The sequence below is a fragment of the Hirundo rustica genome, chromosome 7 (genome assembly GCF_015227805.2).
Source record: "Hirundo rustica isolate bHirRus1 chromosome 7, bHirRus1.pri.v3, whole genome shotgun sequence".
Classification (NCBI taxonomy): Eukaryota; Metazoa; Chordata; class Aves; order Passeriformes; family Hirundinidae; genus Hirundo; species Hirundo rustica.
In genome coordinates, this window is record NC_053456.1 from 6,189,118 (window position 1) to 6,331,034 (window position 141,917).

Below are 141,917 nucleotides of genomic sequence, written 5' to 3' on the forward strand. Positions count from 1 at the left end.
CTATTGTGGCAATACAGCTGAATTCCCTGAAGACCTTTCAGAGACACTACCAATTTGTTTTGTATTTTTTCCCCACATGCTCTTTTTATCTCTGTACTGCTTCATGCTCTCTACCCTTTAATTTGCCAAACAAGTAGAGACTAGGTAAATATGTTCTGATTTATTCCATAGGGCAGAGGCCATTTTAATTTCTTCCCCTAAAATAATTCAAAGATGATTCTGATCTCCTTCCCGCCAACACCGTGCATATTGCAACTTTTGACTTCCTGCCCAATAGTATCCTGCAAGATTAAAGAGTATTTGAGCCACCTTTTTTTTAAGATGCTGTGTAAGGACAGGTTATGGAAAGTGCTGACTACTTTTAGCTTCTCGTGGTTTCAGTGAAAATGTTGTTTAGCATATTTAAGTAAAATCAGCTCAATATTTTGACAAATGTCAAAGGTTTGGCCAAGCTTATCTGGATGCCTGAGTTGGAAAGGCTTCAGTTTCAGCAGCCATCAGGCGTGGTTTAACATCACACCCATCTCTGTGTGCTGCTGGCTCCAGCACCCTGACACGGGCTGGGCCTGAGCTTCAGCCTGAGCAGCAGCAAATGCCTCTGGATTCCTAATGAGACAAATTTATGGCTCTGCTATGGCAACGCCCATGTAAGATTTGTGACTTGAAACACACAGAACTAAATCTTGGAATAGCTTTGGTTTAGGATATTACAGGTGCTAACACCCACGTTTCAAGGATATATTGGATATAATTATTCACAATGTCTTAAACTTTCCTCTATGAATTTCCTTCATATAATAGAGATATGTGGGATACATCTCCCAAATCACTGAGAAGTGTTTTGATAAGATCAAATTGTAACAGGAGAAAGAAGAGAAAAAAACCTCCAATTTTCTGCATTCCATTTTTCATCACAACAGTTGACAACCCCCACCCACCCTCGAAGATGGGAAAGCCAATTTTAATTTAAACTACAAACTGTTGACCAGGCCTCAGCTTGGCTTTGCAATTCACTATATGCCTGAGGGATAAATTATTTAGCATTAGCACATGGTATGTCATGTCTCGTTACTTAAGTGGAGGATGGCCTCCATCCAGCTGCACCCCAGGGGCCCCCCGATTGGCTGTGGGTGATGTCATTTCCATGCGCTAATCCTGGGCCGGCTCCCGGGGGACAGCGCTGGCCGCTCCCCCCCGGCCCCTCCGCCTCCCACCCGGGCCGGGCTCCGGCTCCGCTCGCAGTTCGGGAGCGCAGGTTCGCCGCAGGTACTGGGCCCATCGCACGGCTCTCGGTACCCGCGCCGTGGGACAGAAGAGCCGCATCGCCCGCGCGTGATGTTTTGTGCTCTTCACGGAGGATTTGTAATCAATTTAGTGAGATGGAATATAAATTTTTGCTGCAGGCCCGAGCTAAGTGGAGAATTTTGAGGGGTTTATTTAACCAGTTTCAATTTTTTGGGTTTTTTTCTGTGTTCAGTGTATTAACAGATTTTTCCTCAAAAAAACCTGTTTCCACACTGAAAGACAAAGGGACCTTGGACAAATGACCTGAGAGCATAACCTCTGCAAAATGCTTCTTCTGGAAGTTCGGCAATGGAATAATTGGCCACAGTGCCCTTTAAAAGGCCGTATTTTGTTTTCAGTTAACACCCTCATTATATTAAAAGGGCTTTTCCTTCAGAACCACCTTCGGGTTATTTGCCCCAGAGGAAATGCTCGTGCTAGTCACCACTGGAAGGCTCCCAGCACAGCAATAAGGGTTACAGGGCTGGTTTCTTTTGATTGAATTTCACAGCAAAGTCGGTGAAATGCCAAGAATTACAGAGCGCTGCGGCGTGCAGGTGGTACTGTCTCACCCTCCGTGGTGAGGGACAAGATTTGCATCTCTCTGTTAGTTCAGGTTCAGGTTGAGCCGCGGTTCTACGTGACAGGTAACAAGAGACACAACCGACAAAGAGAAACCCACGTGCTTTGTTACTGTTACATTAGCATTTAAGCACAATACACAGTACCCCACCATCAGAACTTTTCTTGTGGTGAGGAATGAAAACTGACAGTGATTTGCCTTCTCTGTCACTGAACCTTAATTCTTTTCAACAGTGCATGAGAAGAAAGGATTTTGTGAAAGCTGTGCGGTCTCATGGTGAGGTGATAATTCTCTGAGACAGAGGCTTAGAGAAGGGGAAGGGGAACTTTGCAAGGGGATTCCCACAAGAAAAGATGTCGAACCAGTGCAGTACAAAGTGCTGCAAAATAAACAACTGTGGGACAGGAAATGAAGAACCCTAATCGATACCGCAAAAGGGATTATTTAGTCAAATGTGAAAATTCAAAACTAGAATTTAAATCAGGACCGCTAACTCTTTCTTGCCCCGCACAAAATAAACAATCTATAGATTCGCCAGCTGCATCCAGCTTTGATTTCTGTCGTTTCAAAGCTGGCACCTGCAGCCAACCCTGGCTCAGAACTGTAGCATTGCTTCAAGCACCCAGCTGCAGGGAAACACCTGCGTTTGCACTATTGCTCATCCTCTCAAAACTCCCAGACCTACTTGTAGCTAACTAATAAACAGCTAATTATAAACAGTGATTGGGCAAGGGCTCAGAACTGCTACCAGGGTAAGCACCGGGAAGCCACGTTTGCTGGCCTAATAGAACATTGCGCATTTTGATTTGGCTCCACAGTCATTAGCTGGCCACCTCATAGTCCAACATGTTTATTTATATGCATATAAATATCTTCAAGGCGGGTGCAAGAGAATGGTGCCAGATTTTTTTAAGTGGTGCCCAGCAGCAGGACGAGGAGCGCTGGCCATGAACTAAAAAACAGTTTCACTTCAACACAAGGAAGAACTTCTTTAGGTTGAGAGTGGAAGACGACTGGAACAGCTGCCCAGACAGGCCGTGGAGTCTCCCTCTCTGGAGACAGCCCAAACCCGCCTGGACACGTTCCAGGTAACCCTGCATTGGCGGGGGGTTGGACTGAGTGATATTCAGAGGTCTCTTTCAACTCAAACAATTCTGTGATTCTCTGATATTACCTCTGGCCACAATGTGATGGACGGAGCGAGCGAGGAGCGAGCGAGGACCAAACCCACCCTGCCTCAGCCCTGCCCAGCCCAGCCCAGCTCCGCAGCATTCGCCTCAGCATCATCAGCTCGGGGTTGGAGGCTCCGAGACTCGCGAGGACGGCGACGGCTCCTGAGGGGAGCACGGAGCCGCCGCCACCGGCCCAGCCCCGCCCTGAGGGCACTGCGCGGGAGCGCGCGCTGCGGGCGGCGGGCGGCGCGTGCCGGGACAGCTCTCGCGATACGCTCGGCCGGCGCCGGGCGGGGCAGGGGCAGGCGCGGCGCTCTCGCGAGAGTCGGGCGCGCGGAAGCGGCGTGGCGTGCGCGGAGCTGTGGCGTGAGGGACCGTGAGGGCCGCGCCGGCCGCCGCAGGATGCCGAGCGCCGCCGGCCGCGGGCAGGGCCAGGACCGCCGCCCGGAGAACGAGGACTCGTCGGCGGCTGATGTGGGTCTCCGCAGGGAACGCGGCGGGCGCGCTGTTGAGGCTCTCCGGGGTGGGGGGGCTGGGCCCAGGCGGGGTTTGGCTGAGCCCGGGGGCACAGCTGCCCTTGGCTTTACCCTGCCTGTCCCCCCACTCCCTCTTCGCTGGGCCCAGCCTCTGATTCCCCGAGGAGCTCCGCTCCCCCCAGAAACACCTGGGCTGCTCCTCCACAGCAGGAGGTTTCTGCAGGGGCTCCTGCTGGCCTGGCAGGTGCTTCTGCCTTGCATGTGAAGATCACGGAGCAGCGCTGAAAAATTGTAGGCCGGTGTTTCTTCAAGAAGAAAAAAACACTAACAATGAGCGTCAGATCATTTTGTTATAAAGTAATTTTTGCTTGTTCTTGCATCAGCAATAAGGACTGCCAAGTTTTGGTGGCTTCCATAAAGATACAAGTATGCCACAATTCATCAAAAACAAACAAGCAAAGACCCTCCCCAAATAAAGTATTTAGTAGGAACTTTGGTTCATGTATTGAATAGAATAAAATAAATAAACCAAGGGATTTTATGTGAAAATGGGCTTAGCTGGGAAACCAGAATTGTGATCTTTTGGTGAAAATGCTGCCTTTGTCTGTGGCTTGCATGGAAGATTTTATTAACAGTCAGGTTCCTCTGGGCTGTGACAATTACATGTGATGTGATGGATTTTTCAGGGTGCCTGAATATGGGAAGGAAATATTTAATCTATCTACTTACATAGGACTCAGCTTTATGAGGAGTAGGCTCTTTGTAGAGATAATCACTCTAACTTTCTGTGTAACAAGTAATGATCCTTGTGCATCACTCTTGCTGGAATTATTTTTTTCTTCCAGGGCACAATTGTCTTCTCTCCCTTTTGTATCTCCTATGGGTCCAAAATACATTTTTTTTTAAATATTATAGCTAATTATTTTGTGTTCCTTCAGTTCACTCTGTGATGATGATGATTAGGTTTTTGTTTGTTTGTTTGTTTTTGGTTTTTTTTTTTTTTTTTTTTGTATGTGCTGCTTTGATATATGTTTCTCACCTCCATTCTAGGATTATGCTAAGGAAAGATATGGAGTGTCATCAATGATACAATCCCAAGAGAAACCAGGTCAGTTGAAAAACAAAAAAGTTTTTGCAAGAGAGGGGGTGGGAAAGGAGGAAAAAAGAAGTTACCTACCAAATATCTTCAGTACTTCCTTGAGAAATCATTTATCAAACTTTTTCATTCAAATCCCGCTGGCGTTTTCTCCTTTTATTGGGATTCATTTGGCACTTGTGAGACGTTTGCCTTTGGAGTGCCATGGCCAATTTTGGTCTCTCCAGTGCAAAGAAGGCATTAATTAACATTCTGGAGCCAGTCCAGTGAAGAGCTACCATGCTGCTCAGGGGATTGGAGCACCAAGTCTGAGGGAGCTGCGCTTGTCCAGCCTGCAGAAGAGGAAGCTTTGGGATGATCTTACAGTTTAAATCTGCTTAATGGGAGGGTGTAGGAAAGATAAGGCCAGGCTTTGAAGGTGTGTGGTAGTTGGACTGGAGGTCATGGACTTGGAACAGGAAATTGAGATTGGAGGGTAGAAGTAAAAAAAAAAAAAAAGCCATGAGTGTGGTTGAATATTGGAGCTCAAGTCTGGGTTGAGAGGAGTCTCTGTCTTTGCCCTTGCCTGGACCGTCAGTTTTGTGTCTGTCCATCACTGTGGACTTTTTATTAATTATTACATTATTGTTATTTATCATGCACTGAGTCCTGAGATATCAGGTTTTTTCTGTTTAGAGTAAGCTCTGCTGTGACTTACCACAGCAGTGCTCTCTCTCTGAGTATGATCTGTCTGCTTATGCAGCCTTCCACTTCTCCTGTATATGGGCAGCAAATCCATTAATATTGGATAATTAATATTAATGTGTTTTATCAGTCATACCACTCTGAATTCAGGAAATCCTGATGGGGAATTGGGATTCAGAAAAACTTAGCAGCTAGAGAACAATCTCCTGGGCTAATATCAAGAAATAGTAATCTTTGTATTAAATTCAGTGCATGAAACGGTAATGAGGGAAAGTAACAGACTGGCTTCTTGTAACTTCTTCACAGTAAAATGTGAAACAGCAACAATATCTGTGATTAGGAGAATTAGATGGTACTTTTTCTCATTTGAGTGATTGTTTTGGTTGATCCCCCTATAGGAAGGGAAATACAGGATGTAGGGAAGAGAAGCAGTCACAAGAGCACTCAGGTTGAAAACAACTGAAGGGGAACTTTATATCAAGAATGTAATGGGACAAGAAAATCAGCAGAGACTGCATTAGCAGTCATTATTGAATAAAATACATTCTGGCTGCCAGAGAAAGGGAACTGGAATTGAAGTCACATTGGAAGCAGCCCAGCTCTGTTTCCTTTCCTGGATTTGTATCCCAGAGCAAACAACTGTGTAGGGGACCTGAGATGGCAGATCAAGTCCTGCTTTCATGGAGAAATGCTAACTGTCTCATATGCAGAAGAAACACTCAAAAGTACTGGAGAAAAAAATATGTTGAGAAGGAAAATGGTGAAAGCTACAGGAAATTATATGAAAAAGGCTGAGTGTCATATTTTAGTTGTGTTGTCCGTTTGACCTTTCATCCTTGTTTAAAAAAAACTTCTCAGTGTATGAACAATGTTGAGTCACTTTTCCATTTGGCTTAAAATGCAATCTACATTACTCCTCTTCTGTGATTTTAGGAAGTGGTTATTCAGAACACCAAATTTGGGTAGCAATAAAGAACAAAAAGTGTATAATAATAAAGCTGAAGACCAGCCTAGTCCTTTCCTCGATACTAATGCAGTTTTATTTACAGAATCAATGGTTCCTGCCAGGGAGAGCTCTTGCCAAAGGGTTCACAGGGGGGTGAGATATTATTTGTCATGAGTAGATGCCCAGAGTGTTCTTGGGTGTCATGGAGGAGCTGCTGCTTGGGGACAGGGAGTGGTGAAGAAGCACAGATAGTTCCCAGCTATCTGAAGTGTATTAATTTTGTTTCTGAAGTCTGTGTGAAGTGTCTGAAGGCTGCCTGCCATTTGTAAATCAGAGTAGCCGCTGGTGGTGCGAGGTGTGCAGCCCACACAGCGTCTGGTGAGCAGAGCCAGCACAGCCCTGGCTGGCAGCTTGGTGGGGGCTGCAGCAGTGGTGCTGTTCTGCTTGCAGCTCTGTACTGGGGTCCCTGGCTGGACAGGGTACTCACAGCTTACAGTGACCAGAACAAGTTATTCTTCCTTTCCAAGGACTAAGCTTACTGTCCTTTTGCCATGCTGATAGATTCTTGTTCCTCTGCAGACGAATTTAAACTTTTCTCAAGTTCACAACTTTGTTTCTCCACCCTGCTCTGTTGAGCTCACACATACCTGTACCTTCTTTCTTGGCCCACTTAAATCTTTCTTCTGCTTATGTTGGCTGCCCTGGCTATCTAATGTTCTTGCCTCCTGTCATGTCAGGTCTTTAAGTCCTTCCTGCCTGCTTGAGGCTATGATTGCTAGTAAAACTCCATTTTTGGCCATTCCTTTTTTCTCCCTTCAGACCCATCATCTCAAATCCCCTCCCTGGAAGCTGCTTTCATCTAATGTTGCTTTTGATTTTCAGGTTTTTATGTCAAACTTGCCTTCTCTTTTTCATTTTTTTCCAGTACTTTGAAGATGCTGGCACTACACAGAGGCAGCAGAAATATTGATCATAGTGCTCTAAATTCTGCGATGCAGGATAAATTATCTTAGTAAACATGTTGATGTGACAGGCAGGGAATGGGGTCTGGAGGTGAAAAAGTATTGTTTTATGTATCCCGCACAGCTTTTTGGATTTTTATCCTCTCCTCCCATATTTAGAAGAGGTTGGCGTTCTGAGAGAAAAATAAGAATATTTAGTATGCTGGAAAGAAGAGATTGGGCTATGCATTAAGGGAAAAAAGAACTAGCCTCCCAGCCTCAGCCATTCTGTGATTTTGTCATCTGTTGGAAGAAAGGGCTTTATGATGTCACCTTGTGGATACTGTTTATTATCGTTTTTATGAAAGGTGAAATAATTTTTAATAATTAATACTATATAACAATTGTGTCAAATGTGTCTTGTTTAGCCTTGGTGAAACATGAATTGTTAGATATCCAAAAGACTTTAAAAAATACTTATCTAATGCAGATGGTTCCTGAAACATTAAGGATCCATGAAAGGTGTACCACCTCATTGTGTCTTTATGCTTCTTTCTAGAAAATGTTTTAACTTTGTAACAATACAGTTTCAAGTTGCTGAGGTAATTTCAACTGTCTGAATATCAAACTCTTAGAAATACTGAAGGTTGTGGACTGTGATGGTTGCATGTTTCCTACAGTACTACACAAAGTTTGAATATCAGAAATTGCTGGCCAATGATAAATAACATCTTTATTCTCATTTCCCCCTTCTCCAGCACACACACATACACGCTTTATGAATATATTTGAGTCAATTTCCTATCACATTTCTCGGTGCACTTCCATTCTGTTCTGGATTTGATATGTGTCTGTGATGACAGAATTGCATTGGCCTGACATAAGCTAATAAAACTTTTCAATCCCCTAAAATCCCCAGTGCAGAATAATAGGCTTGCAGGGCAAGCTGTGACTGGTATTCAGAGACAAGGAAGGAGTCCAGAACAGCAGATGGTAATCTGGAGCAGGCAAAAGTTTGGGTTTTTTTCCAAAACTTTAGAAGAGTTCTGTCAGGAAAAGTCTACAGTGGAAGTGTCTTAGCAAATTTAATGTTATTTTGAAACGAGGGAGAAGTTTGTGAGGAAAGAAGCATGCAAGGAATAACAGTTTGCACCCAGCGTATTGTTAGTTCATAATGGTTGCATGCAAATTTTTAAGTCCTGATTTATTTAAAAATATTTTCCTGATAACTGTTTTTTCCCTTTGCTATCCAGAATGTGCCCTTTCCTAGCCATGCGTTCCTGTTGTTACTTACCTTTGCAGCTACATTGGGTTTGAAGAATTCTTCTCATCCAGTCTTGGCTCTGACAGTGATAGTAGTGCTTGATCAGGTTGTCAAAAAGATTCTCCTTAAATGAATGTTAACCGTTTTATACAGTAATACTTTTGTTGCTCCAAAGTGCTGTTGTTTTAATCAAAATAAATATTTTTAAATATTTATAATGCACATTTATTTGTGGTTTCTTTCTGTTCTTTATTTTAAATAATAGTTATTTTACAGTTGCTTTCGTCCTGCTCACGTAAGGTAGATACAGAGAGTAGTCATGTTACCTCTGAGCCTTTGTTTTGCTGGGTTCAACACAGCAGCTTTGACCCTGCACAGTGCAGCAGGGCACACATCCCTTAGGCAGAAGAAATTCAGACTAAGAAGTGCAGGTAGTACAGTGAAGTCCTATCAAATCCAGTGTAGTCATGCTGGGTTCTGCCATCCGTGAACTACATGAGTCTTGCTGTTGGCAAAGGGCAGTTTGACGCTGCTGTGGAAGTCAAAAATAAACTTGAACAGTTTAAAGCTACTGGATCAGATACAAGTGACTAAGAAAGGAAATGGAATCTTGTGTGTTTTCAGTAAGTTGATACAAAAAATAATTTTTGGATTTATTGTCAATTTTATCAATAGCAATGACAGAAAGTGTATTTGGATTTTGAAGTGAAAAACTGTTTTAAAATGTGTGTTTTTTTCTGTAATTCAGATCGAGTTTTGGTTCGCATAAAAGACTTGACGGTGGAGAAGGCTGATGAGGAGGTTTGGGTTCGTGGCAGAATTCACACCAGCAGAGCTAAAGGTGAGAGGCCTCCAGGGTTTTTGGTTTTATTTCCTCATGTCATTAGTACAGCCTTAATGTTTATTTTGGTTTCATGACCAGTTGCTTATGTCTTGCAGTCAAGAAAACTTTGCCACCTGGTTACTCAGGGTTGCCTCAGTGTTACTTTGACTGGTTCTTTTCTCTTTTTCCACCTCTCTTTTTCCCAGGAGGGAAAAGAAGATTTTGATTTTATCTGTGTGGAAATCAGTTATTGTAGTAAAAGTGAATTTTCGTTTTACTGTATTGCTAAATAACACATGGGCAATTGTAAATAATAGTAATTTTAAAATGTCATCGGTCTCCTTAAGGTATTAATACACTTCTAAGCTACAGTAAAACATACTTGTATTTTAAAGGTATCTGTTGTCAGACAGGTCATATTTCTTGCTGCACATGTATTTTTTCACCACACCTTTTCTTTGACAGGAAACAAAGATCTGTTAAAATTTCAGAATTCTTACTTTCGATTACCGGTATCTAATTATATCAATTTGAACTTCAAATAAGAAGCATCATCTTTCTTTAGCGAGACAAAAGGGAAGCCCTTTTGTAGGGTCTCAGCAGTGTGGGCTGTCACACTTGGCTGTCTGACAGCCATATATTTCTTCCCTGCAATCAGAAGTTCCCTCTGGAGACCAGGTTGCCATATGCAAACTTCAATAGGCTTTGGCCTTTGCAGCTGACATCAGATGCTGACAACTGTTGTGCTGGTTTCAGTTATGTATGCTCTGTAGATATAAATAACTTGTCTTTCCAAGAATTGAAAAAAAAAAAAAAACCAAACATCACAAACAAAACTTTACAGTAGTCTTAAAATTGGGAATGACGCAAATTAGGGGTGAGAATCCAATACAGAATATCATCAAGGTACCAGCTTAATTTCTCTTTTTGAGAATTCATTTTCTTAAAACATGTCCCTCCTAATGAGTGTCTGTGCTGCAGTTGGTTAAAATAAGGAACTGCATTAAAATATATACATAGGATGCACGTTTTAATTTGTGTTAGAATTTTTAAACTTAAGGAGTCCTCTGTGATTTCCTCAGTAATTTTGTAATGGAAGGCTCACAGTTAATTAAAGAAATTGTCTGGTCCAAAAGCTGTGAAAGCCTTGGTCATTACGTCATGAAGTTGTTCAGACAGAAGACACTCCAGCTGATTGAAACGTTACTGTTGATACTATCAGTGTAGAAATTAGAGTATCCTTATGGCTTTGTTTGTTTTGTTTTGTTTGCAATTATAGGAAGTTCAGGCTATTAACAGAATTCAAGATATTAGAAGCAGGTATCTATGCAGACCTCGAAAGCGATGTAAACTTCTGTGGTTGTTGATTGCTCTCTGTAATACATTGATATGTGGGATCTTGTATGATATATATATTAACATCAAACACAGTAACATCTCTGTAACAAGGCAATATGAAATTAAAAGAAGCTGTTGTAATCTTTGACCTCAGGAAAGACTTTCGGTTTTGATGAAACAACAATGCTTATTTTCAAAACTCTTTAACACAACCTGAAGAATGAGTGCAAAAGGAGTTCTCATGGGCATGAATGATCTGAATTTATTGATGATGTCTCTTGTTCCCTCTTGGTCTGACAATACAGAACAATTCTGACATTCAGGGAGTGCTGCTAGGGAATGCCATACACTTGTTTACTTAAGCTTTGGGGATAGAATCTTACAAGAAAAGCAAATGTTTAAGAGTAGAAAGTAATATTAGTCTTTCCCACACACAACATGGCACTATTCCTACCACTGTGGAAAGGAAAGCCTTGCAGGAAACAGGAAAATCTTTCACAAAAACAAGCTTTAGTTTTTCTCAGAAACTTGAATTTGACTCCTGAATAACCAGCGTAGCCTTTATTAAACCCTGTCTGGTTCTGACCAATAAACAGACAAAAAAAATTAATGGGGACAACTGCAGATTCTAGCTGTCTCCTATAGCAAGTCACTCGTGGAGTCTGGTGGAAATTAACTGAAGGATGTGTAAAGAATGGGGTGTTGGGAATTTCTGTGGATGTACTAATATTAAAGTTCACAGGGCCCGGTGGTTTGTATCATAGATTGAATATATGTTATTTCTGGCCTTATTTTAAAGCCAGCCTAATCTACTGATCACTTTTATCATTGAAAAGCCCTTGGGAAATTTGTCTGGGTTTGGCCAGGCAGCTGGGGCTTGTGCAGAATGTTAGACCTGAACTAGATTTTGGGTTATGAATCCAAAGGTCTATGAAACATCTGAAAATAAATATTCCACCAAGAGGAATTTAAATATTGGGCCAAATTTTATAATAAACCGTGTAAAGTCTTCACTTTGCTGGCAAATGTACGTAACCATCATTTAATTTATACAACCAGCGTTTTCTTACTCTTTATACACATTACTTCCTTAGATCCCTTTCTCTCATAAAAAAGAAGTAAAAGGTTGTATAAATTATTTTTCATCCATTTATTTTCTTGTGTGATTTGGTTCTTTTATCCAACACAGACGGTCAATTACTGGTTGGTTTACGTGCTTAGTTTTGATGGGATTTTTGTATTTATTCAGTGCCTGAACATTCTATGCATTTTACTACATTCTACGCATTTTACTGTGTCAGCTGTTTTTAACCAAATTCCTTTTGAAATTTTTTGTCTTTTAGGCATTCTTGTGGGACGTGGTATTTTTTTTTTTTTTTTAATAGGAACTTAGAGTAGTTTACTGTTGAATGTGGTCACCTAAACACCACAGAAGTATTTTCAAACACAGAGAAGATCCCATTGTCCAATTTTTTTCTTACTCAGATGCTTCCGTTTTCACATCTCTTGTGGAAATGCTTCTAAGCATGAGCTAGATTTGATTATGGACAGTCTTTTTGATACTTTATTTTGAGTGCCTTCAGCTCTCTCAGGAGAAGTTCTCTTCTTTCTTTTAATCTTTGTGCTGGGAGATTTTGACTGGTCCTGTGGGTGAGGTCCATTTGATCACTTATCTTCTGTGTGATTAGAAGTGATTGCTTTCTGCAAAACATCCTCCTGCATCATCAGAACAGCTACTGTTACTCATGGCAAAGGCATGTGAGTCCTTTCATAATGCAGATATTCATCAGAGCTCCAGTTCTTGGGATTAAGTACAACCCCCAGACTTTTAGATGAGGAGCTGGGCAAGCTGGTCCTGGTGAAGATGTCCCTGCTTGTTGCAGGAGATTGGACTGGATGGCCTTTAAGGTCTCTTCCAGCCCAAACTATTCTGGGATAGCAGATCCTCTCATTACTTCCCTAGCTGACTTACATCGTAGCTGTCTTCAGCTGTGCATTTTTTGTTTGAACACATAGTACATCCCTGCTGAACCTTTGATCATATTTTGCTAAATTGTTTGTGACTAAAATCATGGAGACAGATAGTATCTCCTAGGAAATGCTGTATCCAGCCACACTGTAAGAAACACTGAGATGACAAAGATGTGAGATACGACTCCCTTATCTAAAGAAACTCAGCATATCATGTCCTGTGGAAAAATTGTACTTTCTTTGTTGACTTGCTGGATCTGAAACACAGCTTGTATTTTTCTAATTTAAATCTGTTATTTAATGTTTGCCTGCAAGAAATTCGTGCATCTGTGCCATATTGGATATTGCAGCCTCTGGAATACAGAAGTAGTTGTACTCTGTTTTCTGAAAAGACTTAATTAATCTTATTGCATTATTGTCATAGGACAAGATTAGTTATTTCCAATAATTATAATTAATATTTAATAATACTTTTTACTAGTTTGGTATATTTGCTTTTATTTCCACGAGATTGTGTGTCAGGGGTTCTGCGTTTATTTTCTCTTGAATTATCTGTAGCTATGTGTCAGTAATGCTAATCTGCATAATTACAAATGAAAACTGCAACTGGCTTTTTAGTGTCAGTTTTCAAGTCAGGTATGTGCGGTTTATTGGTTTAGAGTTTAAGTCAACAACAACAGGGAAGTAGCTGTCTGTAACAAAGCTTCTGGCTTCTTCCTATTCTCACCATTTCAATGGAAATGTTACGATGTTCTGCGTCAGAACTTGGGGTTAAAATCACACTGGTGCCTTTATCAGGTACTGGTACACCACTGAAGCGTTTGTTGGCAATTTCTCTGTAGGAAGAAGCATTTAAAATCACCATATTTCCTTAATACTAAGTTAAGGAATAAATGATTATTAGAGATGTGAGAAGAAGTATGAAATTATTGTAACTGTCAGCTAAACAGATTAGAATGAGCTTTGTTGACTTGGAAATACCCATTTAAAAGTCAGCAAAATGCACTATGTTCTTTGTACGTTATTATTAATTCCTATTAACTTCTTTTTCCCTAAGCTGTTCATGAATAAATTGCTCTTACAGGAATTTTTAATTGGGTCTTTTAGGTTCTTGTCATTCACTAGAATCAATACTCCTTTTGTTCCCCTTCATTCTGAGTGTGTGGTGTATTATAGAATGAACATTGTTGGTTTAGTCCTTGTGGTGCAAAATCAAGCCTAATTCTCTCAGAGCAGCTTTGTAAAGTGAACTCTACAGCTTCGACTTGAAAAGATGAGGAAAAAACTTATTTAAAAGTAGTTTAGACTTGAAGTAGTTGTGAGCAAAGAAACAAGGAAAAGTGTTGTATATTTCTCGCAGTTGAAGAAAAAGTTACTTTAAAAGTTACAATCTGTTGTTTTCCTTTTGTCTAAATACTCTTTATCTTGGAAGTTTTACTGTTATTTTTAGAAAACGTCCATTCAAATGTTTATAGATGGAAGGCACAATTATTTAATTTATCTCAATGTTTGGGTGTGTTTTTGTGTGTGTGTATGTACCGCTGAGGAGTTTGAAGCAGCCTTTTGGAGGGGCGCAGCGATGAATGAAAGAGAGAGAGAGCACATTCTTAAAAGCTCAGTTTATATTTAAGTAGTAAAGAATTTTTTCTCATTCACAAAGACCTCGAGTAACTTGTCCTTAATACACCTGTGTTGTTTCTCTTTGTATTCAGGGAAGCAGTGTTTCTTAGTCCTGCGTCAGCAGCAGTTTAATATCCAGGCTCTTGTGGCTGTGGGACAGCATGCAAGCAAGCAGATGGTAAAGTTTGCTGCCAAGTAAGTAAGCAATTATATCCTGTTGTCAGAGTAAACAATGGTGGGAACCAGGACTCCCAGGGGTTGGGACCATTTTCACACATTAACATCAATGCTTCGTTTGTTTTAAAATGTAGTTATTTAAATTGTCAGCTCTCTATTGCGTTGAATACATTATACTGACAAAAGATAAAATGGAGAACAGGCTTGAAATTCATTCTGAACTGCTGAAGCAGCATTCTCTCGCCATAGACAACCTACACTTTCTTCCAAGCTGGCTAACAAAAAGTCTGGCAAGCTGAGCTTAGTGGGGCACTTGGTTTGGTGTGTGGTGGTGCTGTGTGTCTGCACATGCTCAGCGTTTTTCTTCTACCAGACGTGCAGTGTAGTAATACATTTTACACTTGGAACTGATGTGAAGAAGTCTCATATTGCGAGTGGCTTACTGAGTTGGAGAAATTAAAAGTGGCTTCTGTGCACTGGGTTAGTCTTATCTACGCCTTATTTTTGGCACTAAAATTTTAATTTTAAAAAAGTTTGGAAGGGGTAATAGATTTGGCAATTGAAAGAGTGTTTGTTGCAGCAATTTGAATTCAGTTATTTGGTTTGTTTTGTTTCTAAAGATAAAAAATTACTTTTCCCTTTTGTTTGCATCAAGATTGTGCTTTTGGGGTTGTCCTGTAGTAAACATGATTGTGTGACAAATGTGCTTCATGGTAAAGCTTTAATCATGTCTATCTGCTTGTTCACAAATAGAAATGTGGGTCAATTCTGTTGCAGTTTATTCAGTGCAGAATATGTTAAACATGTGGCACTTGAGTTGCTTCTGTGTAGTTCTTGGCAATAGTCTCATGCCTGGGAAGGGAGCCCCCAGTAATTAGCTGCAAAAGTGCTACAGCCTTCAACCTTCAATATGTCAGGGAGGGGAAGGATTCATTATAGTAGAGACTTCCAGAAGCCAAGTTAAGAAGGTTGGGATAATGCTGCTGCTGCTGGGGTTTAAGGCAGCAGGAAAACAGACCCAGCAGTGTTTGTTGTTTGGCGGTGCTCACTGCTGGCAGTGCCAGTGTGAAACATGCTGTTCACAGGTGTTGATGAGCCAAAGTGAAGTGTTCTGTTTCTTCGTGAAATGATTTGTTCTCTCCAGCGATTGGAATCTCTGAAAAGAATTGAGTGTATAATGTACTTGTTCCCTAATTCCTCTCCCAACAGTCTGCCTGTACTCCCTCGAGAAACTTGTGCTACAGAACAGTGGAACATCTCTTAAGAGTTGTGATGCACACTCTTCTGTTCTCCAGTTCTCTTCAATATCTCTCTTTTTCAGTTTTCTTCATGGTTTGTCCCTCCACAGCTGAATTTCTTACACTTCATGATTGGTAAATCTTTGTGGTTAGGACCGCATGAGGGGGAAGCTGGTCTTTACTCTATTTTTCCATATGCTGACTGCCACTTCTAAACCTGTGATGGTTTTTTGTGATTCACTGATCTTTTTTTTTTACTCAATTATTTTTCTGCAAGATTAGTGATTAAATTAGGTCATGGAGGTCCAGATCTAGCAAGGAGTAGTAAACAGTGGAAGGGGGTATCTGGAAAGAATAGAGGGTAAAGCTCCTTTCTCTTCTGGCAGCAGTGAGATGTTAAATCAGGCAGAATCTCATCCTTAGGTTCTTCCCAACTCCCTGTCGTCTTCCCTCTTGATTAGACAGGCTTCAATTCCTCAGAGTAGCCAGACTGATGATGTTTATACTGTGTTTTGACTTTTCCTTCTGCTCCTGTTTTGGGATAGCATTTACTAGCTGAAGCCTGGTATTTCAGCCTCACTTACTTTCACTTATTCACTCACTTACTTGTTTCCCTTATTATTTATTTGTGCTTCTGAAATGATTACATGCTCATCATCACCAGTGGTGTAACTCTGTTACAGCCTTTTGGGATTCTCTTTTGGGGTTTTGCTTTTGATTTTTTTAACGTCATTAGTGCAGTCATCTCAGGATTCCTTCCCACCAACAAACCTATTTTATTAATATCCTGCCATGCTCTCACTTTTTCCAGTGTTTCATCTCCTCCAATTCTGTCTGCTGTTGCCACTGCAGCTGCCTCTCGTCCTTCAGAGGCTGCTGCTGCTCCCTGCCTGGTGAGTGCACGTGGGGTCACTGTGTCAGCAGCACCTGAAGCGGAGCCCCAGTACGTGCCTGTCCTCAGTCACTTCCCTGCTGCCTTTCACCTGCTCCAGAGTGATCCCATTATTTCTAGCAGATGAGGCTGGGCTTAGATGTCTAAAAATAACTTTCCTGTTTCCCTGCTTTTCTCAGTGTCTTTTTTTACCATCTCATTTCCGACGTGTTAAATGAGGAAATACACATTTAATTGAAGAAAACGTTTAACTCAAATATTTAAACTTCAATTAAATTTTTAAATGTTTTCACTGATAGTATATAAACCATATTTTCCATGTGCTGTTTTCTCCTATTTTCATACTGTGTGCACAACTTCATTTAAAACAGTTTGTAAAATTCTGCATCTTGAATTTTTAATTTTAGTTGACTAAATAATGAGCTTTTTTAGTACAAATTTTCATAAATTATAAACAAACCAGTTCCTCTTTTAGATATTGGCACATGGAAACCAAGAACTTTCATAATGTTCTGTGGTCAGCAACATTCATACAGTAATTAACCACCGTTGTCATTAGAATGCGAGTTTTTAGTGACAGATGCTTTATAGTGGTTCAACTCAGGTTTACAAAGAAATTTCTGTGAGTTTAACCATGGAAAGTTTCTAGTTGAACTTCCAAAACAAACATAGCACAGAGCCAGTCGAGATACAGGATTGGCAGTTGTGGAATAGTTCTTCTGTCTTTTATCAGAAAAAATCATTCAGCCCCGTCCTGCAAGGGATGCAGTGTAAGAGAGACAGTTAATTGTCTCTTTTCAATAGCAGAGGTGCCAGTTAGTAATTTATCTTAGTAATTTATCAACCTGCTTTTTTCCATCGGGCTTTGGGTGTGGCTGGTTTTGGTTTTCTTTCTCCTTTTCTAGCTCAGCAGGCTCCCTGAGCCTTTCCCGCCACCCCACTGCCAGAGCCACGTGAGCTGATAGAGCAGTTGGGAGAGGTGGTTAACAGATTCTAATTGAGCTCCTCAAAGATGCACAGGAAGTGACTTGTTGGCTCTTTGTAGTAGACTAGAAAGTAAAAATGCAGGAAAGAGATTGAAATGGAGAGGGGGAAAAAATGGTTAACTTGTATGAAAATAATTCACAATATAGAAAAATATGTGGAAGTTCTTTAGATAGATAAATTGGTAATACCAAGAAGACTGGTATTGCAGAATGATTTCTTCATCTGTTTCTGTTTAATTTTTATCAGAAGACTGGAGGAAAATGTCAAATTGCAAAGTTTGCTGGTGATGCAGAAATTGAACTGGTGAATGGAGACTCAGGAGTGTATAGTAACCATGGTTCCTTTAGAACAATCACTTCAGTGCTCTTCAGTGTGAATTTGTACCTTTGTGATTGTTTGGTCAGGTTTTGTGGGTGTTCAGGATTAATAAATAGAAAAGTGCAGACAGAAATGTGAGATTGTGATAGATAACTGACTTTACAGGAGCCCATGCAGTTCTCTGACTTTTGGAAAAGAGGAATAAAATGCCATTAATGTAATATGTGCCTGCTTTTAGGCAATTCTGGAATATATGGTCCACTTTGGTTGTCTTTGTGTCTAAATACATGTTAGGTTGGAAAAGGTTGATGGTGAAGTTGCAAGAAGAAATGATACATGGTCAGGCAAATCTGCTTTCTGTGACACTAAAGAAAACTCTGTGCTATCCTGGAGAAATTAGTTAGTAATTTAAACCCCAGTCGGGTGGTGCTATGCCAGATCTTCTGCCAGCCAGGGCTCTTTACATTGCACATACAAAGGTGTGACAGGATGCAATGAACAGAGGATGAAATTAAGGGAATTTAAAAAGGAAATAAAGTGTAGATTTTTTTACCTGAAAGTTACTAAAAATGCATTGTGGATTTTGTTAAAATCTTCAAAAGCAGATGGGCTTTTTTTTCCCCCCAGAGGATACCCAGGTTCAGCCAAGTGTTAGAATGTTGGTATAGGAAACCAATCATTACATTTTCAGAATGAATAGAATAAGAACAGGTGTTTACCTAGCTTTTTTGTATACAGTGTCAGATAATTTCCTTTCAGGGGGGCTTCATGCATACTTGCTATATTTGTGCAGGCAGGATCACAGTTGTTCTTGTTGAGTATAAAATGTTTATACTCTTAACTACTAAAAAAATGCACTCATTTTTTGAAAGTAAACCATTGCCTTCACTTTCACTGGCATTCAGATAAAGGATCATTAATTATTATGTAATAAGACAATTATTTAATATTTTGTGTTTAGTGATGTATTAATATAATTTGTGCAGTCTGCTTACAGAAAGTTGTTGAAGCAAAAACAACAAAATGCCAGGATAAGTATAGGTGGTATAGAAGAAGTAAACGTTTTCTATTTAAAGTCTATAAATAACCAAGTTTCTTGCTATTCTTCAGCCTTTTGACCAAGTTGATTGTGATTCACTTTGGGAGGCCAGCGTGGGTTCAGCTTGCAACACAAAGCTGTTGATGAAAGATGTTGTTATAAAGACTGCAAGAATGCAATCCTGTGGTTAAAAGAGAAAGTCTTGGCTAATAGGCATGCAGCTAATTAAGAGGGACATAAGGCATCTAGTGGACACTTTAGAAATTATAATCTTGATCTTTTTGAACATATATACGAAATAGTTTCCTGTTTTTTATTGTTGCACTTCATGAATCTATATACTTAAATAGTTTCTGTTTGGATTAAAAAATCTAAAGATGTAATTTGTGTTTTCTTGATGCCTTAGGGATCCTACTTTAGTTTCTAGTCTCTGGTAATAATAATTACAGGTAAAAATGTGGTTGTCCTTAATGGAAAAGGTGGTGCTTTGGCATGTTTTACTGCTACTTGTTCACTTTTTATTGGTGTTCGGGGGTTTTTTGTTACCCAGGGGATTTCTATCAAAAATCACCTAGATGACTTATTCCTGCTGCTGTGGAGAATGCTTTCCTACAGTTACTGGCATTTTATTAAAACATCTTTGTTTCTTGTTGTGACTTGAACTGAACATGCCACTTCAGTAACATCCTTGGAATTACCTTGGGATCAAAGCAGCACCTTCCAGGTTTCTGTAGTTGATGTTTGATGCAGTGTCATGGATTTCAGACACTTCAGCTCTAGGTCCAGCTGAGCACAGGTCGCACAGAGCTAAAAACACAAGCTTTTATTTCCATACTGGATTGAATGTGGAGTCTAAATGAGGAAAAGCACCTTTTTTAATTATCAAGTGAAAGTTTACAGGAGATGATGGATGTTTATTAATTCAAAGATGGTCACATGCAGTAGGACCCTTCCTAGTGCTTTTGTGTGCCTAGGCAATTAATTGAATCTTACAGGGACCTACACAGTTAGGAACACAGTTGAAATACATCTTAAAATCATGGCAAATGTAATGACTAAGGAATGCTACAGTTTTAAATGTGTTCCAGATCAAGAAACATGTTTTAATTGCTACTCCAGTGTAGAGATGGAGAGAAAGCTCGTTTTATCCTATGTGCAAAGTTTTAAAATTAGGCAAGTTTGCAAAGCAATATTGCAGTTACAGTGATGTAAAAGTCAGTTTCTTCCTCTATTTTTAACCTGATACCATAATGCATGTGTTGAATTCCTTGCATGTTCTGATCAGAGTTCTGTACAGACCTCACTAACAGTTCTCAGCCATGGGATCACCAATCTAATTAAGAATTCATCATACAACATATTTATATTTAACTATTGTTTTGTTTTTCACAGCACAGAGAACTCCCTTCAATAAGTTTAAAACATTATTTGCTGTTGTTGGGGAGAAGGCTTTTATTCATCAGGTTAGAAACTGATATTTTCAGTGAAGACACTGCTATTCATGTCATTAGTGGTGTTTTCTGGACATTTGCCAAAATGTTGACATGGAAAAGGAAGCAGGAAAAACAGAGAAGAACTGTTTAGGGGAAAAAAGTTCACATAAGAGTTTGTAAAACTTTAATTCTTTTAGACATTCACACATTTGAAAAGCAAAGGGAATTTATAGTTACACTTAATGCTGGTTTAGCATCATATGTTCTCATGGATGATCACGCTCTCTTGCACCCAAAGCGCTCTATTGGTTCCACAGTCTGTGTGCGGAGTTTCGAACAGAATCATTTGTGGCAGAAAGTACTTGGGAGCACTTGGTGCCATTTCAATTATCCTTTCTCATATTTGTTGCCTCTGCTAAACTAATGGAGACAGAGACTCACCCATAACTAAATGGATTCTTTTTGAAAGCCTACTCTCAACCTCTGCTATGTACAAATGTAATCGTGATTTGAGCAACTGTAGCTCTTCTAAAGTGTAAATGTACCAGAAGAACACGCTGTTCACAAATTTAATGCAGTACATGGAATTACCTAATGGTTAAGTAAGTCAAGCATATGAAGCACTCTTGTCTGTATTAACTTTAGAGCAGCTAATAAGTTCTATCACCTGAAAGTATTACCATAAAAAAAAAAAAAAGTGTAATCAGGTAAAATACTCAAATTTAGCTTTTTATTTTTTAGTTAATTGGAATTTACTCATAGTGCGACTGTTAAGTTTTGAGAATGTGATGCTTGAATTATCCACTGTTACATTAATATAATCAAAATTTTCAAGATTTTTATTCAAAGTAAAAAAAGTGCCAGCCTTTAAAAGTTGAGCATTGTTAATGGCTCTTTGCTTTGCTGCTTTCAGCAGTGGCCAGCTTGTCTGATGACATCTTCACTCAACTCTTATTATTTGCAATTAAATTGTGGGCCTGATACTTTCCTGCTGTCTAAGGGCTTAGGTGGTCAAGTGATGTACATAAAGTGCTTTCCTGCTTTCTCAAGGAGGATTCACAATGAGAGATTAATGCAACATTAGTTTTCCTAAAAAGGAAAGTAATATTTTTAGATATTTGGCCTCTTGTAAGCTAACAGAGAGACAGTGCAAATATATTTTCCAGTTAGGGTGAGATCATCTGTAGAAAAGTGCTGGTTTAAACTCCAGTAACTTAAATGTGTGAATAAAAACTGCTCATACAAATTCTTTTCTCATCTCTGACTCCTGAGGCTTTTGTTGCTTGCTTATAGCACACACACTTTATATCATTATATCATATCTTTGGAAGACTTTCAGAATGGTGTGTGGTGTTCTAATGTACTCTTGGTGTTAATGGAGAGCAGTTGGGATGTCTCCTGTCACAGAGAAATGACTTTGGAGCATCTTGCATCTTTCAGTAACAAGTATGTAGGTTAAACAAGCTGAACTAGTTTTGATTTTCCCCTTTAATTCTAGGACTTCCCTTCAGTTTGTTGTTCTGCTGGTGAAGACACATCTTGCAGATAATTGCATCAGCTGACACATGGAAGAGTGTCTGTGGCCTAGAAAAAGAGCTCTGCCACTTGTCAGTTCATGTATAAACACACACACACAGAGAATGGGCAAGCACTGAGCTCAGTCATAATTCTTTCCCTTTCAAGTCTTCCATCCCAGTTTGAATTCATTGTGGCTGGGGATATTTCAGCAAACTCCTTCATCAATCAGTTATTAAAGTAACTTCAGATCCTTTTCTCTGTTCTGTTGTTCAGCAGTCCATACAGTGCCTGAATGGTGCTCAGTGCTGAGGCTGCTGCAGAGTGCAGTGGAACTTGCTGAGCCTCCTGTCCTGTCTTTATTACAGCATCACCAAAGAGAGCATTGTGGACATAGAAGGCGTTGTGAGGAAAGCACATCAGAAAATTGGAGGCTGTACTCAGCAAGACGTTGAGCTTCACGTTCAAAGGGTAAATTTTTGAGCAAATGGAGCACTGGTTATTTGTTTGATAGATTATCTGTTGAGACTGTCTGTCTCTCTACGTACATAAACTTTGTCAGTAAGGAATCTCATGCCAGAGAAACAAACTGCTTTAACCTACAGATTTCAGTGGTTTATATGTAAAAATCAAACACTTCCAGTTTTAAGATACTTGGAGTTTGTATTTCCCTGGTTTTATCTGCCATTTCAATTACAGTATCAAGTAAAATAAAGTCTCTCACTAGAACAATTTGGCTAGGAAAGCTTGTAGTTCTGGTTTTTGATTGTTAACTGCAGTAGATACTGGAATAAAAAGTTTGCTTCTTTTTAAGTGCAAGTCAGGAGTTTCTTCTTTATCAGAGTTACAATCTTCCCCTCAGTACAATGGACTGGAATACATAATTCTCAAAGAAATAAGCTCTCAGTGGCTTAACTGTATGGAAACTTTTGAAATCTAAAGTTCCTGGAGCTTGTGCTGTAGGGCTGGAGGAAGTGTAACTTTATAATTTGTTTAAATAGAAAGCATATTTAAACCTTTATGTAATATCCTTTTTTTCTAAAGCTTCTTAACTAAACTGTGTGCCTACAATACAGCTGAAACCCAGTCGCCTCAGGAGTAGAGCACAATGCCTATTATAGCAGTGAGGTAAATCTTACCTAACAGCATTGGGGAAAATCTGCAGATTTTGAAGAAGCATGTTTTAATATGTGTGCAGATTATCCTATGCTTGGTTTTTCTGAAAGAACATCAAATTCACTGCTCCTCTAGGAGCAATACTAAACCATAAGGCACAGCAAGTTGGTTTTCATTCTCTGATTGTATTTTAGTTATCTCATAAATTTTTGAATCTGAAATAGCTCTTTCAGCTATATTCAGATGATAAGTAAATGATACATTAACAAAGAGAACGGGGTGATCTTGCTGGAATCAGAACCCAAAACTCATTGAAAATCTGGTATATTCAGAGCTGGCATTCATGCCAAAAGGCTTGTCCCTCAGGCTGTATGAACTTGCTCAATTTGGTGCTTCCCAGAAGAAAAAAAGATACTTAAATCTTCCAAAGGGAAAGCAAGAACTAAGCACTTCAGTATTGTCATGAGAATGCAGAGTGTATCTCAAGTACTGGAATAAAATCACAGCCTTGGAGCGAGCAGCCTGTGCAAACACTGTTTCAATTCTCTGCTAGAAATACCCTTTCGTAAATCACACCTCCTTTTGAGCAGAGCCTCATGCTATTTCTGTTCTCTCAATTTCAGATCTATGTGATCAGTTCAGCTGAACCCCGGCTACCCTTACAGCTGGATGATGCTGTTCGACCAGAAGTGGAAGGAGAGGAGGTGAAAACTTTGCATCCTCAAATGCTTTTTATTGTCTTTGTAGCTGAACAAAAGCACGAAAGCCGAGCAACTTCCTTAATGCGGTGATTCTGGGGGTTTGTTAGGTTTGCATTTACTTCCTTTGTGCTATCCAGAACTGTTCAACAGCTCTATAGCTTTGATGTCTGCTGAACTGCAGTAGAAGGTCAAAACCAGAGGGTTTCTAATTTTGTGTGTGTGTCTGCTGCATCCTCATAGCTGGGTTCTGCCTGTGACCTCTGGGAGAAGTTACACTTAAACTTTGCTCTGCTGCCAGCTTGCTGTACGTTCTTTCTAGAATGATCTAGAAGTTCTGCTGAACATAGAAATAACCCTCTGCTTTTAGCCAGAGGGTGTTTTTCTCTGTTGAGGTTAAGTTTTGGTTTTGTTTCTCTTTTGAGTATGTGTATATTCACTATGTGCTTTTGTGCAACTCTTTAGGATGGAAGAGCTACTGTAAACCAAGATACAAGACTGGACAACAGAATCATTGATCTGAGGGTAAGGAACATGCAATGCTGCAGGTTTGCCTGCAAGTGTTTATTCTTCATATTTCTGATCCACAAAGCAATAAAGGTCATGGATTTGATGGAATTATATCGTTGGCCAGAAGAAAAATAAACAATACGTTTTTGTGGTTTTGTAAAAGCACAGGATTTTTGAATCCTAAATGTTCGCCTTTACTGACAGTAATTAAAGGACATCTATTGGTAGTTCAGAGGCAAACATTGGTGATTTGACATGTGGCTGTTTACATTTGGGCTTTTCATCTGCCAAAGTCAAAGGTGACCAAATCCGGACAATTTAGAGACATTTTTTCTCAGGTGTAGTTTTTGTTAGCCAAAGCCTGTAAAGAGCTCAGTTTCGAGGTATGGGATGGAAGTTCTGAGTTTTAACAGGCAGTTGAGGTGCTGTAATGCATGCCTTGCCAGAGAAATTGTACCAGGCCACGATACCAGTCTCATTCTCTTTGTTTCTTCCACAGCATTCGTGTATTTCCCCTTTTTTTCCTGAAACACCTTTCTTTATCCAAATCATAGAGACTCAGCCTTCTGTGAATCCATAGGCCTTCCAAATATTTACCATTTCTGATCAGCAGCAAAATACTCTCTACTAAATTACTTACAGAATTTTGAGTCTTTTTTTAATGAAACAGCAGCTGACACTTAAGTGGGTAACTAACTAAGTATTACTGACTTGAGACATCCTGGTGTTTTCCTAGGCTTTTTAGCCATTTTAGGCTTTCCACAATAAAATTTTAAGCAACATTGAAGGAAGACTCTGCTTAGCTCATTTTTTTTGATACTTAGTACTGCCTTCAGAGTTCTTGATAATGGCAGTTTCTAAGTAAATCAATCTTTGCACCTGAGAAATCAAACAAAAACATAATTTATTGGAAAATTTGGAAAAGTTCTGGCACTGAGATACATACAGCTTTTCAACATCTGATCGCCTTAATTCAGCAACTAAAACTGCTTGTGTCAATTTTTTCGCTTGTACCAAAGTTAATTGCTTTTCACTTGACCCAATGTACAATACTAACTTCAGTCTGTGGTTACTTTTCAGGGTACTCAGTATCTCATCATATTGGTCACTTAATCTGTCTTAAATTAAGCCTTTAATGAAAATAATTCTATACTAATGATTGAAAGTGAAAATCGTTTGAAGGACCATCAGTTTATGGTAGTGCAGAGGCAGTGTACTGAATAGAAGGGGAGAAATCTGGGGTGCTTGAGCTGCAAGCTTTATTTGAACATCTGGTGATGAATAAAATTAACCGACAGCACTCCAGAGAAACCATTATAGAAATGGCAAGAAAATCCATTATATTGAAGAAACACCTGTATAATAAACTGAAAGGAGCCATGAGGCCCAAAGAGAACAGAGAGATTATACAAAAGGAAATAACATTTAAAAATACTGGGTGAAAATGGCTTGGAGGTATCCTTGGCTGTGATGCAGTTGAGGGCATCTGCGTAGCAAAGATTAAGAAGATGGATAGTAATGGGAAAAGAAGGAAGACTCGAGCCAGAATAAACACAAGAGATGGAATGGAAAGGGCTGGACTGAAGTTCTTCTGCCCATGTACACATCCAGTTCAGCATGACCCTCTCAGTACTTCTGAAGTATCTTTGTCAGTACAGCAGTAGGGCATTAGTTGTCAGTATTCTGCCTGGAGGGTGCAACTGCTGACCTGAGTGGATGTTGCTGTAACCTCTTCTGTGTCCCAACCGCTGTTGGGACACCCTTTCTTCACTTCAGCAATGTCTGGCGCTTTGTTTTGAGCTCTGAGCCTTAACTCTCCTGCGAAGCTGTTTTTCTCCTTAGCTCCAGCAGCTGCTGCAGTGTGGTGCTAAGCAGCTGTTCCATGCTGAACAGGAGTTCAGGTTAGCTTTTCACACAACTGGTGGAAGGATGAAATGCCAGTTCTCAGTACTGCACTGTCTATGTCTCATCCTGTGCACACACCTATTGCTGGGTGTGATCTGGCCACAGCTTGCCCATGATTAGGCTTGGGTGTCAGTCTTGCCTTTCTCCTCTGCACAAGAAAAGTTTGTCTCAAACTGTGTCACATTTCTGTGTGTCTTTTCTGTTGCACCTTTCATTAGGTGTTTCAGAACAAAAGTAGGTTCTAAATACGTGTTACTTTAATCTTTTTTTAAAGGGACTGCTGAATAAGCAGAAAAGATTTTTAATGAAGAAAGGGAAAATTTCAGTGAGACCACATGCATTTATATATATATATACATATATATATATCTACATCCTAAGCACTATATGTAGTGGAATCACAAGAGTAGGAATACAGAGAAACCCAAAAAGTAGTAATTGATTTTCAGTGATTTGGTTCCAATAGATTGGAGCTACTGGAGTCCAAATGGGGCTTCAAAGAGCCTTGAGTGTTTCCAGTGCACTGCATAAGTGGGCATATCCTAAGGAGGATTGCAAACGTGATGTGTTATCTGAAACCATTGTTCCTACAGCTGTTCCTTCTGGGAAAACCGTATCATGGGCAACAGGGAAAATGTTAACAGAATAGTTCTAATGGAGATGCTGTGATGATCTGTTCCTACAAGTGTGGGAGGAAGTCTAGCCACAGATAAATGTATCAGGCTCTGGTTTCCTCAGTGCCCCAGTTTTTTAAGGGAGGAGGCGGTCACTGAACATCAAAAATAGGGACACTGTTATTTTGAGAAAAATTTACCAGACTAAATGCACAGATCTTGGCTAGGCTCAGACTAAAAAAAGTCATTTGTATGCAGCTAAAATTATTTTTGTCCAATTAAGTGCAGTATTTAAAGTTAAGTAATTAGCTAATTTTAAAAAGTGATTAACGAAGGAGTTAACTGGATAGGGCCAAGTCATGATAAAGTGGAGCTGGGAAACTCAATTATTACATGAATGAAAAAAAATGGATTTCTGAAAATAGCATCACTCCATGCAGCTATGATGGATACCAAGGAAGGTTTGATTATGAAGCAATACAAGGAGTGTAATTAATAATAAGGAAATTACATTAGTGGAGATGAAAGATGCAAAGTATGTTACAAAGATTGCAAGACTTCCACTCTTGTGTACATGTGGAAATAGACTGAGTATTGCAGTGAATTATTAGCAATCTTGCATTTTGTTTGCTGACAGAAGTGCCTGGTAGTTTAGGTTTTTTAAGGTTGAGGGTGGGAAGTACTTAAATGCCAAGATGCCAAGCTACTGCTGTAGTCATTATTGTGAGTTATGGAAAGAAAATGGTGATTAATTAGGGCTAGGGGGTTTTGAAAATCATTTCCTAAGAGTGATTTCTGGAGAAGAATGAACCTGTTCCTGGCAGGTTAACTCATAAAATACAGATCATACCCTTGGAGTAGAAAAGTTGGGGTTTTAGTGAAAAGAAAGCTAGTAAGAAGAAAACAGTCGTTGTATAGACCAGATTTTCCTTCACATAACCACAGGTAACTGTGAGGAAACCACTGTTGACCTAAGTATCTGTTTTTCACAATGGCTCAATGAAAATCAAACCAAACCATAGAGATGGTTGATTTACCATTCACTTATTGCAACAGTTAAAAGGGGCAAAGTAGAGCACTGACTGCATTTTTAAATCTTTTCTGCTGTTCTTAAGAAAAGATACTTACTTTTGATTTTTCTAAAATGGTGGTGTGTAGACTCCCCATGTCTGTAAAAGGACCTACAGAAACTATAGTTCATGAAGTTCTGTGGTAAATGAAAAGTAATGAAGAAAAGACTAGTGAAGACTTGGGTTTTACTTCTCAGTTTGTCTTTGAAAAAGTCTGAAGAAAGAAGCAATTTCAGATTCACCCAGGTTTACAGTGGACCTGACTGATGTCCTTGCTCTGGTTCATTTTTTGTGTTCAGCAGGACTTTTATCTCAACAGTTATCTGTCCAAATGTGACTTGAATTATATGCCTTTGTCAGTCCTGTTGCTACAATTGTGTGTGCTAATGCCCAGCTCATTGAGACCAAAGCAAAGCCTTTTTAGGGTCAGTATTACCCTGTTTATGCTGCTCAGGGTAGAGCATTAACATTAAACTGCGTCTTTAGTAGTTTATGGATGTCAGACTGTGTTATGTGATGATCCAGCTGTACACTGATCTTAATGCACTGTTTTTTCCAAATACTCAATTACTTCAAGCTTGATTTCGTTGTGTTGGATGCGATTTCCATTGCAAAAGCTGTGTTCTTCCTGACTGAATCCAAGCTGTAATAAACTGCAGTTCATGGACAGTGATTTGGCAGTGTGTACATACACAGTCCCAGTTATTTAGTTATTTGCAAACTCCATGTTCATATTTTCTTGTACTATAAGTAATGCTGAAATTTGAATAAAAGTTGACTTCAGTCACCCTGGGGTTAAAAAAAAAGTTATTTAAGATAAATTCCATTTCCTAGCAAAACCTTCATTTGTCCTATATATACTGGAGGAATTGCAAATTAGTTTAAGATTTTAACGTTTTAACAAGTTTCATTATACATTTAAAATAATGAATATTACTTAAAAGAATGTATATTACATTATTTAGCCAACTGTGTGTTTAAAGGTTGTTCCTAGTGGAAGTTAGGTAGCTACGGCAGGCAAACAGAAAAGCAAAAATGAGGTGAGAGCAGACCAAATTCTGCAGCTGATGTGAGAGTAAAAACAAAGTTCACAACTTTTCGTGTGTATGCGTCAGTCTCACCTCTCTGAGGTATGACCATGTTGCTGTGAATTGCCGTCAATTCCACTGAAAAACCTTTGGCAGCACGTGTGGCTGTTGCTCTGACACTGCAGCTTGTGCCAAATGAAAGGTGATAATTGTTTTTATAATCTTACAGTGCTCAGTTTTATCATTAATATCTTCCTTCGTGGCATCTGAGTAATAAACACACAGGTGAAATTAGAGTGAGGTTATGACTGAAACTCATACTTCAGCACTGTTCCCTAAACTTTTCTTCTGCTGTCTGTAGCGAAGGTGATTATTGAAAATAAAGAGTTTTTCTGTAAAATTAACTTTGCAGACTGAGTTAAAACATAAACATTGTTAACTGCAACGGCATTTAAGTGTCATACATTTGTTTCTGTTTCTGATTAATTCTTGAAGCAATACTATCTTTGCCAGTCTCAGATAAGATAGTTTGTCTGTATGTATGTGAAAGGGTTCCTATTGGAGTAAACACTACACAAAAAGAATGCCATGGCAAAATCTTTTAAGGCAAAAGTAAAAACCAATTAATTTTGGCAGCTGTCTCAGCCTTTAGTTTGCTGTACTGTATCTAAGTGTGGGAGCTCAAATTGTGACTGTGTTACTTACCATTGTACAAACATTATTATGTATACGAGCATCTCAGTTACTGAATTACTTTCTTCAAATGAATTTATTCTCTTTGTGTTCTCAACATCACACCAGTGCAAAGAATGTTATTAAATCTGAAAAGTTTTTTCTTCATTTTAAAAATACTTGGAAGTTGTAGTGGCACGTAAAACTTCTGAGATCATTGATTTGACTCCACTGCAATTTGTCAGATGCGGTTCTTTAGGAGTTTATGACAAATGTCTTGTGGGTCTGTTTAATTCTTACAAGGAGGCTGCAGTATCACAAATTCCCAACAGTTATCCATGTTGGCAGTCTCTGAATGAATGGACACTGAAACTCAGCCACCTTTGGTGAAAGAAGAGTGGTCTTGTCAGATCTAATTTGAGGTGTGGAGAATTGCTGCTTGTTCTTGGTCTGCAGTTAAATAAAAGCTTCAGTGTGCAGCTCTGTGAATTTGGCTGCTTTCATAAATGCTGTTTCTAAGCATAAGTTATCATTGTAGATGGCTTAGGAAGACAGAATCCTTGCCCAGCATCCTCACAGAGGACAGGAGGAGTTAGTGCCTGACCAACCTTTGTTACTGGAGAGCTGTGTTAGGTATTCACTGGCTGTGACCACAGTTTTGGTCAGACCTTGTAATTGCTTTCAGACTGGGTTTAGCAACCAGTTTTCTTTTTCCTGGGGCTGTTTGACTTACTGCTGCGTTCTCACCTGCTCTGGCATGAAACTGCTGTTGGTTCACACCAAGGGAAGAGGCATTGTTTCTGTCCTGCTTTATGTTAATGTAACACATCTCTTAGCAATTTTGGATGTGTCATCAGCATTTCATCAAAAACTTTATTGGGAAACTGAAATGGGACTTAAAGTTGTCACCTCTTTCACCTTTCAAGTAGGAGATGGTTAAGAAGAAAAAATCCCTTTCAATCATCCTGCTTCTTGGATGCAACACTGTCAAATTAGGCCCATAACTCAGGCAGAATCTTACCATATGTCTGGTTCTGGGAGACCAATGTGAAAAAGGTGAAAAACTTTTAGGGTACTTCTGTAACTGTTGCTCAAAACCTCAAAATTTCTTTCATTTTGAAGGTTTGGAGCAGCGGCTGTGGTTTGTTACAGATACGTGGTTTATCAGACAGTGAGAACTGCTATTATTTACTAGTCTCAACCACTTGCTTGCCTGAAATACTTCATTGGTCAGCAAAAACACCAAATAACTCTAAACAGCTACAGATCTGCAGTACTTTCGCAGTTTTCTCTTCGGGTTTGTCAGTAAAAGGATGTCTTTATCTTGCAGAGATGATGGATGTAGCTTTATTTCAGCGTTTCTACCGTCTGTCTAAATTTGGCTGCTTATATAATTTGTTTTGGTTGGGGGTTTTTGTTTTGTGGTTTGGTAGGAGTCATGTGAGAAAGCCCACAAGGCCTTTCTTACCCTAACTGAAGAGCGGGGTGCTGTTCAGAAAGAGAAATAAACAGTGCTGTGACGCAGGTTGTCGTAAAGAACCGGTTTTTTGCTCCTTTGCAGGAACGCCTTGGTCTTTTTGTACCCTCTTTGCCTGCTCACTCTCACGTTTGAGATGCTGAAAGCACAAAATCAGATATGGCTTCAGTGCCTGACGCCTTGCAGTCTTTGCAGCTGTCACTTAAGGTGGTTTTATTCTTCATGCCAAAAGTGTTGCAGGAATGTTTAGTGTAGGTATTTGCTAACCCAGATGAGCAGCTCAAATGTGTCACGTGCATAAACAGAAAGAAAATTCTCAATTCAGTTAAATGTACTTCGGTTTTCAGCTAAATTCACTTTTAAAGTAAGGTAAAAAAAAAAAGAACGGCAGTTCATATCAACAGGTGTTATGTGGGTTGCTTAAATGTTGGAAGTGTAGACCTTGGGTTTTGCATGTATTTGTGGCAGTGTTGTACATGGGTAATGTGGCTGTGTTTTTACATGAAAAACATTGTATCTGGTAGCCTTTAACAGACAGATATTTCTACCTTATGTAAGTTATTAATGGCTTTGCTTTTATCATGCACTGTGTGTCCTGCAGCTGTTCTAGTTCAGTGTGCTGAAAGCTTTTTAATAGATTTAGTGCTTTTATTCAATTTCTTACTATAAAACCTTTATTTGCAGAAGCACATCTCATAAATCAGGTATTTTTTTCTAAACATAGAAATGACTGTAGTGCCTCGTTTATAACTGACTATGCTATAAATTGAAATTAATAATTTCTCTGGTTTCCATTCCTGTTTCCTTCTGTGTAACAGACAATTATGGATTTGCACTTTTCACTGTTTAGGCAGATACAATAATCAAGTATTCCTGAGGGAAGGAGTTCATCCTTCCAGCTGTCCAGAAGAAGTAATAGAGTCAGGAAAAACTAACATAGGATTCATTGTTTTATCTTCTTCTTGTAGACCTCCACTAGTCAGGCAATCTTCTGCCTTCAGTCTGGTATTTGTCAGCTTTTCCGAGAAACTCTTATTCGCAAGGGATTTGTGGAAATTCAGACTCCCAAAATCATTTCAGGTATTGTATATGTGATCCAGCAGCTACAGGTGTGCTTTTTTATTGTTGCTCAGTGTACCTAGCTAACAAAAATTTAGTAAGTTTTTATTTAAAAAACATACATTTTCTTTCTAGCTGAGAAATTTTGAATTTCGCTTTCTTGCAACATAGCAAACTTCTTGCAGGTGTCAGCATCGATCTTTACTTGTGTCCTGACTTAGGCTATTAAAAGAATGACAAGAAAAATTATATATATACCTGACTTATGTAGTTTGCAATGCATATGAATGTTTAATTCTGATCATATGCATTGTTCTTCAAATCAGTGTTCTCAGTGTTGAGCATTGTCATTCTCAGTATTTAAAAAAACCCAGCAGTCTAATTTAGATTAAAAGCAGATTCCATCATAAAGATCTTGCAACAAACATGGTATATGGCACAATTTGTCACTTCTTTAGCAATGAGAATGTGGTAGACCTTTTTCTTTTTGGAAACGTTGAATAACAGCTTCAGCCTTAAAGTCTGAAATGTAGATTTTGCTTCTGGTTCTTTGATTTGCTGTATTGTTTTCAGAAGTCCAATGGCTTGATTTACTGATGGAGGTTTTTCTTCCATCTTATTGGTGCTCTTTGAAGTATTGTTGATGCCACTAAGATACATAGCATGGAAAATCAGAGCAGAACATTTCTGTTACTGTGTTGTTGTGTGTATATTTATAAAGTGCAGGTCCTGCTTACAGAATTTTGTGCTTCTGTGTTTATATTTTTGGAAGAAATCTCTCGATTGAGATAAAAAGTGAGCTTTTGACAAAATGCATGTAAGCAACTGTTCTTTCAACATGAAAAGTGTCATTGAACTAGAAGATTGGAAAACTTTTTCCTGTGGGGACAGATACATAGTATGAAGTGCTAAAAGGCTCCAAGTTACTTATGTAGGACCTTTGAGGAAGTGTGCAGTGTCCCACTGAAAGCAAGCAAGCATCCCATTGTTTGGATGAGATCATATTTTGTAAAATTAACTAAGTTAAGTCAATGCAATCCTTACTAAACTTCCAATTTAAACATCATAACTGTTTTAAGATTTGGGGTTTTTAAAAGTTCTGTGTGTTAGACCACTGCACCTCTTTATGTCACATACTGGGAATTGGCAAAGTGAAGTGGTGCAGCTTTGGTAGATGCTTTGCAGTAAGGGAAAGACATGTGATCCTTGTTCCTGTAGCTGCCTCAAACTGAGAAAAAGCTTTACAGCTTTGGCTCATACCCTCTGGTAAATCTGGGGTGGGCTGTGAGAGATATTTTTGCCTTCAGTTAGAGAGGATGGTCCTGGCAAAACAGAAAATGCTCTTTGATCTCAGGTTCTGCGGTGGCCCCCTGGCATTTTAAACTACCCCAACTAAATTTGCAGATTTTCGAGACAAGGTTTGACAGTCCTGGGCTGCAAAATTTACCTTATCATGAATGGATGGATGCAAATACATCTTTTTCCTCTAATATGCTTTGAAGAAAAAATCTCTTTCTGATCTTTAAATGTAAGACCAATAATCTATCATTCTACTTCTGATTGATCTTTTACATTTTTATTTTAATAACTGCTTACTTTTATTTCAATAATACCTTATAAAAGCACTTGCTTTCTAGCTGCCAGTGAAGGAGGAGCCAATGTGTTTACTGTATCCTACTTCAAAACCAGTGCCTACCTGGCTCAGTCCCCACAGCTGTACAAGCAGATGTGTATATGTGCTGACTTTGAAAAGGTTTTCTGCGTTGGGCCAGGTAAGAAAAGCTTTGTATTGTGCAACGTGTGAAGTGTGCCCTGGTGGCTTTTAGCAGCTGTGGTACAAGAAAGATAACACACAAACACACAGAGTAAAGCTTTGAATCATTTCACTTGGTGTAGTTTCCACTTGCCAAACCAAATTTCAGTTGAGGCGACTGATGACAGTAATGTTGGCAGAGAAGCTGCTGTTCGTGTACTGAACAGCATTACTTAGAACAAGCTTACTTTTAACTGTCAGTTAATAATAAAAAATGAATAATTTCCTGTCCCATGCTCTCTTTCTCAAAAGCTGATAGGACATGGCTTCTTTAGGTGGCAATGCAATAGTTTTCTTTGAAGACTTCAAATGGTTTAGAGCTACCTAACCTCTAAATGCTGAAAACAAGTCAATAACAGTGTATAAAACAAAACAAAAAGAATTCCAGGTAATTCAGAAGGTCTTAAATTTCTTGGTAAGCAGTAACAGATGAGTCATGGTTTATGGGAAGACATGTTTATATTAGACTCACGTATCTATCCCAGAAGACGCACACATGTACAAGTCCACTTCCTCTGAAAAAGGCAGTTTTCAAATCTGAAAGTTGTGTGCTTGAAAGCTTGTCTGTTTTTTCCACTTGTGTGTGTTGGTCTGAGCAGAGATCCTGCCTCTCTATGGGTTGTATCTTTGAGTACCACAGCTGCAGTAATGCTATCACTGTTACAAAAGGTGCTCTGAGGCTGCTAGTTCTTTTTGTATCTTTCAGTGAGAATTTTCATGTCCATCTAAGCCAAATGATGATTGTTATTTTTCCAACTGGAATGATAATTTCACGTCACTTAGAATTTCTGTTGTTTAATTTTACAGTATTTAGAGCTGAGGACTCCAATACACACAGACACCTGACTGAGTTTGTTGGTCTGGATATTGAAATGGCTTTTAATTATCACTATCATGAAGTGGTAGATGAGATTGCAGATACCTTGGTGCAGATATTCAAGGGGCTTCAGGAAAGGTAATAAAAGCATTTCCTTCTTTGAATGAGCAACTTTGTTTGATATCTCGTGAGCTGTAGAATGAAGTAGTCAGTCCTTTTATCCTCAGTTTGTAACATAATCATTGGTAATCTGATTTACAACACAACTTGGAAACATATTTTTGCTTTGCTCTTAACTATTTCTTTGTGCCTCACCTCTAAAGTTCACTCAAGCCATAGACCAGCAAACCACTTTTAGCATCTCCTGGAGTATGCTGGCTTGCACCAAGAAACTTGCTGTCTGCTATTAAAAGGACATCCTAAGAGAAATGACCCATCCTTAGTTTAAAATGTCCTTATTTTTGTGCCACTACTGGTAGATTCTTCTGTTTCAAAAATTATTTTAATATTTACTGTATAAGAATGTTTTCTTGAATAAAAGTGATTGTACCAGCCTGCATTTGTTCCATGATAACAGCAAGGATTACTTGCCATTATTCACAGTCTAACTCATTAAAAAGCCAGGCTAGAAGTTTAGGAAGTGGTTTCCATTTGCTTACAAATTAGACTGACATATTTGCCAGCAGAAATGCAAATCTTCGTTTGTCCAGAAGGAAATTTCTTGTTTATATTTGGATGTTACTCAAATCAAAAAAAACCCAGGTAAATACTACAAATCAAAGGGTTGATTTCAGTGACTTTACTGTGAGAATTTGACCTAGTCGATTATTTCTTACATAAAGGATTAACAGAAGAAGTAGTAAAGTACTAGTATCAGTGAAGTAGATGCATTAACTTCGTTGAAAGGATTGCAAAATTTCTCCAGAAGTGGTTTTAATACAGTTCTTATGTTGCAAGAGGGACCTCTTGTGGCAAGATCGCAAAATCATTTTTAGGTGCAAGTGCTTTACTCTTTTGTATTTGGCTTCTGTTCTTGTTTCTTTATAGATTCCAAACTGAAATTCAGACAGTGAGCAAACAGTTCCCATGTGAGCCATTTAAGTTTTTGGAGCCAACTCTGAGGCTGGAATACCGTGAGGGTGTGGCCATGCTTCGGGAGGCTGGTGTGGAGATGGGTGATGAAGAGGATCTCAGGTATTTGGCAGGACAGAACTGTGCCAGTCTTGGGAAAGGGGCAGTGAAGTGTCGGTTTTGTACTGAGCACCTGACAGCCCTCAATAAGGAACCACAGCTTTTAGAGGAATAAACAGCACTTTTGTCCAGATCTCCTGACAAGTAAATGAGTGGATGTGCAAATAATCCTTTCTTTTAATGCAGACTACAGGTACAAACTCTGAAATCTGACAGAAGATAACTGACAACATAAAGTGAGAGCAACTTGAACCTTCTGAGGAAAGGAAGTGTGTGTTTGTCCAGCAATTGCAGTACTTCATGTGGATTACAATATGTCTTTGAATAGGATTAAACAAAAAGATTCTGTTGCCTTAAGGGTTTTTCTTCAAATAACACCCTTCCATTTCTTCCTTCCACATCTCAGGAAGGTGATTAAACAATCTTGATGAATTCCCATTGATTTACTGAGAGATGGTTTAATTAGCAGTTTATATGTAAACTTTACTAAAGATATTTAATGAACCAAAACAGTTTTGTTCTTCCCCATACTATATGCAGCACCATTAGGGTACTGTGTGATTTTAAGTTAAATGATCTGTGCATCAAATAAAGTTTTCATCCTAAGAGTTTGATGGAGGAAAATCATTTCCTCAACAACTGTTCATGTGTTTCTCACTTGCTGTGTTATACACAAGATGTATGGCAAGAGGAAATAGAGTACACAGTTCTTTAGTGATCACAATATGGTAACTAGGAAGTTACATTGAGAGCAAAAATATTTTTAGGTACCACTTAATTGAATGGATTTCTAGGACCAATACAAAAGATTTAGAAAGAAATAAATATCCTTTATTTCTGCAGTTTCTGTGTGCACAACCGAAAACAGTCAGAAACAAGTACTAGATTTTTCTACGGGTCAGGGTGCAGCAGCTCTGTAGCTTGTAGTCTTTTGAGCTTTGTGAAGTGTATCATCAGTACAAGTTTAAATCACTTCATTTTAATGATGATAATCTTTTTCAGCACACCTAATGAAAAGCTTCTGGGACGCCTGGTAAAGGAAAAGGTAACCATTATTTTAGAGTAAAAAAATCTGAAACCTGATATTGTGGAGTCACAGGGTTGGTGTAAATACCTACATGTAAACAGTATCTCAGAACATGCAGGAATTGTGAAGAGTTGGTGATTACCAGTTTTCAATTGACCACATTCCCATTTTGGTGTTATGTATTTCATCTACTGTCAGTTTTGTCTTTGTCACTAATAAGCAGTTTCAAACCATTTTCAGTCTTTTATACTTATTTCCATCATATGTTGTACTGAGGACACCAAACAGCTAGTACATTCCAAAGCCACTTCTTAAGAAACTTTTTAAAGAAAGGCAAACCAGATTCTAACAAAATCTATAGAAGATGAGATCTTTGGGGGGAAAAGTACCTGTTACAGCAACACATTTTACTGCTCAGCATTTGTAAGTTTACACTAGAAATAGTATTGAAAAACTGAGAAAGACCATGAAATGCACCACTTTCATTGATAACTTGACAATATTGTGGGAAGCTATTGGGAATTTTTTAATTTTTTTTTTTCAAAGATTCACTGGTTCTGTCTTTCTCTTGCAGTTTGTTTTCTGTGTAATTTTCTCTTGTGCTAACTGTTCTAAATTACTTTTTCAGTATGACACAGACTTCTATATTCTTGACAAATATCCTCTTGCTGTGAGGCCTTTTTATACAATGCCAGACCCAGCCAACCCTGTAAGTAAAATTCCTTATTGTTGTCAATGGTTTTAGTTTAAATTATTCCAGGTAGGGATAACTTAATAATAAAGTGTATTAACATGACCATAGAATCATTGAATGGTTTAATAATTTAGTTCAATAATTTAGTTCCAGCCTTGCTGTAATTAAAATTATGATAACAAGATCAGGTTAGGGTTACATGACTTGTCAGATGTATTCAGTTACTATTCACTGACGAAAACAGAGCAGAAAGAAATGAGCAAAAACCGGGCGAGCTTTATGAAGAGCTCTCCATGGTCAAACACTGCTGCCATCACTGAAAAGTGGCAAAAACATTCTTCCAGGGCAGCAGACACTTTAGCAGAAAATAAGCTTGTTTTACAGCTTTGGATATCAGAAAATAAAGTTATTGAGAGGTAAATATTTGCAAACTATGGAGCTATAGGTAGGAAATAAACTCCTTTTTGTGTTTCCAGAAAACCTCTAACTCATATGATATGTTCATGAGAGGGGAAGAAATCTTGTCTGGAGCTCAGAGAATTCACGACCCCCAGCTGCTGACAGAAAGAGCCAAGCATCATGGCATTGGTAACAAGGCAATTTAAAAGAATTTAAGTCATTACTTTATTTGTGTCCTGTAAAGGAAGAATTTGGGGAAGGATTTGTTATATGGGTGGCAAAATCAGAGTTCTGTTTCGTTCCTACTGTTAATCCATCTAATTCCATCTACCCCATCTAGAGTGGGATATTAAGAAACTAGTGAGTCTTCCAGTGTCACCATGTTGAATAGTTAGTAATAAAATTATATAACAAAACTGTTACAGTCATAAATTCTAGATAGCTCTGGACAATTTACACATTCAATAAGTAAAACCCCACTGCTAGTTTGTAATTTTTTTGTTGTGCTTGTAGTCCTGCAGTCACTTTTATCCTTGGCTCAGAGTTCATTAAGAAGGTGAGAAAACAATATTTTTCTTTTCTAGATTTGGAGAAAATAAAGGCTTATATTGACTCCTTTCGGTTTGGTGCGCCTCCACACGCAGGTGGTGGAATAGGTAAGTGTCTGGTTTTTGTTTAACCCGAGCTTAACTTAAACTGCTCGGTCCCAAGCAGGGTTCAGTATAAAATTCTGAATAGCGACCTCGTTAGGTAAATTTATGGGGCTGTTATCCTGGAGAATTTAAGGAGAGAAGCTCAAATTTAAGGACCATCATAAAATAAATAGGCAAAATACTAATGGCACAGCCTGGTGAGTTTGAAAGGATGGTGATCACAAGAAAAAATGCCACCTCACTAGCCAGGCACATCACTTTCAAATTTGACCAATGAGGAAAATTTAAGGAAGCAAGAAAATAATGTGTAATGTATGGATTTATCAAAGTCACCATCATAGCAGCAGCCACTGGTCTCTGTGTATTTGATGAAGGTATTTTGCAGTGAGGAGAAATAACTGTTTGCTTCTCCATCTGTTTGGGAGAATGCAACATTTGCAGGTAATCCAAAATAATTTAGTCAGAACTTATATAAAGGAAGCTTAAGCCGCATCTTTTCTTCAGAGTCGATGGTCCTTATGGCAAAGTACCAGCCAAACAGGAGATACCATGAGAATTAACACTGGGTTCAAGCGCTTCCAGGTGGAAACCTTAACACAGGAGGTGTGTTTAAAAACAAGTCCGCGTCTGGGTCCCACCCACCATGGCCGGGGTGCTTATAGCCCCCAGGATCAGGAAGTGCCTGCACAATGAGGCTGGCTCCAGCTGGGAAGGACCTGCAGCTCCTTTGGGCTTTTGAACAAAGGCTGGCAGTGCTGATGGGCTGTTCTCATCTGCTCTAGGGCTGGAGAGAGTCACCATGCTGTACCTGGGGCTGCACAACGTCCGGCAGACCTCCATGTTCCCGAGGGATCCCAAACGCCTGACGCCCTGACAGGAGCTGCTCTGAGAGCTGGGAATGCTCTGCCCTGCAAACGGGATCTGACTGCAGGCACAGCCCCTGCTGCTGCCAAACGTGTATTGATTGATTTCAGCATTATGATATGCAATTAAAAACAAAATTCTCCTTTATCAAGTGCCGCAGTAATTTTTTTTTTTTTTTTTATCCTTAGTTGTTTACTTAAAGGAAAATATTTTAACAGATCACGACTCTTTTTATTGGCAACTGCACGTTTTTAATGAAACCGGGATACTTTGAATTAGTATTTTAGTGTCACATTAAATTGTGTCGTTTTTCTAAACGTTTTAATAAATTATGCAATAACCGTTTTGCATTTTTAACTTATGTCAGCAAGATTGAATATTCTGAAGTGCTGTCTCCAAGATAAAGTGACTGGATGCTTGCAATTTAAAAATCTGGAGAGACCAGCCAGTTGATAATTTACGTGAGTGTCAGGTAGGGAAGCAGGTGAGAACATTCTTAACAAGAAATCTTCGTAAGAAGTTGTTAAAATAGGTTGAAATAAAGCTCTCAAAGTAAATTAGATACAAATCTGTCTGGTTTTTTGCTTTGTATCCTCACAATATAACAACTCAATAAGGCTTTTTTGGTTTTGTTGTTGTTTTTGGTTGTTTTGGGTTTTTTTGTGGGGGTTTTTTTGTTTGTTTGTTTGTTTGTTTTTTCTTTACTGATGTAATAACTGTCTAAAGTTTAAATTTATTTTCTATCTTCTCCCCATTTTTTTGGAAGGTTGTATAAAAGCCATTAGGTCTGCTCTTTATTTTATGTTACTATTTGAGAATGGCTGCAAGTTTACATGTGCTCATGGAATACACAAAGGATATATAATATTTTCAGAAAATAAATGGATAGTGAGTCTGAGAGCAAGTCATGTGTTTTCCTGCCTGACCCAGCCTCTGGAATAACAAACAGAACAAGTCAACCTATTTCAGGATGGTTTTTTTATTTATAAATGCTGTGAACAGCTCAACTTTTGTACACTTAGAGAAATTGAGTGTTTCTGTAAGTCAGAGTACATCTGGAATTCTTTCGAGACATACTTTTTCACAGATTATTCACTTCCTTGAACTCCACATTGTCGTCCTCCCAAGCCAGAGAATGTTCCCTGCATTTGGAGAGGCGCCAGTCTATCTGAAGCTTCCTTTTGTAGACTCCACCTGAGAGATGGTTTCCAAATTTAAAATGCTTTGTAAGTATTGCTACCAAAGAGCAAAGGATGAAATTCCTGACTTGGGTTCTGCAGTAGTTGTTCTAATATTCATACATATTTGTAATTCCTGACTTAATTTTTGTTTAACATTTTACATAATCAAGCTTTCAGTAGGAGGTATGGTGTGGATGGTCTGTGTTATTGTTGCTACCTTGATTTTTAAATGTCAGAGAAGTCATCTATTGGTTATGCTACAGAAAGGTCAGTGAAGATGAGGTGTATAAATTGTGTAGAGTTTCACAAAAGGGCAAATCATCTTTGCAGCTGCCATTGAACAAGTCTTAATTTTAATGACTTATGACAAGCTTTCTCCATTAGAAAACAATCTTACTAAAGGTCAGTCAGGTAAAGTACTGGAAATGGAGAAGTTAAACTTTGTTTAGAACTCACACAATTCAAGGAATAGCACTTAGCAGCTTTGCTTATGAGTCTGTTGTAATTAATTTACTGTGGAATCTTCTCCAAATTATTAACTTGAAAATCTTACACTGTGACCAGTTGTACTTTGCAAAGCTAAGTGGATTAATAACACAGCTCATTGTCACAGACATTACTGATGAATTTGAGTTTCAAAACAGTTGTTTATTTAGCTAAGCCAACTGGAATGAATTTAATTTAATTACCTTTGTTCATACAGAACCAGTAATATATTCCACTTGGGATGTGCAAATGGTCCTTCTAATCAGGAGCAAAATTACTGATTTAAATTTCCTGTCCACAAAAAAATATCCTGGATGCTGTTTCTTACTCTACATTTGGCAGCAGGTTTTGTGCATACATGTCTGTAATAACTGTACTTATACCAATTCTGTTAGGAGTTATTCTAACTCATGCTCTAGCTTGATTTATTCGCAGTAACTGCACAAGAACAAGAATTCAGATGGAGGCCCCGATTCCTTTGTATTCTGAATCCTTTCATGCAGCCTTTCTTAGCTAACAGAAAATAATTATCATAAATCAAAATGCAAAATGCATTTGTGTTGAATGTCATCTTAATAGGATACTTTAGTGGGAGCTGCAGAGCGGTAGAACTTAGTTTGAAACCCTGCGAATAATGAACATCTGGAAGACCTTTATGGTGTTTCGATAGGTAGCAAGTCTGCTGTAATTGTTCTGGAAAAGTAAAACCTATACTATCCTTTATTTCCAGTAACTTGCAGGAAGTTTACCAGTTTACAAGGAGTCCACATTGCTGCTGCCTCTCCACCAGGTAAAACGGTTTTGATTTGGTTTTCTTACATTATTTTCAGAAGGTAATTACAGTAGTGCAATTTTTTTAAATTAAGGAACTATGAAGCGTATTGGTTAGAATAGCCAGGGAGTCTGTCTGCTCAAAACAAACACAAAGCTTCAGTTTGCTTCTGAAGTTTAACTGTACCGTTTTCCTGTGAAAACCCATCTGTGTTCACTGAGCTGTCTGATTCTGCCCAGTGGGGAAGAGGACTCAGGCTGTTCTTCTGGCAGCCGAGTGCAGGCCTGGCTCCCCATGGCTGCCCACACCTGCTGGGGTAACCCTGGTGGGCAGCACCTCACAGCTGCTTGCTCCCTGCCCAGGGGCCCAGGGCAGGAGGAAGGGAAGAGTAAAAGCAGGAAAACTTTGTGCTTTCACCCAGTGCCTGTCAATTCCAGGCATGTTGGACAACATGTGAAAGCAATGGATGGAGAATGCCTTGACAATATCCATTGTGGAACACCATATGGCTGCCTTGGACTCTGGTTCATACTGGGGTTCCAGATTCTTCCCCAAACAGACTTTAATTATTTACTGTTTCTTCTTTGGGTAATAGATTCTTTTTTGAGAGAGAGAAATCATCTAGGCTGGATTATTTCTTTTAAAACAAGCCTCACACCCAACTTGTGCACATTTTTCCTAGTATGATCTTACAAAAAATGGAATTCACTCACCACAAGCGTTTTAAAAATTACCAAGTTAGTTCTACAAGTCTCTTATTTTCTTTACCATTTTGCAGTTAAGTCTCTGTTCACTATATGGCAAGTGCACCAAAACATGAACAAATGCTGCTGCAGGAGGCTGAAAGGGTTTCAAAACTGAAAAAAGACCCTTAGCTGCTTTAATTACAGCAAAATTCCCAGTTTGGGCAGAGATTAATGACTTTGCAGGTGGCAGAGCAACTCTAAGCAATTTTTCATAGATGTTGAAGCGGTTCCTGCTGGCAGGCGCTGTGTGCCAGCAGCTGCCATTTGGGAATGGCTGTCAGCCATGGCACCGCTTGGCAAATGTTGCCTTCAACCATCCTACAAGCGGTGCCAATGAGGAGCCAAGTGTCCAGACTGTGGCCTGACCCTCCCCTGGCATAGTGTACACCCTTTCCACCTGGGCCAGTTCTTCAGAAGCTGGACATGGTCCATGGCGTGGGTCTCCTCAGTGAGCAGCTGCCCGAGTGCCTCCTGCACACATTGTGGGGATTCCCTGGCTCGGGGGTTCCTCAGCACTGCCCTGGCCACACCACAGAAATTCTAACTGCAGCTACCATGGCTGATTTCTTCCTGGGGAAAGCAGTGCCGTGTGGAAGCTTCACTGCAGCTGCTGTGCTGAAGATGCCCACAGCTGACCCCTCCATACCTATGGTTCTGGCGTCCCCAGCAGAAGAAGGGCAGGAAACTGTTGGGAGCCAGTCTACAAGAGGGCCACAAAGTTGATAAAAGGAGTGGAGCACCTCACCTGCAAAGACAGGCTGAGAAAGTTGGGGATGTTGAGCCTGGAGAAGACAAGGTTGGTTATGTGAAGAAATAGGAACCTTCCAGTATCTGAAGGGGCTACAGGGAAGACTCTTTGTCAAGAACTGTAGTGACAGGACAAGGGGAATGGAAATAAATTGAAATAATAAATTGAAAAAATAAATTGAAAAGGGGGAATTTAAATGAGATATTAGGAAGAAATTCTTCACTGTGAGCACGGTGAGACAGTGGAACGGGTTGCTCAGGGAGGTTGTGGATTCCCCATCCCTGGCAGGGTTCAAGACGAGGCCGGATATAAGGCCCTGAGCTACGTGGTCGAGTGGGCAGTGTCCCTCACATGGCAGCTGGGTTGGGTCTTTAAGGTCCCTTACAACCCCTTAGCATTCTATGCCTTTGTTTCTCAGTGGGAAGCACTGTGCTGCTCGGGCACAGCTCTAAGCCGCCCGCAGCACCGAGCAGCTCGCTACCAAAGCCACATCCGGCCCCGCTCGCGGTCCCAGACAGCGCAACGCAGGGCGGGGCGGGGCGCTGGTGCCCGTCACCGCCTTAGAGCCCGCCCCCGGAGCTCGCCCGCCCCTCGCTTGTGGCGCGAAAACGGCCGCGGGGGGCGGGGCTCTGCGGCACGGCGGCCGCCCATTGGCCGGCGCGGCGGGCGCGCGGCCCACGTGGTGCGCGGCGTGGCGCGAACCGCTGTGGGGCCGGGTCGGGCCAGCGGCAGCGATCGGGATGGATTTGGCAGTGGCGGCGGTGGGGGGCGCGGGCGCGGCGCCGCAGCACCAGCAGATCCGCGATGAAGTGGCCGAGAAGTGCCAGAAGTTGTTCTTGGACTTCCTAGAGGAGTGAGTGCCGGGGGTCGGGCCGGTAGCGGGCGGCGGGCCGGCAGCGCCTCACGGAGGGGCCGCCATTTGGCGAGATCCTGTCAGGGCCCGGTGCCCCCTCCCCTTGGCGTTCAGCTGGAAAGGCTCTGCTGTGGTCTTGGGCTCTGCCGGGAGGAACCTATAGGAAGGCAGTACGCTCTTGGTAGACAAAACCCTTCTCGGAGTGTTTCCGCGGAAACATTACCCAGGGAAGTTGGGATGTCCTGGAAGTGTCCAAGGCCAGGTGGGATGTGGCTTTGGGTAGCCTTGTCCAATGGAAGGTGTCCCTGCCCATGGCAGGGGGTTGTAACGAGATGATCTTAAAATCCCTTCTAAGCCAAACCATTTTATGATTATATGATTTTTTTAGGTGCATTTGCTCCCTTTTAAGAAAGTTTTGTCACAGCTGTGTTGAAAACCCTTTCCACGGCTTGGGTGTTACACATTAATACATCTGGCTCCCTGCATTTTGGCTCCCGAGGAGTCCATCCGCATCAAATAAGGAAACCATTAACATCACCCGGAGGAAACAAAACCTTGCTTGCTGGTGCAGAGCAATTGTTAAAACTTAAATAAAATTTTGTCTGGCACTGGGACAACTCTCCTGCTGTATGAAATGTAAACTGTGCTAGGGTGTGGATAGACCAAGGGGGTGGAAGAAGAAATATTGTTGGAAAAGGGCTTTGCAAGGGACTGTGGGATTCGTGCATGTGAGTGATCCTTTCCTCTGTCTTTTCTCCTGAATTCAGAAGTATTCAGTTCCTGCCTGGTGCGTGACTGTGAAACATTTTCCTGAATCACTTTCAGGTTTCAAAACAGTGATGGGGAGGTCAAGTACTTGCGAGATGCTGAAGAACTGATCCGGCCAGAGCGGAACACGTTGATCGTCAGCTTTGCGGATTTGGAGCAGTTCAATCAGCAGCTCTCTACCACTATTCAGGAGGAATTTTACAGGTGAAATGTAGAGTGGGGTTTTTTTCAGCTAAGCTGAGCTCTCCTGGAGTGTTAGGCCCATAATGTCTTGATTTTATGTAAAAAAATAAGAGGCTTATCTTTCTGCATCCTGAAAATACTTACATTTAAGTTTTTATTTTTTTACTGGCTAAAAGCACTTCGTAGTGGATTCCTCTCTGTAAACTGTGAGTTAACCGGATAATTGCATTTATTGTGGTAAAGAAGTAGGTGGTCAGAATGAGAATACAGAATAAACTAAAATTTCATGCTCTGACAATATTTTGTTGAGTTGGTCGCTTATTTTGGAGATACATTTCTTAACAAAAAGATAAAAGTGTCATAAACTGAGACTTTAAAAAGTATTATCAAACAATAGTGCAAATAACATTATTATGCAGCGATCTCACATTTAGCATGTTTAGAGTATTTTTGGGGGGTTATACAACGTAGTATTAAAAGCCAGGAAATCTGATACAATCCTTTGATGTAATCTAAAGCAGAGAAGGCATTTTGATAGCTTCCCTAAAATTTGAACATGTTTTCCCATATTTCAGGGTTTATCCATACCTGTGTCGAGCCACAAAAACTTTTGCCAGAGACCACGGGAATGTTCCTGCAAACAAGGACTTTTATGTTGCATTCCAGGACCTGCCTACCAGACACAAGTAGGATGATTATTAATTCTAGAAACTTGTGCTGTTTTACTACCAGGAAAAAAAGTGTCAAAGCATTCTGAAAGTGTTTTGGTTATGTAGTGTGAAATGTACAGTTGTGACAAAGTTTCCTGATCTTGTACAGGAGATTTTTTGACACAATTTTTCATTTGCAAATCACACTCAGATACTTAAATTCATCATATTCACAAACAAGTGTAAACTCTCTAGTTAAAAAAAAAAAAAAAAAAAAGTGTGTGTTGCTTTTGAAGTACCAGTGATGCAACTTTTGCATTGCTTTGAGCTTTAGTATTATTCTAAAAGTTTATGTAAAATCATAAAATGAGAATATATTGTAGCAAGTTTGTTTCTTTTGTTTGTTACAGCAGTTTTTTAGTCAGAGTTGATGCTATATTATATCTTAGTACCTTGGGCCTAAAATTGTCACCTCAGTAATTTAATCCTTGTGAATTTCTGTTTTAAACAGAATTCGAGAGCTGACTTCGGCCAAAATTGGCTCCCTGCTGCGCATCAGTGGGCAGGTGGTTCGTACCCACCCCGTCCATCCAGAGCTGGTCAGCGGGACCTTCCTGTGCCTCGACTGCCAGACGGTGATCAAAGATGTGGAGCAGCAATTCAAATACACCCTGCCAAACATCTGCAGAAACCCAGTCTGTGCCAACAGAAGGAGGTTCCTGCTGGACACAAACAAATCCAGATTTGTTGATTTCCAAAAGGTACACGGAGGTGATGACAACCAATAATGTTCCTGTGGTAGTCGGAAGGTGTTTGTACCTCTACACATTGAAGCCGGTTAATTTTTGTTCTGTAAACATCAAGAAAAGGCACTGCAATTTCTGTGAAAGGTTTCTTCCTGTCTCTGGAAGACTTATGTTTAAGAACACAAGGAAATTACTGATTTTGCTGTGTGACATTTATTGGCTGAGAAAGCCACTGAAACCCCACGTATTCAAGTCAGAGTTAGCCTCATGTTGCCAATATTGTGTACCAATATGTTGCCAATATGCCATATTGTGTGCCAATATGTTGCCAATGTTGTGTACTGCTTTATGCAAGTATGAAAAGAGGTGTTTATTGGTATCTACAGTGTCTTGCTCTTCCAGGTTGATTTAGTCTCCCAAATTCTCAGCACTTCCCATCCCACAATTGTATTTTATGTCAGCCACATTAACCGAAATCTTCAGGTTACTTTTCAGAATTGTCATTGTGGCCCTTGTACATCCTCTGAGCTGCTCTGAGACTCCTAGGATGCTGCTGAGTGAAGGGATTTGGGGTTGTTTGCCATATCGTGGGAGGGATTGACATGGCTGGCAGCAGTCAGCTGCTGTTGAACACTTCTATTAGCTTTTGAAGCGGTCTCAGCTCTGGTGAGGCGCTCAGTGTTGAACCTTCTCTCCCTGCCAGGTGCGCATCCAGGAGACGCAGGGCGAGCTGCCGCGGGGCAGCATTCCGCGCAGCGTGGAGGTGATCCTGCGCGCAGAGGCCGTGGAGTCTGCCCAGGCGGGTGACAAGTGTGACTTCACCGGCTCCCTGATTGTCGTGCCTGACGTGTCCCAGCTCTCCACACCAGGTCTGTTGATACTCATGGCCTCCAGGCGTCCTTCCCGCTCGCGCTGCGAGCTGCTGTCCTGACTCCCGTGTTGCTGGCAGGGTTACGCGCGGAAACCGGCGCGCGGGTGATGGGGACGGAGGGCTACGAGAGCGAGGGCATCCGGGGACTGCGCGCCCTCGGCGTCCGGGAGCTCTCCTATAAGCTCGTCTTTCTGGCTTGTTACGTTGCCCCAACAAATCCACGGGTGAGTCTGCGGAGAAAGGAGATTTAAAGGTGTTGGTGGTTTCTGTTCTGTATGGTTTTCCCTCAGTTAGGGAGCGGGAGTGGGTAAAGCTTTAAGTGTGCAAGTGTGCCACCTTTCTATGTTTGTTTGATTGTCTTTGTATTCTCTTTGAAGTTCTTTTCTTGTCTTTGTTGCTCAGCATTTTTCACAGATGTGATCATTTTCCAATGTTACAGTTTGTTCTAAACAGCTAACTGGCACATGTATTTCCATTCAGCTTTCGTCCATTTCTGCAGCATTTCCTTTTCTTCCAGGAAATCCTGTTGCTGCATTTTGTCACAGGAAAAACAGGGATCCTTTTTTATTCCCTCTGGTTTATTAAGTGACATCTTGGGATGTTGCTGCAACACGAGTAATACTGACTACACGTGGGTTTTGGCATGGTGTACTGTAATCTATCATTCTGCTAGCAGCATCACCATCATATAGGTTAATAAGAGTCTCTGGTATGTTCTGGGAGTAGAAATTTCTGGCCCCCATTTCAGAGCAGTAAAAGACCTTGGAAGTTCCAGTTAATGTAAGAATGCTTACAAAGACAGTTTTAGTCAAAGGAAGTCATATTGGTTTTACTCTTTTTTTTTAATCTCTGTACAAGCAACTCGAGATTTTCTCACTAACTGAAGTTTCACCATTGATTTTGCCCGCTAGGAAATCAGCTATTGTTTTTTAAAGGTATAAGGTGATGAGGTTACTTAGCCTAAGGGCAGCTTTTCAGGATGTGTTCCTCCCATTTAGATTTCAGAGCAAGTTTTTGTGACCTGTCTGCAGTGTTCACATTCATTAGTGAGTCTGTTATTTTATTGCTCTTTTATTTCCTTGGTTTAGTTTGGTGGAAAAGAGCTCCGAGATGAAGAACAGACTGCTGAAAGCATTAAAAACCAAATGTCTGTGAAAGAGTGGGAAAAGGTTTTTGAAATGAGCCAAGATAAGAACCTTTACCATAATCTGTGTACCAGCCTCTTCCCCACTATCCATGGTAAGAATCCATTTGTGGCCTCAGAGAGGGAAGATTTCACTTGTGTAAATATTAATTCCTTTTGCTGTCTCTTTAATTTTGGGGAAAGGTTGAAAGCCCTCTGCCGGCTACCATAAACTCCCCCTCAGCACTGGTTGTGCTAAAAGAGGAAAATCTACTCAAAGTTTTTTGAGTATTTGTGGTGTTTGATCATTAAGGTCTGCAAGCCCAATCTAAAGGGTTGGGTTTGAAGTCAGGTGTTCTTCTACTGAACCCTACAGGTTTTAGAGGCTGTTTAGCAAATAGGTGAATTCGGGGTGGATATGCCCAAATGCCCTACAGTTCTGGTGGGATGAAGGTTTTTTAAAATGGGAAAATTGTGGTGTTTTCTTTGGATGTTTAGTTTAAAGTCTTTTCTGGGGCAGGTAATGATGAAGTGAAACGTGGGGTCCTGCTGATGCTCTTTGGAGGAGTTCCCAAGACCACTTCAGAAGGCACTTCATTGCGTGGGGACATCAATGTTTGTATTGTTGGTGATCCAAGTACAGCCAAGAGTCAGTTTCTAAAGTAAGGTTAAAACCCAGTATTTAAATATTGTCCAATGTAACTAGAGCTGTAAATGTGCACTGTGCCTCTTTCTGTGGTAAACATAGGAAAGGCAAGTAAAATATTTGAGAATATTTCCCAGAGATTGTGTGGATGGTGGTTGAAGTATCTGAACAGGGCTAAAGCAAACTCAACATACAAATTTCCAAATTTTTTCTAAGGACGTTGGATATTAAAAATACAAATTAATTGCACATTTAAAAGTATCAGAGATAGATCAAGTACTGGAGGTTTTGTTGCTCTTTTCCACAGGCACGTGGATGAGTTCAGTCCCCGTGCTGTGTACACCAGTGGCAAAGCCTCCAGCGCCGCGGGTCTGACGGCGGCTGTGGTGAAAGATGAGGAGTCCCATGAATTTGTCATCGAGGCTGGAGCCCTGATGCTGGCAGACAACGTGAGTCTGGGAAGGGGAGAGGTTCCTGCATCCCTAGAAGGAGTTTGATTAATGACAGAGAGCCTAGAATTGTCTGAGTGATGCTTTTTTGTTCCAAAAGTGATTGAATCTGGGTCACTCGTTTTCGTTCCTCTGCTGCAGGGGGTTTGTTGCATTGATGAATTTGACAAGATGGACGTGCGGGATCAAGTAGCCATTCATGAGGCCATGGAACAGCAGACAATATCCATTACTAAAGCTGGAGTGAAGGTAGCTTGCACTACTCCTCTGTGTAGTCTGTAGCATCACCTGTTTGTTACGTGTACTGATGTGGCTTCACCTGCCAGATCTTCATGTCACCTCTGCAGCTGCCTCACTGTGGCAGGACAGAGATCAGTTGTTGCAAAGTTTTTGTGGCACATACACAAAGAAGAGAGTTACTGAGAGTTCAAAAGAGATAAGTAGTGGATAGGAAACAGAAAATGGGAAAAGCCTAAGCTTGAAGTAACACCAAGAAAGGTTACAGAATGGTGTGTGTTTGTAGAAAAACAGTATCTTGTGAAAAGCATTTTTAAGGGTTTGTTTCAGTGTTATTGGCAAGAGTGTGGCAATGTTTCAATATTGATCATCAAACTATGTCTCAGGGTAGAGACGTGATTGGAAATGGCTTTTGGGTGGAGCATGGGTGCATTTGATGTGATTGTTGTAATGCCTGCATTGAACTCCATCTAAAATGTGTTATGCTGACCCATATGGGTTGCAATGAGAAGTGGTCACAGATACAGGTTTTTTAAATTTATTTTTTTCCCACTGTCAGGCTACTCTGAATGCCAGGACCTCCATTTTGGCTGCAGCAAACCCAGTTGGTGGCCGCTATGACAGATCCAAATCACTGAAACAAAATATCAACCTGTCAGCTCCTATCATGTCCCGCTTCGATCTCTTCTTCATCCTTGTGGATGAATGCAATGAGGTAATTTAAAGGAGTTATAGAATAGTCTGTGTCAGAAAAGATCCCTGGAGGTCTCTAATCTAACCTTGCACTCAAACAGATCATTGAGAACAGTTTGTGAAGACTTGACCTGGTGAGTTTTGAGTATCTCCAAGGATGGAGATTCTGCAGTCTCTCCAGGCCCCTGCAATGTGTGGCAACTTTCACGTGTTCAGAAAAGAATAACTTTTATATCTAATCAGAATTTCTCATGGTTGAGTTGATGTGGGTTGCCTCTTATCCAAGAACTATTTGGCTTCATCACATCTATGCTGGCCAGTGGAGCAGTTGCTTTTCTTTCAAGCTGAACAAACCTGGCTCTTCTGGCCTCTCATACATCATGTTCTCCTGCCCTCTGACCATCTTGGTGGCCCTCTGCAATTTTGAGTGAAGCAAATCTCATGAGAGTGTCTTGCTCCTGCTTTTCCGTTCTGTCTGTGCAGCTAAAAGCTGGCAGTACAAATTTGAACATGCTCTGCTGAATGCAAGGACACTGCCTTTTCATCCCGTAGTGGTCTGACCTGCAAACTTAACACCATTAGTCATTTTTACAAATGGCTGGTCACTAAGGCTGAGACTGCTGCCACCTGTCTGTAGCATTTGCCTTGGGAACGCATGAGAGCCAGAGATTAATGTTGGTTCAGCCACTGTTCTGCTCAGAGTGATTATCTAATTGAGAAGGGACTGGTGAGAGAGACAGAGCAGGCTGAAAAGCAAGAAGGTTCCCACGCTGGAAAGTGCTACTTTCTGCCTGTTCTCTGGCTAACTTGTAACCCAGGAGAGCTCCAAGAGGTTATAAATCCTAAAACTGCCTTTTATCCCTCCTCTGCTGTGTTTCCTCGTATTGAAAACCCCCAGGGCATTCTCCTGGGCCTCCTGGCAGAGAGTTTGGCTACTGGACAGGCTAGCTCTGCCACGAGGATTACAAGCGAGCAGGGGGAATGGGAAGGAAGAATAGAACTGTTGTTTTGCTCTTTGGCCGATGCATAAGTGATCCTGACAGAGCCCCAATATCCCAGGTGGTTGATTACGCCATTGCCCGGCGCATCGTGGACCTGCATTCCAGAGTGGAGGAGTCTGTTGACCGTGTCTATTCCTTGGATGATATCCGAAGGTACCTACTGTTTGCAAGGCAGTTTAAACCAAAGGTAATTTGACTTTTTAAGTAAACTGTGGAACAGTTGTTCTGTCTGAGGAGGTCCAAGGGAACAGTCACTCTGCAGTAGGCTTTTCTCCAGCAAATGCCAAGACACCTTGGGGTAGTGTTCTCTCAAGGAAGGAGCCATAAAATCAAGTTATTACCTAGAAACAGCATATTTTGGAACCTGGTACTCCTGAACTCCAGAAACCCAGCCAGCCCAGCTGAGACTGTTAGAATCCATGGCAGTTCTTAACCTTTGTCTAGAACAATTGAGGGGTCGCCTCATGGCCTTCTCATACCTCACAGGCATGGGTTATTTAATGTGGCTGCTGCAGAGTTTTTTGTATTTTATTGACTTTCTGCTTAATCAGTTTGTGTGTCTTTATTTTAAAAGGGTATTGTTCCTCAATTTCTTTGCTTTTTGGTAAGATGTAGAACATGGGAAACTGGTGTAACTATAGATTTTTTTGGGGTCTATCCAAGTAGCAGCTTGGATTTTTCATAATTCTTGGATTTTTCATTGTGTTGGATTTTTCATAAGTCTATAAACAGAACAATCCAGCAGAGACAGACATGAATTATGCCTAGAAGAAAGTCAGCGGAACAGAAAAATAGAAATGATTTAAAAATGTGCTATAAAGTAATTAATGCGGCTATGTACTTTATTGTAATGTCATTGTCATTGATAAGTGTAATCATTATTACAACATAATTTCAACGTAACGTGATTGTCATTATACTTTCGTAGAGTATGTGCGTAGCACAGAATATTTCAGATAAAAGCAGTAGCCAGTACATCAAAGGCTGGGAACTGCCAATCTAATGCAAGAAGAAAAAACTTCAGTGCTCTGACCCCTGGACCTCCTGTCACTCTGTTTGATGCCACACAGATATCCAAGGAGTCTGAGGACTTCATAGTGGAGCAGTACAAGCGGCTGCGGCAGCGTGATGGCTCTGGAGTGACCAAGTCATCCTGGAGGATCACGGTGAGGCAGCTGGAGAGCATGATCCGCCTGTCTGAGGCCATGGCCCGCATGCACTGCTGTGATGAGGTATCAGGGGCGTCAGGGGAGTGTGGGCAAGTGTTAATGGAAATGTGAGGCAGTGCTGCATTTGCTGTGGTACTGGATGTAGTTCTGTGCGTGAGGAGGAGATCTTGGGGTCGTGGTCATACTCAGTCTGAGTATGTATGCCAATGGATGACTTGTAAAACTGGGGTCAGCTGGTCCAAACTCAGAACTTGCATGATTTTGTATCACAGCTGTGTCAGCACTCTCAGCCTCCTACCTGTCAGATCGTGACACAATCACCTCCTCCTGTCAGCCAGGGCTGTTGGCAGTTTCTTTCCTGATCTTTCATAGCTTGTAATCTCTTGGCTCTCTTCCATTTGCAGTCTAAAAGGCCAAAGTTCATTGAAATATCTGGACCTCCCCAACTGTACCTGTACATGCTTAAAAAGAGACTGGAGGTGGCACTCCATGCCATGATCTAGTTGAGGTGCTAGGGCATGCGTTGGACTCGATGATCTTGAAGGTCCCTTCCAACCTAGACATTCTGTGATTCTGTGTATGTGTGATCTGAGCTGCTCACATCAACCACTGCTGAACCATTGTGTTCTGGCTGTTAGCTGTAGCTGATTACTGCCCCTCTAGTCCCTGCTTTCAAACCCCAGGCCTTTTGAGATGTTGATTAGAGGCTGTGTGACACATGCAGGGAAGGAACCTTGCTTGCTGGTTGTGTTGGTTGTGTAAGGACACCCTCTGCATTCTTTTAAATTAAATTCAGCCTATAAAGAAACAGATAGCTTTTAGCTTATGGCTCAGCTACAGATGATTTTTCCAGATTTTGCTTTTCAGTTCTGGAGGAAAGTATCATTAATTATATCTCTCTTTCATATTGTCTCTGTTCAGACCCATTTCTTTCATGTTTCTTGCTCCACTGATCTTTCTCCCAAATGTTCTTGGCTTAGTAAAAATTTTATCGGCTCCACATGACTGCTAAACCCTGAAAGATTAATCAGGCTGCTTTTCCTTCCATAACCTTGCATGACCTTGGAGTACTTGTGATGGGATATAATTCAGCTTGCAGAGTCTTTACTGTTTAGGATTAATCAGGTGAGATGTGTAGAAAATCCCTTAGTCAGAGTCAGAGATGAGTTTCTGGAGCTGTTGTAAAACTAGAGGAGCCCCTGTGCCTCTTTAATACATGTTTTTTCAAATCTTCCTCAGGTTCACCCAAAACATGTGAAGGAAGCTTTCAGGCTTTTAAATAAGTCCATCATTAGAGTTGAGACTCCTGACGTCAATTTAGATCAAGACGATGAACAGCAAATGGAGGATCAAGAGGACCAAGATGGAGTCAATGGTAAATGACTTAGAGAGGAATTTTTCAAAGGGGAAAGTCCTTCCAGTCTTTACAGCTTACCTTGATTGAACATGTGCTTCTCTTCAAGTTCTCACCTGTTCCTCATCTAATGAGCTCTAGAAATCTCGACTCCTGTTCCTAACTCTCTTGCTTCTTCAGCCTCCTTCTGCAATTCACCTGGTTGGTCAATGCAAGGCTTTTCAGTGGCGCAGAGTATTAAATAGCTAAAAGGTGTTGCAGCTTTAAACGTGGGCCTGTGTCCAAACAGGTGAGGCAGAAGCTCCAGCTGGGGTCAATGGACTCGTGAATGGGATCAACGGCCATTCTGAGGATGTGAGCAAGGATGCTGCACCCAAAGCTTCTCTCAGGCTGGGCTTCTCCGAGTACCGACGGATTTCTAACCTCCTGGTGCTGCACCTCAGGAAGGCAGAGGAAGGTGAGAATTTCCTCATTGCAAAGAGGGCAGACTGAGTTCAGGGAGCAATTGTGACTGCATCTCTTGCTGTTGTACGTGGGATTTTCACTCCTGTGGAGACAACAAACTTGTCAGGACAGGTGTATGCCTATGCTTGTATGACAATACTGCATCTGGTGCTGCAAATAGGACTTCTTGGAGTTTATAGCTCTATTACCTTAGTCATTTATCAAAACCCATTAAGCTGAGGAGTGTGTCAGCAGAGCAGAGCCAGAAGAGGATTTGTAGCACACAGCAGTGTAACCAAGCTAGAAGAGTCTGCAGCAGTGAAAACTGGAGCAGGAGTTTTAATGCATGCCAACAACCACAGCCTGTCTTAAGCAAATGGCTGGATTAGTTCTTCAGAAGCTACAGTATTTCACTTGCAGTGAGGCTACTCCTGCAATGAAATGCAGCAGTTGTCTCATAGCACTTATTGAAGCTACAAAGCTTTTGGAAGGGTGTGGAAATGACAGTGTCTATTCAAATGCTGAGTACATGTAGAAGGATGACTCCTCTGGCTTTGTGTGACAGTGGTTTTTCTTTAGGCCCTGGTTTTTCTTGAAGCTGAAGGGTGATGGGATTTGGAAGCATAGAACTAAAAGCTTCCATTTTCAATCTAATTATCCCCAATTAAACCATGACACAACACCCCCCTGTGCAAAATAAGAAAAAAAACCTCTTAGGTCTGAAATTTCCGGAACATCTTAAAAGCCATGTTTCTGTCTTCAGCATTGTGAATGTTAATGTGTAAGTCCTTTTCTCCTGTGGTTTGAGTGGTAGTTTACTGCTGCTGTGTTGATGGAAATTATTTTCTCTGCAGAAGAGGATGATGCAGCACTAAAGAGAAGTGAACTTATTAATTGGTATCTAAAGGAAATCGAATCTGAAATCGACTCTGAAGAAGAACTGATAAATAAAAAGAGGATCATAGAGAGGGTCATTCACCGACTTACACATTATGTACGTATAGAGATGTGTGGACAGTGAAAAAGGGGCTGAACTTGTATAGGGTTGTAACATACATTAAAAATGTTTCATTTTTAATAGAATACATTCCTGTTTGGAGAAATCTGTTTTGTTCTTCCGTTATATTGACTGATGCAGTATAAATGCCTTCTTTGTTTAACACCTGTTACAGTAATTAGAGAAGAAACACTGACATAAATCAGAGATATGTATAACTAAAAGTTCAAAGTGCTATACTATGTCACTATAGAAATGTGATATTTTTCTGTATTTCTATATATCAGTTGTACATTAGGATACAAAAATACAATTAACACTTGTATTCAATGGATAGCCTTAAGTCAGAGGGGTATGAGGGCATTTGGAGGAAAAGGCAGGACAAAATAGACTACTTTTCACTTTTAAAGACACAAAACCATTCGATTGGAAAGCACTAGGCTGAACAGTTCCCAGAAGGGATAAAACATAGAAGTGATTTCTACTTAATGTTGTTGTTAAGAATCTGTTAGAGGGAGTTCACAATTAAAGGGTTAAGTAATTAATAAGAGGTCCTACCAATATAAAAATGCCTTTCAAAGAGTACAGACAAACCTCTCTGCCCTTGTTTTAACACAAACCTATGTCTGTTGCAGGACCACATTCTGATCGAGCTGTCCCAGTCAGGACTGAGAGGATCCAGAGAAGAGGAGAATTTTGATGATGATCCATACCTGGTTGTCAACCCAAACTATCTGCTGGAGGACTGAGGGCTGAGAATGGCATTCTCAGTAGAGCTGACTGGTTATAGGCTGGAAAATGCATTCTTTTCTTGCAGGGGTTGCTGTATGGCAAATTCCTTAAATTCCTATGACTGTCCCAGAGTGTGGTCAGTAATAAGTGATTTCTCACTTACACTGAGCAGACCTGGAAAGCCTTTAAAGACATGTCACACATATCTTAGTTCTGCTGTTAGCTCTGAATTTCAGTGCCATCGTCTGGATGCAGAGGAGAATCATCCAACAGCTTTTTTCATCATCAAGCTATGTAGATGTTTCTGTTTTAAATAAGATTAATTTTACATTGTTCTTCTTTAGTAGACATTTTATGCTATAGGTTTTTACTCTTTTTCTTATTAACATAAGTAAAAGCTCATTAAATGCTTGACAGTGGATTTGTCATTACTCACGTGTAAGATTGCTGTTTTCTATGCCTGTAGTTTGAGGCTGAACAAAATAGTGATCTAAATGTTTAATGTCTTTAGGAAGACCAGATTTCTTGGATGGCAGATGCTCTTTTGAAGAAGTTTTTTTTAACTTCCTGTAATAGACAATGAGAAACTGATTGCTCTCTTTCTTTTTAGATGGACTAAAGATGTGCAGGCTCCTGTTGTGTATGTAAAGTAGAAAATTGCCAATAGCCAAACCCAAAGCAAGGCTTTAAGTCAGCAGGGCAGAAACCCCAACCTTGATGAAAGTCTTGACTTGTAAGTGAATTGAAAACTGCCACCATTTGTGGATTTTGAATTTTTAAGACTATATTTGTAAACCTATTTGTAGATCTTTCTATAAGAAAACTTTGCTTGAATTTCTGTTCCCCCTTTTTTTTTTTTTACTGTAAACTACTGGATTATTAAATAATCTATTAAGAATTAAAAATTACTGACTATTTGTCTTGTTGACCGGATACCAGCACCTAAGAAACATTTATAATGCATGAAAGATAGCAAAAGTTACATTTTTTATTTAGAAATAGTGTGAAATAACTTTCTGAAGGAGGCTCAGGAGTGGAGCTGGTTTCTAAGGCAGTATTCTTTTCCTGTTAGTGTCTCCCAGCTTTGGAGGGTTATACCTTGGCCTTACTAAGCATATCATTAAAAATAACAGTTCTGTTTAAGGAGGAGAGGGAATCATAAATATTTGTCATCAACACTACCCCATCACTGAGCATGAACTCCAACTGCAGTAACCTCCACTCATTTCTTTCATAAACCACATTTTGGCAAATTCTACATTTCATTAAAAATAGCCACCCAGCTGCAACAACACTGATGTTATTCTATATTGTTCTTTTACTTTTAAAATAACTATAGGAAGATGTTTGGCCTTCATTATGTTTTTCCCTCTCCTCTCAGTCTTTGTTTGAAAATAAATGCTCTTCATGTTGGAGAAAGTATTTTTTTCTGCTTCTTTCCCCAGTTCTGTAGGCTGAGAGGGGTTTTCTCTGAGTTAATGCAGCTCTACTGAAAAGTAATCACCAGGTGGTGCTGCAAATTTAATGTTCAAACTTGCTTTTCAGACACCAGAATGGAGGGAATTTGTTCAGAACACTCAGCACGATGTTAAAGTGAGCTCTTAAAGGTTTCCTGGAAAAATCACCTGGGAGTCAAATAGGGTCAAAGTGCAGAAATTATAGTCTGTGTATAAGGTTTGAGTAACAGCAAATGTTTATTCTGGTTATTAAAGGAAATGAACTCTGAGATGGACCCAGCATTTCATAGGTATGTAGAATTTTGTGTTTAGTTGGTTTAAAAGTGTTCTCAGCTCTTCAGTTTTGGTGTATTGGAATGCAGGAGAGTTGAGTAAGCTGTGCCCTGCAGCAGTTCAGGTGGGTGACCTGAGTTGGGCCGCCCTGCTGGGACAGCACTGTTTTCAGGGCTCAAGGAGGGAGTGCTTTGGAAAGCAAAGAAATGAGACTCAAATTCCTGGATGTTATTGGGCAGGAGGAAGCACGCTGTTGCTGCTGCCGGAATTCACATCAGAGTCACTTTTCCAGCTGGGTGAGGTGCCCCATCTCAGATTTCCTTTATCCACCCAGGATTAGAGCACAGATGTGCCTCCTGCTGCCCTGCACGCCCTGAGCCCAGCCCCAGCCACACAGATGACACTGCTTTTGTTGGGTTTTGCATCCAGAGCTGTGCTGGGATTCTTCTGAAGCTGAAAAAGGCCAAAAGGAGAGGGAAGGTTTATCTACTTATTTCATTTTCCTCTAAATGGGAGGCAATATTAGCAAATGTCAATTTGATATTTAAACTTAAAGGGAAGCAGGAGCATCTCAGAAAATGTTTTCACATGACCTTTCTTGACTGATTGAAAGTTTCTTGTGTTCGTCTCTCTGGCTGTTACTGAGTGAAAGTCCTGCTCTATTATCCCAGTGTCAGCTCGTTTCAGAGAACATTTATCTATAGAACAGATAATTTCGGTTAAATATTACTTCTACTGGCGTATAAGTAGCGCGAAGTAAGTGTTTCTGAAGCAAGGTTCAGAAATGGACCTGATTTGTAAGACAGTCATCTTTCTGTTGGTTTCTCTCAGCCTTGGTGTAGATGGGGGCTTTGCTGGCAGTTTCCTCGCCGTTGCTGGGCCCCTACCCAGCGAGCTGGCGGAGAGGCTGGGCCTGCAGGCCCCCGTCCTGCCCGAGCAGCCCCAGGGCCCCACCGTGCCCCAAGCACGGGCCCTCCCGTGCCGCCCGGATCTGATGGCTGCCGAGCTGCCCCGCTACTTCGGGCGGCTCCGTGAGCTGGGGGTGACGCACTACAAGCTGCTGCTGCCGTGGGCGCTCATCCTTCCCCAGGGGAGGGCGGATGGAGCCGCGGTGAGGTGCTACCGGCAGCTGCTGGAGGCCCTGGCCGCCGCACGCCTCAGGGCCGTGCTGCTCCTGCACCGCGGCCGCGTTCCCCGCGCCGTGGCGGCGTGGGCCGGCGTGGGCACGGCCGCCGCCTTCCCCGAGCTTTTTATGGAGTACGCGGACTTCAGCTTCCGGGCCTTCGGGGACCTGGTGGATGTGTGGATCTCCTTCAGCGACCTGCCGGAGGTCCTTCAAAGCCTGCCCTACGCTGAGCCCCGGCAACGGCTCCGGGCCCTGGCTGCAGCTCATCAGGGCTTTTACAACGTGCTCCACGAGAAAATCTCACCCGCGGGTAAGGAGGGCAGGGGTTTTGGTGTGACCCACAAATATTTGATGATAGCATTAATTGGCAGCTGCTACGTGCAGCCTCTGCGTAGATATTTTTGCGTGCCTCTTCCTGACCCACAGGGGAAGGACTGAAACCTTTCTGAAACGTGCCTGAAATGGTGAAAAAACAAGGCCCAAGAAATCTATGTGATAATAACTGTGAGGACGTCTGCAATGTCCTTTGTTTGACTTTCCTCGTTGCAGACACGTGTTTACAGGAATTAAATCCCAAATCTGTGTTACACAGAGTAACAGAATTTCACCTCTTCCATGACGGGTACCTGGGATTCTCCAAGCAGATGTCACCTTGGGTCTGCCGCCTTTGGCCTTGGAATTTTTCTGTCCCAGACAGACAACCAGTAGAGCTGGCTGAGTTAGTATTTATTTTCCCAAATTTTTAATTAGTTAGTTAATTCTTAATTCTTCCATTTGTCAGGAATACTTTGTTGTACAGTTCACACTATCTGATGATAGCCTTTAGAATTTCCCTCCTGCATCTCCTGTCCCTCCAAGTTCCTGCCACCCCAGTTTCTCAGAAACATTCAGCATAGAATGGATTTTAAAAAAATTTTTAGAACCATCACAAAGGCATGAAAATTAATAAAGATATCACTGATAATTATGTAGGGAGTGGAAGGGCATTTTATTGACAAAGGCTCCTTGAATGGTGCCTTTGAATTTCTTCCTTCTTCAGTTCTCCATTGAAATCACAGAGGTTATTCTGAAATCAGTTGCCTGGGGCACTGTCTAGTGTTTCACAGCTTCAACAATTTAAAACTGGTTTTAAAATAACTGCAGTAAACTGAATTTTTTTTTCTTAATATGTTACTAAGAGACTGCCTCTCTTTCTCAAGGTGGAAAGCTGTCCATTGTTTTGGAAATGGGTCATGTCTTGGACAGTGCTTCATCAGAATTTCTTTCAGTTTCTCTTCAGGTAACACCTTAAGGAAATAGTTCCAAAAATTGTGTAAATTTGCCTTGATTTAGCTTTGGTTTTATGTTTGGGATCAAATTAAAATGAAATTAATTATTTGATTAATTAGTCTGATAATGTGAAACTGCTGATTTAAAAATTGTTTCAGTATCCTTTCTTGGCTGGTAGGCACTGATTAAGCTACATGGAGACAAATTTGCTCTCTTAATTGGCAGTGTTAGCAATATACTTGCTAAATGACAAGGTGTCTCCAAAAAGTGTACCTGTTACCATTTTCTCTGCAGAGATATTGAGACATTGGTACATTACCCTAATTAGCTGCTGTTTAAAATATCTGCTGATTATGTTAAAACCCAGACTGAGCTGTGCTAAAAGTGATGTGGTTGCCCAGGGATGGCACAACATGAGGAGAATGTAATCTCTACGAAGGCAGTGACCTCCTTTCTTAAAGATCCAGTTCCCTGTTCCTGGCTGTCCTCACCCAGAGGATGCTGATGTAGGTTGTAGTGCAGAGGTGACAGTGCAGGGGTTTTTTGATGCATTCAGAATCCTTCAAATCTTAGAACCAGGTCAAGCAATGTTGCAGGTGTGACGCTGCAAAGATTTAAGCAAGGTGTGGTTTGTAGGGAGAGCAAGGAAGTTGTTTGGGATGAGCTGAGTAAACTAGAAGAGAACCTTGGACTGAAAAACAAGCTCAAAGCTTATCAGTTCTCTTCCAGCTTCATCAGCTGGTTTAACACGAGAATGCAATCTGTTCCCTTGAGGCTGATGGCTTCTAGTGGGGTTACACCTGTGGCATGGAATGATTAAAGATTTCTGAAGTGGGCTTTCAACCAAGGGTTATTGATAAGGCCTACCTGAACCACATAGTTATAAAAACTTCTCTGATAAATCATAAATAGAAATTAAGACATTACCTGTAAATCATTAATACTAAATTCATAAAATGGAATTTGAGTTGTTTAAACTGTACTTTGTTTAGAAGGAGACATGCAAAAGACATCTTCCCACACAGTTTGTGCTCTCTATATTGCCCAGGGCTGCCATACAGCTGTAGGGCTTCTTATTCCAGCAATATGTCTTTATCAAACCTTACACAGTTTTATGTATTTTTAATCTAATATTTTAAAAAACCACCCATTTTTCTTTGGCATGATCATTTTCCTTTTCTTGTTTCCAGGATTCAGTAGACTTTGTGTCTCTTAACCTTCAGTACCATTATGGAAATGAAACAGAGTTCTACAAGAAATTGAGTGAATTCCAGGTAACGTTATACTCAGGGTTAAACTGATGGCAGCAAACAACAGACCATAATTAGGAGCAAACAACAGATCATAATTAGGAGCAGAATTTGATGCATGTCTAAACAGTTCTGATTTTCTGTGAAAGCTCAGGCATCAGCTACACCAGGAGCAGCTGCAAATTGCTCATTTCTCTGCTGTTATTCTGACTTAAAATCTGTTGGAAAATGCTGGAAAGGATCATCTTGGTCAATGCTTATGATCGATGCATTAACAACTGGAATGGCAGAATTCTTTTGTCTGAGACTGAAAAACCTTCTCTCTCTCATGCTAAGTGTTTGATAAGCTGTAGGCCAATACCTAAATACTGAAAGATATTAAAATCTAGCATGAGCTTTAGAGCAGTGCTACCAAACTTCATATTCCTCATCAGCGGAGGCAGTGCTAGAAATGTTCCTGAGAGTGAGTTCATGAAAGGATTGGATCTCCTGACAGCACCAACGTCAGCCATGCTGTAGGCTGGTACCTATTATAACCTGTATTAAACCTCTGGCAGTGAACTGCATTCTTAAAATTCATAAGCAAAGAGTCATCCACATCTGGGTAGCGGGTTAAGGAGCTGCCCACATAAAATGCAAAAAATGCCAAGGGCATGGTTTTACTAGCTGGCTGATGCTTCTTTTCATACTGCTCCCTGATTTCTGGTTTGCAGAGTGTCTGGAAGGACAAAGACATCTTGGTTTTTAGTCTAAAGGTCCTTGGCTGTGCCTCCATGGAAGAGCATCCTTGCATACCAGTAGCTGCCATTGACACGGGTGAGTGATGTTTGAAGAAGGAGAGTTTTTTAGTTAAGATCTGCATGATAACTTATAGAGGAAATTCAAAACCATCCCATCTAGGCTGCTGCTATTAGATGAAATAACTTTATGGTTTTTTATAGTATTTTTGGAAAATTGGGGATGGATGGTGAGTGTTGAGGGAGGGGAAGCAGGAAATCTTTCCCAATCTTTTCTTCCTTTTCATCGGCCTCGAATTACGGAAGGAGAGGTTGAAGTTGGATATTAGGAAAAAATTCTTTCAAGACGTAATTGTTTGTTACAAAGCAGTGTCATGCAGTCCATGGATCTAAGACTACATCCATCACTTACCATTTGTTTGTTTTCAGCTATTAATAAAGAAGAAGCACATATGATTGGGTGTGACGTTAATGAGTTCTTGGACTACTTCCCTCATGTTTTAAGGTATATAAAAAATACTGTAACACCATACAATACTCTAATAAGATACAGTAATTAAACAGCATCCTCTAGAAACCTCTGTGCAGGGACAGACAAGCCATTTTAGTGGTAGAATCTGCTGTTAGTTGCTGAAAGGGCTGCAGAGGGCTGTTTTTCTGCTGAGCCCAGTCTCTTCCAATGACTTGCAATCCTCTATCCTGCTACTAATCCTATAATGTAATCCTCTTTAACTCTCTCATCCTTGGTTACCCAAATTGCACCTTCAAGCCAATAATAAGGAGTACATTTTTCAAGCCTTCTGCATTTTTCAAGAGCAAAGTGGTTATAAATAAACAAATGCAATCAAGGCTTTCCTAGGGGAGAAGCCATTTGAGCTTCTGGAAACATGGGAGATGTCACGGTGCAGGGAGATGCTAAGGATTACAGGAGCAGGAGACTCTTGAAGCAGTTGTAGCATGGGAAATTGCTGCTCACTGCAAGGATTTTGTTTGCACCTCTGACCTAACTAATGAATTATGAGACTCTACATGCAAAGAGCTGTTCTGCAGTTACCCACCACCCTCCACCTTCATGTCCCAGCTGGGAGAGAGCAGAGTCAGAGTGATCAGATGTCAAAGGAACTATATGTGGATTATGTGACCTGAAGCAAACTTCCTTTTTACTCTGTGTTTGCAAGTGTTATGGCACTGGCATCCACCTTGAAGATTTTAACTTCTATTTATTATATTTCCAGTGAAAGAAGTACTCTACAGGAAAACCCAGATGCTGTTCTTGCCCCTCAGTCCTCCTATCAAACAGTCTGGGAAACGTTTGCTGACCAGTCTGAATTGGAGAGGGATTCTTTCCTGCAGGATGTTTTCCCAAGTGGGTTCCTCTGGGGCATATCCACAGGTGCCTTTAACATCGAAGGAGCTTGGGCAGAGGATGGGAGAGGAGAGAGCATCTGGGACCGCTTTGGGCATGGGGGCCATGTCCACATGAACCAAACAGCAGATGTGGCATGTGACAGCTACTATAAAACCAGCTATGACCTTTACCTGCTTAGAGGTGTTCACCCCCAGCTGTACAAGTTTTCTGTATCCTGGTCTAGAATTTTCCCTGCTGGCACCAACAAGACCATCAATTCCAAGGGTGTTGATTATTACAACCACTTAATTAATCGCTTGTGGGAGTCTAACATTGAGCCCATGGTGACTCTGTTCCACTGGGACCTGCCCCAAGCTCTGCAGGCTCTTGGTGGCTGGCAGAATGAAAGTGTCATAGATGCTTTTGTAAGCTATGCAGACTTCTGCTTTTCCACGTTTGGGGATCGGGTCAAGCTCTGGGTTACGTTCCATGAGCCCTGGGTTATCAGCTACGCTGGCTACGGCACCGGAGAGCATCCTCCAGGAATCACTGACCCAGGAGCAGCATCGTACAAGGTAGGGGCACAAGAATAATTAGGATTCTGCAGTTACTCTTCTTGGGTTGTTCTCAATGATGGTTCTGTGCTTTAACTATGTTCAAACCTAATGTGGCCTCTGAGACAACTATTTGGTTGCTGGATTTTTGATACTTGTTAAAATGGGTTAATTAACAGAGGCCACGTGTTGTTATTTTATTTTTCTATTCTAAAAGCTGATGTGGATAGATAGTCAGATTCTTTTGCTTATTCCAAAACCTACTACACTCCTTGTCTATAGTTATTTGTTTTGTCAGGGTGTTTTCTTTTGGATGGAGAGGACATTTTCATGTGGCAATAAACCCAATGCTTAAGAGTTTTTGTGCAATGCACTGTGACACGTTTTCCTCTGCTTTCTGCTCCCAGGTTGCTCACACAATTCTCAAGGCTCATGCCAAGGTCTGGCACCTGTATAATGACAAATACCGTTCTCAGCAGCTGGGAAAAGTGGGGCTGGTGCTGAACTCGGACTGGGCTGAACCCAAGACTCCAAGCAGCTCCGAGGATGTGAGGGCCGCTGAGAGGTACCTGCAGTTCATGCTTGGCTGGTTTGCTCACCCCATATTTGTTAATGGTGATTACCCAGACATCCTGAAGGCTCAGATCCAGGAAGTGAACCAGCAGTGCTCCACGACAGTTGCACAGCTGCCTGTGTTTACAGAGGAGGAGAAGTCCTTGGTGAGAGGGACCGCAGATTTCTTTGGCCTTTCCCATTACACTTCCCGCCTGGTTAGTGCCGGGACTAACGGGACGTGCACGCCAGGCTACGAGAGCATCGGGAACTTCTCCTTGCATGTAGATCCATCCTGGCCACAGGCTGCCTCTTCTTGGATCCATGTGGTCCCCTGGGGATTGAGAAGGCTGCTGAAGTTTGTATCCCAGGAATACACAGGGTCAAAGATCCCAATATACATAGCAGGGAATGGTGTGCCGACAGGAGACACCGGGGATCTTCTCAATGACACCCTGCGAGTGGATTATTTCCGCCGGTACATCGATGAGGCCCTGAAAGGTGTGGAGAAATCAAATGTTTTCATTTTTTTAATCGCGGCAAGTGGTTACTCTAGCCCTTCCATGGTGGATAAAACATCACCACTCACACGGTGATGTGGGTCAGCCCTCTGTTGTGTAGGAAATGAGTGTGACTTTATACACTTAAGCCTGTCTGGTGTCCAGATATGGAGCTCTCCGTTCTCTTTAGATAATATGGGAATGCAGTTTTTTATAAATGGATTCATGTAGCCTGGACCCTAAGGTCAGTCCCTCTGTGAGAACACTGTTCATACACTCCAGCTCCCCTGGAGATGACTGGCCTGCAGGCTCTTGCCTGTAGACCTCTCATAAATTGGGGCTGAACTGTCTTTACCAATTAATCAGATCTAACTGGCAGTAACCCCTTCAGACTGTAAATATCTCCCTAAAATTTCTGCCTCAATCATTTTGAGAATGTTTAGGTTATGCTTGTAAAAGTTCAAGTTTTCCTTGTATCTTTGCAAGACCTTTTGATGTAAAAATAACATTAGCGGCGAGTTCTGGACAAACATAGAGGGCTGAGGTTTCAAATAGAGATTTGACTGATGCTCTCTAGATGGACTAAACAATACTGTCAGGAAAACATTAAATATGCTGTGTTAAATATGTTGGTGATCAGTGTGTACAGCATTTGACCTGCTTCACCTAGGTCTCAGCATACTGCTAGAAGAGTTGAAAGAGCTACAGAAAACACAATTTATTGTTGCTGTTATGCCTCAGCAGAAGTAAAGAGGATGGACTGCACATAGGAGTGAACTTCTTTTGAATAAGAGATTTAGTGCTTTTTTGTAAGCAATGTGAGGAGGGATGCTGGACTTGCCTCTGCTGGTACTGGGTACACTGTTCTGCTAAAAGAAGCTCTCCTGTGCTCAGGGAATATAGGCAAGCACTAAATACCTGCAATGTTTCAGTTTAATTGCAGCGTTAAATCTAATAGTGCACCATACACCTAAATCGATGAAATCTGCTTGAAAAACAAGAACACAAGAAGGGATTCCAGTGGCACAATTGTCCTGTACTCAGATACCTCTTGACTAATACTTCTTTTCTCACACATTTCTATCACTATGCATTTTTACCAGCTCCTAGTACAGTGCTGTCTGCTTTTCCTGCCAGATCCTCTTAATTGTTTAGGAAGTTTTTTAGCCTTTAAAACCATTGGTAAGTGTTTGGCTTGTCACACATATCCTTAGCTGTGGTGCTTCTGTTGTGCTGAGCTGTGTTCAGGAAATGTTCAGGTGGGTAATTTACAATGTCTCATTGTTTCTGTGGCAGCGGTGAAATTGGACACCGTTGATGTCCGGTCCTACATTGCTCGGTCCCTGATTGATGGCTTTGAAGGCCCAGTGGGATACAGCCTAAAATTTGGGCTGCATCACGTGAACTTTGAAGATAGCAACAGACCAAGGACTCCCAAGGCATCTGCTTACTTCTATTCCAGTGTTATTGAAAAAAATGGTTTCCCATCCTCAGCCTCGGGCAGATCTTCTGCACCAGTGGTGTTTGACCGACCCGTGCCATCAAAGCTGCCAAATTTACCAGCATCAGAAGTTCCCTCCAAGGCAAAGGTTGTCTGGCAGAAGTTTTCATCCCAGACTGCCTTTGAAAGAGACATGTATTTTTATGGAACATTCCCAGAGGATTTTATGTGGGGTGTGTCTTCCTCCGCCTACCAGATAGAGGGAGGTTGGGATGCCGATGGCAAAGGACCCAGCATTTGGGATAACTTCACCCATGTCCCGGGGAACGTAAAAAATAACGATACTGGAGATATAGCTTGTGATAGCTACAACAAGGTGGAGGAAGATATTTACATGCTGAGAGCCTTAGGGGTAAAGAACTATCGTTTTTCCCTGTCCTGGCCTCGAATTTTCCCCACTGGAAGGAACGACTCAATCAACAGCCATGGAGTCGAATACTACAACCGCCTCATCGATGGACTGATTGCAAACAACATCACTCCAATTGTCACTCTCTACCACTGGGACCTACCACAAGCTCTCCAGGACATCGGTGGCTGGGAGAGCAACGAGCTGATTGACCTGTTTGACAGCTTTGCAGACTTCTGTTTCCAGACCTTTGGGGACAGGGTGAAGTTCTGGATTACGATCAATGAACCCAACATCATTGCCTGGCTGGCCTACGGCGACGGGTTGTTCCCGCCCAACGTCAAGGAGCCTGGCAGCACTCCCTACAGGGTTGCCCACATCTTACTGAAAGCTCATGCCAGGGTCTACCACACCTACGATGACAAGTACAGAGCGAGTCAGGGAGGGGTCATTGCCCTGTGCCCCTTCATTAGCTGGGCTGAGCCGAAGACACCAAGCGACCCCAGGGACGTGGAAGCTGCTGACAGGTACCTGCAGTTCTTGGTGGGGTGGTTCACACACCCGATTTTCAAAAACGGGGACTACCCCGAGGTCATGAAGTGGAAAGTCGGGAACAGGAGTGAGCTGCAGGACCTGCCGTCGTCGCGCCTGCCGGTTATCACAGCGGAGGAGCGTGAATACATCCGGGGCACGGCAGATGTCTTCTGCTTCAACATGTACTCCTCCAAAATCATAAGACACTCAACAACACGTCTGAGACCCTTCTCTTACGAGTATGACCAGGAAGTTTCAAAAACTGTTGACAGCTCCTGGCCTTCCTCAGCTCTCGCTGACCATCGGCCTGTGGCCTGGGGTCTGAGGAGGACACTGAACTGGATCAAAGAGGAATATGGAAACCCCCCGATATATATCATTGAGAACGGGGTGGGGATTAATGCCAAATCGGATGTCGATGACAATGCCAGGATATTTTACCACAAAACATACATTGATGAAGCTTTAAAAGGTACCAGAATTTGCCTTTGTTCTGTTGTTGTTGTCTCCCCTCTAGATTTCTGGTCACTTAACTCCTCTGAAGAGAACTTTTTAAAAGTGGTCGATATCAGTCTTTAAATAGTCTGAACACAATATAAACACAGTGTTTGTTTTTATGATCTCCTTTGCATGGCTGTATTTTTCTTCCTCCAGCTATGAAGATTCTCTCAATGACCTTATTTGACCAGTGTCACGTGTATGAAACTAGGAGCCTGTGTGTGCTTGCGTGTGAATTCCTTAGGGTTCATTTAACGTGCGATTATGCCACTGATGCTCCTCCATTTTTTTTCTTCTTGGTCTTTCAGCTTACAAGGTAGATGGTGTTAATCTGAAAGGATACAACGCTTGGTCTCTGATGGATAACTTTGAATGGGTGGATGGTTTTGGTCCGAGATTTGGATTGCACCAGATTGATTTTGACAACCCCAACAGGCCAAGGACGCCGAAGCGCTCTGCTGTGTACTATGCAGAAATCATCCGCAACAACGGCATCCCACTGCCCAAGGAAGAGGAATTCTTATATGGAGAGTTTCCAGAGAACTTCTCCTGGAGTGTAGCAACTGCAGCTTACCAGGTCAGGGGACTGAGATGGACTCCTGAAGTACCTGTGGACAGTTAATTCATTGTGTAGCACCACAAAGAATAACAGGCTGAATTTTTTGCTGGACCGAGGCTTAAATTTGGGGTCGCTAATAATTCTTCCCCCATTTTCAATTACAGATTGAGGGAGGTTGGAGAGCAGATGGGAAAGGACTCAGCATTTGGGACAAATATTCCCACACTCCCTTGAGAATCGGCAACGATGCGACTGGAGACGTAGCTTGTGACAGCTACCACAGGATTGAGGAGGATGTGGAAATGCTGAAAAGCCTCAAGGTGTCTCACTATCGCTTTTCAGTCTCCTGGTCCCGTGTTCTCCCAGATGGGACCACCAGGTACATCAATGAAAAGGGACTCAACTACTATGAAAGGCTGATCGATGCCCTTCTGGCAGCCAACATTATGCCTCAGGTAACTACACCCAGTAACTTTCAGGCAGCCAAAAGAAAGCAAACCCCAAATCTGATGTTCAGAGTAATGTGTGATTTTCCATCCGTACTCTCCTTCACACAGAAATTGTTTTTCGTGGGTTTTCATTTTGCTTTGTGAAGAAACATGGGGTATTGCATAAGAAAATGAACTCGGAATGTAGGGATGTGTTGAAATTACTACCCTGAAAGACCACAGTAAACTTATTTTTGGCTTTTTCCAATTGCCTTCTTGTCCCTTTACCTTGGAAATAGATTCCACAGGGACCTGTGCAGGGGTCTTTCAGATACTGAGGTGAGAATTACTAGTGTACTTCCCAGGAACTTCCTTCTTGCCTTTCTTAGAGATTGCTGTAACTTTATTCTTTTCCTGGGAGTCAGGAAGCTCCACTGGTCAGTGTTATTTGTCACATACAATGGATGGCGACCTCCTTCCTGCATCAATCAGCTCTTTCAGCACTGTGAGTGACTGAGCTGTCCTCATACCCCTGTACCAGTCCAGAGAGGTTTTCTAGTGGCCTGTATTTCACCTGAGAGTCAGTGCAGGTGCAGCAGTTCTTCATTGGTGAGTTCTTGCTGTCACAAGGTAGTTTTTGGTAACAGCTTCATCTTCACCATTAGGCAATCTTTAGAGAAACTACAAAAATGTATTTTATTGAGTGCATGAGTGATCACTACAACATCAAACTATGCAGATGAGAGCAGTTATCTGTGTGCTTTGATCTGCAGTTACCTGTCCCTAACGCAGTTATTACAAGCACAAAGTTTTTTAGTGGTCATAAATGAATCTGAGTTACTGTGAGAGTGATTGGTCGAGTCCTTTGTCCTCCTGTCTTTCCCCACAGGTGACTCTCTATCACTGGGACCTCCCACAGGCGCTGCAGGACGTTGGTGGGTGGGAGAATGATACCATAGTTCAGAGGTTCAAGGAATATGCTGAAGTCCTTTTCCAGAGGCTGGGAGATAAAGTGAAATTTTGGATAACCCTCAATGAACCCTACAACACCGCCTACCTTGGCTATGGTGTTGGCACAGCTGCTCCAGGTAAGGCTGCTGGGCATAACCTCAGAGCCCTCGTGGCACTGTCAGCACAATTGTTTTATGCTGCAGCAGAGTGCTTCCTTGGGGCTTGCAAAGGTAGAACAAGGGAAATGGTGTGCTGTGGATAGATGGGGTTTGCATTCCTGTGGTGTGGTGAACAGGTGCTTCCTTTACTCTGTCACCTCCAAGTCTGGATTACACTTGCTGCCTGGAGCAGACTTTATTTCCAGACCAGCTCCAGGGGCTGTGGAGAAGAATTAGGGCTGAAGGAAGGCCCAGCTCAGCAGCAGAGTTAGAACCAAGAGAAGAGGGGATGTGAGCTGACCTGAACACATAGCTTTCTGCTTTCCAAACTGGCAGCAGCAGCCTGGTGCCGTCCATGTCCCACTCCAGAGGGAGGAGGGGCCAATGCAGGGTCCTCCTTGCACAACCTTCCCACGGCAGCTGCTCCTTCAGCTGCCTCTGCTTCCACTGATTGCAGCCCAGGGCTCGGAGCACCAGGTGTTGCACATTCATTCCTTTAGGGGGGCAGGTCTGGGTGCCCCGGGGCTGTGTTAACGTGGGAAGCAGCCGTGAGAGGACAGCCCTGCTGCCCCTGTCCCTGCAGGCGTGTCGGTTCGGCCGGGCCGCGCTCCCTACGTGGTGGGACACAACCTGCTCAAGGCACACGCCGAGGTCTGGCACCTCTACAACGAGACCTACCGGGCCAGGCAGGGAGGGCTCATCTCCATCACCATCAACTCGGACTGGGCAGAGCCACGCAACCCACACAGGCAGGAGGATGTCGAAGCTGCCAGACAATTCATGCAGGTACAGAGAGCCCTGGTGACAGCTCTCCCTGCTGCTCCGAGTGACACCCCCTCTGCTGGTGCTGCACGTGCCCAGAACCCAGGTCAGCCCCTCACTCAAATAAGATGGTGAGACAGAGGCAGCACTGCAAGGAAATGTCTCCCCCTCTTATGGGGGCTGATCAAGAATGCAGCAGAAATGAGACAAAAATATGGTTGCAGTGACAAAAGCGCATTAAATTTACTGCTGTTATATGGGCATCCTTTTGTATCTCCGTGTGCCTGTTACAAATTCAGGTGTCACCTATAAAGCAGCACATGGCAGAGGAATGGTGAAATCCCATGTTTTGATATATGATTTATCCTCCCTTATTTCCTGGTTTAGTTTTTCCTAGGTTGGTTTGCTCACCCCATTTTCAAAAATGGTGATTATAGTGAAGTGATGAAAAGAAGGATTCGGGAACGCAGTCTGGCTCAGGGCCTGAGCAAGTCCAGGTAAGAGCCCAGGCACACACCTGCTTTTGTTTCACTTGGCTGTGCTGCAACATGCTTTTCTTAGAGAAATGATACATTGCAATGATTCTATTCCAATGTTACTGTAAAAAAAAAAACTTATTGTATCCTCACAGAAAAAAATTCTGGAGTACATTTTCAGAGAATCACAAAATGGTTTGTGATGCAAGGGACCTTAAAGATCACTTAGCTCCAGTCTAGGGAGGGGGGCTTTGCTTATTCCCTGTCTCTACCTCTCCTGCAAAGTAAATTGACTAATATATCTTTGGGGTAATAAATTGTCAGCTCAGTGACACAGGAAGTGCCTTGCATTAGCCACAGTACTTCACCTGATGCCTGTGGTAGATTTGTTTAAATTTTCTTAAAACTATGCACTGATCTCATTGGTCCCTCTCAGTTACATTTCTTATTTTATATCCCCAGTTTCTCCCCTTGTGCTTGTGGTGCTGGTACCAGGGATCCCGGCATTACCCATGGAGTGTGTGCAAAGTGTATTCTCTGTTTTCTCTTGCAGACTTCCAGAATTTACTGAAAGTGAAAAACAAAGAATTAAAGGCACATATGACTACTTTGGTCTAAATCATTATACCACGGTTTTAACATACAAGATAAACTATCCTAAGGGTGTAATGTCATATGACTCTGATAGGTAAGAGGTGAATGTCAATTATGGGTCAAGTAAAATCTGCATACCTGGAGCATGGGTTAACTGACAAGTGTAGATTTATAGCAAATAAAGCTGTGAGATAAGTGTTTCGTTATAAACCAATACTAAGGATAATATAACCAAGCAGTACCTGAGGTGCTGTTATTTCAGAAGTCCAGCAACAGCTTTTTCCTTACAGACATGAGGTGATAAATAGTATTTATCATATTTTCTACCTCCAACCTGCAGTTTAAACTGTGAGGTGTTATCCTCGTTTATGGATACTGATCCATTTACTGTTAAACAACTTTAAGTTGCATTGGATAAATGTAAGTTCAAAGCCTAAGTAGGTAAATTACTTCATGGTTAAGTATCGATCAAGTCAAGATTTTTTATTTAGATACTAATTTAATTCCTCAACTTCAAAAAGTAAACAATAGGAGCTAACTAGTTTTTCTAACAAGAATTCAGGTAATGGTGGGAGCGCACATGGGGGTAAAATTGTCTCCTTTCCAAAATGTTTCCACAGGGAATAGATTAAATGGTTGTAACTTTCCTTTGCTGCTACATCCCAGCCCCTTATAGTTTAACCCTTCAGGACAGTGGGCCCATTACATTCCTGCATGTAATGTAAAGGGCAATTTTGTGTGCTCAAGCATTGCATTATGCCTTGAAAAGCAGAAATGGCGTTGTGGTATACAAACATTTGGAACGTTGGTTCCAAATCTTTGTATACCACAACGCCATTTCTGTCACCGTTGATTCAGTCACAGCTGATTGACAGAGTGTAACTAAATCAAAGCAGGAGAAGGTGGGACTGTCCCTGAGCAGTGTCCTCCTCCACAGGGGCGTGGCCACAGTGACCGACCGCAGCTGGCTGAGCTCTGGCTCTCTCTGGCTAAAGGTGACACCCTTCGGATTCAGGAAGATCCTCAGGTGGATAAAGGAGGAGTACAACAACCCTCCCATTTATGTGACCGAAAACGGGGTCTCGGAAAGGGGAGCCTTTGAATTCAATGACACTTGGAGAATGCATTACCATCGGGCCTACATTAATGAGGCACTGAAAGGTGAGTGACTGCTGACATCTGGTCACCCAAAGCTCTAGGGAGCAGCAGTGGCTTGGCCATGAGACTGCTAAGGATAAAGCAAGTTGTAAAGAGCTGAAAGACCACTGCTATCACATGTGGTATAGTTACATATAGTTACTGAACCCATTTCCAAGAGCCTTTGGGTTTACCAAAAACTGCCCTTGGATAGTCACAAATGTGCCAGGAAAGATGAGCCAAAGAACAAACCCTGGATTTAGTGGGGTGACCTGCAGGTTCCTTGATTTGCTGCACCTGGTGAGAGAAGCTACTCCTCCTAGTCTGACTGCTGCTGTGTCTGAAAACTGCATCTTTAAAAACAAAGTAAAAACCCAACCCAATCTGGTTTCAGTTACAGCAGTGGTGAAACAACTTCAGGAAAGGGCTTTTTCGGCTTGCATTTCTGAGGTACTGGGAGCAGCCAGGTGTTCAGATATTTACTGCCTTGTAGCAGCAAGGCCCCACAAACATTTGTGTAGGCAATGGCTGCATTTTCATGGGTTTTCTTCTCTATTCCTAAACCTTTGTTTTTTGCACAAAAGCTTTGATTTTTGGAACAGAGAAAAGCAGTGTCCAGTCCTGGGCACTGAGGGAACTGCCCTGGCTGCTTTGGCTGTAACTTGGCAGCTGAGCCACGTTAACACAGGGGACAGGTGGGAATGGGGAGAACAATACCAGTGAGGCCCAAGTGGCAATAACCTCGCTATGTGCCATGTGTAGATGTTCTTCCTGCCCTGCACCTTCCTGCCCTGGCTGGCCCAGGGCTGACCACTCACCTGTTCTCTCTTCTCTCTGCTCCTGCCTGCAGCCGTTGTGCTCGATGGTGTTGACTTACGGGGCTACACCGCGTGGACACTGATGGACAACCTCGAGTGGGCAGTGGGTTATGTGGAGAAGTTTGGGCTCTACCACGTGAATTTCTCAGACCCTGCCTTGCCCCGGCGCCCCAAGGCCTCAGCCAAGTATTATTCACAGATCATAAACTGCAATGGCTTTCCAGACCCAGCAACGGGCCCACATCCCTGTCTGGAACAGGAGCCAGAAGGTAAGTGAGGCACCAGAAATGGTGCTTGTGTGTTTGCATCTAATCCTAAAAGAGTGCCTTAATCTAAGATTTTTTAGAGACGTCACCACTTTCTGCAATATATTTTAAAGACTCCCATCAATGTCACTTCCATTTGCAAAACCAGACTAACAACTAAACCCTTGTGCAAGAGCACCTCAACACATGCCCGTCTTTAAAATGGAGCAAAAGTTACTCCATCAGAGTAGACAGACATTTCTCCAACAGAACTGCCCAATGTTTTCCAAATCACACACATTCAATACAAAATGGTTTAGAAAAAAATTTGAATACTTAATGCAAATCCTTCTGGGCAAGGCTTTGGAAATACTGATTCTTTTGTCGTTTGTGTCTTCTGAATTGGAGTAGTACAATGAAAAGCAGCCAGTGTCAGTGTGGGGGCTTGGGAATGAGAATACTCACCTGTACTGTCAGGATTTGCACCACCAGCCTCAGCTGTGCCTTTACTCTGAGCTAGAATTGTATCACTCCCTGATCCCCAGAATGACAGCTCCTGCCAGAGGACTGAAGGACACAGTTAGAGCCTGGAGGAGGCAGGGAGCAGCAGTGCCCACACCTGCATGGAAAGTTCCCCCAGGCTCTGCACTAACACTTTCTCATTGTTTTCCCATTCAGTGACACCAACAGACCCCACTCTGGGAGCAGCTGACAGCGTACACTTTTTGGGACTGGATTTGACATCCCAAGGTGCAGAAACAGCACTCTATGTGCTTTTTGCTCTTTCTGCAGTTGGAGCACTGGGCTTGGCTCTTTTTGCATACACATACAGAAAATCGTCCAAAAGATCCCATAAACAATCACACATGGAACTTAGTAGTAAAATGTAGTATTTCCACCTCATAAAATGTTTGATTTTTTTTTTTTTTTAAAGAAAAGTGTGTATCACCAGGAAAAGAAACTTGTGCAGGGCATTACTGATTTGATTTCTTAAAGACCAAAGTAAAATTGCTTGTTCCTATCTGCATATAAGGATTCTGAACATCAGCTGGTATCTGTCCTGCTTCATCATCATCATCATCAACAGTTGTCCTGCTTCTTAGAATTTTAAGACAAGTGTCTCTCCTGGTGGAAACTGTTGTACTGCAGCTACTGTTACAGATTGGACTTTCATCCTTCTTTTCCTTTATTTCACATACAGTAAGGTCATTTAAACTGGAACAAAATGTTTGCTGTGTTTTAAATTTTAGTGCATGACCCTCCTTGCTTCCTTGTGATACCAGAGGAACTGACAAGACAGTCATCTTTTCTGGAAAATAGTTTATTGAGTGCTTAGGGAATTAAAAACTACAAGGTTTTGCTTGCAGTTGCAGAAGCAAGAAAAAAGTTAAACATAAATTAGTTACCTGATTTGCTACTTATAGTGCTTCTGAAACCCTCATTTCAATGGCATTGTCTACCATGACCTTTATATTAATATATCTGGCCCTTAAATTTATGTAGCAGAGTATTTATAGATTAAAAAGTGCCTTTCTATGGCATAGGGCAATATTTATGAAAGCTGATAGAGATTTTCAGTCTTTTTGACTAGGTTTCACCTACACCCACTTGATTTTTCTGACATAGGTGACTTTATTCCATAATCCACTGCAGGAATAAGAAATAAGTAATTCAGTCAGTGTAAAATAAGCCCCACTTGTCCAGAAGCTTTAGTAGACTTAGATCAAATAAGAGAAGGAAAAAAAAAAAAAAAAGAAAGCAGCCAGATAGTAACTGCAGTTACTCAAAACTACATTTGTTGTGTAGAATTTCCATTCCAAGTATTGTTTTCATCTTCTCCATCATCTTGAGTCCTCAGTCTATAGATTTTGCCTTCTTTTTTGAAGTCTTCCCCCCGCTTTTCCACTACTCGTTTCCTGACTGCTTGCCTAAGGCACGAAAAACAGTGAAGTTTGGCAGTTTCCTCAGTAATTACACAAGAGAAGCAGCAAATGCAATAAACACAAATCATCCATCCTTCTCTTATCCTCAGTAAGTTTTCTTCAGCCCTTGGGAAGCAGTACCTCAGTGAACATCTGTCACTTAGGGAAAATGAGAGTCTGCCACTCTGACTGCTGTCATTGAGGCAATATGTGGCTTTTTCACCAGAAACAGCTGAGCAGCTCTCCTGGCAGAGGGGAGATCTCATTCTCCAGGCAATACAAAACCTGTCAGAACAAGACTTCACCTGCTTCTGCTTCTCAAACAACCATCCTGTAACAGTTTGATATCACATTTTTAACGTTTTTATCTTCCAAACAGTATCAGCTGAAGCAAAGCTCACCATTGCAGTTACAGCTGAATTCCCTGCTCATAAAGGACTGACAGACAATGCTTTTTCTCCTGTGTAATTGGAAGCTCAGCTCCCCACTACGAGATTAGAGCAATTGCAGCAAGATTGAGAAACAGCTGCCTTAAACACTTTTCTTACCTGCTTTGCTCGATGCTGCCCGACGCTGAGGGAGCTGAGTGCTCTTGCTGATGAGCTGATCTCACAGAGGGCTGTGAGGGGGGAGGGCTCGTAAACAAAAAGTTGCTGATGAATCTCCAAACCGCTAAGAGGGGGTAAAGGATTGTGCCCAAGAATTTCCAGAGATCACTGCCTGAAGCCTGAACAACAGAAGTCGCAGGTCTTCCCGCCTGTCACGAACACACCAAGCAAACTTGTCAGGTATTAAAGTCCTGCTCTTGTAGAGAGAGTTATCTCACACATCAGTGTGAAGCAGCTCAGCAGACACAAAGGAACAACTCTGCTTACACGTCAGACAAGTATCTATGCCACCATCTATCTGCTCCAGAAAAACTTCTCCAAATCGGTCCTGACAAAAACTAGAGTAATTTTGCAATCTGTTCAGACAAAGACAATCCCCAAATTCAAGCCAAATACTATCATGGCTGACTAAGAGCAAATATCCAGCTACCGTACTGCTGTTTGAAAAATCAAACACACCAAAAGCCAGCACCTACCGGCAGCAGCACTACTGAAGCACTGGGTGCTAACTCGAGTTCCAGTAACTTCTTTCCATAATCTTCTTTGGTAAACTCCCTCCTGGGAAACATTGTCGCCAGTGAAAAATTGCCGTAAGTGTTACCAACCGTCTGTGAAGCACATAAAGAAAACATTTTATTTATAACTGTTCATTTTCAAACAACTGCATAGTTGCCAGCTGAGTATACCTTAACAAGGGTTCTGTATCAAACTATCAATCATCCTCAGAATAGGACAGGAAATATCCTTCATTTTTCTCTATCTCTTATTAATGGTACACTGCAGCAATCCAAAGGCAGGGGGTGGCACTGGAGAAGGCTGCTACCAAAACTCCCTTCAAGTACCCAACAAGGAAAGGAGTTGACGACAACTCCACCACCATCAACAACTACTTGATGCTCACCAAATCATAATCAGCACATAGCTGAGAAACAAAACACCCATTTACCTGTGCAGCAAACTGCCTGGCTTCTTCTAGCCGTGCTTCAGAGGGGAACTGGTTAGTGAAGGAAGATCCGTCGGGGAGGCGGAACTGAATCCTGGCTATTGCACTGCAGGACAGGTATTGGGGTCAGTCAGGACATGAACACTTACAGACAAAGGCTCCTGGGCCTTTAGCTTGGGAGCAGTGAAATGTGGGAGAGAGGGGCAGTCATCCTGCCCAGGGCAGTGCAGATGGGTTGTGAGATTGAATTCACGGTGGAAAACCACCTGCTGACCTCTCAGGAGGCATCTCTTCCATATCTCCATATCAGGTCCCTATAGATTTGGATAATTCTTAAACCAACAGTGCTGGGCAAAGCAGGAGACAGCTGTGACATGAGCAGCTGATGGCCCCAACCCAGCCATCCACACACAGCCCCTGGATCCACAGCAGCTCTCTAGCAGTGCTGACATTATCCAGTCATTCTCTTCAGGCATAATCTTTCACATTCTCACCTAATCTAGTACCCCACCAGGCTCCAGATACTAGTATTTAAATCAAAGCTCAGAAAGAAAAAGCTCCTATCTGACTAAAACAACACACCAGAAAAGGTGGATAGTGTTTCACAATCACAAATTTCAAAAGGCTGAGAGATCATGTTCATGTAAATAGCTACCTTTAATGTCACTGTTTAAACAGCTCAACATGTCAAGAGATGAGGAGATACATTAACTCCCTTTAAAAAGTTTCTTTACCTCTCTCCCCCAGAATACGCATCTGTGTCTCTACTGCGTCTCACCTTCGCTCCCTTTGAGCTGCCTCTTTTCTGGCCTCTATTTCAGCCTGCTTAGCCTGAAGAGCTGCAGCTTTTGCAGCTTCTGCTTCTTCCTTCGATTTTGCAAAGCGAGCTGCCCTCTCAGCACGATCCTGTGGAAGGATCAAAGAGAAACCTTAATTGTTAACATAACTTGTTGTTTGACACCGATTAAAACGGACAGCTATGAGCTGTACCCACGAACCAACGGCACAAACATACATACAAACAGACCATATGGAAAAAAGACAGTGGAACTGCAAAGAATTATTCACTGCCAAACTGCACAATGTCGTGTCATCAGCCAAGATGACACTTCTCACTGAGTCACTTCCCACAACCAGTTGTTAATAGATGATCTTCCCATGCAAGTGCAACACTCCAGGGAACATAAAGGCAAATACCTTATGGCAAGTTACACGACTGCAATTCTAAGTGTTCTATACCAAAACCTAACAATGAGGAAGAATTTCAGTTGCATATATGCACACACATATATACTAACTTGGAAAATAATCCTCCTCACCATTTTGAGAGCAGTTTTCTTGTACATGTTCTACAATTAAATACTCCCTGAGCTTCTCTTTTAGTACTACCATGCCTAAAATGCAATTATTGTTATGTTTATATGATGATTCTCCACTAGGCTCAAGCAATATGGCAGAAATGTTTGATCAGACAGAAAAGAATTGTGAAGATGAACGCGTAAGTTTCATTTTATACACAGGAAATGCTACATAAACCCCAAACACAAAACTCATTACTATACAAGGCCAGGGGATTCCAAATGGAAAAGCAAACAATCTTTCAAAGCTTCACCAAATGAGAAAATGTATCATTTTTGTACACTGTGAGAGAGAGAGAAGCAGCAAGCTCTCTTCCAAAATGCAAAATTTACCATTGCAATCTGTTGCCTTATGCGCTCTCTAGCAGCCCTCTCTTCTGCCTTTTCTCTGTTCCTTTCTTCTAACATACGTTTGGTCAATTCTTCTTCCTGTCGTCTTTTGTACTCCAACATTTCTTTACCAGTTTTCCTTCTTTCAATCTCTTTCTTAATTTCTTTCTAAATAGAGAGATATAAAAATTGGACTATAAAATAGCCTTGGACAAGAGAAAAGACTGAAGTATGTTTGTTTAAGAAGGAATTATATATTTATTTTTTTTAAAAAAAAACTAACTGCAAGGGTTTTTACATTTTTGTGTTACCTGTTCTTCTTCTTTCCTTTTCTCCTCTCTTCTTTCTTCAAGCCTTTTTGTTAACCTAAATTTAAGAACAAAGTGAAAAGTCTTATCATTGCAGTGTTTTCCCATGTTAATGAAGCATTTGCAAAGGCAGGAGAACACATGAAAATGAGCTGCAGCACAGTGCTAATACCTCGTGTACCAGCAGTGATTCATTCCCGTGCGGGTGCACCATCCATGCAAAGGGCCCTGGTGATTTCACCACCTCCTTTCTCACTTTTAGAGTTGTTCTAAAATACTCCTTTTGTCCTTTTTCCACTCATTAAATGAAGAATCCTACATATTCTTACTGTTGAACCAACTTACGAAGACATACAATAAGCAAACACTATTTCTGATAACAGATTTCTTCAGTAACAGAAACACTAAAGCTCGGTCTCTTTTTGCTATTTAAGCCATCTGGTTTCTTCTGCACATCACCTCCTAAAAGGGAACACAAGCAATATATATCCCTGACATAGATGCACATGCATCTGTCTCAGCTATCCAGAAAAATGCCTCAGAATAAAGATTGACTTAAAAGAACAAAGGAAATTTCTCAATACAGACTGGAAATAAAATCCCAACGTATTTGAAGTCTGGGAAAAGGGCAGGCATGATCCAATGTAAAAAGTCATATAATCAGAAAAATGTTTGTATGGTAGCTGTTTTCTCCAAAAGAAATGATAATTACCACAGAGCACTTGGCCTCTTTTTCCCCCTTGCGAAAAATGCTGTAGATAAATTATGCCAGATTTGTATGTAAGATTAATACATTTTTAAAAAAAGGAACATTGATAATTATATTAAAATATTGACTGCATTGTCTTATCAGTGCAAAGTAAAAAATATACCTCTGGTGTAATAACTTTGGAAGAAAACTGAAATAAGCATGAAAAAGGTTTAAAATATATTTTAGCATTATAAATATTCCTATTACAAAACATGTTATGGTTTTAGACAGGATATTTCAAATAGTATCAATCTGATTAAGTTTATAAACAATATCCCATATTTAAAACCACTGAATAATGAATTAATCATGTTTTGAGCCAGGAGTTTCTGATCACCATACTTCAAAAAACTAAACTCAACTCATTACTGTTCACTGATCAAAGCATGAGTCTCAGAGTTGGATTCCACTGACTTTCTCAATATTCTTAAACTACAAACAGTCATCAAATCAACAAGAAGAAATAAGATGACATCTCTATACAAAAGCTAGGTTGCCACTTCATTACACCAGTGCTTTGAGTTCAACGTTTCGATTCATTCAAGAACTTGCAGCAAACGTATCACCTCTGCTGAAGTTATATCAAAGGTGAACACTTCCAGTTTTCCAGATTACGTCTTTCTTTCAAAGTACATGAGAAACCGTATTAATTAAAAACCTGGTTTGGTATCAGCCCTAGTATTGTCAGAGACATGTAATACAAAGTAAGACAATGAAAGTATTTGCCAAATGACAACAGATTAAGGACCAAAATCTGGTAATTGAACGTGTTTGTTAAAAAAACCCCAAACCAACCCAAAACCCAAAGAACTGCTGAGAAGCAAACAACACATTAAGAAGTCTGCAAAAGACGACTTGCCTTTCTACTTTGAGTGTGAGATCATTCACAGGCTGAGCATCATTTGCTTGCTCATCTGCAGAATTAGTTGCTTCCTGGCTTGTTTGACCTGAATTTGCTTCATCTTCAAGGGATTTACAAGAAAGCGATGCAGAAGAAAAAAAGAAAAGGTGTATTTCTTACAACAGTGGTCAGGCTCATTGCTAGCCGTAACTTGCAGCAACTAGGATATCTCAAGGAGATATGAGGTTCTGCTATTTAGACTCCCCACCTCAACAATTTAGTTTCAGGTTATTAAGCCAAAAAAATCTTTAATTGAAATCTTTTTCATTAAAACATACACAATTTTATTAAGTTATAAACCACAGATTTCTCACTTATTAAAACTAAGCAGAATGACAAGTTATCCTTCCTTCTAGACTTGCACAAAACCTTCTGGAATGTCCCAAATTTTTCCTCAGTGAGTCTGCTCACTCTATTGCCTTTTATGTACCATCATGAAACAACTTAAGAAAAACCATTTCCAAAGCAAAAGAGGTGGCATTTGTGTCTGAGCACTAACCATTACCAGCAGAAGATGGTATTGTCTCAGGCAGAGCAGCCTCAGGAGAGTCACAAACCCCTGCTCTGGATCCTGCACTTTCTGGAGCACCATCATTCTGAGAGGAGGGACAGGGAGCAGATGCCTGACTGCCGTTTTCCAGAGGCCGCCCTTTCCCTGTGTGCATCTAAGAAATTGGGAGAACAGACAATGGAGCCTATGGAAGTTCAAATATTTTTCACATGTTAAAAGGTCAAGACTGAATTACTGTTGAAGAATCAACCCTACTGGAAATATAAATCTAGAATTACCACATATTGTTGAGTATGGTACAATCATGCATTTCTTATTTTTTTCTAATTTTAGTCTTGCACTTGAAATCAAATTGATAAAGCAACCTACACTTGTGTAAAATTTTATAAATTCACATTACAGAACAATATTACAAAACTACTTTATGAGCTGAAGAGCTTACAGGTGAGTTGTCACATTTTGTCATTCCAGTTTAGATTTCCTGACAAACTTCTTCAGTACTGTGGGTTTACGCAGATGATCTAAACCAAACAAAAATTAATGCAGCACTTGTGCACAGTGCTTCCAACCTGTGTACTGAACTCACGCGTGCAGATTTTGTTGTTGGAAGGACAGAACCAGTAACTCACTGGTTCTATTTTCACCAGTAACTTCCCAAAGGCACCAGCTAAGGGCCAGGGCCATCACTGTTCCTGAGCATCACCAGCTCCATCTGGAATATCCATTCTGTCAGCATTACCTGTTTGACTTTATGGATTCTGGTGACGAGCTCTTCCACAGAAACGCTGCCAGCAATAACCTCCAAAGGGATTCCATTGTCTCCAATAAAAAAACTGGATGGGACGCACACTACGGGATCTGCACAGCCACAGTTAAGGGTGGGGAGTGACAACAGATGTCCTTCCTACAGGAGCTTCCAGCCCAATGCTCCTATCTCCAACTGCTCACCCGCAGCCAGGGACAAGGGAGGAAGAACAAAAAAGGTGCTGGCAAACATTACATGCAACTGGTAAGCGTTTCTTCTTTTCTTTGTACTGGTTTAGGCCAAAGTATTTTTCTCCAACTTTTCAGGCAACTGATTATGCTTTGACTTGAGAATGATTTTGTTTCAGTGTCAGACAACATCTTAAGCACACAGTAATGAAATCTCCAGAGCATGCAGGAAATCCATGTTAAGGTACAGAATTCCCAGCATCACACAGAATGAATGAACCGTAAGCAGTGACCTCCTTAAGGCAGGCAGGGGTTTACCTGACTTCACACCTGTGTGTGTGACACAACCCAGGACACTGCTTGTTCCTCCTCCTCTGTACCTCTGAGCCACAGCTCATAACTGAAAGCATTTTTAGTTTGTTTTCCAATGCTGATAAGTAGGGCCAACAGGTTATTTAGATTACATAAAGCTTTAGATAATTTTCTATTTAGAGAATTACATAGGATTAACATAAAAAACCCAATTTACTCACTTCATCTAATAACTGACAGCTAGTTGAATACACAGATGGTATCTATTAACTACACAGTTTATTGCACAGTTTTGTGCCAAAATAAGTATTTTCAATGCTTGTGTTTGTCTTAAGAAGGGTATTAACTTGTAAAGGGTGATTATCTGCAATCATAATGTAGCATCTAAACGGATCTCAAAGGATACAAATTTGAGAAAACTGCAGGCATGCTTCACTGTTTAAAAGAAAAGATTCATTTAGGACCAGCAATCATTCTGCAACAACTTCAGATTAAGTCTTTCATCATAAAAATAACTGTCCTACAAAACTATTTAAATACTTGAGAGAACACTAAAAGTAAATTTGCATTGCATCTTATCATTAACATTCTGCAAAAGTGTTGACATGGTGACAATCCTTGGTTATCACAGTTGACTACATAAGAATTAGGAAAACAGTGCTAAGAGGCAATTCAGGAAAAAGAAATTTAGTCTATTGAGCACAAATAATGTAGTAAATCTAATAAAATGTCTATAGAGCATTTCAAAATAATACCATTTGAGGAAATGTCAGTGCACTTTGTGCACATGGACTGGAACACAAACATAACAAAAACAGTTGAGTAATTTACCCAGGAACTTAAATGCTTCTCCATTCTATGTCTTATAATGGAGGCAAACACATTTTCTCTGGGGCTTTACAGATTCTTATCTTTCTGAATTCATGAAAGGTTTTTAATTCATTATGTAACTTGGCAAACCAAGAACTGCCTCTAGCACTTGCATTTTTAATAGCTTTTTTGTGTCTCTTCCAGTTGAGAAAGGGCAACTTCAAGCATTCTATTACTTGTACTGGAATACAGTCTGAAATACACAATGAGTATGTGCAAAACACAACAATAACTGTTGACATTTTCTCAGGCTCTAGGGACTTCAGGAGTACTGAATTCTACTCTGGAACCCTGTATTTACACTATCTCCTAATCAGGGTGAGGACTTCAGAAGCCTCTTACTCTCATCATCATCGTCAACAAAAGATTGTACAAGAGACAGAATTAGAATAGGCTCAGACCTTTTGGTGTCAATTTTAATAGCAACAAAACCATCTGATGCAGCTTCAGTCACCTTCTCATCTTCCCACCTTGCAGCCATCTCAGTAGATTGTTCATCTTCACCTGCAAGACACAGCACACACGTTGAGTTCAAACCACCACAAATTGCTGTTTCTGCCCTGATTTTAGATTTGCTTCAATCCTTTGGAATCACCTTTGTAAAACATTCTGGGATTATTTTTAAGTCAGTTTATAATTTTATTTTTTTAATAATCTGGAGACAATTCACTCCGGCAGGTTCACTTTGATAACATGTCAAAACTCTGTTCTGCTTGCCCCTCATTATAAATTTAATTACATGTTAGTACATCAGCTGCTAGTAGGGAAAACTATGTTCTCCACTCCTTGTAAATACATAATTCAGCAGGTAAGGTTTCACTCTGACAGTGTGAAAAACATCCCCACACCAAGAAACATTTATTTATAGATTATTTGTAACATAGTTTTGTATTCCAGTTCCTGACACGAACAGTAACAGTAGGAGGGGAAGAAAAGGTGTGAGGAGCACAGAAGAACAAGAATAACAAATGCAGAGGAGCTGCTTGGATAAGAGAAACTGAAAAGGTATTCGGGTTCAGATTCAGAGGTGTTATTTTAATCAGATGAAACGTATCAATCATACATTTATCTCCCAAAACACCAGTTTAGTGAGGGTGTGTGTTAATAACTAGATTCTGATGAATATTAACCATCTTTCAACAAGTACACTGGCCTGCAACCATTTCTTTATCTTCAATCTGTATTACTTCCTAGCAGCTTGGAATGGACTGCAGTCTCGATGAAGAATCCAAGTCACAAGTACAGAATTATAGTAGTCCATTATTCAGTGACAACAACAAACCATTTGTTTGTTTCATCCCAGATGCCATTCCATGGAGTATTTTTGACTTGTTAAAGATCAGGAGTTACATGTGGAATCTCCCAGCGAAGTGCTGCTGTCTCGTCACAAGGACTCTCACAGGGGCACGTATCAAAAATACAATTTTGGAAAAGTGGTTTTCAACCACGCATCTCAATTTTTCTCTGGAATTACTGGAGCAAGTAAGAAAATATCTACCTCTATTATTATTCTTCTGCATAAGCAAGCAAATGTTTGAGCTATTTTACGTGGGAACCTTTCCTCTTGCTTTAAGTGCAGCGCTTCCAAGAGTGGGCAATGCAGCTGTTGTGCCCACAGTGGCTCGGCCTCCTCTCCTGTTTCCAAATGCTCACAGGCCGGCAGCTGCTTCACCACACACAGTTTCAAAAGGACATGTGCTCATCCGATTAGGCTACTAAAAATACCTAAATACTTGCCTAACACTAACTTTTCCACACAACCAACTGCTGGAGAAAAAAGAATGCTGAAAGACACAAACAGGGTAGAGGCTGCTTACAGGACAGTCTGAGAGAGGAGAGAATGAAAATGCTGATAGCTCACATTTTATAAAGCTCTGTGCCATGATGCACTGATTAATATTGTAACTACCCATTGAACAGCTGCTTGTTCTCATACAACTTTTTGTTCTGATAACCTTTTCTCACTTAGGGGTTAGGGTGCATTAAGTACAGTTTTGTTGTAGTGCTCGTATCCTGAAACAAAGCTCCCAGGTCACAGGAAAAGTCAAGAGGTCGAGCGCAACAGAACTTGATGCAATTCATAATTCTGCTAAACACTGAACCAGCACAACAGCCTCAAAATTCTAGATCCCAAAACTCTCATATTTCTTGTTTCTCAAACAAAAACATCACTTTATTTCACTTAGTGGAATGATCTGAAAACAATTCACAGTCACACTTCCTCATCTCTTAAATCTGCTCAGGTAAATCTATGTAGGGAAAACATCGATCGCTTCTCAAGTGATTCACATACTGGACAAGACTTTTTCTGCAATAATTTAATTCCTGTATGAGGAACTTAAAACCATCACAGGTTGTCAGAAGACTTGAATTCCCCTCAGCACACAGTCATCAGGGAAGTGTTTTCCTTTCAGAAAGAGATAAGCCTAACTCTTCCATGTCCAACATTTCATAACTGCTCAGTGAGAGAGGACTGTCATTCTGGAAATACCAGGAAGCCAAGGGCATTAAAGCATTCACCTCTTTTGCATCACTTCACTTATTTAACTTCAAAAGTGCCTTGATACATCTTGGCTACAAATAACTAACAAACAGCTTATGCGTGCAAATCACCACTTTGCAAAAAAAAAAAATTAAAAATAATAAAGTTATGAAGAAATGGAGGAGGGTGTTTACAAACGTTATTAAAAAAAAAATTAATTTAAAGCTTTTTATTGTCACACACAAACCCCTTTATTTTTTCACTCTGAAGAGCACTTTTTATGAGTGGCCTGGTATTTTCATGATGAGAACGTGTCTAACCTTTGGAAAGAATGATCTTAAACACCTCAGTTAGAACAGAGGTTTCTTATCAAATGAACCATCAACTTTAGATTAGTGACTCAAAGAATCAAAGGCTTTTCTAACCCTGTAGGCTACAAAACCATCTACAGAACAGCTACCAACAAGATACCAAGGACTTTGATAGAATCATAATATATCCTGGATTGGAAGGGACCCACAAGGATCATCGAGTCCAAGCCCTGGCCCTGCACAGGCCACCCCAAAAATCCTACCATGTTCCTGAGAGCATTTTCCAAATTCCCCCTGAACTCTTCCCTGAGGAGCCTGTTCCATTGCCCAACACCCTCGGGGGCAGAACCTTTTCCTGATATCCAGTCTATAGCTCCCCAGACACAATTTCACACCATCCCCCGGGGTACCTGCGTTGCCAGATCTGTTTCAGTGTCAGGAATAACCCTGTGCAGCAACAGAGAGAAACTGCTGCTAGCAATTACATGGTGCCACCAAGTAACTGCTCTGCTCCCCAAGCACAACCCTGGTGTACTCAGAGGCCTCTAACATCTCACCTCAGTATTTCACACCAGTTTCCTAAGGCAGACCCGCTGCACCTCATGCTCTCTGGGGAGAATGGAGCAATCCCTTTTATTGCAATTTCCTCTGAGTTCAACAGCATCTTTAATACCCTGACACCATCCTGCCACCAGAACGTGCCATGAAGGTTTTAAACGCCGAGCTCAAAAACGCTGGATTATGGCTGCAAGCAAAACAGCTTTAGGAGAAATCTGCTCGAGCAATGTTCACTTACAGTGACAAATGCCACCTCGTTTTTAAGATAAATCACCACATTATTCCTTGCTTGACTAGAAAATATTCTGGAAGCAGAAAGAAAATCCACTTCTTCATTTTCTAGAGAAAATGTAAGTGAAGTACAGAGGAGAGGGAGAGAGGGACAGGCAGATGGTGGCAGAAACCAAACACAGATGGGCATATCAGAATTTCCTATTTTTTGTCAACTGTACCTAATAGCTATCCTCCACAATGGCCGCCCCAAAACGACAGTTAACTTCTATTTTCAATTTCCTTCATTATTTTTTTTCCTTTATTCATTTTTTTCCCATAGACATTATTGGATGAAGTGCACAGAACCAAACACTGCTGAAAGCCCGTTCTGCAGGTGCTTTCAAATGCCCGTCTCCAGTGGGAAGTGTGGGGTGCAAAGGCTCAAAGTTACCATCAGTGTGCAGTTGTTTCTGCCCAAAAAACAAACCCAAGCTCTGCTAACACAAAACCAGACTATTCTTTCAGCACTCCACATCCTTCAAACACAGCTGCTTCCACACACAGCGAGAAAGTTCTTGGGCTTCCCAACTCCCTTTCCCAGCACATGGAACAGAAGTTTCATGATCAGCTCTGCCACGGGTCAGCTGCCCTGATCCCACGGTGCCCAGGGTAGGCAGAACTCTCCAACTCTTCCTTTTCGAGGTGTGCCTGGCTGAAATCATGCTCTGCCTTTTCCAGGGCTCATAAGAACAAACAAAACAAATCCTCACAATGACAAAACTAGGTTACATCCTGGCAAACATAAATTTATCTACATATTCCTACATCCACCTAGTCGACATCAGCATTTAACACACCCCATTTTGTGCACAACTTTTGTTTCGTAAAAAATACTGGACATAAGTTACAACATGCATTTCTGAGCCCCTGGTATATGTATCAAGGTGAAACTACTCCGAGGCCCACCAAAGTCCCTCTGGCACTGCCCTCCTCAGCTGGGCAGGGGAGAGAATGTAATGGAAAACTCATGAGAAGAGATAAGGGCAGGGGGTGATCACTCACCTGTTATCTTCACAAGCAAAACAGATCTGACTTGTGGAAAGATTTATTTAACTTATTACTAATCAAAAATCAGAGCAGGATCATGGGAAATAAAAACAAATCTCCTCCCCACCCTTGCTGCAGTCACTTCCTCACACCTTGTCTCCGCTGCTCCTTCCTCCTCAGGGGTCCCTCCCAAATTCTGCAATGTGACTCCTTCCCAAGGGCTGTGGTTCTTCATTAACTCCCCCACCCACTCCCCTACTCCAACACCAACACAGCCCAATCTGTGCTCTAACAAGACCTTGATTTCTATCAGCATGTTTACTATCCAGCAGAAAATGCTGTTCTCCAAGTACATGCAGAGTTGTGTCAGCAAAGGAATTTAACTGCACTTTTCTGTTCACATCCCCTTTGGAAGTGAACTTCTTGAAGCCACGTGAGTCCCACAGTTCAATAGCTCTTAAGAGAACAACACTAAGTCACACGTTTAACTCTGTTGTTTCATGAGACACCTGAAAATCTTCGAGCCACGAGCTCTTAAGGCAACAGTAAAATCTTAAGAAACAACACACACAGAGATAGCAAAAGCTCAAAAATAAGTTAAAGAGCTTGTCTAATCACAGAATATCACAGTTTCAATCGTGTTGGAAACGAGAGACCTCTGAGACCATCGGGTCCAACCTGTGACCAAACCCCACTTTGTCAACCAGAGACCATGGCAATGAGTGCCACGTCCAGTCCTTCCTCAAACACTCCCAGGGACCTCACCACCTCCCTGGGCAGCCCGTTCCAATGTCCAATCACCCGTTCTGGGAAAAAATCCCTCCCAACGTCCAACCTAAACCTCCCCTGGCGCAGCTCAAGACTGTGTTCTCTCCCTTTTTTTTTTTTTTTTTTTTTTTTCATAGAGAAAGGCAGCGTACACAAGACGATGGGAATTCCTACAGGTTCCAATTACAGCGTTACGAAACACGCACCGTCGGTACGAGGAAAGGAAACGAAACACAACAAACGGCCCGGAGAGCCGCACCGGCGAGAACCCAGCGCAGAAGAGCAGAACGGAGCGGAAGGCGACACATCGGACGGGCGATTCCGCTCCAGAAGGCGGGCGGGCGGGCAGGGGCCGGACACCGACACGGCGGGCTGGGGCTGACACAGCACAAATCCCGCTCGCCGGGAGGGGCGGCGGGCGGGACACAGCCGGGAAGGCGCTGCCGGGCCCTGCCGGGGGGGCAGCGGGCGGCCCCGGGACGTACCGTACCTGCCACGAACACGACGAAGACGGAGCTGCGCTCCTTGGCGGCGGCGATGGCGGCGGGGACGGAGCCGCCGAACCACATCGTGGCACCGCCGGCACCCGCCGCCCTCAGCGACAGCGGCACCGCGCCTGCGCCGCCGCCGCGCCAACAGCCCCCCGCGCGCCTGCGCGCGCTGCCCGGCGCCACCGCCCCCTGATTGGCGGCCGCCAGCGGCGCGCGCCCCGCCCGCCCCCGGCCCCGATGGCGCGCGGGGGGCGGTGCCGGCTCCCTCCCCCCTCAGGCCGGCGCCATCTTGGCGCGTTAGCGAGGGTTCGGAGGGGTTCTGCGGGTCGGCATCGCTCCCTGCGCTGTCCCGCTGAGAAACGGGCTCGGCGCGTCAGGAGAGGCGGCGGGAGCTGCCCGTGTTTAGCCTAGGGAAGAGGAGGCTGAGAGGGGATCTCGTTAATACGAGTCCTGTGAGGAGCGGCTGAGGGAGCGTCTCAGCCTGGCGAAGAGGAGGCTCAGGGGGACCTCACCGCTCTCTACACCTCCCTGACAGGAGGGTGGGGCCAGGTGTGAGTCGGGATCTTCTCCCACGGAACCAGCGACAGAACGATAGGACATAGCATTAAGCTGCGGAAAGGCAGCTTTAGGTTGGACATCAGGAAAAATCTCTTCACAGAAAGGATGGCTAGGCATCGGAAAAGGCTGTGCAGGGAGGTGGTGGAGTCACCATTCCTCTCGGTCTTTAAAGAAAAAACTGGATATGGCAGTCAGTGCCATAGTCTGGGTGACATGGTGTTTGGTGAGTTTGAACTCGATGGTCTCAGGGGTCTTTTCTAAACTAGTTGACTCTGTGATTCTGTGATGCAGAATAAATACCTCAGATAGCATATAAATAATCTCAAAGGCAGGTACCAAGAGGATGGTGCCAGACTCCTTTCAGTGGTGCCCAGGGACAGGATGAGCAGCAATGGCAGTACAAAGAAATTTCACCTCAGTGTGAGGAAGAACTTTACATTGAGGGCAGCAGAGCACTGGAACAGCTGCTCGGGAAGGGTGTGGAGTCACATCCCAAACCTGCCTGGACACGATCCTGTGTCACCTGCTTCCTCTTCATCTGAGAACCTTTAGCACAGGTGTGTCCGGAAACAGCAGAGGTCTGCAGTTTGTAGGCCTAGAAAAAGAGAGGGTAACTAACTAGTATGTAGAAAATTTTATTGAGAAATACAGAAAAATAGTTTTACAGCTGGAGCATTACCTGGGATTCAGTTCTTTTGAAGGGGGATGTCTTGTGTGTTTTCAGTTATTGGCATGTGAAGTCATGCAAGGCAGTAGTTCGCATTCTAAGAGAATAATTTTTTTCTCCCCCAAACCAGGACACATCCATCTATATTAAAATGGAAAGTATCTTTATTAGGGAATTCCCTTTTTAAATTGCACTGTTCCTTCACCTAAATCAACAGTTAATTAACAAATCTAAGTTACCAGTTTAAGCCAGTAACAAGTCAACAAATTTGAGCAACTGTGGAGACAAGATCTGGTGTATTTCCCAGATTATATAAATCAGTGTGGTAGATACCAGAGCACACCTAATAATGATGTTTCTTAGTAACTACATTGGAAAACCAAAGAAGGGCAAAGCTAATTAACTCTACATCTAGGGCAAAAGTTAGGATATTAGAAAAAAGCAGAATGCCAGTGTCTCCCTCTCAAGTTCAAACTGAGGCCACTGTAATTCAAGTATGATGTGCAATATTGCTCATAAATATTCTTATTGAACTGTCAAGTAATTTTGGGAGATCAAGTGTCACAGATCCCTTGGTGTTGAAGTCAGTCCATTCCCCAGCCAGCATCGAGCTTGTCTTCCACCTCTGCTCACCTGTGTCTGAAACATTCCACTGCTGTCAGCACCATGGATCCTCATCAATCCCCAGCTAATTCAGGGTCCCAGTTAACTGGGACACAGGAGCAGAATAAACCTCACTGTTAACACAGTTTATTTTTATATCTTATTCCAGTTTTAAAAGCAGACACACAGGCTGTCCTCTGCAGCTCTTTGGTTTACAGCACCAGGCTCCTCTGACACTCTGGTTTCTCTTCCCAAGTGCAGGCACAGCCCATCACAGCTGCATGCATCCCATACAATGACTCAGTGCATGAGCTTTACCAGTGAGACTGGAAAATGAAAAAAATAGCAAACACTGAAGTGTTTGTGTCCTGGATGAAATTTAAACACTTTTAATCATGTCTTCAGCAAGATCCACTTTCAACCCGACAAATGTTGACAAACATCATGAAACATCAAGCAGTTGCAAGCAGGATAAAAAATAAACCTTGCAGTGAGGGCTGCTGAACTGAGTCAGGACCCAGCTCTGGCTCTACGAGGACACAAGGCAGACACTGATGTAAGAGGAGGCTCATACACCTTGTGGTAAGAACACAATTGCACACATTTTCAAGTAATCTAAGAGGCAACTTAATTTGTACTGAACGTTTCGGATGTGAATGGTGACTTTGGTCTTAAGTTCCAGAGTAAGATAACTTACAGGGACTTAATTTTCAGAATGTTCTGGAAATCAGGCCCTTTTAAGGGTTCTGGTCTACACCCAAGAAATGAAGCTTCCAAAATGAAGTCACATTAACATTGTGGACTTGAATTTTATACTTACTGACATCAAAAGTCAAAATACTCAAAATGTTTTAAATGTGAATAGGAGTAGGACATTAAAAGAGGCAGTGCATCAGCCTTCATGAAAACCAAGCTGTAAAAACATTGAAGGGATTGAAATAATTCCTTTCATGGTTAGAAATATATAAAAATTCCAGATACAATAATTTTCCATGACCTGTAACTTAAAAGTGTTTTTTGGTCAGTTTTCTCCAAATATCTGTATATTCTTTGCTTCAGGGCTAAACACAGGAACTTGAAGCCCGTACCAGTTTTATGTGGGAAAAAAAATATATCATGGAGCTAAATAGTATTTATAGAAAGTAAGTTGTAATTTTGACTCCTTTTCGGGCATCCAAACTGGTACAAGGTTAACTGAAAACAACAAACAAGTCAAGTATGAAGTTTTAAGGCACAAGTGAGTGTCACAGGATGAGACTGTAACTCTACATTCCACCTTGAGAGGGAACTGGCTTGCAAAAAGATAGGAAATAGGTGAAAAGTTCACCCTGTGAAAAGCATGTTGTGTACCCAGGCCCTTTATTGGATTCACTGAGCTACACAGTTCTTCTGGTGCTTTGATAGAAACCCATCTGCAAACAGCTGCCCTGTACCACCCAGAGCTTGAAAATGGTGTCCTACAAAAGGGTTAGGGGTGCTTGCAGGTGGGGACACCACAGCACAGGGCTTCTTTCTTCAAACACTCTGCTCCTTTCCACGTCATTTTTCTAAGCATTATGTGAGTGAAAACAAAATACCTCGTATTAGAAGAGGTCAGGGAAGATGCAAGATGCTTGTTCCCAAGCAACCCTGCCTTTCCAAAGCACAGCAGCCACAGCCTGGCAGGCACACGGGGGCTGCGAGGATGCTGTAGGGTGTGCTGGAATGATCCACCCAATTCCAGCATCAGGTCCAAGTGGTTTTGGGACTCCTCAAAAGTATGGAGTTTAAATCTACTTTCTTAAGTTTTAATTATCTTTAAGTGTAATATCAGAAATTATATTAAGTGTTCACAGTTCAGAGAGGAATTTTACAGTATGTGTTAATTAAAAATTAAAATCAAGGAATAGTAGCTTTTGATGAAGTAGGTAATGGCTGCACTTGTTCAGTTTTTAAAGTGGACATGTTCTCAATAAAACAAAACAAATTATATTGCTGCAATGGAAGTCCCCACTTAATTCCTTTCTGCCACTATTTGCTTTCAAAATAGCTTCAATGGTAAAGAGGAGGAAGCTGAAATACACTGGAGTACTAAAAGGTTTGTTGAGAACACAAGAATGCATTTTACATGCATCTATTTCCTGCATAAAGTGCTTTTATTTGCGTTCTAGACTGTGATCCAAATCGGTGGAACAAATGCAGCGCCAGGGGTTTTGCACATAGTGCCTGGGCTCATGGGGTTCCAAGAACCAGAAGGGGCAGAAGGGTATAAACGCCAGGAAGTATAAACTGTCTCGTTAGATGAGACTGCATCCTGTTTGCTTACCTCTAGTAAGTATGAAATAGCGCAAACCCAGGAATAAACACAACTGTGAAGTGGAAATATTTTCATACTTTGCCCACTGCAGACATCAGAAGCTTCTGACAGTGCCGAAGTCCTGTGAATTGTACCTGTTTGGCTCATCATATCGGCACATGCAGATAAAATTAACAAAACTGTCCCTGTTTAGCACAGAATAAAACATCCTCAGAAAGGATGGCAGACCTGTAGTAACTGGGAAGGATCAGTTTCTGGATTAGAATACAACTGGCTTATTATATGTTTTAATTTTTTCTTCTAGGGCAACTTGCATTCAAGTTTACAACTTCCTTGATAAAACTAAGTATTTTCTGTGCCTTCTTCCTAACCAGTGTATCTCTCCCTTCCTGTTGTCTGGGCTGCATTATTCTCCATGCTTACCTTGCATTACCTTTTCTTCTCTGTTTATTTTGAGGGCAGTTTATGAAATGCAGCAAGCCATGCAACATCCCTTGGAACGGGTTTGATTTGATGCAAGATTTAGTGCTGGGATCATTCAGAATAGATGGAAGCTCTCAGCTACTCCCTACCTTTTCTACATCTTGGAAGAATCATGTAGTGGAATGAGTTAATGACAGGAGGCAGCTGCCTTGCTGGGCTGAGACACCTGTCCCCAAAGCCCCTTAATCTCAGCTACTCTTACAGGATTAAACCATAATCCCAAACGAGCATGGGAATCAGCAAGAGGCAGTGGCAGAATGCAGGCAGTAGTCTTGTTGTCTGTGCTGTTCAGAGGAGGGGGATTGAGAAACTGGGGCTTTCACCAGCTTTGGGCTTGGGTGCAGTGAACTGCAGCAGTCCAGCCCAAGGAGCAGCAAGAAATATATCCTCAGTCAAGCACAACCTGAATGCCAAGTGCCATCCTTTAGAAAAGCAGACTGGAATGAGTTGTCTTTCATCTGGGGACTTGAAGCTGAACATCCTCCCCTTTGTTTTAGAGGAACTTCTAAGTTTACCTTTAGTAAATACCTTGCTACAGCATTTCACAGAATCCAGTCCCGTAAAACTGATTTATTAGGCTACGTTATTCCCAGACAGGTCAGTTTCCTAAGTTTTCCTCCAAGTACCTCATCACTGTTTGGGTGTTCAGGGATAGAATAATTCTTATCAACAATGAAAATTAATGCTGGTTTAGGCACCTTAATTCTTCACCCCACCCCCTGTAAGATGTTTCTACACACAAAGTTTACCCTGAGTTTCCTCCTTCAGAAGTCACAGATGCACAAAATGATAGCCTTACGAAGTGACCAAGTAGCTGCTTGTCTACACAGCCAGTCAGATCCTGGGCTAAGAAAAACAACCAGGAGTAGTCCCTTACAGCATCTGATTGATTTCTCTTTTATTTATATAGAGAAACATATTAAATTATGAAGGGCTGGATAGCATAAATGCCAGACGAGGAACAGCAGGTGGTTTTTTAAGAGGTTCTAATACTTGTGGGTTAGGTTCTTTTCTCACATTTGAAAGGATCCCAGCCATTAATGAGTTCATTCATGTTTCAGAAGACTCCTAGAAGCTTAAACAAGTGCACTGAAAAGTTTGTGTTTGTAAACATTTATTCTTTTGAACTGAAAAAGGCTTGCATCAGCACACATTGTACAGACTTGCAAATTACACAAGTTGAAAAAGTTTTGTTTCATTTATGTGCAATGAATCTATAATGTCCAGTGGCCATCTGCAAATGATGAAAACTTAAACCATTAAAAAGGCTTCCAGCACTTATCAAACACAATTATCTTAGCGTGAAAAGGAAGAGAAAGAGACCCATACTGGTGGGAACACAATTAAAGTGCAAATATTTTGACACTTGTATGAAGATACGTAAAGTTTCTTCACACTTTTGTTAAAAAGAAATATTAAAATGTGATTCAGTGAACATCCTTTGTAACCTATTCGTAATCCCCTTCCAAGTAATTATTAAACTTGCTGGATCAGAAGCAAATCCTTCAAGGGTACAAACTTGTAATTTCTTTTGACATTGTTTGAATGTATTGCAAAACACAAGGACCACCTAAGAAGATGGTAATTAAAGTGATATCCTGTTTTTCTTAGAAACAAAGAGGAAAAAAGAAAGAAAAAAAGAAAAACACGCAAGGGACAAAGAATAGGTTAACCTGAAGATCTCGGGCAGTTTGCTAGAAAACAAATATAATTCCTTAGAATGGTTCTCTTTTCCCCTCCACCAATCCTCAGGTTCCTGCCTTGGAATGGACAGCTGTGTGCTGGCTGTGAAAAGGGATTATAAAATACAAATCTGCATATGGATTTTTATGAACATCTGCTGTACAATAGAACTTTGGATCTGATACAAGATTTCAAAAATATAAAACAAAACTACTATAAAAGTGGGGGCATTTCAGCAGCATTCCTTACAGAAAGCTGCCTGTCGCAAAGACGATTCCTTGCTATTGTCTGGGATTAACTCTGTAAATTTTTTTCTTCATCTCGCTGGATTCGCTGGGTTATTTATTCTTCGATGGCAAACGTCACGTGAGAAAACATCCCAGGAGTCTCTAGGAAGAGAACAGAAACCCCAGGACATCGAACCGATCGAGGGGGAGGACACGGATGCAGCGAAGGCCCGGTGTCCAGCGGTGTAACTGCTACTGAGAGCTGGCCCTCTCCAGCACGTGCAAGTCGTAGTGCTTCTTGCTGCTTCTCAGGCGGAACTTGCTCGCCGAGGCGGCGCTCTGTCTCTTGAGCGCGCTCTGCGCCGCCGCCATGCTGGGGAAGGTGGCCAGAACCGTGTAGGTGGACGCCAAGTCCCCGGCCCGCGAGGGCTCCGTGCCCCCGCCGCCGTCCCCGCAGAACCGCCGCTGCTGCTGCTGCAGGCACTGGGAATCCCTCAGCCACCGGATCTTGGCGCCCACTTTCAACAGTTCACCAAAGAGCTTCTCTGCTTCCATACGGGTTATGCCTTCTGGCAGCTCAGTAATTTCTAGAACTTTCCCCACAACTGGAAGAAGAAAACCGGCAATTCTAAATTGGCTATTGCACTTTTAGGGATACAACACCCTAAATGAAAAATGACTTATTTCACACTTGTATCTGCAGTTGGCGGATAACAAATCCACAGGCTTTGAATTCCTGATTTTCTTTTGGTCTCACATTTAGTACTGCTTACAAATACAATTTGCTTACTTGTACAAGTGTGCAAATAAAAGCTGGGAATACAAGGAGGGTCCTCTGAACAAAGAGAGGAAAATAATAAAATCACCCACAACTCATTCTGCAGCAGGTTTCAGAATTCACTATAGCATCTCACTGCCCTTGCCTGGTAACACTTCACACATCACCATGCCAAAAAAAATAGTCTGTCTTATCTCAAAAAAAATCCTTTCCGCTAAATTGTTAGAAAAAACTGTATCTAATCTATAACTCTGTCAAGAGTTGACAGAAGGTAGCAAAAATTCTTTCCAGTAACGGTATTAAGATAGATGCCATCAGATTTTATTTGGATGACATCTTTATCAATTCCAACGAGTTAATCTGTAGATCTCCTAGTATGTCTCCCAAATCTATGTATTTCTATATTTTAGAATAGGAAAAACTGAAAAAAAATGAGAAAAATATCAAAAAAGCACAAACTAATAAACTAATTTGTGGTTTATGTCTGATTTCACTTGTTACGCCAGTAAAAGGAAGCAGGGATTTGTCCAATTAATACTTAATGTAACAATATCATAGAACTTAGGTCCAGTAAACTCACATAATTGCTCTTTCTTTTAGTACTCTCCAATCCTGAACTTCTCTGGTCCTTTCTCCAGCCTTCAAAACTACATTTTTTTCCCATTTAACTTCCTTCTTCCCCCCTCTCCATGTTTTCCTCTCCATCCTTATGTTTCCAATGTTTGCCATGTCCATTCCTGTCCAACTACTCTTCACTCTGGCCCTTCTCAACTGTGCTTTTCTTGTACATTCCCAGCCCAGCACCAGAATTAATTTTTCTGGATTTTTTGATTGTGCCAATCAGAAATTCCATACCTGGTTCTCCTGCACCAAGATCTGTTGAAGCAGCCTTCTTTGCTGGTTTCTTTCCCCTGTTTCCATGTCTGTTTCCAGGCTGGCAAGATTGACATAAAGGGTGTACTTTAATGACAATCCATCAGTATCTTAAAATTTCTAGTCAGCTCAGTGAAAAGCAGTGCAGAGGAATGTCTGGAAAATAAGCTGCACTACACCATGGGACAGAGAATTTTCACATCCGATTTTAGTTATTCAGTTTGATAAGCCTACAGACAGGCACATTCAATCCTTCACTACAGAAGAAAGGGAGGCAATGATGGGGGAAAAAAAATCACCTTAAATCATCTTGGAAGAACATCTCCCCTGCCCCAGCCATCACAACCTCTAGCTGCCATTGGGTAGAACTGAGCAAGGTAGAGGCGGGGGTTTGTGAGTCCCAAAAATTAGAGGGAAAGAGTTTTCAACTTTGCTAACACCAATATTTTGGGTTTGTTTTTCTTACAAGGAACAAGCCCACTCTGTTTAGAAATTACCGCATTGCATGTCTTTTTTATATTTTTTATGAATTTTTGTTTTTTTTAGAAATGGTTACCTAAATAGAAGAAAATAGTTTTAGCAAAGGGTCCCCTTTGGATTTTAGAGTTAGCTAGTGGATTGCTTAAAATAATAATAATAAAAAAAATCCATCATCTACACTGTGCCTAAAAGCCAAAGTCCAGATAAACGTTTCTCACTATTTTAATTCAACAAACAAGAACAATGGGGAATATTGACACAGAATAAAACTTATTGCAAAGCAAGCTCCTTCCACTCAATTACTGTCCAGGTGCAATAACACATTCCCCTGTTCAAGGTGGTTGTAATAGTAGTCCTGAATTGGTTTTTTTTAATTGTTCCATGAGATTGTTCTCTTTTAATACCTGTTGGCTCGTTACTTGTCCACGTAATAAAGATGGATTGTATTGCAGGGGTTGGCCAAGCAATGGGTATCTGGCATCTCCTTAAAGAGAAAGGTAATTAGAAGGGTTTTTCTGTTACAGGAAATCTTCCTCCAAGTCCCTCTCACCCTGAGTATGTTACACAGAAGAGAAAGAACCGCTGTGCACAAAGCTGAGTGTCTGGCTGTGCTGACAAACTCAGAGCTGCCCTGACTCCATCAGTGTCTGCCACGTCCTGATCCCAAGGTGAAAAGGTACAAACTTTCTGGTGTTTAGGGATTACACTCTAAGTTTTTCTTCACTGCAGTCTTTGATAAGTCCTTTCATTTCAAAATGAGCTTAGTAAGTCTAAAGCTCCTCTCAGCATGCTAATTTAGTCATTTTCATGGTTACAGCCCTGATTAGAACCAGGTCCCTCTTCAGATTTCTATTTGTTGCAAGGATGCACAAAGACAATGCACTACAAGTCTTCAGTAATCAGAGCAGATTAAGGGAGCTAAGAGGTGTGCTTCAAACAGGCCACCTAGAATTTTTACAACATCAGAATACAAAGTAATGATGATTATGCAACAAATAAGACAAAGACACGAAAATAATGTTTCTCTCAACAAGAGAGACATACAGAATTTTCTGTAAGTTTTGCTTTAAAGTAAATCTTTCTGTAAAACAGACCTGTTAATTTTGAGTTCGGGAACTTTACCAGGATATTTTTGCTCACTGACAAAAGGGGTTTTTTAAACATTTTTAAAACATTATCAACTACCCCATCTCCATGAAAACCCCCTATTTTCTGTTTTTCTGTTGACATGGCAGCAGAGGATTAAAATTCTTCTGCAAGGAATTTTTTGTGTCCCTACGTGGGTCCTATCTGAAATACTAACTGAGGCAGACTCCTGGCTACAGGCTCCATTGCACCATACATGTTCTACAGAGGAATGAAGAATACGTGCTTAGACAGTGATGCAATTCAGTGCATTATCGGCTAAGGATTTATGGTTAAGCTTGAAGCTAAATTCTAGCTAACATTTATTAATATTTTCAATGCTGAAATGGGAAATTCCACAATATGACAAAGCCAGTGTGCTAGAGAAACACATTAATGAGGGGATGGAAAGCTTTTGAAGATATGGGGGACAGTATCAGTGCAAAGTGATAAGGTGAAATTTTAAACACTGTCTGAGTGAATAATTTTGGTGGTTCTGCTTCAACAGCAATATTACTAAAGTGAATCACATCTCATCAGAAAATCCTCATCTAACCTGAATTTTAAAACACTCAAATAGAAATCACACACACATTTTAGTTAACTAAAAATAATACCTTGTCCAGGGACAAAAGGTCTAGAAAACTGGGACACAATAGAAAGAGGTGTCAGTGTGGGACGGATGTTCTTCATGTTTGACAGCTGGGCTGGTGCTGGTGATTGGGCCGGTGAGGTGACAGGGCTGCCCAGTTGAGGACTATGCTGCAGCTGGAATAAACAGCACGTTAGCCTTTCAAAGAGTACTGCTTCAGCAAGCTGAACGGCACGCACAGCCTTCAAAGACGTTAAAACAGCTCTGTTAATTATAACCAGAGCAAGGTTTTTATTCCCCACAAAGACAGAATTTATGCACATTTTAAGTCACCCCGGAGAAGCAGACCAGCACCTCCTACCTGTGCGGCACCGTCTAAAGTGCTGAGTTCCGTGGCCTTGTGCCCGCGGGGGTGATCACAGTAGTACTTGCCGGGTTTCCTCTGCGGCGGTGACGGGTTCCGCGCCGCGGCGCCGCCGGGCACGTTGAGCTGCATCATCAGCACCCCCCCGGCGGGCGGCGCTACGGCTGCAACACAGGGAGCACAGGGCACCGTCAGCACGGCCGCGTGGCACACGCAGGGCACCGGCAGCACGGCCGCGTGGCACACGCAGGGCACACGCAGGGCACCGTCAGCACGGCCGTGTGGCACACGCAGGGCACATGCAGGGCACCGTCAGCACGGCCGTGTGGCACACGCAGGGCACCGGCAGCACGGCCGCGTGGCACACGCAGGGCACCGGCAGCACGGCCGCGTGGCACACGCAGGGCACCGGCAGCACGGCCGCGTGGCACACGCAGGGCACCGGCAGCACGGCCGCGTGGCACACGCAGGGCACCGGCAGCACGGCCGTGTGGCACACGCAGGGCACCGGCAGCACGGCCGTGTGGCACACGCAGGGCACCGGCAGCACGGCCGTGTGGCACACGCAGGGCACCGGCAGCACGGCCGTGTGGCACACGCAGGGCACGGTCCAGCATACGTGTACACACACAGTCCAACACACAGCTCAGCACACACACACACGGCTCAGCACACACACACACAGCTCAGCACACACACACACAGCTCAGCACACACACACACACACAGCTCAGGACACACACACACACGGGAAGGCACCAAGGAAGGGGGAAAGAACATATGGAATATGTTTGGCTAAAGAAGCTGTTGAGCAGTGCCCTCTGTTCAGTTACATTTCCACTATCAGCTACACCTGCAGTAGTTAACTTAGAGAGGGCTCCCCAGAACAAGAACCCACTGAAACCCATTGCTGAGAATGTTTTTGAAAAGAAATCACTCTATTTATTAGCAGTTGACAGTATTCAACATTCACTGCAGTTTGTCAGAGCACTGTGCTGCAGAACGTGATATGAAGCAAAAATACACTCCATTTAAAAAGAGAAGTTTCCTAGTTAGCTTTACATGATGTACAGCAATGCAGACTCAAAGTGTTTTCTCTGACAGGATGGCATAGATCAGAAAGACCTGGGACCGAGCTTTAGTCTAGGCAAGCTTAGCCTCACTTCCAAGCTCTCCCTTAGGAATGCTTTTCTGTGCAGGTACTGTGAACTGATCCCCACAGCCTGTTCCACTTGGCTATGGTGGCAACCACAGAACCTCCAAAGTCTGGGGAGAACACCTGAACATCCAGCACTGTTCCACAAGGTTTCACACCAGGAGCTGTAAGGAGAGGCTGCCCAAGAGACAAACCACCTCCCCCTCTGCCCCAGGTAATTTATATAATGCTCGTATTTGTAAATGGTTGTTGGCAATTTCCTTCTCTGCTCTACCGTCTTTTTACAGCATTTCTCAGAAACCACGATTAGAACACAAAGTTTAAACATCATTTAATCATCCATCTTTAAAGCAGGATTCTGCAGTCTTCTCAATTTGCTGCCACACCACAGCATGAAGATATAGGTTATAAAATGCATTCACCTGGTGTTTTTTTATTATGGGCTATTATTTTCACTACCCTTGGGCTCCACAAAAAGAAAGACTCCAAAAATCAAACCAAACAATGTAGAACAAGAAACACATAACATTAAAACTACATTCGCTTTTGTGAATTGTATCTGGAAATATTTATTACATGGGTAACTGAATTAACAAAGTTTTCACATCTGTGCTTTCTTTTTAATGGCAAGAAGTTTTACCCAGGTGTTATGGATTGCAATCAAAGCATCAGGTATCTGGCCAGCCTTAGCAGAGGATATAAATTAAGGAGAGCAAGAGCCACATTGTGAGTATTTCTGTTTTGTTGCACAGCAGAGTAAAATACAACTCTGTTTATGACTGCTACATAAGAATAATATACAACACAGGAGTTTTCCACTGGTAAAGCCATAAACTTATCTAGTCCCTATATATAAACCTGAGGTATACCAAACCATATGTACATACTATGTCTAACACACAAAAATTGCTTTCATTTTAATATTAGATGCATGTATTTATGTATTTTACAAATTATAATAATTTAGATCTTACTGGTTTATATACAATATTTCACTCTGCAATGCTCTAGCATGCCCCCTTTTGACATATCTCTGTTCTCTGAGAATGGAACACCCAATAAAAACATGTTTGTCTTTCAGAAACATCTACAGCACCATCTCTAAAAGAGTGTCAATCTAAAATACAATTTAAACTGCAAAAGAAAGCCTTATACATTCAGAAAATTGTGGTTTTTCTTTTGCTTCTAGCTCCCCAGTATTTCAGGAAATGAAAATAAATGGAATTCTTTTCCTAACCAAGTATCCTGACACACTGAAGTGTTGTACAGAGCATAAGTCAGTTTGCAGACACTTTATGACCTGTCAATTCCCATGAGAAGGGAAACCCAGAAACCCTTCAAAGCCTGCCCAGCTTTAGAGTCTGGTCCCCTGTAACACAACCCTGCTGCTTTCTGGACTGCTCTACCTCAGAGGCCTTCATTCAGCATCTCAATGTCTTCACTTACTGAAAAGCACAAGGTTTGATTTATTCCCCAGAATTTGCTCCGTCTTCCTCCTTCCTGAAACTTCCTTTAAACCCCAGTTTACAGGTCTGAACCAGGCCATCAGAACTGCACAAAATCAGCACTTCCAGGATAGATAGGTGGGCAGAAAAACAAACTAGTGCAAGGCCCACTTTAGATATTCTGAAATGACAATCTTCCAGAGTTAAAGCCAAACAAACTTGAAGCAAAATGGGAACCAAACCTGCCCATGAACTGCTAATCCAGCTACCTTGCCACTTAACTGCATGTTATCTATTTACTAATAAACAGGCTAAAAAAACACCTTTAAGATAAATGTTTGTAAGGAACACATCTGTAGCAGAATCTAGGTCTTTGATCTAAGGCTGTTTAATCTAGTGCTTGCTTGCAAAATACTGAGATAACAAAATTTGAGATTATCCCTTTTTCACCAGCCAAGCCTTTAATGCATTGAATTCCCTAATAGTAAATAAAGACAGTACCACTGTGGTCACAGGATTGTTCTGTAATCTCTTGCTTGGTGGCTGACCCTAGTGCTCTTATTTTCCTGGCCAGTCCATCAATTTTATGGTTGGACCTTCACAGTTTTAATATTTGGATGTTTGGATATTAACATCTATACAGGTTTAAAGGATTGACAAGATAAATCTATGTCAACATTGCTTTCAAACAGATTGAAATTTCTGTTTACACACCCAAGTACTATCCAAGTATTTTGTAGATCAAAACCTTTTGAGCCTGACTTAAATGTTTGTGCTGAACCTCCAGGCTGCCCCCACGTAGCCACTGTTTCACTTAAATTCCAAGTTATCATTTTAAAAGATACAATAACAGCAATACAGATAAGAATTAAAAAAAAAAAAAAAAAAAAAAAATCAGATATGGCACTCAAGTTGCAGTTGTTCTAGCAGTTAGCCATGAAACCAGTCTGGAAATTCACAGCAGGTTCTAGATAGAATGGCTTAGATGAAAATCCCAATAAAAGATACCTTTTTTTGGCTGCATGATGGAAAGACCAGTGGGTGAACTTTTACATGATGAGGGTGGAGACATTATGCTGTAGTGCACAATGGAAGCAGCCTGCTGTGGCTTTGACTTGGATGAAGGTGGCAATAATGTAGGAGGTGATGGCTTCTGACTTGAATGGTTGCTATAAACTATGAAAGTAAAAGCAGTAAATAAGGCTGCCATAAAAACAAAACACCCCACACAGCTTTGAAGTACTTTCAGCTTTCCAGCAGGTCAAAAAGCCACCCCACAACGCTCCGTTTTCAACCCCCTCTCAAGACTTCTTAAAAAATTCACTGCTCCTACTCTGTTGACTGAAATCTAGAATGGTTCTTGAGTACAAGAGCCAAGTTTGCTGCTTCCAAAATGTACCTTGCTCCTGTCAAACAGAACCCCAAATCTCCAAGTTTTCAGACCCATTTGGCTATGCAGGAAAGGATGGAAGTGGTTCTGCTGCCAATGTATGGTTCCATGTCCGCCTTAACTCACCAGCAGACGTGCAAGGCATTATGACATATGGTACTGGATTTTAAGAAAGTAACTTGAGATATTTCAAAGATAAAAAAATTTGAGCTTTCAGATTAATCTGCCTTAGGGTTAAAAATGGAAAATAAATTCAAAAATGGAACAAAGGAGGAAATAGAATACAACATTTAGTTCTAAATCAAACTCTTAATAGCAAATATCCAATCACCCAGCATAGTGATAGCTAGACATTTTTTAAGCTTATCAATAAAAACTTTCTTCACCCAACCTGCACACTGCTGTCCTTGAAGCTGCTGTGAGTTGCATGGTGATGATGTTCTAGGAAACTGTATCTGCTCTGATCCAGGAGGCTGCAAATATCCTACCGATGAACTGTAATAACAAAAAAGAACATGACTAACAGACATTTATGCTACACTCATTTAATCACGACTTCTGCACTGGCTGTCTACACGTACTGCAAATCACTAAGCTTTTGTTAATTTTAAATCAGTAATATTCCCACCTACCCCTGAATTCATTCATTCTTCAGAAGACTGAAGCTTCCCACCTCTTCCTTAGCAAAAACACATGCCCTGCCTACACTGAGAACTGTATTAATTCACCTATTTTGATATTCTATTTTTGTGTCCATAGCTGCAGATGAGCATAAAGACATGCAGAATAATAATACAACAACGACAATTTGTTGTCTTGCTCACTTAAAGCAGAATTAGGTCTCGGTTAAGTGATGCCCACAGCCCCTGCCACGAGGATTTGGGATGCAGTCCCTCAGCTGGGGCTGCTCACCAAAGACAAGCTCTGCTCCAGGGGCCACTGACACAGCCCACAGAGGAGATGGCTTTTCCAGTGGGGTGGGAAATGGAACAGGACTCCAGGGGATAAACAACCCTTCAGCTTTTGCAAAATGGAGGAAAAGGATAACTTTAACAGTTTATTTATGCCAGGTGGTTTTTCAGGGTGATCAGGGGAAAACCATGTAACAGACAAAGATTCTATTATACCACTAATGCTCAGCCAGAACATCAGCTTGGTGCACCATAATCAGAACAGTACCTATAGAATCCTGTGCTAACAGATAAACATTCTGAGAATAAAACAATCCCTTCAAATTGTGTGTGGGGGGGAAAAAAAAAAAAAAGTAGGTTTAATCCTCTTGGACCTACTATTTTTACCTGTGTTGTCAAAAGTTTGTTCCACCCTTTGTCCCATAGGTCACTTATATAATTTTAATTTAAAGATTCCCTTCCATTAAAGCAGACAAAACCAAGTGAAAACTAACACAGATGCTCTCACACAGCTTCTGATCTGCCTACTGATTCTAGTTTTCAGCAGTGACCTGCAGGTTTGACACTCAGCTCCTGCAGAACAGCATTCTGCTTTCCTTGTTCGAGTGCTGCAGCATAACTCTGATGAAAGCAAGATGCTGTCATTGCTAGTTTGCTCTGAATTCCTAATAAATGAGAAGGACATTCTAAATTACACAAAAGATCAAGCAGCCAAACTTAATTCAAGAAACGTCTGGAATTATGCCTACCTGTAACTTCACTGAATCTCAAATATAATAACTATAGAAAAGGATTAAAACCCCTTCAGATACAAAGAGCAGGAATTCAGATTTAAGTAGAGGAAACCATGTGGCGATGACACAAATACTACTGAAGTCTGCACTCTCAAAAGGATGAACAAGCTTCAAACTGTTGCTGCTTGTTTAAAAGCTCCCAGGTATTTTTAAATGCTGCACATTTGTAAGTTCAAAAAAAACTCGAGAAAGAAAGATTTGTAACAAGCCTTAATCCTAATGAATTCTCCTAGGTACGTGCCTATCTCTTCTCAAATAGACTGCTTTGGGGACACAGATGTGTATTCAGGGAGGGCCGTACATGCAGACCAATTTGCTGCTACCAAGGTAGGCAAAAGAAAAGAAAAGAAAAAAGGTTATTTATCAAACAAAAGCCAAGTTTCTGTACTTGTTTCACAGCCAGCTTGGTGCCAGCAGGCCTCATCTACAATACAAATTAAGCTAAACCTTTTCTATACAAAGTTTCAAAAAAGGAATCAGTCTTTTTCTGGGATTCAAACTCTTTTTCCTCTACACATTATTAATGTAATATCTTTAACAAAACCAGGGAATATGGATAGTCATCTTAAATATTACTGCAGAAAGCAGTATCATCTGAGCTGCTGAGCACACTGGTATTTCACGGGCAAGAAACAGAATGCAGAAAATTTAAGAGGTGGAACTGCAGTAAAGATATAGCTGAGGGTGCTGTGGAGACAATGTTTTCCAGTCCAACAAGTGTGTCACAGCTAAAGCAGTGCTGCTTGTTTCACTTAATTGCATGAGAGCAAGAATAGACAGAGTGCCTGTAAGTCTGTCTTTAAAATAACAGTTTGAATATCTGCAGTACTAAAAGCAGATCCTGTCAGTTCTTACAAGCCATTAAGGCCAGCTGCTGAGAAATGAAGTCTCAGTTAAACTCACCTTAGATTGTTCTGTTGACCTGATGGGATGACACTGTAGTAGACTGGCATTCCTGTGGTGGGCAGGCCTTGGCTGGACTGACTGGGAATTAAAACAGGCTGCTGATATGTCTGCTGGGGCACTGCCTGGGAACCTTGAGGCACCGAAACCTGCAACGGGCCACACAGTCAGATCTTCTCCTGCAATGTTTCTGCCTCCTGACCATTGCCCACTTGATACAAGAATTTAAAAACAACCCCAGAAATGGAAAGATCTCCCAGAGTTCTCTAAATCCAGAAGAATTGTGATAACAGTACCTAAAATAACAATGCTGTATTAAAAAAAAAAAATCTTTAAATCTTTTTCCACCCCAAATGGAAATGTTGGCTCCAAGGGACTCCACGAATTACCAAGATATTTTCTCTACATTAGGAAGTGGGGTGGTGGGAAGGAAACCTCCCAAGCTTTTCTTCCCCACCCTCTGAACTGCAATGGACACAGCACTTGGCTTTCAACAGGACTAGAACTTGTGCGCTTGTGACACTTTCTTCTCACTTCAGTTGTGGGTTTGTATCTTTCATTTGTCCCCAAAGTCACCTTTGACACCGGCTTGAAGCTTTTCTACCATAAAGCAAAGGACTTAAAAGAAAACCAACCCTCAAACCCACAGAAGAGTCACTGGAAAGTTACAAATACATCACCCACCTGATAAGATGGCACTGAGGGATATGGAACAATCACACCTTGAATCTGATTCCCAATGTTGTTGTGTTGGCCACTGACTAGATTTTGATTCTGAGACTGCTGAACTCCAACTAAACCCTGGTAGTTTTGCTGCTGGTTGGGCAAAATCTGGTAACCTGAAATTATACATTTAAATCTTATTTTGAAATAATGAACACATTTTAAGCATAGCTGCCTATGCGAAAATACACGTGTAGCATTTTCCAAGGGCTTGTTTAATCTGGCAGCTTCACAACAGTTGAACTTACCATGCATATAAAAAGAAGCCACCACTGAAATTAACAGGTTTACTCATTTGGATTCAGCATGAAATATTATCCATACTGTTTGCAATGCTGCTCCCACATGCGTGCACTGTTCATTTCCACTGTGGCTCACATGCATTAACACCTGGATTTGACAGGTGAAAGCTGGAAGCACTTGAACAAAGCATGCTAGACAGGATCAAACCCAATTCATTGTCTGGTATTGTGAACGAGGCCATTCCAGGTACTTCGGTTGGAAAATTCTACATATGCAAAATTCAGCTTGGACCTCAGGTGCCCCAGGGGTTACAGCATCTTGACTGCAATTCAAAACTAAATCAGACGTCAGGAAAATTTGCATAAGGCATGTGTGCAAAAAAGGGACAATTTCTTCTGAAATCCGTAATGCTAAAACCAACTGGGGACCGAGAAAAATCTTCCAAGTTCAAGCCATTTTGGTACATAGTGGAAGATGTTTTATATTCAAAGTTATCTTAGGGATACAGAGAGAGATTTTCATATTTACCCCTCGTGTCTCTAAAACAATTTATTATTGCTTAAACTGGTATCATCTTGTATTTTTCAAAAAATGCCTAAAAAACCCCACCCCGCCCCAAAACCCAAGCCAAAACACCCCAAGCAAGAGTGCCAAAGAGGAAATCTGTGCAATTATAAAGTCCAACCTAAACTCCCCCTTTCCTCTTTTACTAAAAAGCATTTAGCAGGTAACTGCTACCACGATCCAAACACATGCAGAACACAAGTTCTTTTTCTCTCATGTTCTATCATACAGGTGTGCACTACTTACCACGTCAGCAAAACCCCAGCACAGTCAGTGTTTCTGAGACAAAGCCAGTTATCCCTCCAGAATAACAAAACTGGGCTTGTCAAGATGCACTGACGGCAAGAAGAGTGTGTTTGAGATGGACACATTCACAGCCCACTGACCTTGACACTCCCCGTGCTCCCTACCTTGGCAAGGAACTTTAACAGAGCAAATTTAGCTGCAAAAACTCACTTGGGCTTTCTTTAAACTGTGCTAAAAAAAGGCTTGGTCTATTCTGAAAGTAATTCAGTTAACATAAGACACCTTTTTGTGAGCAGCAGCCACCGATGTTCATTGATTTCATCCACACAGGGTAACAATGAACATTGTGCACTAACAGCCTCAGCAGGCTCCCTATAGAAACTGCAACAATGAACACTAAAAGAAGACTGTTAATATAATCAAATATTGCTTCAGAAAATTAAAGGGAAGAAGGTTCAGTTTGTTAAAACCAAGACAGCTATTCATTAGAAACACACAACACTATAAATATTTTCAGAGGACTAGACAAAACTTCAGAACAATACATGCTTGAAAGTAGGATTAGTGCTTAGAATTTTTAATAATTTAAGTTTGAACTGTGCAAAAAATGCCCTTCATATCTGTAAGATACAAAATGCTTTAACATACTTTGTTATAAAATGATCTGTGGCCCCTAAAAAGCAGCAGAATGGGAAGTTGTGGTGTGACAGACCCAATCAGTGCTCCTGCACTCTGAACCCCTCATGTCCCAGAAATTGCAATGGACCCAAGAGTAGCTCTGCAGCCTTTTCTGGCACTTGCAGAGACAGACACAATCAATTCTGCAAGCAGAGGGAACTGGAACAATACAGATTGGCTGCCACGAAGGCTTCCCAGAGCGTTCCAAAGAATGCTCTATTTTTAGCTGCAAATTCACCTCTGCATAGAGTGGGCTAACAGAAATGCAGCACTCAGCACAAATCCCACACCTGCCACAGCAGATTGTCCCATTAACACAGAAATACTCTGAAACTGGAGGTAAAAAAAGGAGCAGGTTTCTTAATATTTGCATAACTGAAAAGAAATCACAGTTAATATAAGAAGAGTTAACTCTCAGAATACAGAAAAACATTTTCTGAATAATGCATTAGGAGTGAGAAACAGTGTTTATTGAAGAACAGAAAAGCAAGTACAACCACTTGGTTAATGAGCTGGGAGTTGATGAGCTTGGTTATGACTATTACAACTACAGCTACTGTTACAACTGGAGTAGTTTTATCCCTGGCTTGTGAAGCAGAAGCCAGTTGAACTGCAGCTGATGTTCAGACTGGATTTTTAAACAACCTGTAGTTAGGTCTCGTGGTAACTGGGCTCACATTAACATGGCATTCAGAAAGGCTTTTTTTCTTAAGGAGAATTTTCTTCTCCCAACATCTTTTGGGCAATTAAAGCATTTTTATTGAAAGTGAACTCCCCAAAATATTTTACCTGAAACCCCTTTAAAAAGGAAGCCAGGAAGCAGCTGAAAAAGAGACCGGTTCACTGTGAGAAATGTAAACCTCTCAGACAGTGTTACGGCCCCGAATCCAACAGCTCATCAATAAAGTCAGGCCACTCCTCAACATTAGACCAGAAGTGGCTCCAGTTGCCATGCTCTCAGAAGCTGTCATCTTTTATCTGAATTTGTGTTTGCAAAGTTATTTCATAGTCAGTAACCACTTTCTGAGATGAACAAACCCCATGGATTTTATGTAATGCAAGATTTGTAACTCTCATTTTTGCCCAGGCACTTTGCTGTATGAGCCAAGTAACGTGGTGCCTTTGGCTCAAAACCACACATTGCTAACAAGCATCAACCACTTCAGGTGTAGCTTTATTTCAAATTAATACAAATATCAGCAGTGTAAAATAAATTACAAGGGAGAGAATTTTCAAAGATACCATCTTATGAGGTGTTTCCAGAACAGATAACAAGACATGGAACCATCCATTTCTAAAATGCAGACCCAAATTTGCCTATAAAGCATTAAATGAGAACCAGCAATGGCTGAAGAGCAGTTTGGAGATTTTCAGTTAAACGCTACTTAGGCAGTTTCTGTTAAGATCCTTCTTTCTCCAGTTAGTGCTGGCAAACACCAAGTAACCAAACACTGAATAGAATTATCGGCTGGACCATCCCCGTACTACCTAAACATGACCCCCCAATGTCAGAGCGCAGGTACAGGGGACATGATCAAAGCAGTAGAGCAACTGTCTGCACAGCTTGCTGATTTTATTTCTCCTAGGACTGAGAGGGAGTTTACCTGCTGCCACTTTTCACCCACAGGCAGTGAAATTCAGTTAAAATATAGAGCTAAAAACATACAAGAAAGGAACTTACCTAACAGCAACCAGTTCATCCCTTTGCCCCTTATTACCCCATGCTTTCCAATTGAGACTGGTTTGTTTGGGTACAAATGTACACCGAGTTCTCTGAGTTGGGGAGTTTGTGTGCTACTCACACAGTGTGTCCTCACAGTGGGAAATAATTCCCTTGAGCCTCAGACTTTTTGCTATTAAGTAGTCTAGGTATTAAAAATTCTGAGCAAGGAAAGCAGGTTGTGTAATGCAGTTGGGTAACACATCTCTAACACCAGTGGATAACACAAGCTGCAAAACCAAATGATTTATTTTTCTTTGAAAAAAATCTTTGTGAACTGAACCCTGAATAACTCCATCAAGTGTTGCTACTACTGGAGCACTTCCTAGAAGTGCAGAAGAGGAGCCAGCCCTCTTACACAGTGCTTCATAGGACATAAATAAATCCAGTTAATGTTTGTAAAAGCTGATCTTCCATCCTCTTCCAGTACAGCAACACATAGCAGGGGATGGAATTAAAAAGAGCCTCCTGAAGGAGGATGTTATGTATTCAACTATGAGCTGGTATAAAAGCCTGGTCTTTAAGGATCTCTGCCTCCAAACATCACTAGTTACTTCTGAAAGTTTTGACCATGAGTCAAGGTATTATTGAGAAGTAAATTTGTTTCAGGAATACAAATCTTATTGAAGAAGTCGTAACAATATTTAGAAGTAAAGATTAATGGTAGCCTACAGTTAAAATCTGTAAAGAAAAAAAAGACAAGAAGAAAGGAAGGAGATGAAAACGAAACTTGCTAACATGCAAAGAAAGGTACAGTTGAAAAGTCCTTATTTACTAAAATAGGTAACCACATAAAGTCTCATGATATATTCCATCCAATACCCTGACACCTTGAATCTTAGGACAGAAAGACAGAGTAAAACACTATCATCATATCTTCTGCACAGCACTCTTTTCATGCCACAGCTTCGAAGATTAGGATCTTTACCTTAGAACTTTCAGTTAAGGTACATCTCTTTAATGTTATATCATTTAAAACTACTAGTTTATCTTACTTTGCAAGTTAATCAAGTTATTAGTTGCTAAGTTACAAATTTTTAAAATTATTAGCTTTAAATTTTAAAAAGCCTATAATTAAATTTACAGCATGAGCCACTCAAAGGAATGGATTGAATCCCGAGTTTCATGCACAAGTTACACTTTGTACTCTACATTTGATCCTCTACTTTATTTGAACTTTTAGTGCAAAGTAAGTCTACAATGAAAGAGCAGAACACCCACCCCAAGTGTTGTAAGAAGTGCTGAAGGAGTTGAACAAACCTGTCTGCTGGCCAGGCTGCGGCAGGGCCTGGCTCTGCTGCGCGCTGTAATGCACCGACACGGGGCGGTACTGCTGGCTGGAGTGCGGGAACTGGCTGGGGGTACAGTAACAGGGTGGCATCTGCAAAGAACAAGCACAGGGTCACCACCTGCACGCAGCTTTAGACAAGGCAGGCATCTAAATGCAAAACCCAGAAAACAAAGATGCAAGATTTATTAAAAGGTGCAAAGGAGGTTAAGCAGTTCAGCGATTCAAAACCCCCTTATACTACATAAATGCCCTCTGTAACAGCCAATTGCTCTACTTTCCTCGTCAAAGCAACAATCTCCAATTTCCACCAAGAGGCATTCGAGAGACAACAAAACTATGCAGAACATGAGTTTTACCAGCTGTAAGTAAATAGGAAAACCTTTGTGACCGTTGCTCCTCAAGTAAACTGAAGTCATTCATCCCAAAACGCATGCCCAGGAAAGCCCCCAAGCCCAGAACAAAAGCGGAGCTGCGGTTCCGCAGCAAGCCCCAGACCGTATGAAAAGGTCCCGAGGAGAAGAGCGGGGCCAGTTCCCCCCAGCCTTGGGTACCTGTGGCACGGGCTGCTGCACAAACCCCTGCTGCGGGAGCCCCACGGCGTGCCCGGGGCCCGAGAAGGCCGGGCCGGGCTGCGGCGCGGGCGCTGCGGCGGGCGCGGCGCTGAGGATGTAGCCGGGCTGCTGCGGGGGCTGCAGCACCACGCCGGGCTGGAACAGCGCCGGGCCCGGCTCGGAGCCCTCGGCCGGGGGCTGCCGCGCCAGGCTCAGGTGGCTGAACTGCGATCCCAGGTTGTCTTGCTGCAGGGAAAAAACGGGAGAAACTACGTTTGCAAATGCCAAACACCCCAGTAAGTTTCAGACAGCACGTCTCACGTTACTGGGCAGCAGCAACAGCAGCCAAAGAACAGCAAAGGATATGGAACAGTAGCAAATTATCTTCAGGGCTGACAGCAGGAGAGAACATCCGTGTTCAGACTTCACGCTTTTCACTGCAAATACTTTGCCTTTTGGATTACATTTGCCTTTATCTGCTTACTGTGAGAATTCATTTGTCAAAAAGCAAGTTCCGAATTTGTCACTAGCATTTTCTGACTGGAGTCCGAAACGTGAGTGAAAACATCTAACCCCAGTTAAAGTAGCAGGATGCATTAGGATTGCTGAAGTCAAGTTTTGGTTTTAAGAGTTTAACATAATGAGGTTCTAATCCTGAGTTAAAAGGTACGTTGCTCTGACTTACTATCCTACATGCAAAGATTAATTATCTTTTCATCTGAAACCAAGTAACCGCAGCAGAAATGTGTTCCAGTGGTTAGCCTCTATCTGTGTTTTATTAACATCTGAAAGGATGCCACTGATTGCACTGAGCACTGCAGGGGTACTGTGGAATCTGGACCTTCTGTTACTGTAACCCCAAACTTCTTTTCTTCAAAAGCAATTCAGCATCAAATTAGCAACATCCTGGAAATTAGAAGCGATCACTAACCAGTATTGCTTTTTTTTTTGCTAAACAGGAAGATTTGGTTCATACTTTGAAAGTGGACTCTCCAAACATGCAGGAACATTAAAATTATTTCAAAACCACTTGGTCTTAGATCATCCTGAAGACAGGAATTAATCAAGAAAAAGTAAGTGCAAGCTCCATCTTTTACTGATTAGCTTCATTCACATTTTATGATGTTATGATTCTTTTTAGTTTCCAGGCTAAAGATATTATTAATTACTGCCAGAAATATGAATTTGCACCTAAAACTTAATTTAGTATACCTTAAGTATATATTGAGTATGTCTTTAAAAGCCTTATTTTCATTAGATAATAATCTGACTTTGGTATTTTGTTCCTTAATGGTGCCTTCTTAAATGCAACTATAATGATTTTTTGCATTGGATTTTACATTCTGCCTTTCCAAATCCTGAGTTTGAAGAGGAGATACTGCATGTGAGTTTATCTCAGCTCTAAATGCGTCTGAAGGATAAAGCCAAGCCACAGCACCCTGATTTTGTTACACTGCCAGTGTAAGTGAAATCTGACCTGGTTGCTTTGTCCTGCAGTGACAGGTATGTACAGGCAGGATTCAGCCCTGGAACATGGCATTCCCAATAAATGGAGAAAGCACTCTCCTGGTGCCAACTACAGAGGTGTTACACTTGGATTGCAATCCAAGACCCATCAGTCCTTTTCATTATGTTACATAAATTACCATCTGCAGGAATAAATTTTTGAAACTCCCAGAGCACTCAGTACTGGAACCCATTTCCTGAATGCTCTGAAGTTACTACAAACAGCAAGGAGTTTCCTTCTCTGCTTTAGCACCTGTTCAAACTCTCAGTTAACTACAGAAGCAACATCCCTATTGAATTCAGCTAAAACTGTTATCTGTTGTAAGACATTTCTGTTTAATGTTGAAAATTAGCTATCGTACAACTGTGGTGAGTTAACCTTGGCTGGCTCCTCTGTGCCCTCCAAGTCACTCCATCCTTCCTCTCATCCTTAGCAATACAGGGGGAGAAAATGTGATGAAAGGCTTATGGGTCAAGAAAAGGACAGGAAAAGCATTTACCAATTACCACTACAGGAAGATTAAATTTATTTATGCCAATTAATAACAGAGTGGGATAGTAAGAAATAAAAACAAAACTAAAACCAGCTTCCCTCAACCCCACTGCTTCTTCCCAGACTCAATTTCACTCCCAAATCTTCTACCTCCTCCTCCAAATATCACAAGGGATGGAGAATGGGGCTTGTGACTGGTTCCCAGTCATGTCTCTACTGCTTCTTCCTCCTCACTCTTCTGCTCCAGCATGGGGCCCCACATATGGGATACCATCCTTCACAAACCTCTTCAATGTGGGTTCTCCCCAAGGGCTGAAGTCCTCATGTGAGTCCTACCAGAAAACCTGCTCCTGAAGGCTCCAGCTTCCTTCAGAGCACCTGTGGGGTGCTCCAAGGGCTGCAGGATGGATATTTACTCCACCGTAATCCTTCATGGGCTTCACAGGGACAATGTGCTTCTCAAGAATCCCCTCCCCAGGCTGCAGGCTCTGCTCTGTACCTGGAGCACCTCCCTGCTTTCCTCCCTCTGCCTCGATAGCTGCAGAGTTGTTTGTCCCTCCTGTCCCTCACAGCCTTTCCCAAGCACATTCAGAGGTGCTCCAGTGTGAATGAGTGACCCAGCTCGGGCTGTGCATGTCAGCCCTGCAGCTGCTGAAATGGGCTCTGTCCAACGTGGGGCAGCTCCCAGACTCTTCTCCCAAAGCCGTCCCTGCAGCTCCCTGTTCCAAAACCCTGCCACATAAACCCAACACCAATGTGCACTCAGTAGAGAATCAGAGCAGACTTGGACCTGGACTCTAGTTCAGATTCTCCCTTGGATATTAACTCTCCTTTACTAAGCTTCAGTTTTTACTTCGTGTGGCTTTTCTTCCTTTTTCCCATTTTTTGATAGCTAAGGTATTTTATTTCCAGCTTCTACTTACGAAACAATACATACTAGAGAAGTGAGAGTGTTGAAAATTCTACCAAAAAGGCTACAAAAAGGTAACCAGAAAAAATCAGAGCACCTGATCCCTCAGAATGTATTAAGGTTCAGAAGAAGAGTGAGCAGACAAGGAAACAATAAGAAACAACGGAAAGAGGTTAATCCAGAGACATACAAAGGTACTGACTGGCTAATGGAAGAGCACTGAAAAACTCCCGTTACAAAAGGAAAAGGAAATAATGTATCTCAAAATATAGAGCTCTATAGATATATAGCCTTAATTGCACATATTCCTGCTGACCATGACACGTTCCCACCTCGGGCACTCAGGGGCTGTGTCACTGTGCTTGAGAGCCAGTCAGTACCCTGCTATCACACAGCACCCAGAGAGCCAGGCAAAGCTCAGCAGCCAGCAGAGAAGAGAAGTGTAATACCACAGAGTATTGCTGTGCAGAGGAGGCTGGCAGGAGCGGGGGTGGGTACGACACTGCAGAGTACTGGACAGGCTGGGAGGAGGGCTGCAGAGCCCGCAGAGGCTGCAGAAATAACAGGGTTATGAACAAGGTTAACACCAGAGCAAGGGAAGTGAAAACAATCTTTTGTAAAAGAGAAAAGCAACTGTGCGCCACAAGAGCAACTCGCTCCACTCTCAGAAACAGAATGGATACTTTTTTCTTAAGCTTGAGACTGCATAGAATTAAACCAGATGTAACTCTGAATATCTGAGTCTCCCAAAGACATCCATTGCTTTGTTATACATTATATTAGCTATGTCAGCAAATTGCTTTATTTAACATTTACTGTTACCTTCAGAGAAACTAAAAACTCCACACGCATTTTAGACGCAAGCTCTTTCAAAGCATCTAAAGTCAGAATGAACTTAATACTAACCATGGATTCAAACATACTACTTTCATTTACTCAACAGTACTAAAATGTTTTCTCTAGATAGTTATCATTGCTCATAATATTTCAAGCAGGTTTAATTCCAGCATCTATTGAGAAGGCAATCAGAGAATTAGTACAGAATTTGTGAAGAAAATGGCAATATTACATACACACTTCTGTGAACAAGAAGTACAAATGAGACGTTTTTCAAAACAGACCGGCTCTACTATGGCATACCCACTATCTGAACAGATTTAAACAGGGAAAACAAACAAAGGTAAAAGGTTTAGATGAAGTTCTATAAATAACCTCTTGATAAAATTTAAGAACCATCTGAAAACACCACAGGAGACTACAGCCAGTACCTTGGTGCCTGAAATAGCTGCTGTGGAGAAGGAGAACTCTCCCTTCTCCTGCCCATACATTTTACTTTTCTTCTCCTTCTAGGGCTGGGGCAGTATTTAATCTGGCCTATTTGACTAAACTCTTGTACAGGACGAGGATAAAATACATCCTGTACTCATGTGTGTGGTTTTGTGAGCAGAACAGGCTGAAGTGCTACTCATGAGATGTTCATGCTGTACCAGTCCTGAGCTACTCCTCCTGTGCCATGACTCCTGCTTGTGCTGTACAGCCCAGGAACTCATCTGGCTGAGAAACAGCCCAGAGACAAGAAACCCAAGGTTCCAGTTGGATTAACTCTCTTCCCAGCTGCCAACTGTATTGCTGTTAATGCCTGGGTAACTCTACAGTGCGATTAGGGATGGAGGCAGAACCTTTTGTTCTGGTTAACATTTTCCTACTAAAATTCCTCAGTATTTTTAAGAAAAGGCTGCCTACCACGCTCAGATACGAGCAGAGCTGATAGTTCTGAGGGCTGGGAGGGAAAAAGCCCAGTTTACCCTTCCCTGTGTGACTGTTGTTCACATCCAGCGCAGGATCCCCAGCCCCGTGCCCCCGTTCCCAGGGCTGTCCCGAGCACGTGTTTGACAAGTGCACCTGTGAGAGGACGGCGTTTGCTGCGGGCTGGTGCTGGCCGGGGCTGGGCAGGGCTGGCGGAGGTGCGGCTCCAGGCACTTGGCTCCGAACAGGCTGCTGAGGCAGGGGAGGGTTGTACACGACCGGAGTGCCATCGGGATTGAGGAACGGCTGACCTGCCCGGGGACACAACAAACACAACCAGCTGCACCATCCCGGCCGGGAGGAAACAGACACACACACCGACAGCAGGCAAAATGAGGAAAAGAATCGAACTGAAAGATAAGTGAATCATACTAGTTCGTATGACAGATTCATGCCAAATGCCCACAACTGTAACAGCAACGACTACATGCAACTAAAACCCCAAACAAAGATACCCCAGTCTTTAGGCAGTGAACACACATAAGAATTTCTTATATCGTACTCATCTTGAAACTTGATTTTTAATCAAGTAGATTGAATATGACAGGAGTAATAAAGGAAGACCCTACTAAAACACTGTTTTAAGTATCTTTTAAAAAATTAATCTCCTTTAATCAATTTGAAAACCAGTCAGAACACAGGAGAGCTTAAAGGCAAATATTTTTTTAAAATTATATGAAGCAATAGCTGCCCTGGTATTCCTATGACTGCTAATGAGATTACTGATAAAGACTCTTTTCCCCCTATTCTTAGATTTATTTGCTTTTAGCTTTCAAAATAAATAACATAGAATTATTCTCCTATTTAATAATTTGCAACCTCAATATTACAGCAATGGGCCAGTGAAAAAGAATTGAAAAATAAACTCCATAAAAGTAAATTATGAAAAACCCCCAGTGATTTCTTTTTGTGCTTAGGTTGAAAAAAACCAAAACAAATCGAAGGAGCAACAAACTGGCTGGCAAGGACCTGTGCCTACCTTGGCTTATTCTGATATTTAAAGGGCCCAATAGTGATGTAAATTTTTCTCTCCTCTGATTTGAAGACATTCTTGTCCTTTCCAGAAAGGTTTAAAATGAGCCTAAAGCCTTTGCCCCTTTCAAAGCAGACTGAGGCTCCTCCAGACACACTTGGTTCCTTCACACTTAGGGCAACTGCCCAACACAGAGTGTAACAGCTACTGAAGAAGGGAGGGAGGAATTCACGGCAGACACAGAGGGAGCACGAACAAACTTGCAGCTGGACTGCAGCTCATCAGGTGATACTCAACTGAGCTTAACAGATTTCTCTTTAACACAAGAATTGGGAAGGTCCATATCAACAGGGACTCAGATTTTCTTATTTACTTCTACCACATCCTGCTAATCAGCAGAGCTTCACTTATTTCTTGGAGTGGCTGGGTAAGAACTGTCTCCTCCTAATAACCAAGGCACAGAATCCTCTGTCGGAAACTGAGGAACCAATCTCTGCTTTGACTGGCATTGGAACAATTACAGAATACGATGATTCGAGTATACTGGAAATCAAAGTTTATCTGCACCTAAATGCTCCTTGCTCTCAAAGTGTTCTTTGTCTTCGATAAGAAGCTCATTAGACATTAATATAATTATGAGAGACTACTAATGAACTTAGCTCTAAGATGACAAATACATTCTCCTCCAAATCCAATGGTTATCTATGAGAATTAGGTCCTACAGCAACTCATTTGTAACCAGATTTTTAGCAATTGATTCATATTAAGGAAAAAGAGAAATTAATCTACTTCAATGTTATACCTTCTTGTTAAAAAAATTATTTACTACATGATCATTTTAACAACCCCAGTGAGAAACTTTTTGCTTCAAACATCATGTGCAGTCATATTCAAGCATAATCAAGCTGATCTATAGAACAATGGTAAATATATCCTGAAGAATTTTCTTTTCTACAATGAAAACAAATCATTACACTAAAATTAAAATGTATAATTTTAATCTAAAATTATGATCTTTCACATAAAAGGTAAATTAAAATTTTCAGTATTTCCTAATTTCTACAAGTAAAAACTTGGCCAGAGAATGCTAATTCATTTTAATCCACACAAGTTATTAGAGATCTCCTTGCACCCACATCATGAAGTATCAATTTCCTACTACTTACTAAAAAATACCAGTATTGGCCAATTACACCAACACTGATTCAATCCTGTTTTGAAGCGACAAGGAGAAGTTTACAAATAGCATTTCATCCTGTGTTTCTTTCACTTGCATTAATTCAGCCTTGAGCACAGAGATGTCACTATGTTGCATCAAAAAAAAGGAAGGATGATAAATTCTTTCAAGTCAATATAAATCCTTTCTCAGGCTCTCTTGCCTCACTGAAACCGTTTTATAGCGGCACTTGAAAAGACATTCTCCTCTCCTGAAAAAAGCTGAAACAATTAAGTTATTCTGTGTTCTGGACAGTAAATCATGTGATTTTCATATTTTGTGCACGTCACTCATTAGAATTTTACACGTAAGTTAAAACTTCCAGAGAAAATCATGTGAGTTTACTCATTCCTTTGATCCTCCAGTCATGCTTCCTTGTTTATTTAAGTGCACCGAACGAACACAACCACATTAAAAAATAAAGAGAAAAATAAAGGACAAAGGACAACACTGGCATGAAGTCTTACACAAACACTCGTGCACTTTTTACCACGTTCCCCAGTGTAACAGAGACAGTCCCAAGCGTGTACCAACCTGTTTGAGGGTTGACCAGCACGCTGCCAGGCGGGATGCCCGCTGCTTCCAAGGGAAGCAGAAAGAAGCTACTGCTAGCAGCAGGTGCCACTTGCCCGCTCATGCCACCATCAAAGGAAAGAGAGTTACTAGGGCTGCCAGTTGGGTACACGGCAGGCGTGCCAGGAGAGGGCTGGCTTAGAGCTGGCACTGGAAGAGGCTGCTGGCTGTGAGAGAGAGAACCCGTGGAGGACCCTACACTACTAGAAGACTCTGAACCTAGGAAAGGAGTAACGAGAAATGGGTTTTACCTGGAGACAGTGACATCATGCTCACTTTAAAAGATACACTTGTAAGTGCTCACCCTTAAAGCTCAGCATTAAGCATGTTATTCAACAGCAGCCTTGTCAATGGACTCCCCCTCCACCTCCCCTGGAATACCATTACAGGGCCCCTTCCGTGAACCAAGGGTCAGCTCAGCACTGCTTTGCACTGCAAAGTGAGGCTTTCATATCTAGCTCTGGTTTTCTGGTCAGAAAATGTGTATCTGTACCTCCAGAACTGATGGAAGTGATTGGTCATTACTCCAAACTGGTGGACTGGATGCACTGGCGCTGTGAACTCTCGGCCTCAGCTCCTGCAGCTGTGCAGGGAATGCAGCTGCAGGGCCCCGATGTTGCTGTGGGTTCCCTGGCTAAAGCCTCATGCCCTGCCCACACAGCTTGCATTGCAAGCAAGGACAAGTTTCTTCCACTGCTGGGGGTCAGATCTTCTCTGACTCACCTGCTGGACAATTTGCACTACACTAAAACCCTCAACGCTGTTTGTTTCCTTCTCTGACAATTTGCAGGCAGAAATCAAGAATATAGCAAGAAAAAATGAGGGTAATATGGTTGCTTTAGCCTGGCTTTATGCAACAATCCAAATTTCAAAGGAGTATGAAACAGCCAATTGAAATCAGTAATCACTTTACAGATATGAATTACTATAAACATTGCAAGGCAGTGGAGAACCAGACCCTGAGCTTCCTGAAAGCCAAGGCATGCAGCTAAAAGAACCACTGCAAAAGTCCAGTGTGGAGAGGTCTGTGGAACTGCTGTTCCCAGGTCACTCTACACCTGGAGCTTTAGGTACACGGTTTAGCAAAGCCTTAATAAAAAGTGTATGATACTTGCAGTACTTGGAAACAGAATATAGTTGTTTAAATTTACAAACTCCTCATTAGCAGCCTCTATACAATCTAGAAGAAAAAGCACTCTGATGGAATTTATGTACTGCTTGAAGATACTTTGCAGTCCTCCATAAAAGTAGCTCATTCTAACCCTTCTACTTGTGCTTACAAAGAGAGCATGGCTTGAAGCGCTAGCCTTTTTTATTGGTGAATGAAGTGAAATCAAAGCTATTAATTGTAAATTGGGTGAGACAACACATCCCAGCTCTATAAAGCCATCACTGCCTGAGCAGAGTTCCTTGGATTCGTTTCCAGATGTATTCACTTCTAGATTATGCAGAGAAGTGAGGCTGAAGCCATTATAACCAATTACAGCCCTGGACAATGTGAACAAACTCTAGCTCAACGTGTGCCAAATCACCACAACCTGGAACTGTATGAAGAAACAACCATCAAGGTGGCCATTCCAAACCTGGAATGTCCCAAACTCTCAGAATGCCAAAATAATATTTCTAGCAAAAATTTTAAGAATGCATTTATGTTGTTGAAATTTAGCCAAAAAAGATTTCTAATATTTTTATTGTCAGGTTGCAGTTTCTTTTCAAGCTGTCAAATAGCATCACTACACTGCTAAATGGAGTAACTCTGAATGATGGCACAGTTTTAGAGCAGAAGTACCTTGAAATGTTTTGGGTTTTTTTTTTTAATAAAAGTATACAATGGACAAACAAAATTTGTTACTGTTTTACTGCATTAAGATAGAGCAGTGTGGCCATTTACCTAAAAGGTAGTGGTGATCTAAGGAAAAGCAAAAAATTTGACAATAGATCCTCATTAGAGACCAGCTTTATAAATAAGATCAAAGCCAATATTAATAAGGCAAGCAATTATATTCTGCTTTTTAACAGTACTACTTCAAATTCTGAAGCAGCCCACCAGTAACCCACCCATGTGTCACAAGCCTCAGAACTCTCCACGGATTAGCAACTGGATCAAATCATGTTGGCATTTGAAATACAAATATTCACTAAATTTCATTTTTGACCCACAGAAGATTAATTCCCATATTTTATGAGATTTTGTTTTCACATTAATTAGAAGTCAACACCCTTTGAAACCCTGACTCTTATGAATATTTTTCCCAATATTTTTAAATCTTAAACAGTACACTTTGTTTCACTGACCTCATTTCTCAGCATCTAAAAATTAAGTAGGCATTTCGGCCACATTCATTTCAATGTATCAAAAGAAAGAGAACACAATAAAAATAACTACCAATTCGTAGGCTCTAATGCTGTTGTATCTCAGCTAGCATAGCAGTGCACAATTTCCTAAGTCCATGCAACGCAGCTTTGCCCCATTAGAACCAAAAAGCTGAACTCCCAGTATTTTATACAAAAGTACTTCTGATAAAAACCATTTTCAAACCCTTTGCACGAGATGAAAGGCACCGAACTTCAAGCCATCTGCAACGCACTTGCCAATTCTCCTTCCAAAGCCACAAGTGCTCAGGTTGCGGCTCTGGGGCCGGGCGCGCGATGCTCGGTACCCCGGGAACGGGAGGCACGGAGCGTCCCCGGCCCCGCGCACGCGGCTCAGCGCGCAGAGCCTGCCCCGGGCTGCCCTACCTGTCTTGGACAGCCTGCCCGTGCTCTTGCTGCTGCCGGAGCTGTCCCCGCGGCTCAGCACCGAGATGCCGCTGAAGCTGCTGGCCTTGGTGACGGCGGGTTTCAGGTTGCGCAGGGAGCTGTCGGAGTCGGTGCTGCTCCAGGGCCGCGGCTCGCAGTACCGCAGCTCGGTCTCCGTGCTGCTCTGGTGGCTGTTGGCCGATCGCCCCGATGCCTCCTTATTGATCCTGCAAGTTACAAACGCGACTTAGCGCGAGCGCCGCTTGCAAAATAAGGGAAAAGAAAGTAAACAAAAGAACAAGAAAGAAAAGATAAATGCATGCCGAAGAATTTAGGTTTGTTTTTTAAAAGAAAGCATCAAATACCTAAGTATCTGTCGTCTTTGTTGTGTACTATTAGTTTCTTCCTCCTGGATTCTGTTGACATTTTAATAAGACAGCTTAATATTTATTAAGAAAATAGGAAGACAAAACAGAATTAAACAGCAAATTCTCTTACCTTTTATCAGTGAAATAATTCTCTTGGGAACACAGGGACTGAGGGGCAAAGAAGTGCAGAAATTAATACGAATGGCATCTAGAACCCAGACTACAAAACACACAGCAATCTGGAGTCCTCATTACACAGACTCCTACAGCACCCTCTTTATATTAAGCTGCCTGAAAAACTTTACCTCTTGGAGAATAACTTCCATGAAGAAACAAGACAATATAAAAAGGCCCATGAGCAGGAAATCAAAGTCAGCATGAGAGTAGTTACAATGCTGCTCAGTTGGTTCCTATCAGACTTTGTCTGAAGTTACAGTTCTTCCCTGGGGCTTTTGGTGCCTTCTGTCACTTGCAGCTGGTGTGTGACTCCCAGGGCTGTCACAGCACCTGAGCTGCCTTGTCTTCTGCTGGGAAGGGTGGAGGGGGAGAGGCCCCTGCTGCTGCAGTAACTGCTCAGTGCCCTGGGCACCGGGCTGGGTATGCTACAGAGCACACAGAACAGAACCAAAAAGGCTGCTCCTTACTCCAGTTATGCTGTCCTTGACTGTGACTCCCAACATCTGGCACAAAGCTTCTAAGGGTGTAATACATGGTAAATTAAGATAAAAAAGGAAAATGTAATTTAATATCCAAAAGTCCATTCTTCTTGTTTGTAACTAAGGTGAACAAAAAAAAAAAAAAATTAGCCTCTCAAGAGCTTATTACTCTCTTCAGAATCTGGTTTTGGATATGCAAGAGTTATAGATAAGTATTAGAAGTGGATTATTAAAAGTAACACACGTTTTTAAAGACATATTTGTTTGCTTTACTCAATATAATCACTACTTGCAATTGAATTGTAGCCTACATTTTTGTCCTGCAGGGTTATCTTTAGTCAGGAGATGAGACTCTGAGATTCCTGACAGGAATTTCACATGTGGGACCTGAAATCATGTTACTGTGAATACTCATAATGTGGTTGCTATAGATACAAGCAAGAAAAGAGTGTTTTTTGGTTTTTAATCTGCTTGGGGTTTTTTCTTCTTTTAATTACTGCTCTGATCAACTGAAATGATTGAAGAACCGAAACTCTGTAACTTAAATTGCAATGAGGGGTGAAACAATGCAAGGGGGAAAATGCATTGCACTAGGTAATGCTAGAGAACACTCCTCAGTAATTCCTGGGTTGTTTGAGTTTCATACAGCAGCGATAAGGGAAAACAGAAGATTTCTCAGTAACTGCCATATCATTTAAAACTCACTCAGGCCACACTCTCTTATCTGCTCAGTGTCATTCAGAAACTGCAAGTTTCCTGGAAAGTCACCTGTGCGTGTATGTGTGTGAAGGGTTCATAGAAAACAGTGCCAGCTTGGTTTTGATACATACATCTTGTGCAAATATCCTTTCTCTAGCTCTCTGATATTCTTCTTCACGTTCTTCTATGGATTTACTTCTTCTGTCATCTTTTAATCGTATTCTCATCTAAATTAAGTGGTACAGTGTCAATTTACACAGGAAAACAGTAAGAATGCACCAACACAGCAAGTGGAAGCAATAAGCCACGTGTGCTTTACCTGGTTGTCATCTTTGTCTAAACTAGAGTTATCTCTCTTAAGGATGTACCGCTTCTGGAAGTCATCGCTCTTCTCATCCTTTATATGCTCACAAAACTTTTGGTCAGGTCTGAGAAAAGTTGTTACAAAGAAAACATTTATGATTTTGTACACGTGCTGTACACACAGTGGAACAAACTGAAATATATTCAAGAGTCATTTAAAATATACTTAATATTCTAACTGAAATAATAGATTTTGGCTGTCTGGGCAACGGAAAAGATGAGGTGCACCCCTGACAGGTCCTGTCCTGAGGCATAACAAACCTGCTTCTAAAAACCTCTTCCTCCTTCAAAGCTTTTGCTGCAACTCCCAATTAAGGTGGGAAGCAAACCACATGCCCTTGGGGAATCAGAAGTGCTTTTGAATCCCAACTGGTGCCATGCAATGGATACTGGGCATGCATGGAAGCGAAGACAGGTGTCTGCCGCTAGAGCCGCAATACCTCAGAGTTCATTTCAAGGGAAAACAGAAGAAAGAAGGTAGAGGAGAAAGCACTGAAACTTAGAAACTTCTAAAACAAAATTAAGTAGAAACGATTAAGAGAAGAACAGTACAATGCAGGCAAGCAAGAGCTTCACACAGTCATACAGAGAGAGTGAAGCAACAGATTATAAATATTGCTTTGGTATTTCATCTACTTTGTGAAAGGAAGTGGCATTTTGCAAATCCTTGTTATTAAAGAGAGATACCAAGTAGCTGAGTAATAAAACTACTGCTATCGTAAGAGAAGAGCTCAGACAACCAGGAAATATTTGTCTAAGAAAGGACAGAATAAATCTATGCTCTTCTCTATTTCTGTTATTTATCATTACCTAGGACTTCTGGATGGAGTCAGGGGAGCTTTTTCTATGGAACAGCCAGCCCTGCCTATTGGGTCCTGGATGCCCAAAGATAATTAGCAGGCATTTCAGAGAACCTTTAGACTGTCTTACCTCTTTCTTTTAAAGGTCTCTGAATTTACTGCCCTGCCATCACCAACTCCCACTCCACTGAGACGTGCCAGTGTGCACTGGGTGGTTGATGTCAGTAACATCCCTGCTCGGCGAGGGAGCCGCGAACCTGCCTATGAGGAAAAGGTAAGTTTGGCTTTATTCCACATGGAGCAGATCTCCAAGGTTTGCTTTCGAAATTCTTATTTTATATCCAAAGCGATTTAAAATAAGAATATTAAAAACATCAAGAATCTTTACGTCTGCAGGTTAGATGAAATGCCTGCTAATTAGTAACTACACCTACAGGGGCTTCCAGAGGCCACAAGCTATTTAAATACGGTCTAAAATTTTTAAAAGCATAAAAATGAAATAATCTTTTATTAGTTCTTATTCCACAGTTGAAGTGCTAGACTGAAGCTTCAGTCTAGAGGTGCTGGTAGATGCAAAGGCAACAGATTTGAAATGTTTGGCTTTCTAGGTCAATTTAGATATAGATTGTACTGCCAAAGCAAAAAACACATACATAAATAATACAAGTATTCAACATATACTTAGGCTCTATATATATTTCTAAAACTTCTGAGGAGAAACTATTTACTTAAGTGAAATTTCAGTGTGGCGTATCATTTTAGTCCTACTGACTCTAAAATAGGGTGGATAATTAGATTTTTTTCTCCCAAAGCTATAAAGAGTGTACCTAGAGACTGAGATTAGGATGCAGGCGCTGTAAACTCCTGTTTTCCTGTTCAAGACCGATAAAAAACGGTGCCAGGCAAATGCTTGAAGTTAAAACTAGAAACTAGGTGGCATAAATATGTCAACACATTAGACCTTTGTCTTTTTGAGAGAGAATGAGGAGATAGAGCAAGTGCAGAGGAAGGAGAGAACAGCTGGGTCCCTTGAATGAAAACCTCAATTCCCCCCAGGTTTCAGAGCTGCTGTGGCCCCAGTGCTACCTCCTCTACAATATGGATTTTCCTGGGGGTTTCTCCAGACACTCCCCAGCCCTGACAGTAAAGCAGCACACCATGGCTTGTTAACCTGGTTGATATTTCCACTGATGTCTGTCTTCCCTGCTATTTGTATGTTTATTTGTATGGCCACGAGAGATCTGTAAGCAACATTGTTCCAGCAGAAGAACTTCAACAGCTGAATTTTCTCAGTAAAATTTTACAATACAAAGCTGTACAAGTGCCCTCCCTACACTGAATCAGAAATTACCCCATTCTAAGATAAGAGCTAGCTCTGCTATCCAAAAGAAACAAAGAATGCACTTTGTACACTTTACTGGTATAAATCTTTGAACAAATAAACAGTTGCTATAAAGTCATAATTCACAGAAACACAGTTAGCAATGCATCTCTGCCAGAAAAGCAACAAAAATTCTTAACTTAGAGAGATAACATCCTTCTTTCCCCAAAAGAATTCAAACATGAAACAGGTCACATTACACAGCAAGAAGAGGAACAGTAAAGAGCTCTCAGCTAACTCTCCTTGATGCCTGCCCCCAGTGAGGAGACAGACCTCACCTGCTACAGCATCACTGCCTCACAGATCCCAGGCGTTAGAGCTACGCAGCAAAAGGCTTTTTCAAGGCTTTGGCACTTACATTCTTGTATTGCTAGTTTTATTTACTATGACTGACTTCCCACTCTGGTCCACGTTGTGCTCTAATCCAAAGTAAGCAGCTACCCTGTGCAACAGCATTCTATGGTAAGATGTCATTGGGGGAAACTTTTTTCTTGGTACTCTGGAAGAAAGGAATAGTAGCTTTATTAAATAAACAGGAACACTCTTGAATTCTTTTTTCCTATGAGAGTACAGTACTTACTCATTATTACCAATGAAATCTAAAATTTCCTGTTCTAATTTCAGCAGCATCATTCTGTCCCTGAAAATAAAAACACAGCAACTCACATATGAGACACTCCAATAACTGCAGTTGTATTCATCTTAAGAATACACAGATCAGAGCTGTGATCAAAGGATGACGGCGGACTGGAAATAGGACCAGCAGGTGTCAAATGCAGAATTTGTAGGACAAAGTATTCTTTTTTTGCTATTTTGTATACAACCTGCCTAGCGAAACATGCTGTTTTGCTCTCAGATATCAGAGCACACAGATGCCCTAAGAAGTCCCTGCCCAGGAGGCTCAGCAGGAAGTGCAGTCATGGAGAAGACAGGCTCCAGGAGGAAAAGCAGAGCTGAGGTTGTTCCTTGTTGGTTGGTGTGGGCAGGAGATGTGCAGAGGCCTCAGCTGGCCCTTGGACTGTGAAGCACATCAGGGCATCACTGAGAAGGTGATGGGGCACACCACCAACAACCAAGGGCTTAAAGCTGGCACGTGTGGCAATGTGTTGGCATCTTAGAAATACAAAAAAGATAAAACTCCAGGTAGCAGAAAGGAACACTGTTCTTGAAACTGCTGGCAAGGGTTCTAATAAACGATTGAGATGCAATGAAATCCTATGATGCACAGTTCATAATCCACGCACAGTAACTAAGCTTCCCAGTCACTGTGCATGGAAACCCATGGAGATCTTCACCTACAATTCCTTACTTCCACTGGGATGCTTCATGGCTTCAAACAGGAACCACCTAAGGGTCTCACAGAGGTCCGTGCTTTCTAATTTTATTCTACAGATTATGGCTTTGGCCATATCATGGCTCATGTCACATTTTTTCTGAATAAAATGGAATCCAAATAAATTATCACATGGGAGGTCCTACCTATAATATGAATGAGTAACAAATAGCAGTGAAACAGCTTTTGTGGCAGAGCACAAACGCAACCAGTTAATTTCTTGCATTGTATTACAGCCACAAAGCCCCAGCGAAGAAAAGAACAAACAAGACAAGGACAGACTGCAAACCTCAGAGCAACAGAACCAGGTCAGCTGTGTTGCTAACAAACGATGGACTTGGATTAGGTCAGATTTGGTTTCTGATGTGCAGAATGAAAATCTCTAACTACAGTTATATGGTACAGCTTAAAAAAATGCCTTTATCTATGAATTCAGTGCAAGACAGATTAGAGTCAGAGAAGGGAGTTTGGTCTCTAACAAGCAGGTGCTAAGACAGTACAAGGCTTAGACACAATGTACTGAAGCCCATTCAGGGAGAGAACTGCACATAGACTGAACACATCATTTGCACATTAAGCATTAAAAGCATTTAAACCACTTCAGTGTCCTGAACCCCTGCTCAAAAAACAAACCAATTACAGTGGTATTTTAGACAGTCTGTGCAACAGAATCTCACCCTAAATAACTGACATGGAGAGTTAGACATTTAAGAGGGGGGGAAAATAAAACCACAAACAAAAAACAGGTAGTGTGCCAGTTCAGGCAACAAGAAGAAAGAAAAACAAAGGAAGCTGACATTACTGATTCTTACCTGGGATTGTTTTTTAATGTATTTACTAAAAATTCATGAAGATCTATACCAGTGGAATCTGTATACTCCTGGCTGGAATCTAAGGGTGAGGGAGAAGAGAGCAAAATTACACTCTGAGAAGAAGAAGAAGCTGTTTTCCAATTATTGCTGGATATACTGTATATGGATCAATACTATATAACCATTAAGTACATTACTGGCAAAATGAAATCTTCCAGTTTCCAGGAAAAAGGCCCACAAGTCAAAAACAAAACAGAAAACCCAACACCCCCCCACTATCCCCTAATTCAAGGGTAATACAGAAGCAGAAGTTTCAGTAACACCACTATTAACCACTGGCTGTATTTTGTGAAGCCGGTATCACCTTGTGAGACCTGATTCCCATCAGCCTGCCACAGTTTCTCACTATCTCACACTGCAGTGTGCAGACACACCTGGGGAGCAGCAGCAGCCCATCTACTCAACTATTAGATGTTGCCCAAAGAAATTTTTTAAGTTTAACCTTCACAAGGTGGTGCTTTGCATTACTAAAAATCCTTGTTGTGTTGGGCTTTTTTTGTACAACATCATGTTTAGATGCTTTCAAAAAGAAGTCTCAACCTTCCCCCTCCTTTCTGGTTTCAGTGAAAGAAAGTATTCAGTTACATACTAAAATCTGTCCCTGAAAGGAATGATTTAACCCCAAATCTTCCCTTCCTTACACGAGCACCTTCAGACTAGGATTCAAACCAACAGGTGTTGGCACGTTATTTTTAAAACTAGGTGTCTTCCAAGAACTACTTATGTGTTAAGCTAGTCTTGACTTAGTTGGGCACAACTCAAACTCATGCCCAGGTCCCAGCTCTTCCAGCTGCCTGGAGAACCAAGCAAGTCTGAGCATTTATGGTTTGGAATTACTTGTGATTCTGAAGAGGAGAAGGCAAAAAAAGGCTATCCCTGGTAAAAACAGCAAGATTCAATAATTATTTACTTCAATTTTTCTAATTTGCAAGTGAGCAATGATTTAGTTATAATTACCAGAACTGACGCTAAAATTCCTAATTTTCTATTTTGGCACATCCTATACTGGGAAGTAATTAACCTTCAGAGGAGAGAGTGGCTGAATTGAGAACAACCACCTCTACCACAGGCACTTTGTCACTTTGCTCTCAACCCCCCATCATTACCTGTTGGCTATTGGGGGTGGTGTTTAAGGCATCATTTCAAAGAGTGAGATTTAGAAATGCAGGTTAAATTCTCCATCTCAGTGCTTTCTGTTTCACTAACACCTGGCTGGGAGGTGGGACAAGCTGTACTGAAATTCCACACGAGGAATGGAATTGTGCGACACGAGGTGGACAAGTGCCACTTGTCTCAAAAAGAATTCCAGCTCTCAAGGTATTTCCTATACTCTGTCTGATCGAAGATATCTGGGTAAACACTCTGGGTATTTAAAGCAAGAGCTGAAAAATGATTTGCCACCTTAAATGCATAAAGTCTTCTACCTGTAGGAGGCATTAGGCAGCATGGACAAAAGCTGGTTTATGTCATTGATTTCACAGTTCTCTTTCAGATTAAAACCCTAAGATTTGCAGCATGTGGACTGTAACTTTAATCCAGAATGCAGGAATATTGAAGTGAAAACACAGTACTTGTCCTTTTCATTTAGGTAGTTCCAGCCTTACTCCAAAACTTTACTGAAAAAATTCCAGATACTATGAAAAGTAAAATAAACAAAGGAGAATATCGATGCCTGTTGAATGAAGATCAGAAGAAGCACAAAGGCAGCTGTGCCACTCTCACTTCAGTTTCATGAGTCCTGTAACAACAAAGCCCAGGAACAAGACAGGAGCTTCCAGTGACTCAAAGTCAGCATAAAGAATGCTTGGGCACAACTGAGACAACACAGCTGGGGTTTTATGCTGCACTGCACAGTCAGAAGGAGAGAAAGGAAAAGCACTTGCTGGAGTGTTTGATGAAGTCTAAAGCCCTCTTTCCTCGAGGACCAATTCCTATTCCAGCTCAAAGGTGTCTGATCTATTTGCTTCATTTGCAAAAAAAAAAAAAAAAGCAATGTTTATGCAATGAAGACCTGGAAGCAGAACTGTATTTTCATATGTTTTTTATCTACACAGTATATTGAAAAGCACAAGGAGACATAGCAAACCTCTTGATAACATTTTTCTGGACAGTTTATCACTGGATTTTTCCTTTTCTGATTCATCCTTTGCAGGTTTTTCTTCTTTTTCAAAAGACTGTGACAACTGGATCTGAATTTTCTCCTGTCAGAAAGTAAAAATCAGTCACCAAGGAAATTATTTCAAAGAATACCTGCAGGAAAACTGTTCTGTACTATTTTACCTGCAAAATAATGAAGCAACAACAACAAAAAATTCTTTACATATTCTTTCTGATCCCACAAGTAGTCCATGTGACCACACAACAAATTATTTATCAGTAAATCAGAAAGTAGAGAGAAGGCATAGAAAGGACCACAGACATTTTAGAATTTACACACACTTCCAGGCGCTGAATGCTATTGCAAGATGAATCCAAAGTATCATACTCCATCCATGTAAGAAAATATTCCCGTTTTTCAGATGTATGAATTTTATACTGTCTATATTTTTAAGTCACATCTCATCTACAGTGCTTTATTTCCTCCCCATTCTTCACAGTTCTTTACTGTAAAAGCTCCTTTCAAGTTTTGATTTGGTTCATACCAAGAAAAAACAAAACAATAATTTCTAAGACAGACCAGCTTTTCCAGATCCACAAAAAAAGAGGAAATATTTACAGTACAATATATCAAGGCAAAGTTTGCAGACCTGTCATCAAGGCTTAGTTTCATAACTTCCTACATAATTTGAGAGAGCAGCTTTGTGCGCAGTCACATCAAAATCCGAGGTTTTATACCAGTAGGTGAGCTATTATAAAACCTATTACTCAAATACAGCAAAAAGTTTCCCTCTGAAGTTAGTGACTTAATGGCTCCCTAAATTCCCTGAGCAGTGCAGGACTGTAGCTTGTTCTTCATGGCCCTTGACTGTGTCAGGAGGTTGTCAGTGGAGGACTGACACATCTCAGACAGCCAGAGCCCAGGAGTTTGGGAGCAATGGAGTCACCATGCCTGAGGGACTCCCACGGGAGCAGCGGCCAAGTCCTGGCAGAGCCAGACTCCCCTGGCATCTCTGACCTGCCTCAAATGCCAGTTCTGCTCCCCCAAAGCCAACTGAGTCCATGCTGTCACCTCCACACTCCTGAGAGCATCTCATCCTTCCCAATCCAGGGAACTGCCCCTCATGCGCTCTCGCCTGTCCCTCTTCTGCCCTGCACCCTCATCCTGTCCCACACAAGTGCTCACTCTTCCCTCAGACCTGCTCTTCCCCACACCCAGGCTCTTCCTCTAAGCTCTGCTCTTGTGTCATTGCACAGCCTTGATCTCAGGCGTGGAACGCAGCCAGAGTTAAATTTAGCCAGGACCCACCGGGCTGGAGCCACTCCTGCCTGTGCCAGCACGGTGGGAGCCCTGCACCACCCAGGCTTTGTCCAACACCAGCTCCCATCTGCAGCTTTGGGGAAACAACCTTTTCAAATAAGGGGAAAAGGGTCACTGAGACTTTTACCAGCTCTCCCTTTCATTTATGACTTTTCCCCACACTAAATGTTCCAATTAAACTTCCTACACATGAGCACTCATTAAACAGCATCTCAGTGTGAACGAAGACTTCCCAGCTTTGGGCAGGATCTATAACCACATCTGGTAAATACCATCCCCAGTCACCACCAAGGAACTCTCTCATCTGATTCTTTCCTAGTCTTGAGAATTCACTTGGCTACAAGCCTTAAGGAGTCCAGAACAAGTTTTTGTATTCCTTGCCTCATAAACCGGTGTGTAATTCAAATGACAATTTATTTGTCACTACAAAATGCATGACACTCACCATTCACCGAGAAGCTGTGTAACCTTTATTTGAGAAAGAAATGTTTCTGTCCTATTAAGAAATGATTCTTGACTTGGATTTGCCAATGTGTTGTCCTCCATGTTACCATAACACTCAAAACCATCAGTAAGTTAAGGAAATTTTCATAGTCTGATGTAGTCAGAAATTTTCATAGTCTTCACTAAAAAAGTGACTGCAGCTTCTAAACTCATTCCAAGTAATGCATACAGCAATAGTTTAGTCAAAGGATCTCAGCAAGTAATCATTTTCATACTTCCTTCCCCAACAAGAGCTAAAAAAAGGAATCACCATCTGAACAGGCAGTTCTGCTACTACCACCAGCTCTACTTCAAAGTGTGATACACCAGAACTGGGTACCAAAGGGCACTTTCTTGTGATTTCATGCTATAAAAACTGTAGCATCTAATTAAATATGACCTACTTGACTGGAAAGCTGCCGAGAAATCTTTTAACTTCTCTTTCCCTGTAAAACTCTCTCAATCCCACCCTGTTTGCAGCAGGTCTCTGCTGGTATTTGGACTGAACACACTCCTTGTGCTAACTCTGATCACCCATCCCAAATCCTTATTGCAGAAGAGGAAACTGTCACCAAATTTTGATTAAACAAGAAAAAGCCAGGCAGGAAAATTCTCCAAATCATCAAAACCTGATAAATCCTGCCAGCTTAACACATTTGGAAAAAAGGTAAGAATATTTCTCAAAGGCCTATATGCTGAGGCTGGGCTTTTTACCAGAAAAACCAACACAAGTCAATAGAAACTAACATTACGGCCCCTTGCCTTCTCCTCCCACTCCCTCTCCACTGGGTTATTTTACTCTGCTTGCAAAGCTCAACCTTTTGAAGGTTTATTTACTTGTTACACATAATAACAACTGTCATTCATATGAAAACAGCTCTTCCTTAAAAAGGGCTGAACCGGATCACCCTTTGCTAGTGCTTGTACATTGTATCGGAACATAGAGTCAGAACAACCTGATGTTTAAACAAATGATGGCAAGAGAATATAGAGTTAGTGTTACAAAGATAAAAGATCAAACATATCGCAGTTATGTTCTTCCTCTCAATACAATTGTAAGCTCACGCTTTCACAGCACCTTTCAGTAAAGGGCTGCCAGTGCTTTTTAACAAGGATTAAAAATATGCAAGGTTCTTATCTAGGTTTCTCAGGAAGAAGCAGCATCTTGCTTCATGCTGCAATAGAAAATAGAAACATAGTTCAGAAAATCAATGGATCCGCTTGAGACAATTTCTTTGGTCTGTCACCCTCTTCCATCACAGACTTCTGAGGAGAAGCAGGCAGTGGTGCCTTGCTGAGTGCCTCCTGCACCAACCTGTGTCAGGAATTTCACCCTGCTGCAGCTGCTGGTGAAGGGGTGACTGATGAACAGTCACAGACAAGACCATGGGGTTATTCCCTAACTCACACCACTCCCTAGTTAAGTACATATATCTTTCATCCTATCAAGGCTAATAATTGAGAATTGTGATTCTTCCTGTGTCTTAAAATCTGTATTAACACTAAACTGGGAGCCACTTTTTAGTTGCAGTCACAGATACAACAGAGCAGTGGCTCTTCAGGAAGGGGAAGCATCAGAGATGATTCTCCTGCTGCCAGGGACACATGTGCAAGGCAGGCTCTTCCTTCTCTGTACCTCCCACACATCCCAAGCACTATGAATGCTTCAGAGTACGGGGCTGGAGGCATATTAGTCCCAACTGCAGCAGCTGACTGAAGAGCTCTTCCATGCCCTCCCAAGATAGCTTGGGAAAGGAGGCAAAATGGGTGAGGAAATTGCCTGAGTTGCTACAGAAGGTCATGGGAGACCTGTGCCCCACAGGATGTGCACTTCAGCATCAGAACATGTAACACATTCCCACTTCTAACTCTCCAACACATTTCTCCACCCTCCAGGGAAGAACTAAATTTGTTCTCGCAATCATTTCTCTGCACAGCTATTGGGATTCATAAGCCATTTCTTCTACATTACTGCTTCCAAAGAAAACTCACAGCTAGCTCTAATTTTGTTCTTACAGCAGTCTGCTTTCTGGTATTCCTTTTGTACAAACTTAAATTATCACACAATCCAGTCCATTCTGCAGAACCAGCCCTGACATCCCTCCTGCTGCAAGGATTCCTTCCAAGAGCCACCTGGCAGCACAGGGCTAGGGACAGATTCCCAGAGGGCTTGGCCACAAACGCCACCTTATAAATGTCTGACTTCAAACCATCCAACACAAGCTCTGGTGCAGTGCTGGAGGGGAAAATCCTAATGCCTCTTCTGTTGGAAATATACCATGGATGATCAGTCCAACGAATCAGGCTTCTGTCTTTCTGTCATTTGCTACAGTGACTGAGAAAGGTAAACCCCTCTGCTTCAGACTGAACAACTCACCCTGACCAGATCTCTCAGTCTATTTTGTTATCTTATAGGAAACATTACAAAAGGACTGTAAATCACTGTAAACATCAATAGTTCCTCTGTTGGCTTTTAATCTTTTACTCTGCAATCTATTTCAAACTATGACTTAGATTTTCATCATGGTAGCAGGCTCAGTTTCTGAATTCCTCTAGTCAACACTTCAAATTCTGGTATATTAGTGACAGCCTACAAAAATACTATTTTCTTATTTTCCCAAATGAACAACACCCTCCCAAACCTAGATACTGTTTCAATCTCCAAAAATTTTAATTAGCTTGACAAAAAAACCTACATGAGCTCTTCATGTCCATCTTTCCTCAGAACTGAATTACCACCTCTCCAGCAAAATCCCTTCACACCCTGCTTTCTACTGCTTCCTTCTTAACCAAAGTGAGACGTTTCACAAAAGCACAGTTTAGAAGCTTTTCAAGAACAGCAAAGGCCCATTTCTGCTTTGATAAGCATGAACAAAACCAGCATTTTGATGGCCCTCACTCGTGCACCAAACTAAAGCCAGCAGTAGGGTTTTACTCTGAAAATACAGACTGGTATTGAGGTAAAGTCAGGAAACTTGGATTTTGTTCAAATTTTCTAAAGCAATTTTATATATATTGTTTAGCATGTAGGAACTGCCGTAAGTGTGTTCTATAATTTGAATAGATTAATTCGGACATACCTCAGGCAGGTATTACAGAGCTACCAGCAACTGGGACTAACATGCAGGAATTCAGTTACCACACCAGAAATCACAACTGTTTCCATTTTCAAAATATATGAAGCCAATAAATTAGGCTCCATAGTAATCCCAATGTTTCTGACTTACTTATTGCAGACAGCACTTAAGCAGTTTAAGAGTTCTTCAAGTGCACTGTTGGAGTAAAAAGTTAAAAGAACTGACAAACCCCCTCTTTCTGTCCACAGATATCAACTAGTATAGCTCAGAAAAACAAAGCAGCAAATTCTGCTCCTGATATTATCACCTCTATTAGATCAGTATTTAAAAAAAAATTTAAAACCACATGGTGTCCACATATTTAAAGAATACCGAACAGATTTTCTTTTGAACAACAAGTTACTTGAAATTGTTCCAGAAACTTCAGTAAGGTGATTTTTACCTGGAAGTCCTGTGATATTTCAGCTGTGGGAGGTGGTAGATATTCTTCACATACAGCAAGGCTCCGAACTAACTTTAACTTTGTGTTTGACTAAAGGAAAGTATGTAAAATTAAAATCTACGGCTTATAAAAGATAATATAAATATACCATAAGCCAGCATTTTTTTCCATTCATTATATGAAAAATAAAATGGCTGAAAACTGCATTTTTAATGTTTTCAACAGAATAAATAATTCCCTTTAGGATGAAAATCCCCAAGCAATTGCAGCTTTTGAAGGCACTACCAGCACAATTGAGCACATCTAAAGAAAAGTAAATAAAACGTCGGGAAAGTGTTCCTCTCCGTAACAATCAAAAGCCACCAGAAATATAAAGGCAAATCACAAAAAAGCAGACGACTAGGCAAGACAAAAACCCAACAGAATAAAACAAAGCTACAATGCCAAAAAAATAAAACTCAAGGCACTTTCCACAAAGTAACGAAGCTGCACCAAGCATGAAGGGCTCCCTTCGCATGCCAGCACGCCGGGCTACCGTACCTTGGACCTTTTGGCCGTCTGTCCAAAGCACTGCGCTGGCCGCTGGCGACAGGCACAACAGAGAAGGGTTTATTAACTCAGAGGCACAAGTTTGTTAATGCACAAGTCTGTACAAGAGAAAGCTTTGACAGTTAGCACTGACACGGGCAGATCTGTGAAAGGAACAGCAGGTGCTTTGGGCTGACGGATTTGGCGCTCTCCCACTTTCATCAGGCTTGTCCTTGATTTCCCTGCTTGGTTTATCAACAGTAGATACCAGAGCACTTCTACAGCAACCAAGTATCATCCGTGGCATCCAAGCAGTTTATTCTCTCAGCCAGCTCCTACACTTCCAGTTCTTGCTTCCTAATTTCCTTGGCAATATGACATGATTTTTATAAATTTTCTTCCTATTCCTGAAACCTTCCTGGAGAAATGATATCAAAAAAAAGGAAAGCACTGCTTCTACCCAGGGGACAGATAACAGATGATGACCTTACCATAAGCAGCTTAAAAGACACGCGTTTTTTTTCTTTCATCTTGAGACCTATACAAGTATATTTTAAGATGGGCTAGTGATCTTTTTTTTTTCCTTTCATTTAGTATTTTACTACAACTTAATATGATTTTCCTCCTCCCAGAGCCATTTTAGTGACTTATTATGCAATAATTTGCTTTTTTTCTCCCAAAGCCCTTCTTCTATTACAATTGTTCCTTAAAAAAAAAAAATTACCAGGCTTTTACTACAGCATTTGAATCAACAAAAGCCTTTGATGATTTGTTAACTGCATAGTTAAAACTAACTCAACCCTCAGTGCCAGCAGCACAAGAATAGAAACATTTAGAGTGGCATCACCTAATTTAAGTACTGGTTTCCCAGGAGAACTAAAACTGGTGAATAGACAAGCTTTTAACAGAACTGGTTTTAGTGAGCACAGGCCTAATATTTGTGAGGAGAAATTAACATCAGTAATGCGATTTCAAATGTTGCTTAATGGACAATATTTCCTCCTTTAAAAAGGAAACTGAATAGAAACTCCAGTGGAAAACTCCATGAATGCAGCTCTCTCTCCCGGCCTTAGTTCACAGGAGATATCTATCAAGTGCCTGAACTTAGCAGGACATATAACACCGCTAAAAAGAAACCTCACCTACAGCAAAGAGCTCTACCATGGAGAGGCAGAACTGCTTTTTCTCATTTTCCTCAAGTCCCACGTGTCTATTTTGGATGTTGCATCAGCTTAGCTGAGGAGCGGCAGAAGGGGAGCTCATTTCACTATGTAACAGAATTTTAAATAGCTGCACTGAAAACTAACTGAACTCACCAGCAGCTTTTTAAAGGAAGCTCACTGAGATTTTGAGCAGCAAAGACAGTTCAAATGCTTCCATTCCTGGAACCATTCAGACTCTGAGTTTTGCTGTTTCCATACCTGGAACCACACAGACACTGAGTTTTTCTGTTACGTGCAAAATATGTTTTCCTTTCCATCATCTCTTCTGAGAGCATTCCTTGCACTCTGAAAGCTGGCACTGCATTGCATATCCTTGACAAAGCTTCTGGTACACCAAGCTACTAAATTTCAAAAACTGGATGATTTTCCAAGCTCCTATCAATTATTCCAGCCTCAATCAGCTTAGGTGTCTTCAAATCAAGTAGTGCAAATTTAAAGTCACATCAGGACTGTCAGTGGAGTCCTCACTGTCAAGAGGCAAAAGAATCTATACTCAGGCAATTATTCATCTTTTGCAAAATTTTGCAAGCTTTGAAGCCAGTACATAAGCCAAAAGAATATATGGGAGCAAACACCCCAGATCCAGATTTGGGGTGCACAAGAGGGAATTCAACCCAATTATACAGGACATCGAGCTACTGCTCACTAATTAGATACATCACACATATTTCAGTTATTTATAAGAGTGATTTGAAAACAGAAGAAACGGTTGCTGGGACTAAACACCAACAATATTGAGGAGAGCTGGGGGCCACTGTAGAAGAGAGGTTTTCCCCCACAGATAAGACAAGTGTAACTCCACCCATCATATTCAAGCTTCTCATCTAGAAACAAGAGCCCTGTCCAACACCCCTGTGACAGGTGTGGATTCCTGGCTTTCCTGTGTGGCTTTAAGGATGTCAGAACACGCGATCCCAGCCCCCAAGAGGCAGCTGTGACCGAGCAGGAAGCACCACACCCATGTCAGGTGAGAAGTGCTGGAATAAAGCTGGTAGGGCTGGACTGCAGGGACAGCTCAGGTGAGCACAGCCCGATGGTGCAAGGTCTGGCCTGCAAGTACAAACCCCAAAGTCCTCTGACACCACCAGCAACTGCACTCTCAGAGTGGAAGATGGGTGGGTACAATCCAACGGTTCCTCAGTTGGACAAAACCACGCTGACAGAGCACGACACCACTTCCACTGGAAGCAGGTAACCAATGCACATTGTAGCTGTTAATGCACATTTTCTCTCTTTTCAGGCCCATGAATTTTATCTCTGTCCTAATTTCTCTGCATTTCCTAAGTTCTGCTGCTACAGAACATCTTTATGTTCCCCATTTTTGAAAAAGGATTTCTAGCTAATTTAGAATATGCAATCCTCGATGAGTGCAAATTAGGCAATTTCTTTATATTTGCAGCTCTCAAAGACTTTTACTGCCTTGAGAAAACACTGTTAATGAAAGCCCTATTTATAGTCATTACGGGCAGGATTTCAAGACACAGTTTAAAAGCAAGTATTTCAAATAATTGCATAATGAAAATAATGATTAGGTTCTTGCCTTTGATAAAACCCCACTAACACAACTTTTAAGACTATTGTGCTACATTTCCAACCGCAAAGTAAAAAGGGAAGTAAGATAGCATTTGTCAAAAACATATAAATAGCCAGGTTTTCAGTAGGAGTATTTGCCTACTTTTATTTTTTCCCAAGTACCTCACCAGATCACATACACTAAATGCAAAGTAAAGATCTGGAGCTGTTACATGCCGTCCTCTATCATCACTGCGCTGTCTAAACAAGCTGGATAAAAACAGGTCAGGCACAAGATGGCAAATTCAGACGTGGGAAAGGTTTTGTGAGAAGGGGCTCTATTTCTGAAGTACCATTTGGGCATTTCTGAGGACAGGCACAACACGACAAACCTGAACAAAGAATGTTCTGAGGACATTTGGTTTTTTACCTTTCTGCAAAATAAGGTCTCAATTTTAAGTCCTGTCAAGTGCTGCAGTCCCAAGAACCACGGACAGCTTTGCAATGCTGAGGGAAAGAACAGTGTGGCCCATGGTTACTTGCTGTCCTGCACTAGTGAGCAGGGACAGCAATTTTCCATGACACAGTAGAGGATGACTGATGGAAAAATAGTTTCACCCTTCGACACAGAGGGAGCTCAAGAATAAGAGAATCTGCCCAATCATTTATCTATTCAAAAGTATTTTGGAGACAAAGGTAAATCATTATAAGAACAAAAACAGCTGGGGAGGAGGCAAAGAAAGGCTTCAGAGAACTTCAGCTGTGAAACAGAGAGAAGCTCAAGGCTTGTGCTAGGATGGAAGGAAGGTACTCGTAGGAAGAGAGATGTCCAGTTGCTAGGTAAAAAAATTATCTAATTGCCCCAAAGGACAAGGATATCCACTTAATTAGTATAAAACAAAATCAGAATTATATTCAATTAACACAACATTTGCCTTGCTTTTATCATAGAGCAGATGCGTACAATTCTGCACTCATGGCGTGAGGCTCTTTTGGGTTTTGAAAAAGAAGTCTTCCTAACAATAAACATAAGGGACTATCTTGCTGGATAAATTCAGGATCTTTAATCTGTTGTCAGTATTTCCTGCAGCTTTGTCCTTAGAGCAGATGACACTGCCTGTCTCACTTCGCAGACACAGAGGAAACACAGCCCCTGTATTCCAGCTAACTCTGAATTCATCTGCTGTCCCCTGGCCTGGATCAGATGAACAGGTGGAGACGGCAGTGACTGGGGAACCAAAACCCTTCTGATGACA

At 41.5% G+C, this 141,917-nt stretch overlaps 5 protein-coding genes across 12 annotated transcripts in view; 3 read left to right on the plus strand and 2 right to left on the minus strand.

Moving 5' to 3' along the window:
- The first annotated feature begins 3,393 nt into the window (after positions 1-3,393).
- Positions 3,394-39,964, plus strand: DARS1 (aspartyl-tRNA synthetase 1). Its single transcript, XM_040069995.1, has 16 exons — positions 3,394-3,513; positions 4,566-4,623; positions 9,195-9,287; positions 14,291-14,393; positions 22,166-22,268; positions 23,537-23,617; positions 24,077-24,136; positions 31,856-31,967; positions 33,584-33,718; positions 34,567-34,714; positions 35,624-35,770; positions 36,770-36,812; positions 37,423-37,503; positions 37,965-38,076; positions 38,472-38,543; positions 39,323-39,964. The coding sequence occupies exons 1-16, from the start codon at positions 3,442-3,444 to the stop codon at positions 39,412-39,414; spliced, it is 1,512 nt and encodes a 503-aa protein (XP_039925929.1). The 5' UTR covers positions 3,394-3,441; the 3' UTR covers positions 39,415-39,964.
- A 4,085-nt stretch (positions 39,965-44,049) lies between these two features.
- On the plus strand, positions 44,050-57,547 carry MCM6 (minichromosome maintenance complex component 6). The gene is made up of 17 exons (XM_040069362.2): positions 44,050-44,190; positions 45,016-45,162; positions 45,717-45,827; positions 46,303-46,552; positions 47,241-47,406; positions 47,487-47,632; positions 48,497-48,647; positions 49,052-49,193; positions 49,485-49,626; positions 49,768-49,875; positions 50,423-50,578; positions 51,616-51,744; positions 52,628-52,789; positions 53,966-54,101; positions 54,370-54,537; positions 55,379-55,518; positions 56,157-57,547. Exons 1-17 carry the CDS (start codon positions 44,078-44,080, stop codon positions 56,268-56,270), a joined length of 2,481 nt encoding a protein of 826 aa, XP_039925296.1. The 5' UTR covers positions 44,050-44,077; the 3' UTR covers positions 56,271-57,547.
- Positions 57,548-58,767: 1,220 nt separating this feature from the next.
- On the plus strand, positions 58,768-75,641 carry LCT (lactase). Its single transcript, XM_040069665.1, has 17 exons — positions 58,768-59,419; positions 60,309-60,388; positions 61,569-61,652; positions 62,342-62,444; positions 62,795-62,870; positions 63,601-64,288; positions 64,675-65,320; positions 66,616-68,175; positions 68,510-68,778; positions 68,925-69,215; positions 70,078-70,276; positions 70,881-71,083; positions 71,447-71,556; positions 72,089-72,223; positions 73,067-73,290; positions 74,117-74,353; positions 75,008-75,641. The coding sequence occupies exons 1-17, from the start codon at positions 58,768-58,770 to the stop codon at positions 75,217-75,219; spliced, it is 5,769 nt and encodes a 1,922-aa protein (XP_039925599.1). The 3' UTR covers positions 75,220-75,641.
- Positions 75,635-90,073, minus strand: UBXN4 (UBX domain protein 4). Of its 3 annotated transcripts, none has more exons than XM_040069667.2 (13): positions 89,946-90,073; positions 84,478-84,580; positions 83,613-83,641; positions 82,701-82,819; positions 81,956-82,115; positions 81,409-81,511; positions 79,802-79,856; positions 79,494-79,658; positions 78,581-78,708; positions 77,806-77,908; positions 77,336-77,467; positions 76,800-77,008; positions 75,635-76,257 (listed from the first exon to the last, which is right to left on the minus strand). In XM_040069667.2, the coding sequence occupies exons 1-13, from the start codon at positions 90,022-90,024 to the stop codon at positions 76,119-76,121; spliced, it is 1,524 nt and encodes a 507-aa protein (XP_039925601.1). In that variant the 5' UTR covers positions 90,025-90,073; the 3' UTR covers positions 75,635-76,118. The 3 variants fall into 3 exon arrangements, with proteins under 3 accessions (XP_039925601.1, XP_039925600.1, XP_039925602.1); XM_040069666.2 differs by having other exon boundaries at positions 81,950-82,115; XM_040069668.2 differs by lacking the exon at positions 89,946-90,073 and adding an exon at positions 89,662-89,683 and having other exon boundaries at positions 81,950-82,115.
- Positions 90,074-95,650: 5,577 nt separating this feature from the next.
- R3HDM1 (R3H domain containing 1) overlaps positions 95,651-141,917 on the minus strand; it is a 78,843-nt gene continuing 32,576 nt past the window's right edge. For 4 of the 6 annotated variants that reach the window (XM_040070425.1, XM_040070428.2, XM_040070426.2 and 1 more), the window contains exons 4-28: positions 137,939-137,980; positions 137,399-137,488; positions 132,065-132,179; positions 129,919-129,997; positions 128,354-128,413; positions 128,132-128,272; positions 125,549-125,657; positions 125,361-125,456; positions 124,005-124,042; positions 123,872-123,922; positions 123,507-123,733; positions 120,729-120,986; positions 118,102-118,256; positions 116,649-116,750; positions 113,291-113,536; positions 112,709-112,829; positions 107,959-108,113; positions 107,275-107,423; positions 105,058-105,161; positions 104,285-104,452; positions 100,673-100,839; positions 100,337-100,487; positions 98,999-99,078; positions 98,097-98,175; positions 95,651-97,068 (exon numbers count right to left, since the gene is read on the minus strand). In XM_040070425.1, coding sequence (XP_039926359.1) covers positions 96,716-97,068; positions 98,097-98,175; positions 98,999-99,078; positions 100,337-100,487; positions 100,673-100,839; positions 104,285-104,452; positions 105,058-105,161; positions 107,275-107,423; positions 107,959-108,113; positions 112,709-112,829; positions 113,291-113,536; positions 116,649-116,750; positions 118,102-118,256; positions 120,729-120,986; positions 123,507-123,733; positions 123,872-123,922; positions 124,005-124,042; positions 125,361-125,456; positions 125,549-125,657; positions 128,132-128,272; positions 128,354-128,413; positions 129,919-129,997; positions 132,065-132,179; positions 137,399-137,488; positions 137,939-137,980 — 3,336 coding nt within the window. In that variant the 3' untranslated portion in view covers positions 95,651-96,715. The remainder of the gene's footprint in view (positions 97,069-98,096; positions 98,176-98,998; positions 99,079-100,336; positions 100,488-100,672; positions 100,840-104,284; positions 104,453-105,057; positions 105,162-107,274; positions 107,424-107,958; positions 108,114-112,708; positions 112,830-113,290; positions 113,537-116,648; positions 116,751-118,101; positions 118,257-120,728; positions 120,987-123,506; positions 123,734-123,871; positions 123,923-124,004; positions 124,043-125,360; positions 125,457-125,548; positions 125,658-128,131; positions 128,273-128,353; positions 128,414-129,918; positions 129,998-132,064; positions 132,180-137,398; positions 137,489-137,938; positions 137,981-141,917) is intronic. The other 2 variants (XM_058421420.1, XM_058421422.1) reach the window with 2 other exon arrangements.

What these genes read in the sequence shown, in the direction of transcription:
- DARS1 (XM_040069995.1), top strand. Translation starts at nt 3,442, where the DNA reads ATGCCGAGCGCCGCCGGCCGCGGGCAGGGCCAGGACCGCCGCCCGGAG. An exon ending in ACAGAATCATTGATCTGAGG is followed by an intron (nt 24,137 to 31,855) that starts GTAAGGAACATG and finishes TTCTTCTTGTAG; the next exon opens with ACCTCCACTAGTCAGGCAAT. An exon ending in GGTTTTCTGCGTTGGGCCAG is followed by an intron (nt 33,719 to 34,566) that starts GTAAGAAAAGCT and finishes TTAATTTTACAG; the next exon opens with TATTTAGAGCTGAGGACTCC.
- MCM6 (XM_040069362.2), top strand. Translation starts at nt 44,078, where the DNA reads ATGGATTTGGCAGTGGCGGCGGTGGGGGGCGCGGGCGCGGCGCCGCAG. An exon ending in GATTTGTTGATTTCCAAAAG is followed by an intron (nt 46,553 to 47,240) that starts GTACACGGAGGT and finishes TCTCCCTGCCAG; the next exon opens with GTGCGCATCCAGGAGACGCA. An exon ending in TTACTAAAGCTGGAGTGAAG is followed by an intron (nt 49,876 to 50,422) that starts GTAGCTTGCACT and finishes TCCCACTGTCAG; the next exon opens with GCTACTCTGAATGCCAGGAC.
- LCT (XM_040069665.1), top strand. Translation starts at nt 58,768, where the DNA reads ATGGACCTGATTTGTAAGACAGTCATCTTTCTGTTGGTTTCTCTCAGC. An exon ending in AGTAGCTGCCATTGACACGG is followed by an intron (nt 62,445 to 62,794) that starts GTGAGTGATGTT and finishes GTTTGTTTTCAG; the next exon opens with CTATTAATAAAGAAGAAGCA. An exon ending in TGTTGGCACAGCTGCTCCAG is followed by an intron (nt 70,277 to 70,880) that starts GTAAGGCTGCTG and finishes CTGTCCCTGCAG; the next exon opens with GCGTGTCGGTTCGGCCGGGC.
- UBXN4 (XM_040069666.2), bottom strand. Translation starts at nt 90,024, where the DNA reads ATGTGGTTCGGCGGCTCCGTCCCCGCCGCCATCGCCGCCGCCAAGGAG. An exon ending in CCTGCAGTTTTCTCAAATTT is followed by an intron (nt 82,820 to 83,612) that starts GTATCCTTTGAG and finishes GTGGCTGTGCAG; the next exon opens with ATCCCGTAGTGTGCGTCCCA. An exon ending in CCAGGCAGTTTGCTGCACAG is followed by an intron (nt 77,468 to 77,805) that starts GTAAATGGGTGT and finishes TGTGCTTCACAG; the next exon opens with ACGGTTGGTAACACTTACGG.